The 114120-nt window shown below is 52.4% G+C and overlaps 6 protein-coding genes, 1 long non-coding RNA gene and 1 pseudogene across 24 annotated transcripts; 4 read left to right on the top strand and 4 right to left on the bottom strand.

Moving 5' to 3' along the window:
- Positions 1–7744: 7744 nt before the first annotated feature.
- NAIF1 (nuclear apoptosis inducing factor 1) lies at positions 7745–12696 on the bottom strand. Of its 2 annotated transcripts, XR_014247822.1 has the most exons (3): positions 11719–12696; positions 9542–10067; positions 7745–8322 (listed from the first exon to the last, which is right to left on the bottom strand). XR_014247822.1 is itself a non-coding variant. In XM_082403531.1 (2 exons), exons 1-2 carry the CDS (start codon positions 12227–12229, stop codon positions 9595–9597), a joined length of 984 nt encoding a protein of 327 aa, XP_082259657.1. In that variant the 5' UTR covers positions 12230–12696; the 3' UTR covers positions 7745–9594. The 2 variants fall into 2 exon arrangements, 1 of the variants encoding a protein (XP_082259657.1); XM_082403531.1 differs by having other exon boundaries at positions 7745–10067.
- A 618-nt stretch (positions 12697–13314) lies between these two features.
- SLC25A25 (solute carrier family 25 member 25) lies at positions 13315–48461 on the top strand. 10 transcript variants are annotated; one of them, XM_082403518.1, is made up of 12 exons: positions 13315–13679; positions 39251–39377; positions 39469–39556; positions 40241–40276; positions 40539–40650; positions 41865–42023; positions 43628–43780; positions 44121–44228; positions 44328–44495; positions 45066–45216; positions 45328–45437; positions 46455–47383. In XM_082403518.1, exons 1-12 carry the CDS (start codon positions 13425–13427, stop codon positions 46485–46487), a joined length of 1500 nt encoding a protein of 499 aa, XP_082259644.1. In that variant the 5' UTR covers positions 13315–13424; the 3' UTR covers positions 46488–47383. The 10 variants fall into 10 exon arrangements, with proteins under 10 accessions (XP_082259644.1, XP_082259639.1, XP_082259640.1 ...); XM_082403512.1 differs by lacking the exon at positions 46455–47383 and adding an exon at positions 48357–48461 and having other exon boundaries at positions 13393–13679; XM_082403520.1 differs by lacking the exons at positions 13315–13679; positions 46455–47383 and adding exons at positions 36400–36609; positions 48357–48461.
- A 4294-nt stretch (positions 48462–52755) lies between these two features.
- PTGES2 (prostaglandin E synthase 2) lies at positions 52756–61095 on the bottom strand. Of its 3 annotated transcripts, none has more exons than XM_082403524.1 (7): positions 60538–60982; positions 59157–59354; positions 58414–58472; positions 57893–58042; positions 57424–57624; positions 56986–57103; positions 52756–52972 (listed from the first exon to the last, which is right to left on the bottom strand). In XM_082403524.1, the coding sequence occupies exons 1-7, from the start codon at positions 60805–60807 to the stop codon at positions 52784–52786; spliced, it is 1185 nt and encodes a 394-aa protein (XP_082259650.1). In that variant the 5' UTR covers positions 60808–60982; the 3' UTR covers positions 52756–52783. The 3 variants fall into 3 exon arrangements, with proteins under 3 accessions (XP_082259650.1, XP_082259652.1, XP_082259651.1); XM_082403526.1 differs by lacking the exons at positions 52756–52972; positions 60538–60982 and adding exons at positions 55848–56516; positions 61010–61095; XM_082403525.1 differs by lacking the exon at positions 52756–52972 and adding an exon at positions 55848–56516 and having other exon boundaries at positions 60538–60972.
- A 125-nt stretch (positions 61096–61220) lies between these two features.
- On the top strand, positions 61221–65668 carry LOC309634032. Its single transcript, XR_014247823.1, has 2 exons — positions 61221–61993; positions 65163–65668. It is a non-coding gene; the product is annotated as an uncharacterized lncRNA (long non-coding RNA).
- Positions 65669–66765: 1097 nt separating this feature from the next.
- LOC309634029 (10 kDa heat shock protein, mitochondrial pseudogene) lies at positions 66766–68549 on the bottom strand (annotated as a pseudogene). Its single transcript has one exon. The product of its transcript is annotated as a 10 kDa heat shock protein, mitochondrial pseudogene (transcript).
- A 9506-nt stretch (positions 68550–78055) lies between these two features.
- On the top strand, positions 78056–81983 carry LCN2 (lipocalin 2). The gene is made up of 7 exons (XM_082403532.1): positions 78056–78260; positions 78800–78936; positions 80183–80262; positions 80459–80578; positions 80817–80918; positions 81666–81695; positions 81801–81983. The coding sequence occupies exons 1-6, from the start codon at positions 78123–78125 to the stop codon at positions 81686–81688; spliced, it is 600 nt and encodes a 199-aa protein (XP_082259658.1). The 5' UTR covers positions 78056–78122; the 3' UTR covers positions 81689–81695; positions 81801–81983.
- A 3468-nt stretch (positions 81984–85451) lies between these two features.
- Positions 85452–88965, top strand: BBLN (bublin coiled coil protein). The gene is made up of 2 exons (XM_082403534.1): positions 85452–85649; positions 88482–88965. Exons 1-2 carry the CDS (start codon positions 85571–85573, stop codon positions 88652–88654), a joined length of 252 nt encoding a protein of 83 aa, XP_082259660.1. The 5' UTR covers positions 85452–85570; the 3' UTR covers positions 88655–88965.
- A 1436-nt stretch (positions 88966–90401) lies between these two features.
- Positions 90402–106769, bottom strand: CIZ1 (CDKN1A interacting zinc finger protein 1). 5 transcript variants are annotated; one of them, XM_082403510.1, is made up of 18 exons: positions 106517–106769; positions 105834–105957; positions 105474–105589; positions 103884–103955; positions 101794–102020; positions 99301–99394; positions 99012–99120; positions 98190–98514; positions 97898–98105; positions 97516–97637; positions 96678–96875; positions 95792–95916; positions 93919–94006; positions 93356–93469; positions 93008–93157; positions 91458–91527; positions 91115–91236; positions 90402–90745 (listed from the first exon to the last, which is right to left on the bottom strand). In XM_082403510.1, the coding sequence occupies exons 2-18, from the start codon at positions 105950–105952 to the stop codon at positions 90530–90532; spliced, it is 2475 nt and encodes an 824-aa protein (XP_082259636.1). In that variant the 5' UTR covers positions 105953–105957; positions 106517–106769; the 3' UTR covers positions 90402–90529. The 5 variants fall into 5 exon arrangements, with proteins under 5 accessions (XP_082259636.1, XP_082259634.1, XP_082259635.1 ...); XM_082403508.1 differs by having other exon boundaries at positions 97898–98514; positions 99301–99379; XM_082403509.1 differs by having other exon boundaries at positions 97898–98514; positions 99012–99096.
- Positions 106770–114120: the final 7351 nt, after the last annotated feature.

Below are 114120 nucleotides of genomic sequence, written 5' to 3' on the forward strand. Positions count from 1 at the left end.
AAGGAGGGACAGAGGCCACCAGTGTTCTCCACCTTGAGGTTTAGTCAGAGTCAAGTGGGAGCTTGCTGAAAATCCACATGCCTACTCCCACTCCAACACCGCCAGTATCTGTTTCGGTTGGTCTGAGGTGGGGCTCAGAAATGTGCATTAACAGCCCAGATGATCCTAAAGGTAAATCTTCTCAGGTTATAGCATGAGAAACAACTAGTCTAGGCCAGTACTCTGAAGATACTTTGACCTGGAATCTGAATCATAGACCCTTAGGGTTGGCAAAAGCATTAGGACTCTTTCAGATGCTAATGACAAACACCTACTTAAAATGACTGGAGATTTGCAGGTGCTGTAGCTGGTACATCCAGGAGGGTAGATCTAGCTTCAGAAATTGCTGGATTATTGATACAACCACTATGGAAAACAGTATGGAAGTTCCTTAAAAACTAAAAATAGAACTACCATATGACCCAGCAATCCCACTACTGGGCATATACCCTGAGAAAACCACAATTCAAAAAGAGACATGTACCACAATGTTCATTGCAGCACTATTTACAATAGCCAGGACATGGAACCAACCTAAATATCCATCAACAGATGAATGTAAAGAAGATGTGACACATATATACAATGGAATATTGAAATCTTTCTTAGATTTCAGCTGCTTAGCCTTTCCTTGGTTGGCTTCATTATTAGGTGGGCTTAGGTTAGGTGACCTTCCCAGAGCCTCGGGTTTTCATCCCACCAGCTTGGAAACAGGAATGGAAAGAGCAAAAGTCCCAGGGCAGACTCCCATAGGTCCAATTGGGTCACATGCTCACCCTTAACCAATCACTGTGGACAGAAGAATGCTGTTCCTCTCATGGACCAGTCCTGCACCACATCCTTACCACTGCAGCCAGAATTGGGACCTCTCCCTCAAACTGAATGGACTGAGACTGGAGGAGGGATGGTTCCTCAAAGAAAAACCAGAGTGCCACAGCCAGGAGGAGCCCTGGGTGTTGAGCAGGCACTAAAAACAGCCATAGGAGATCATGGAGGCCTTTTGGCCCAAACTCGCACCTGGACAGGACCCTGTTGGAGGCCTGGCTGGAAACAGTGCTTCTGCCAGCCTCAGCCCTGGTGGGCGTTCCCTGCAGTGGCCAGTCCCCGTTTGTTCTTGGTTCCTGACAGGCAGGTGGCACGTGACTATCACTGCCACATGTGTCGTGACTGACTCAGCTTGGAGCCAAGTAAAGAGCCCAGGCCAGATCCTCCCACTGAGTCAGGCCCAGCCTGGGCAAAGGAGGGGTATCCAGGAGGGACCACCTTCCTAGGAACCATTCCAGCTAGGATGGCCCACACCCATCATATGGAAGGGGAGACTGAGGCGCAAGAGAAAGAGCGATCTGGTGCCCAGACCTCCTCCCTACCAACCTCTGCCTTCCTCTGGCTCCTCTTGAGGGGTACAGACCGGCCCCCAAAGGGTGACGTACAGCTTGCAACCTGACATCCATGGCTTGACTTTAGCCCACAGGTGTGTTTCATTTGCCTTGCACAGGGTTTACAAATATTTAGTAGTTGAAATATTTAAACTGGGAGATTTCTCATAAAAGCCCAGATTTCTGGCTGCTTTTGTAAAAAGGGACTACCTGGCAGGTCGGGCCCACATTCCTGCCTGTCAGGATTGCCTGAAGCCTAGAGTACAGCCTCTATCTAGCTAACCTCCTGCTGATGCAGGCAGGAACCTGTTGTCTGAGCCAAGCGATTCTTATCTGAGTGGCTGTAGGCTGTAGGCCTCAGGACCAGCAGAATCCTTGGAGAATGTGCTGTCAGGGGTCCTCAGGAAGGCCCCTTCCTGCCTCTTCCTCTCTTCACATCCATCACCTTTTACAGGCCAGGCCCTGTGTGGAGCTCCCGTGCACAGACAGCCCCTGCATCACTCACCTACTCCATTTATCTCATTTAATCCTCTCATCAGCTCCCAGCAGAAGGGGGCTGCACCGGAGGGGAAACCCCACAGCCCAGCGGGGAGGTGTGAGCTGCCCAAAGTCACAACACTCAGGTGAGGCAGGGCCACTCAGGGTGGGGTTCCTGACACATCTGTCACAGGTCCAGGGTCCAGGCCACAGCTCCAGAAGGCTGATTCATGCTCAGCCTCTCATGAGAGGCTGACTCATAAGGAGGAGGCTGCGTAGCCAGACACACCTGGGATAGACTCCCAGCTCTGCCTTTTACAAACGATGTGCCACCAGGTGAGTCCTGGCTTTAGTCTCTGCATCTATCAAGTGGGGAAATGCAAAACATCTTATGGGAATGCTGTTGACATTTAATTCAACCAACACCGCAATAAAAAGTGGATTAGGGACTTCCCTGGTGCCTCAGTAGTTAAGAATCTGCCTGCTAATGCAGGGGACGTGGGTTTGAGCCCTGGTCCAGGAAGATCCCTCTTGGTGAGGAGCAACTAAGCCCGTGTGCCACAACTACTGAGCCTGCGCTCTAGAGCCTGTGCTCCGCAACAGGTGAAGCCACCGCAGTGAGAAGCCCATGCATCGCAACGAAGAGTAGTCCCCGCTCTCCACAACTAGAGAGAAAGCCTGCACGCAGCAATGAAGACCCAACGCAGCCAAAACATAAATAGATAGATAGATAAATAAATAAATAAAATTACTTTAAGAAAATGTGGATTAAATAGATATCCAGGGACTGTGCCATGTACTTGACAAGAAACTATGAATAAGACAGATGTTATTGCCGTAGAACAGTTTTTCTTTTTTATTTTCATGTTTTGGTTGTTCCGGGCAGCTTGCAGGATCTTAGTTCCCCAACCAGGGATTGAACACAGGCCACGGCAGTGAAAGTGCCAAGTCCTAACCAATGGACTGCCGGGAAATTCCCAGGACAGCTGTTTTTAACTGGGGGTGATTTTGCTCTTCCCACCATGGGACACTTGGCAATGTCTGGATACATTTCTTGTTTTTTTTAATATTTTTCATTCCTTTTTTTTTTTTTTTAATTTTTATTTTTATTTATTTATTTATTTATGGCTGTGTTGGGTCTTAGTTTCTGTGCGAGGGCTTTCTCTAGTTGTAGCAAGTGGGGGCCACTCTTTATCGCGGTGCGCGGGCCTCTCACTATCGCGGCCTCTCTTGCTGCGGAGCACAGGCTCCAGATGCACAGGCTCAGTAACTGTGGCACACGGGCCTAGTCGCTCCGCGGCATGTGAGATCTTCCCGGAACAGGGCTCGAACCCGTGTCCCCTGCATTGGCAGGCAGATTCTCAACCACTGCGCCACCAGGGAAGCCCTGGATACATTTCTGATTGTCCTGACTGGAGGGGGGGACATGCTACTGGTATCCAGTGTACAGAGGTCAGGATGCCACTAAATACCTTACAGCACATAAGATAGCCTCCCACAACACGGAATGATCCAGCCCAACATGACAATTGTGTTGAGCTTGAGAAACCCTCCTATAGCAGGACCCAAACATTTAAAAGTGCGAAAAAATTAAAATTAAAATTTAAAAAGGAGGGAGGGATAAATTGGGAGATTGGGATTGACATATACACACTACTATACATAAAACAGGTAACTAATAAGAACCTACCGCACAGGGAACTCTACTCAATACTCTGTAATGACCTATATGGGAAAAGAATCTAAAAAAGAGTGGATATATGTATATGTATAACTGATTCACTTTGCTGTACAGCAGAAACTAACACAACATTGTGAATCAACTATATTCCAATAAAAATTAATTTAAAATAAAAACCATAGAATTAAATTAAAAAATAAAAGTGCGATTACAGCACAGTGTGACGGAGGAAACACGGGGTGTGACCGAATAATGCTCCCTGACGCCCAAAGCTGGATGTGAAGGATGAATAGGAATTAGGAAAGGGATGGGCAAGAAAGTTGTTCTGAGCAAGAGGAACAGCAAAGACAAAGGTTTGGAGGGTAGAAAGAGCCCAGCCTTTTTAAGGAAGTAAATTTTCTTTTGTCTCTGCCCCCGACCACACCCCCCCAGTTTTATTGAGATATAAATGACAAGGAAGTAAACTTTCAGTGTGGCTGGAAAGGAGTACAAGGTAGGAAGCAGCATCAGACCATGTCTGTAGGTTACGTTCAAGAGTTTATACTTCAATTCGAGAGTTAAGGAAAGTCATTGAAGGGATAGAACAGGGAGAAGCCTGGTTAGATTTGCTTCAAAAGACCATCCTCAGCAAGGCCTGGAGGCAGGGAGGCCAGTGAAGAGGCTGCTGTGGGTAACCCAGGTGAGAGAGAAGGCAGGGTTGGATTAGGGAAGAGAGAGACAGATTGGACAGATTGAAGGAATGTCCGGAGGACTCTTAACAGATAGTGGATGTGAGGGGTGAGGCAGTAGGAGGAGCCAAGGATGTCACCTGGGCTTCCTGCCCGGGCAACTAGGGGAAGGGCGGTGCCATTCGCAGAGCTGGGCTATAGCTGGTAACGAAGTGGACAAGGTCGCTGAAGCCAAGAGGCTCCCAGTGAGGGGTCAGTTGGAAAACAAGCAAGTTCACGTGGGATGAGAGTTAGGGAGCTGACGGCAGGGGCTATGGGAGTGCACAGCAGCGGGGAGCCTACCTGGGCTTGGGGTGGGGTGGGGAAGGGTCTCTTGAGCTAGTGACATCCAGGCTGAGCCCTGAGGGCTGCCCAGGATGAGGCGGGCAGAGAGGGTGACCGTCCTGAGTCAGCAGAGAACCAGTACATTCCAGCTCAGCCTCTAGGCCTCTGTCGCTGGACAGGCCATTCTGAGAACCATGTACCCCTTTGTAAATACCACACCAAGTTTAGCTCATCTTCTCTAACCAAGAGAGTGAGTTTGTCCCAGCCTGTTCCTCTCAACAGCCACCTTGCCACCCTCCAAGGCCCTAACCGATTGTCTAGAATTTCTCCCGGAGTCAGGAAGTCTTTTCAGTGAGATTTCCAAGTGGGTCTGCACAGATGGTCCCCACCTTGGCCCCGGACTCCTTTCTAACGTATAAAGATTTCCAGAGTAAAAAGAGTCAAAGTGACCCAGGTCTTGCCAACGTTGTTCTCCTTCTATTTTCTCCTTCTAATGTCTTGACTCAAAGCTACAGGAAATGGAATAACTTCAAGAGATTCCCTTGCAAAACTTGGGGAGCTCCCTTGCCTCCTGATTGGTGGACTGCAAGGAGTCCTCAACGAGGAGGAGAGGTTATCTTTCATGGGTCTGGAGTTCTGACACCAATTTATAATAAAAGCAGCATGTTAGCTTATTTCCAACGATGGCCACCATCAGGTCCTCCTCTCCCTGTATCAGTAGCCACACCTCCATCAAGAGGTAGAGTCTAGGTACTTCCCTGGTGGTCCAGTGGCTAAGACTCCATGCTCCCAATGCAGAGGGCCTGGGTTCGATCCCTGGTCAGGAAACTAGACCTTGCATGCTGCAACTAAAAAGATCCCGCATGCCGCAATGAAGATCCCACATGCCGCAACTAAGACCTGGCCCAGCCAAATAAATAATAAACAAATAAATAAATAAATATTTTTTTAAAAAAAGAGAGAGATGGAGTCTATTCTGGAGCCACCAGGGAAGCCCTCATCCCCATTTTAGAACTGAGAAAACCGAGGCCCAGAAAACTTCAGAGATGCAGTGAATAAGGGGTGGAGCTGATCTCGGGCCCAAACCTGCCTGATCACAGGGGCTCTCCACGCAGAAGCACTGCCTCTCCAGACCTGCTGTACAAACTCTATTGAATAAGCAACAGCTGGATAAAATACAGCTCACAAAGGGAATCTTTTTGAGAGACTTCCATCAAAAATGTAAAAAGTGGGCTTCCCTGGTGGCGCAGTGGTTGAGAATCTGCCTGCCAATGCAGGGGACACAGGTTTGAGCCCTGGTCTGGGAAGATCCCACATGCCGCGGAGCAACTAGGCCCGTGAGCCACAACTACTGAGCCTGTGCTCCGCAACAAGAGAGGCCGCGATAGTGAGAGGCCTGCACACCGCGATGAAGAGTGGCCCCCGCTTGCCACAACTAGCGAAAGCCCTCGCACAGAAACGAAGACCCAACACAGTCAAAAATAAATAATAAATAAATAATAAATAAATTTTTTAAAAAAATGTAAAAAGTTTTGGGACTTTCCTGGTGGTCCAATGGTTAAGACGCCGCGCTTCCACTGAATGGGGTGTGGGTTCATCCCTGGTTGGGGAACTAAGATTCCACATGTCACGCGGCGTGGGGAAAAAAAAAAAAGTAAAAGGTTTCAATACTTGAAGTAGCAAGCTTCAGTGGCTTGGAGGATTTCACTTACACAAAACTCCACACTTCAGGTAGGATTCCAAATAAATCAGCCCCGTATAAGTGACCATTCTCCACCAGCACCACTGAGGTGCAGTGGGTTTAATTCTGTTAAACCATGCTTTTCCCTATTATATGAATAAGTGCAAAGCCTACAAAAAGTAGAAGTCACTGTGTTCCCTTTCAAGTGCCAGGAAGAACAATAACACAAGCTGCCTCTTGGGCCTTCTCATCTGACCTAGAAACTCAAGATCAGGCTCAAATCATCTCTAAGTGATTTCACATCTCACCGGCAGCAGGGTCAGAGTAGTAAAAGTTAAGAACAGCGGTTAGGGGCTTCCCTGGTGGCATGGTGGTTAAGAATACGCCCGCCAATGCAGGCGACATGGGTTCGAGCCCTGGCCCAGAAAGATCCCACATGCTGTGGAGGAGCTAAGCCCGTGCGCCACAACTACTGAGCCCGCGTGCCACAGCTAGTGAAGCCCACGTGCCTAGAGCCTGTGCTCCGCAACAAGAGAAGCCACCGCAATGAGAAGCCCGCACACCGCAACAAAGAGTAGCCCCCGCTCGCCGCAACTAGAGAAACCCTGGGCACGGCAACAAAGACCCAACGCAGCCAAAAATAAAAATTAAAAAATAAATTAAAAAAAAAGAACAGTGGTTAAAGAGATGGGCCACCCCAGGGTATAAGATAGCTGTGCGACTTTAGGCAAATTGTTCAACCTCTCTGATCCTCAGTGGCCTTATCTGTCAACTGAGAACAGCATTAGTACCTAATTCATGGGGCAGTTGCAAGAAGTCAATAAGGTAATGCTTATAACGCCTGGGCTCGGTAACTGTCAGTTTTTATTATCACTAAATATTGGAGAGAGTGATAACTGTGTCCAGAAAGGCTGGGCTCCCTCCAGAATGAAGGCCAACCTCAAGTGAGAATCTCTGCTTAGCAGGACTGCTCAACTGTTGAACAGAAACTCCTGAGAACCAGCCCTCCCTGGGGCATTATCCTGATTCCAGCTGAGTTTGTCTTCCAGTCTCTGAGCCAAAGATCTTAACCTTCAGAAAATATCAGAATCACCCAGAGAACTTGTTTACCATGCATATTCTTAGAGCTCTCCCTCCAGGAGTCTCGTCTAGGTTTTAGATGAGGCCAGGGATTGGTTATATTAAAAACACCCCATGTAATTCTCATCCAGAGTTTGAGACACTGCCCTAAACCAGGGATAGGCAGCCTTTTCCGGAAAGGGCCAGAGAGTAAATACTTTTGGCTTGTGGGCCAGATGCTCTGTCACAACTACTTAACTCTGCTATTGTAGCAGAAAAACAGCCAGACATTAAGCAGAAGAAGGGGTATGGCTGTGTTCCAGTAAAACTTTATTTACAAAGACAGGTGAGGGGGCCGGATTTGACCTGTGAGCCTCTGCTCTCTGCCAGCCCCTATCTCTTCTATATATAACCAGTGAAGACACAGACATGTATATCAAAAAAAAGTGATATTTCTTTAATTTAAAATTATGATCTGGAAAGAACCAGTCAGTTGAAGCGATCCAAGCTTCCTCTTTATACCCAGTTGGAACAGACACAATACTGGCTCAGATTGCCAACCCCAGAGAAAAACCAAACCAAGCTGCAAACCCTCAGGAAGTCCCCGAAGCTACCCTGATGAGGCCATCAGGCTCCATGGAGGGAGGGCACCCGGGCTGCCAGGGGCTGCTGCTCTCCAGCCACACTGAGAAGACCTTTCCTTCTGCCACCCAACTCCCTCACCAGCCTGATTCCTCTCCACTGCTCTGTAGCTGGCACTGCACATGTCTGCCGCAGAGAGGATGGTGGTAAAGCAGTCACCTCCCAACCATCTTTGGGGGCATCTTCCCGTAATTGCAACAGTGGAGCCGAGCGATTCTTAACGTGCCCAGAAGGGCAGCACCTTTGTTGTTTAGCTGAGATCTGGAGCCTTGAGTTGTAACCATCGGTCACGTGCGGCCAAGGCCTCGGCAGCAAAATGGCAAACTTGGGACATGATCGGGAAAGATGCAAGGGTCTTGGTAATTGATGGCGATTCTGAAAATGAAACAGACAAATGCCATCTGGGTAAAGTCCTTACAAATGGGGAGGAAGCATCAAGACAGAACAGGGAACACCACCTCCTTCGGCACTCCGAGGTCGGTCTGCTCTTCCCCGAGCACAGAAGTCCAAGGTCCCACTTCTTAGGTCAGTTTCAACTCTCCCACTGCATACATTCAGGGCCAATCAGGCCTTCAGAGTCACCTAACCCGTCAGTGGGAGTCTCACAAGAACACAAGGCGCTGAATACTGTGAGAAGGGAGTCCAGGGTGTGACGCTGAGCAGGCTGTTTTCTGCCCTGAGTTTTGGAAATGCACAGTCAGTAGAGAGGAAAGGAGGCAGGGCGTGGCCAGAGCTGCCCTCGGAAGCCTTCCCAGAGGGGTTCATGGACAGAATAAATACAACTGGCTTGCAGCAAGCCTTCTGGAAGAAGCCAACAGGTCGCCTCAGACCCACTGCCGTGGGGCAGTAAGTAAAATTTACAGCACCCAAAGCCTGATGCTTGACCTGAGTCAAAAGCTGTTGGGACAAACCACCAAAGGGCTGCCCGGGGACGCAGTGGAAGACCAGATGGCGGCCAAGCTGTCCCCACCACACACAGAACTCCGGAGCCCGACGGGCTGCAGCCTGGGTGTCCTGCAGGGGCAGCCCAGGGCACTAACAGGGCCCCTGCTGTGCCCGGGTGCAGTGGGGTTGGGGGGACGGCACGGCACTAACTAGAGTCCCCTGAGAACTGAGGCACAGTGAGAAGGAGAAAAGGGTGGGGTTTCCTCCTCAGGCCCAGCTGTCACTCTGCCTCCCAAGGGGAGGAAGAAGATATTTTTGTGCTACTGCCAGCACCACTGATGTTATCTTACTCCAAAGGATGGCACCTGGGCGGGGGGCGGGTATTTCCGCACAGACCCCCAAGCTGTGAGATGGTCCCCAGTGAGGGCCGACAGATGTCCTAGTCCAAGTCTGGGTCATGTCACAAGCTCTGGCTCATGACAACATGGGTCCCATTACCAGCACCTGACCCCCACCTATCCAATCTTCAGGTTCTTAGCAGGACAGCTCAAGGGGTAGGGGGAAGAGAGTTTGGGTCCCAGGAACCCAACAAATTCTTCTTCCCAGTCTCCTTCATTTCTCAGAAACAGTGGACCCCTAAATGTCTATCCAACTGGGAGCCGTCCACATGGCCAGGCCTAGACTGAGGCCAACCACACAAGCCACTTACAAGACCACGTGGTGTCATCCATTCACAGCGGAAGGCTGGCTCGACCCCTGCCCTCACTGGATGATGCTGTCTGGCTGCCCATTCTGGGCCACCTGTCCCGGGTCGGAGGCAGTGGTGGGGTTGGGCATGTTGCTCTGCAGGTAGCGGCGGAAATCTTTGATCATGGGCCGGAGGACCTGGATGAGGACACTCAGGGCCGCCTGGGTGCCCTCCATGGCCTGAGCCTGGCGCTCTTGGGCACAGGCCTGCACCTCCTGGGAGCGGCGGATCATCTGTAGCAAGTCATTCTGCTGCTCCAGGTGCTGGGCAATCTCCTTCACGTGCAGGTTGGTGACCCGCTGCTCCTGGATCAGCTTGGCTGAGTTGAGGGCTATGCGGCTCTTGAGCGCCTGCGGCTTGACTGAGGGGTCGGCATGCTGGGCCATCATCTCCACGGGGGCCTCCGCGGGCAGGGGTGGGGGGGCCTCGGCCGTGCAGTACTCTACCACTCCCTCCTCCAGCGTGTGATAGGCAGTCTCTGCGGGGACTGTGGGGAAGAAAGAGCAAAGGCAGTGGCAGGTCACCTTCTAGCAAGAGTGAGGCTGGCCATGTGGGGTGGGGAGGAGGCCATTAAGCCCTCCCCTGGCTTTACAGCCTTTCATATATAAATCTAGAATCTAAGGGGTTTAGAATCTTAATTTACTTAATAACCAAAGGGCCAGCCCCAGATCTGGCAAAAGCAAAGATGCTAATAGTAAGACTAGCAAAAAATGTAGAGCACCTACTATGTGCTAACCCTTTGCACTCATTAGCTCCATGAATCCTCATAATGACACCAAGAGGTAGATACTGTCACATTCATTTTCAGAGAGAAGGAGGTAGACTCAGAAACATGGAATGACTTGCCTAAGGTCAGCTGATTCATCAGGTCCAGGAAGAAATGCAGGTCTCCCCCCAATACCAGAGTCCAATGTGTTCATAATCACCCCACTGAGCTGCTTCTGGCTAATAAAGGCAGGGCCACATGCTCCCCAAAGTGCCCCACTGGTCCAGCCTCCTTCAGTGCTTTCTTGACTTCCATGTCTTTTACGGCCAAGCAGAAAAGGAGGTGGGAGTGGGAAGGCAGTAGCCAAAGTGCCCAATAAATGCCTCCCTGTCTCCTTGACCACCTTGGTCAATGGAATACCTAAAGGTCCTTCCTCTTCCAGAATAGCAACTGATTTAGCCCAGTGTTTGATCCCCTTTCCCACCTCCATATCCTTGAGAAATATGACACTGTGGGGTTATGGCACTCACACTCACACACCCAATGCCCCCAAGCCCCACTGAGAATCACTGATCGAAACAGTTCCCAGCCCATCACAGAGAGCACTTAACAGTCATTGCTGCAAACCTTTATCCGAACTAAAAAGTCCAACCAACCAGTTTCGTTGTCATTCATAGCCGAGAACCTTTGAAGCCATTCTAGCTGGACTGTTTGGGCCTCCAAGCATGTGGAAAAGGTCAGTCTTCTCCACCCTTTAATGTCAACATCCACTGTGTGCCCCCAACCCCACCAGGAAGCCCCCTTTCTCTTCTGAGTCCTTAGGTTCTCCCAACTGACAGGGCAGTTATTCATATATTCGTCTTATCTGTCCTACTAGAATATAACCGGCCTATCTCTTAAACACCTTGGCAATCCCAGTGCCGAGCCCAGGGTTTGGCACAGAATTGCCCTAATGGTTGATGAGCGAACAGAAGGGTAGATTAACACCTGGAACCATGAGGTTCCTCAGCAGTGCCTGATGAATGTTCACCACACTGAAAACCAGAATGTCTTCGTCCAGAATCGATGTCCACCTACCTATTCATTCAACAAATATGTCCTGACTGCCTACTAGGTGCTAGGCCCTGTGTTAAGTCCTGTGGAGATATAAACATGGTCTCTGTCTTCAAGGACCACAAAGTTCAGTCATGGACATGAATGGTGGCAAAACAGTGGAGAGCAAGCCAGCCCGCCAGAAGTCCAGACTGCGTGCTGAGGAAGTCCCAGAGAGCACAGGATCACTTCTGTCTGGGGATCTCTTGGAAGGCCTCATGGTCTTCCAAGACTCCCATCTGACCTTTGACCCTTGGCAGCCAACCTTCCCTGGGCTGCCCCAGCTCTTGCTGGCCCTTCCCATTTAGGCACGCCAGACTGGGTGGGAGAGGTCACTCACTCTGTGTCAGGGTGACCGTGGCTGCGGCTGCAGTAGCCGTGGGTCCAAGGGCCACGGGGTGGATCTCTGTGGTACTGGGCAGGCTGATGATGGTGGCCTCACCCAGCAGGTTGCAGATGCGCTGTTGCATGGGGGTGAGCAGTACGGGGGCTACAGCTGGGCCACCAGCGCCACTGCCACCACCTGTCCCAGGCCCACCAGCTCCGTCTTCCTCAGTGGGCCCTGGGGCCTCGCCACCCTCCACAGCCGCCCGGACCTGGGCAACCTTGCGACGGACCTCGGTCTTGAGGTCAGACCACTTCTTCTTGACCTCAGGCAGCTCCCTGCGGCAGGTGGCCACGGCATTGACCCTTCTCAGGATGCCATGCCATGCCGCACTCTTGGCAGCCAGAGGGACCCCAGCGTTGAAGTGGTTCACCAGCAGGTGCTTCTTCAGTTCCAACTCCTCCACGATGATCTCCACCTCTCGCTCAGAAAAGTTCATCTTCCTTTTCTTGGCTGGGACGGCCATGGCCTCTCCCCACCTTGCTTTTTAAAGAAACTATAATTCCCTAACTGCCCCAATTCCCCTTCTCGCCTTCCTCAGCCTTGCTCCTCACCCACCCCCCCCCACAGGGGATAGGCCGGCCTTGTCCAAGGCCAAGTACCAGGCCTTTGGTAACCCCCCTTGCTACGCAAAGTGCGTAGGGCCCAGCCCCGACCGGCCCAGCTGCTGCCAGCCAGCTGCGTAATGGCTTCCTGAATCTGCCTCTTCCGCCGGGATGTGCGGAGATCCGCCCACTTCCCCTCTTCCCGCCTCCCAGCCCTTCTCCAGGGGGACCCGCCCTCCCAGTTGGTCGCGGCTCAGATATCACGTCGATCACTGGTTCTTTCGATCTGTCGCTCAGCTAAAGAGCATGCCTACTTACTGGAATTGGCCTGATCATTGGTCTAAAGGTGTGTCTGTCGCTACAGAGCGCTCCACCCAACCTAGCCTTTACTCACTTCCATTGGAAAGTCGTCCTGTCGTTCAATCATCAGTATTACGACTTTTACGCCGTTAAATTCAGCTATTTTATTGGTGGTTTTAGAGAGTTAGATTACCAAAACCCGGCTTCCTGAGGATTCCTAGTGCTTTCGGTCTTGAGCCGTTAGCCATTTAATTTTCAGTTCCACCCAATGGCGCAAACTCTGCCTTGCAACCGCAGCTCACAGTTGCTCCTCACGCAAATCCTACTTCCCACCGGAGATTGCGATCTCTCCTTACACGACGGCCCCTCCCATCCTTACGATTTCGCCGTCTAAACAGCGTTTCTCAATGGAAATAGGACGCGGGGCCTTCCGCCTGCCAATCACATGACTTCTGCCTATCGCACCGTAATTTCCTCTCTCCGGCCCGGCTCAGCCAATCCCCGCCTCCCTCAGTTTGAATGGCCGCAGGCTGAGCCGGGATCGCCCCGCCCTCTCCATTGATTCGGGTAGTTAAGGGCTGCGTGGGCAGTCCTCGGTGGAAGGTTCCGCCCCTCCGGGTGGCTCTCCGGGTCTGTGACTGGTCGGCGTCGTGCCTGGGGGCGCGGCCATCCAGGCGGCGCGCGGCGGGGCGGGGCTCCCGGAAGCTGACCGTCCCGCCAGCTTGCCGGCACCTCGGAGCCCGCGCTAGTGGACTGAGGACACCGGCGTGTCTTCCGTGCTCTCCCCGCCGGCCCGTCACCCCTGCCTCACGCCCGATGGTGAGCAGTGTGTTGTGCCGCTGCGTGGCTTCCCCGCCGCCGGACGCCGCCGCCACCGCCTCGTCGTCCGCCTCATCGCCGGCGTCCGTGGACCCTTGCGGCGGCGCCGTCTGCGGGGGCCCGGACCACCGGCTGCGCCTTTGGAGCCTTTTCCAGACTCTCGACGTCAACCGCGACGGCGGCCTGTGTGTCAACGACCTGGCCGTGGGACTTCGGCGCCTGGGACTGCACCGCACAGAGGGCGAGCTCCAGGTGGGCAACACGCACCGTCCGCATGGGCGGGGAGGGGACCCCTTCGCGCCCCCGCACCTCCGGGAGGTCCAGGTGACAGGCCTGGTCTGCACGACCGGCTTCTTTGGCAGTACCTTGGAGCTTGGCAGGCTTGGTGGACGGCCTCTCGGACTGGCTGGGACCTCCTGAGTGACAGACGGACACCCCATTTATGCCCTGTGGGGAGTAGAGCTCCTTCTTGGCCTCTGTGGGCGCTTGGGCCAGGGGGAAAGGCTCTCCCTGGGTACAGGTGGGCACCTTCTGGGCATTCTGATGATAGAAAAGCCCCTTTTTGCTGGGGCTTTCCCCAACGTAGAAGGCCAAGTCTCAAGAGTCCGGCTTCTGTCACCTTCTGACCTCAGGACTAAGCTTTGATGCTCCCCTCTACCCATCATTAATGGTTTCATCCATCCTCCTCCAGGAGCACCCCTCCCTCCCCTCTCGTTTCCATGCCAGTGGTGGGCCCTGATCTGGTTCCTCTCAGAAGCATGTGGGAGTTGGAAGAAATGGGAACTGAGGTTTCAGGCAGATCATGACATGTGGGTGGTGAGAACTGACAGTTCTCATGGGTTAGACTCATCCCCATTGACATGCCTATCCAGAAAATGGGATCGTGATCTCTTACAGGGTTGCAGATTAGAATGAAAGAATCTAGGGGAAAATTCTTCGTAAAAGTGAAAGTGTGGCCCACCTAGGAGGGGATTTTGTTCCCCTTGTCCTGGAGTGGGCACCTGGCCAAGGGAGAAGAGGGGACAGAGATGTGCTGTCCTTTGTGTATAAAAACCTCAAGCAGAGGCTGTTTCTTCCCTTTCTGTCTCTCATGGTATGTTTTCCTATCTGACTTTGTAGCTGTAGCTGACCTTTTCCAAGTATTTTATTTATTGTGGCTTAGCCTGATTTATAACCTGGAGGAAGACTACTGAGTATTTTAAGTAAATTGTTTCTCTTCTAAGTTAGTTCCTTTGGTCCGTTTGTACATACCACAATTACAGAATCTCATAGCTAAGTGTGAAAAAAATTTTTGGTAAAACGGCAGTGAGTTAAACCAATTAGTTTGTTGGGTAGGTGTACATAAAATTTTTAACTCATGTCCAGAATATCTTGGATCAACATCCAAGCTATTTAACCTACTTAGGATAAGCCTAGGAAGACCAAGGTTAACACTGGGCAAGGTAGAATCATTGGGTTAAGTCCAACAGGCTTAGAGACAAGTTTTTTTTTAAATCTTTTCAAGTGAGTTTTACACAAAATGGTGTTGTGAGCTGGATATTTTCCAATCCATAACTGATGAATAAGTCACTTGGAAAGATAGGATGGCTAAACTCAGAAGGTCTGTGTCTTATGGGCTTAGGGAGGTGTGGGCCTAGGAGAGCCTTTCTGCTTTTATGAACCTACCCACCTGGCATATGCCACCAGGCGCATCGAGGGCTCTTGGCTACGGGACTGTATTCAGTGTTTATACCATGCTTTGTGCCTCACCTGGAGTCACAGTGTTTTTTCAGTTCATGGCACATCTGATATTGATCCTAATCCATTTTTTTGGCAGTAAATTTCTAAGGGCAAATAAGGAGAAAGTGATCATTTTTCTTTCCAGTATTGAAAGGAAACCTTTTAGATTAACCAAAGGGAGCCTAGCCCGTCAGGGTCACATTAGCTCTAAAATCTTTAACTCTGTGACTAAGTTCTATCATCTGAAACAATTCTTTTTTATCCTTTCGGTGTATGGCTTTAGTATGGACTACTTCTACTTTCAGCTTATGAATGTGAAATTATACGGCTTTGAGAGATTGGGAATGATCCATTTTATTTGTTTATTACCTGTGGTGGAGCACAGGCTAGTCTGTGGCGAATGGTTTAAGTATTAGAGAGAGAACCGGCCTTTTTGTGAATAGCTGGGCAACAGGAAGACACCCTGCCTCACGAACCCCATACCACTTCCTGTTGCCATAGTATCAGTATTAGCTACATGCAGAAAAAGTAGTGCTGCAGTCTTGCAGAAGTAGCAAAGGCAAAAGAGAATTTGGGGGCCCTTCAGTTCAAAATGGGTTATCTGCCATGGGAATAGGCATTGAAAAACACAACATCAAGCTTCGGTAGCGGCTTCATGTAACCCACAGGACCAGTCTGAGGAGCTAGGGTTTGCACAGGAATCAGCTGTGAGGGCTTATCAGTGGGTGATGGGTGAACCAAGGCCTTGTGACTACACAAAGCCTCTCACCAGCTAACCACCACTGGGTCAAGTTTTCTTTAGAAAAGAACCAGCGATTTTTGGCATCTGCCTTTGTTTCAGAAGAAATTGGGACAGTCGAGAAAAATTTACTTAAAATGGCAGTGGGCAGAGAAACCAATGGCAGCCAGCCAGAGAAATTTTCTTTGTAAAGGGCATGTGAGCAAGAAGCCTGTCCTGGGACAAAAGAAGGGAAGAGTTTATTAAAGACAGAAAAAAGATGATGACAACAGTAGCAACTTTAGGAGATGAGACTTCAGCTAGAGCTAATTACAGCATTGCCTATTTAAGGCATTTTCATGTGACCAAACAAAATCTCTGTCTGAAAACAAATTTAAAACATAGGTTAGAACTCAGGCAGCCAATTAGGGAAAGAACACAAGCTGTGTTACATGTCAGCAGTTGTTCCTTCAGCTGAGGCTTGTGGGGCTCTCCTAAGGGGCTGGTGTTTGATGCAGGTGAGGATTCTAGAAGATGGAGGGGTTGAGGTTGCATATGCGCCATCTAGTTTGAGCCTCACAAACTGGGCTTTGGGGAGAACTTGAGGAGCAATCCTTTTAGAACCACATCAGTTATTCCCAAAATAGGTTTCAGGATTATCCAGAGATTATCCTGTCAAAAATGAGAATCTGCCCTGCCCTACTTCTCTCCTTGACCAGAGCAGTGTATAGGAGGCAGTCTCTGTTGACCTGAAATAATCGAATGGAAGGTCATTAATATCAAGTTGGTATTGCTTAATCAGAGAGTACTGTTGAACTCTATACCTTTTCAGTGTTTGGCCATTTGTGGGGCAGGTATTTGCATAAGTAGCTGGACTTAGGTAAGACAGTCTACAGAAAAAGAGCCTTTTCCGTAGAAAAGGGGCAGGCGTAATTTGGTATAATAGAATGACACATTAGAAAAAGAAAAATGCTCTTTGCAGACTGGATGGAGTTCACATATTAAACTGATTGTGTTGTATTGTAAAATTCCTGGCTTGGAGGAATTATCATCAAGTCAACTAGAGGATATTTTAAAAAAATTAGTTGATATCTGGACTTCCCTGGTGGTCCAGTGGGTAAGACTCCACACTCCCAATGCAGGGGGCCCGGGTTCGATCCCTGGTTAGGGAACTAGATCCTGCACGCATGCCGCAACTGAAAGATCCCGCATACTGCAACTAAGAAGTCTGCATGCCACAACTAAGAATCCCGCATGCCGCAACGAGGATCCCGCGTGCTGCAACTAAGACCCGGCACAACCAAAATAACTAATAAATAAATATTTTTTAAAAAATTAGTTGATATCTGGAAAGGTGGAGCCAAGTACCCTGATCCTAAGACTGAGTAATAAATAAGAATATACCAGAGTGGGCCTGGTCTGGACCTTCAGTGGATGAATTCCTTTGATGTTCAAAGAGCCATCAATTGTTGAAGCCGCACAAAAACCACGGGGGAATGAGAAGAACAGATATTTTGCTGGTATTCATTTCTAGTCCAGCTGAGTACACAGCCGCGGGATGAGTTCAGTGAACAAAACTGTACTCAGAGAGGACTAGTCTCATTAAACTAAATCTGAGCAGACTTTTCATTTGTTAACCATTTCTTCTACCAGTGTGAATTTGGCAGAACCGAAGAATTTAGTCTCGGACGGGTCACTGACCATCATAGGCCAGCCTCCCACCCAGTGTGGGAGGCATTCTTCCTGTGGCATCCTTCACAGAGGGTCGCCCAGCCCATTCCTTTGTGGACCTAGTCGGGGCCCTTGTGAGTTCTTTCTTAGATCAGACTGAAGTCCGTCTGCTTGCATCTGCTACCCATTTGCCCCAAGGGTACCTTCAGGAACAGCCCAGAAACGTGATCCAAGGGTCCTTGAGAACAGCTGTCTTATCTGAAAACAGCTATCCTCCTGTGATCTCTGCTGCTGCCAAAGCAGTAGATTTCACCATGCACTTCTTCCATGGTATGCTGTCCACACTCCATGGTCCCTTCCCTGAGGCAGTGTGCCCTGGAGATAAGACTACAGATTTTCCCTGGGAACATTACACGAAGTGAAGGAAGCCAGTCACAAAAGACCGTATATATTACATGATCCATTTTCTATGAAAGTTCAGAATAGGGAAAGCTGTAGAGACAGAAAGTAGATTAATGGTTGCCTTGGCCTGGGAGCAGAGAGGAACGGAGACCTAGGAAGGGGATAACTAATAATTGGTCTGAGGTTTCTTTTTTTGGGGGCGGGTTCTTTTTTTTTTTTTAATTTATTTATTTTATTTATTTATTTTCGGCCGTGTTGGGTCTTCGTTACTGCGTGCGGGCTTTCTCTAGTTGCGGCGAGCGGGGGCTGCCCTTCATTGCGGTGCGTGGGCTTCTCATCGTGGTGGCTTCTCTTGTTGCGGAGCACAGGCTCTAGGCACGCGGGCTTCAGTAGTTGTGGCGCACAGGCTTAGTTGCTCCGCGGCATGTGGGATCTTCCCAGACCAGGGCTCGAACCCGTGTCCCCTGCATTGGCAGGCGGATTCTTAACCACTGTGCCACCAGGGAAGCCCAAGGGTTCTTTCTGAGGTGATGAAAATGGTCTAAAATTGACCATGGTAGTGGTTGCACGTATCTATGAATATACTAAAAGCCATCAAATTGTACACTCAAATGGGTGATTTGTATGGTATGCAAGTTATATCTCAGTAAGACTTCTTTAAATAACCCAGTACAGGCTTTGTGGTATAAACCTGGGTTCAAGTATTGTCTGTGCTGCTTGCGAGCTGTGTGACCTTGAGCAAGTTACCCAACCTCTCCAAGTCTTATCAGCCTCCTTATCCTGGTGGTAGGAATACCTACTTCAGTGGGTTTTTGTGGGATTGAATTAGAAGAAGTACATAAAGAACCTGGGACACGGTTCAATACAAAGTGACTTTTTCCCCCATCGAGTCTGAAAATAAGATGCCCACAGTTGGTCATATCCTCTACATTTTTTTCTTAGGTTGCTAAGGTGAAAAGTGGACTAGAAAGAAGGAGAAGTTCTGGGGGATGTGGGTAATAAAGGGTGTGTCAGTAATAAACGGTGTGTAGCACCCAGGGAGAGCACAGTCTCCTGTCAGCTGACAGGGCTGCGGAAAGCCTGGGCCCTATAGCTTTTAGGAAGATTAAAACAGAAAAAAAGAAAAGAAAAGAAAAGGAAACCCCAGTGGCAGGAGATTTCTAAGAAGTGGTCATGTCACTCTACACCCAATGATGTCTTTGGCCCAAATGTTTCCCTGGATGGAAATGGGCCCCCTTGAGCACTGCTCTTGTCAGCCTGTTGCCCGTTTCATGAGCCATAGATGGTCTTTTCTCAAATATGGAGTTCACTTTGAGGTTGTGAAAATGGAAGCTTCAAGTAGAGCTTAATTAAAACCTTTGGAGATTATGTCACTCACCTCGTTAGTGTGTAGAAGTGGGCCTGAGGCTGGTTGAAAGCAAAGGCAGTGGCAGAACCCAGGATTTGGACTCTGCCCAATTTAGCTCAACGTACACTGCCTCCTTCCTTCCGTGGCTGGAGGTACTTAACTAATCCTTAAAAGTTTGAGGCCTGGGCTTCCCTGGTGGCGCAGTGGTTAAGAGTCCGCCTGCCAATGCAGGGGACACGGATTCGATCACTGGCCCGGGAAGATCCCGCATGCCGTGGAACAACTAAGCCCGTGCGCCACAACTACTGAGCCCGTGAGCCACAACTACTGAGCCTGCGTGCCTAGAGCCCGTGCTGCACAACAAGAGAAGCCACGACAATGAGAAGTCCGTGCACTTCAATGAAGAGTAGCCCCTGCTCACCGCAAAAAAAAGAAAAGGCCGCGCACAGCAACGAAGCCCCAACACAGCCAAAAAAAATAAAAAATAAAAGTAAATAATAATAATAATATAAAAACTTTGAGACCTTTATTTTCACAGTTTGTGACAAGGAAGTATCTGTGCCATGACACCAGCTGAGCGTTTTAAGACCCCCGATGGTGCTCAGGAAACAGGGCCTGAAATGATAGGTATGCTCTGGGCTATAAAAGACTCAACACAATACCTAAAAAAAGAATTTGTTGTCTTAAAGTGCGCCTTCCTTTAAAATAAATGAATAACAAAGGTAGGACAGAAGGAGCTTCTTATCTGCTTTAAACTCTTGGCCGGGAAGCTTGAAAAGGAGGTGAGTCATGGCTTATTTTCCCAGGGTCCAGGGGAAACTGGAGCCGGTGGCTGTCCCTGTTTCTGCTGCTGCTTTGTGAAGCTTTCCACATTCCATCTACCCCTGGCCTCGTGCCTCCTTTCCTCCAGCCCTCCCTCCTCCTGGGCTGGAGTCTGATGTGACTCTTCTTACCAAACACAGGGAAAACCACCTCCATTGTGTGAGAAAACTCGCAAAAAATAAAAAATAAAAAAAAATCTGAAATGCCAGTGATGGAAAAAAAGGGGGGAAAAAGGGCAGAGAATGGTTTAGATCACCCAGAATAAGCACAAAGTGTTGAATCCTTGTCTTTGGTATGACACAGTTGAAGAGTCCTGTTGGTTAAAACCAACCCGCTACTGTGCCCACCTTCACCATCCTGTTGGCCTTTCCCCACCGTTGCTTCTGGTTAAATGACTTGTCCAGGGTCTTACAGAAGCAGTACAGGGAGAGATTACATTCTTTTAAAAGCCTTTAGTGATGCATTTATGGACGTGGTTAACTTTTTTCCTTTTTTCCTTTATGTCTTGGATGTATTTTTTTTTGCTAGAGTCTCTTCTTTAACCTATATAAGCAGTAAAAATAGGATCTAGTAAATAGTTCTACAGCTAAAAAAATGCCTTTTCTGAATTGTTTCTAAGTGCTGACGATATAAACCAGTCATTCTTACACGGAATTCTCCCAGCTGCCCTTCACACCCTGAGCAGCTCTGATGTATATTTGCTGAAGGCAGCTGTCCATCCGGTGGGCTTCATGCCTGTGTCTGGGCTCTTCTCTCAGAGGTCCTCCCCCAGGACAGAGTAAGCAGCTGGTGACAGCTCCATTCTCACTCATTCAGATGATCTCAGTTTTAGAGTGCGATCCTGAAATCAGCTTTAAGAAACCACAAACATTTAGTGTTGCTTTAATAATAAATCTGCTAGTTTGCCTTTTCACGTGGAAGCAGAGAAAGAGCGAATAAGGAAAGCGTGGCTGCCACAAGTAGGCTGAACATGTACCAGTGGTTTGGCTCCCACTGGTCAATTTTGGGTTGGTTGGGAAATTCTGATCATTTAAGGTGATTGGGTGTTTACATGCCGGCCTCGATACCATATTCTCCCCCTGCCCCCCTTGGCATCTATCTAATCTGAAAGGAGAATCAGGCTCCTATAAGAGCAGAAAAAGAAGAGAAATTATGCTGTGTTTCTAGCGGTCTCTTGTTTCTACAGATCTTTAATTTACGTGCTACATCTCAAAATCCTATACTTAAAATCAGGTTAATTTTGTACACCCCTAACTTTCTTTTATTTTTTAAAAATTTATTTATTTAATTTATTTATTATTTTTGGCTGCCTTTGGTCTTCGTTGCTGCACGCGGGCTTTCTCTAGCTGTGGCGAGTGGGGGCTACTCTTCGTTGCGGTGCGTGGGCTTCTCATTGCAGTGGCTTCTCTTGTTGCAGAGCACGGGCTTTAGGCGCACGGACTTCAGTAGTTGTGGCACACAGGCTTCAGTAGTTGTGGCTCGTGGGCTCTAGAGCACAGGCTCAGTGGCTGTGGCGCACAGGCTTAGTTGCTCCGCGGCATGTGGGATCTTCCCAGGCCAGGGCTCGAACCTCTGTTCCCTGCATTGGCAGGCGGATTCTTAACCCCTGCGCCACCAGGGAAGCCCCTAACTTTCTTTTAGAGAAAAGAAAAAGACATCTTTGTTAGCGGGCATTGACCTTGAACTTGGGACCTCAATGGAGACTGGCTTTTCACCAGGAATAAATAAGCGTCCAAGAGACTGTTTTCTCTGTGGGGCACTTCTCTTTTCCACAGTCACAGGAGTCCCCTTCAGGGAGTTTTGGCCAAAGCTAGATTTTCTGGGTTTACTTCCTAAAATGGAAATAGATTAGGGGATTTCACCTTTTTCATTACTGCAGTTTTGTCGTCTTCAGTGCCAAATGAGGCTGGTGCCTGGCTCCTCTTCATTGTCTAATTGTGGGCTGAGTCGAGGGCACGAGGCTGTTTAATAGTCCTGCCTGACATCCTGAAACCCCTGCTGCCATGGGACGGCACAGGACAGCACCCAGGATCTAAGTGTTTAAATTCTCCAGTTGACTCATTTCAGAGAAGGATAGTCAGCTGCCACAGTGGTGCCTTTGAAATAACAAATCGTTACTACCAACGTATAAAGAGATCCTTCAAACTCTTTTGCTCCTGTACCATCCGAAAGGATTTTATTTTTTTCTTTCATTCTTTTTTTTTTCTTAAATATTTATTTATTTATTTATTTGGCTGCTTCGGGTGTTCATTGCGGCACACAGGATCTTTGTTGCGGCGTGTGGGCTTAGTTGCCCCACGGCATGTGGGATCTTAGTTCCCCGACCAGGGATCGGACACACGTCCCCTGCGTTGGAAGGCAGTTTCTCAACCACTGAACCATCAGGGAAGTCCCCGAAAAGGATTTTAAAAAACAGTGTACCCCGTTGCACGTTAAGTTGACATCTAAAAATTTTTGTCATAAGTTTAATAGCTTCAGAGGATATAATTTCTGGCATACTGTGTATCTGCCTTAAATGTTTTAGTTTGATGGTTTTGGTTTTGATCAAAACCTTAGAGTTTTGCAGATTTGACTCATGCAATTTATGGAAAATGCCTTCCATATAACCTATTGGCCAAGCCAGTCTTCATTTTCAAATCAAATCCATTTGGCTCTCTGTCAAATAAAATCTGACTTCATTTTTCAGTTAAAAAAGAAAGTCTTAGTGGTCTTCCCTTTGACAACATCTCTTCTGAATGCTAATTGTAATTCTAAGATAGATAGATGGGTAGTAGGTAGTGAAACTTGTAAACAACGGACATGGGGAGAGCTCTCTGCCCTGTTATAAGATGCCCTCGGGAATCTCCAGTTGTCCTTCTGTGTGATGTCCCAGGGGCTTTTATACCCTGGGCAATTCATCAGGATAATTTGGAATGGGTTCCCGCCGGGGGTTCATTCCATTAGAATTTGTTTTCTCTGAAAAGTACGGGAGATCCTGTGACACAGTTTTATCCCCAAGTCTCTATTTTCTAGATTCTTGGAAGAGTGGGTTGCTTCTGCAGGTGATTACCCTCAGCTTAACCAGGTTCTGTGGATGTTTATAAATCTACAGATACTGGAGGGTTATACTTGCCAGCCCTGTCTCTGGATATGGGTGGTCCCTCATACCCAAGAAAGTTAAGTGAGGTGGAGTTGTATTATAGTAATAGCAAAAGAAACTAATGATCTCTACCAGATATTGGTGGTTTAGGCAATGCTGTGGTGTAAGGAAAGAGATGTACTGCGTTAACCCACAAGGAAATCAAAGGTGCTTTAAAATAAAAATATTGGCAAAGTATGCAAATTGAACAGATTTTCATTGATCGCTGTCTTAAGTGCTGGTCAAGGGAGATTTTAGGATAAATAAGGCCTGGTCTCTTCCTCGTCTAGTTATTATTTCTTTTCTTCTGCTGAGTTTGGGTTTAATTTGTTCTTTTCTGGTTTCTTGTGGTGGAAACTGAGGTCATTGATTTGATACCTCTCTTTTCTGATGTAGGTATTCCCTTCTAAGTCCTGCTCTGGCTGCATCCCACAAGTTTTGCTGTGTTGTGGTTTCACACCATTCAAAATACTTTCTAATTTCTCTTTTGATTTCTTCTTTGACACATGGATGATTTAGAATTGTGTTATTTCGTCTCTAAATATTTAGGAATTTCCCAGATACCTTTCTGTCATTGATTTCTAGGTTAATTTCCACTGTGGTCAAAAAACATTTTTTGACAAATGTACAAGTTGAATCCTTTTAAATTTAATGAGGCTTGTTTTATGGGCCAGAACATGTTCTGTGTGTACTTGAAAAGAATGTGCTTTCTAGTCTTGTTCGGTGAGGTGTTTTATAAAGACCAGTTAGGTCAAGTTGGTAGATAGCTAGTGTCGTTCCAGTCTTCCATGTCCTCACTGATTTTCTGCCTACTTGTTCCACCATTTACTGAGATGAGGGTGTTAAGATCTGACTATAATTGTGGATTTGTCTCCTTTTCCTTGCAGTTCTGTTGGGTTTTGCTTCCAGTATTTTGAAGCTCTGTAATGTGGTCCCAAAACATTTAGGATTGTTATGTCCATTCTTTTACTTTTAACCTACTTGTATCTTTATATTTAAAGTGTGTTTCTCATAGACAACGTATAGCTAGATCTTGCTTTTCTTATCCAACCTGACAATCTCTACCTTTGACTTGAGATGTTTAAACCATTTACATCTGTTGTTATTGATTTGGTTGGGTGTAAATCTGCCTTCTCACTGTTTGTTTTCTATGTGCGCCATCTGTTCTGTGTTCCCTTTCTCTTTCTGCCTTCTTTTGGGTCACTTGAATATTATTTATCATTCCATTTTGTCTCTTTTGTTAGCTTACTAGCTATAACTCTCTCTCTCTTTAATGGTAGCTTTCGGAATTATAGTATACATCTTTAACCTATCACAGCCTACCTCAACTGATATTATACCACTTTATAAATAGTTTAAGAATCTTAAACAGTATGCTTTCATTTCTTTCCTCCCAGCCTTTGTGCAATGGTTCTCATACATTTTTACTTCTACGTATGTTATAAACCCACAATACATTGTTTTATTTTTGCTTTAAACTGTCACATCTCTTTTTAAAATTTATTTATTTATTTATTTATTTATTTTTGGCTGTGTTGGGTCTTCGTTGCTGCGCGCGGGCTTTCTCTAGTTGCGGCGAGTGGGGGCTACTCTTCATTGCGGTGCACGGGCTTCTCATTGCGGTAGCTTCTCTCGTTGCAGAGCACGGGCTCTAGGCATGCAGGCTTCAGTAGTTGTGGCACGTGGGCTCAGTAGTTGTGGTTTACAGGCTCTAGAGCGCAGGCTCAGTAGTTGTGGCTCACGGGCTTAGTTGCTCCGCAGCATGTGGGACCTTCCCAGACCAGGGATCAAACCCATGTCCCCTGCATTGGCAGGCGGATTCTTAACCACTGCACCACCCGGGAAGTCCCAACTGTCACTTATCTTTGAAGGAGATTTAAATAATAAGAAAAAAGTTCTTTCTATCTACCCACACAATTACCATTTCTAGTGCTCTTCATTCCTTTCATTCCATTCTTCATCTGGTTATCATTTTTCTTCTGTCTGAAGGACTCCTTTAACATTTCTTTTAATGCAGATCTGCCTGTGGTAAATTCTTTCAGCTTTTGTATGTCTGAAAAGTGTTTATTTTGCCTTCCTTTTGGAAGGTATTTTTCTAGGTATAGAATTCTGGATTAACAGTTTCTGATGGAAAGCCCCCTGTCATTCTTGTTTTTGTTCTTCTGTTAGTAATGGGTCTTTTTCTCAAGGTGTTTTTAAGATTTTCCTTTATATCACTGGTTTTCAGAAATTTAACTGTGATGTGCCTGAGTATAGTTTTTTGTTTTGTTTTGTTTTGTTTTGATGTTTTTTGTGCTTGGGGTTTGCTGAGCTTCTTGGATCTGTAGATTTTAATAAATTTGGAAAAAATCTGGCCATTATTTCTTTAAATATTTTTTCTGTCCCCACCTCCATGAACTTCAGTTGGGTGTATATTAGTCTATTAGTAGTTCTCCCACAGCTCACTAATGCATTTTTCATTTTTTTGTATTGTTTTATTTTTTCTGTCTGTGTTTCATTTTGGAAAGTTTCTATTGCTGTGTCTTCGAGTTCATTAATCTTTTCTTCTGCATTGTCTAACCTGCTATTAAAACCATCCAGTGTGTTTTTCGTCTCAGACATTGTAGTTTTCTTCTAGAGTATCTGCAATGTCTCTATTTAACGTTCTTGATCTTTCTTGAGCATGTAGGATACAGTTATGACTTGTAATATCCTTGTGTACTAATTCTATCATACATGTGATTTCTGGATCAGTTTCAATGGACTGATTTCTCTTCTCATCATGGGTCATGTTTTCCTGCTTCTTTGCATTAGGCTGTTAATTTTTTATGGGATTTTTATCTTGGATATCTTTGTATTCCTATAAATATTCTTGAGCTTTATTCTGGGATGCGGTTATTCGGAAACAGTTTGACCCTTTCCGAGCCTGCTTTTTAAAGCTTTGTTAGTCAGGCAAGAACAGCATTTAGTCTAGGGCCAGTTTTGCCCCACTACTGAGGCAAAACCCTCTGAGGAACCTTCCTATATTATGAGGTTTTCCACTCCAGCTGGTGGGAACAGGAACTATTCTTAGCCCTGTGATGCCTTTGGCTGGTTCCTTCCCCACCCACAGGCAGTTTTCCTCATACTCACTTGCTCTGATTTTTGGGGGCCCTCAGCAGAGCTCCAGAGCTTGCTCTCTGTGTAGCTCCATCTTCTCTGGTACTCTGTCCTGCAAACTCTAGCTGTCCTGGCCTCCCAGCTCCTTCTCTTCAACATAGGGAGACTACTGGGCTCTGCTGGGTACCCACTCTCTGCACCATAGCCTGGAAACTCCAGGTAGGAAGCTTGGGCAGTTGAGGGGCTCATATGTTTAGAAATCTCAGGAATCACTGCCCTTCGTTGCCTAATGTCCAGTGTCTTGAAAACCATTCTCATATATTTTGCCTTCCTTTTGGAAGGTATTTTTCTAAGTATAAAATTCTGGATTAACAGGTTCTGATAGAAAGCCCCCTGTCATTCTTGTTTTTGTTCTTCTGTAAGTAATGGGTCTTTTTCTTTTTTTTTTTTTTTTTTTTTTTTTTAATGGGTCTTTTTCTTAAGGTGCTTTTAAGATTTTCCTTTTTATCACTGGGTTTCAGAAATTTAATTTGTTTTTTCAGAAATTTAAGTTGTTACAGGCAGGAAGGTAAATTGGTTCCTGTTACTCCATCTTGGCTAGAACCCCCCCTGAGTTCATAACTCAGTTCCGTGGTACAGAGTAGTCCATTAAATGAAAAGCCAGTAACCTACTCAATAAGGGATTTATCTCACGTTTGTAGATGGGGGCCTAAAACATCACCATCTCCCCCAACTCACCAGATTTTCAGTGCCTAAAAAAAGATTAATTTTCACTAAAGGATTATTTATTTATATAGGGATTTTTGCTCTGGACTGGCTCTTCTTTAGTATTAAAACTATTTATTTCTATGAACTCACAATCATTTTCTATTTATTTATTTATTCATTCATTCATTCTTTCATGGCTGCATTGGGTCTTTGTTGCTGCACGTGGGCTTTCTCTAGTTGCTACAAGCAGGGGCTACTCTTTGTTGCAGTGTGCGGGCTTCTCATTGCATTGGCTTCTCTTGTTGTGGAGCACGGGCTTTAGGCGCCCAGGCTTCAGTAGTTGTGGCACACAGGCTCAGTAGTTGTGGCTCACGGGCTCTAGAGCGCAGGCTCAGTAGTTGTGGCACACTGGCTTAGTTGCTCCATGGCATGTGGGATCTTCCTGGACCAGGGCTTGAACCCATGTCCCCTACATTGACAGGTAGATTCTTAACCACCATGCCACCAGGGAAGACCCTGAACTCACAATCATTTTCTTTTCTTTTTCTTTCTTTTTTTTTTTTGCTGCACCGCACAGCATGGGGGATCTTGGTTTCCCCACCAGGCATCAAACCCATGCCTCTTGCAGTGGAAGCGTGGAGTTTTAACCACTGGATCACCGGGGAAGTCCCTCACAATCATTTTCTAGATAAAATAGCTAATATGTACTGTTCTAAGAGCTTTGTACATTATTTCATGTAGTCTTTAACCGACTCTGTGAAGTAATGATACGGTTCTGTTACTATCCCCATTTTGCACATGAGGCTATTAAAGCACAGAGAGGTAAAGTAACTTGACCAAGATCACACAGCCAGTAAGTGATGGCCAGGATTGAACCTGGGGTCTGGCTCCAAAGACTAGACACTTAATCAACACACGAAACTGCTTCCAGGTAAAGTTGTTCTGTATATCCAGTGAGAGGGCAACTGATGCAGGCTCCTCAGCTTTCAAACAAGCATGCTGTCTTGCTTTCCCTTGTCGTGTTTTCTTTTTAAATAACGGTTGTATGTATGCACACATGTGTGCCTGGTCATACATACTCATGATTTGGTTTCACCAGATATAAGAGGATATTCAATGAAAATAAACCTCCCATCTATCTTTCTTCCTTCAAACCCCCAAGTTCCCCACCCCCACCCCACCCCAAACCGTCTCTTCAATTTTAGTTTGTCTTTCCAGAGAGATTCTTCACGTACACAAGCTTAGAAATAGATGGCAGCAAACTATCCCCTTTCTTCTGCACCTTGCTCTTTTCATCTAACAAGATATTTTCAAGTCATTCCATAATAGTAGGTGTAGAGCTGCCTTACTCTTTTTGACAGCGGCCTAGGGCTCCATTGTGGTTGTGCATTAATTTACGACCTACTCCCCTTCTAAAGAACTTTACATTGTTTCCAAACCTGTGCTATTGTAAATCAGGCTGCAAAAAATATCCTTATATTTTATCACACGTATGTATCCCATATATATCACATATGTATATGTGATTTCCCACATGTGCAAATATATCTGCAGGATAAATCACTAAAAGCGGAATTGCTATGTCAGAGCGTTTGTGCTTTTGATATGTTGGTAGCTGTGACTAAATTGCTCTCCAGAGAGATTATACTGATTTACACTGTCATAGCAGCGTATGAGGGTATATGTTTGTCCATACCCTCCCCAACACAGTCTATTAAACTTTTTTCATGCTGTGTTTGTTTTTAAAATAATGGTTGTGAACACCATATCAAAGGGTTACCTTTGTGAGGGATGACCCGGCACTGCATTTGTCTTCCAGTAAGTTAAGAAACAAATGACCAGGGGGCTTCCCTGGTGGCGCAGTGGTTGAGAATCTGCCTGCCGATGCAGGGAACACGGGTTCGAGCCCTGGTCTGGGAAGATCCCACATGCCGCGGAGCAACTAGGCCCGTGAGTCACAACTACTGAGCCTGCGCGTCTGGAGCGTATGCTCCGCAACAAGAGAGGCCGCGATAGTGAGAGGCCCACGCACTGCGATGAAGAGTGGCCCCCGCTTGCCGCAACTAGAGAAAGCCCTTGCACAGAAACGAAGACCCAACACAGCCAAAAATAAATAAATAAATAAATAAATAAATAATAAAAATAAAGGAATTCCTTTAAAAAAAAAAAGGAAACAAATGACCAAAGATTAATTCCCTTTTATTCATGATCATTTACTCATTTCAGTCCACAGACTTCATCTGTGCCTGGTTCTGGGTACTAGGGGTAGAAGGATCTGTGACTTGGTCCCTGTCCTCAGGAAGTTCATCTTGTAGAGCGAGACACAGAGAAGTGGCTGTGATATGGTGTGCATTGTGTTACACACAGTTGCAGAGAATGGGATAATGGAACAAGGGAAAGTGTTGCTAGATGTCTTAGGAAGTGTTGCCAGGATCTCTTGATTGTGCTAAACTTGATGGGGAATGTCATCCCGGAAACAGCCAGGTGGAGAGAAGGAAGTTGGACTCTTGAGGACCAGCCAGCTCAAGGTGGATTCTGTGAGACTGGAAGCTCCTCTGGAGGTTACCGCGGGCACCTCCCTGCAGAACTGCCGGCTGCATGCAGGGAATCGGCCGGCTGTGATTGGAGGGATGTTGCTGGTGGGGATAATGAACTCGGTAGTGTCGGCAGAGGTGATTGGCCGCGCCCTGCTGCAGTGAGAATGCAGGCTGGATGCTCGGCTCCTCACTTGCGTGATGATCATTAGTTGAGCGAGGACAGCGGAATAATTGGGAGCTCGAAGTTGCTTCTGCCTCCGGGAGAGGTCTGTTGGGCTATCGCTTTTTCCTTTTTTCAGAAAGCCAAGCATTTGATCACCGTCCACCTGCAAAAGTGAGTTTTTATTGAAGAAGCTCCAGCTGCTCTCTCGTTGTCAGCAACCCGGCGGGGCTTTCAGAGTGAGCTGCTTCTCAGGCCAGGCACGACAGCAGTGCTAGCAAATTTGAGAAGGCAGGAAACAGCCACTGCATACAGAGCTGCCAGCCTTACAACTCCCCAGGCTAGTCTTCCAAGCAGCTGTGTAGCCAGAGACCCTTGGTATTGTGGTCACATCCCTCCTCAAAAGTGAACGGTCACCGTCGGCGACGTGGGGAGGAAGCCGTGATGTTGCAGATGCTGTGGCATTTTCTGTCTAGCTTCTTCCCCAGGGCCAGGTGCCAAGGCTCCAGAGAGGGGAGCGGGAATGAAGTCAGAGGCACCCCGGCTCCGGCGCGGGGAGCCCAGATGCCAAGCTTTTTGGGGAAACAGGACGGAAGGGCTGAGGCCACGGAAAAGAGACCCACCATCTTGCTGGTGGTCGGACCCGCAGAGCAGTTTCCAAAGGTAATGGCAACGTCGAGAGGACCTCCTAGGTTAGGGGCTAGCCTAGGATCATTTTCCTGGAAAAAGCTGGAGTGTGGGGGAGGAAGAGAGGACTTATGAATGAATCCGTTTGGTACCGGGGGCCTGGGGAGAAGTGTTAGACAATGAAGAAGCCCAACTCCAGTCCAGAATCTTTCTGTGGCCACTGCAAAAGCTTTATTACCCTATTGTGACCACTTCAGTGCGGCCATTTGAAGAAGGAAGGTTGAATGCAATGGAAGATTTACCTTAGGATTTGTCTCTTTGGCCCCAGAAAGCCATTTGAAAGGCAGGGACAAACAGTTACACCGTGTCTTAGGTCTTAGCCTGTTTAAACAGCACAGGGAGGACAGAGCTCAGCGGGCAACAGAGCAAACCTTCAAAGGTGAAGCCAGCTGCCGGGAGCTGGGGAGGACCAGCCTGCCCTGCATCCCAAAGGTCAGACCCTCTGCCTTGGTAGGCAGGGGACCCATCTTGCCTTTCTTTCTGGGAGAAAGGGAGCGATGAGGCAGAGTGGAGGCTGGAGTCTCAGTGCACGGAGGCCGGTGCTCCTCACGGGTCTGCGGGTCTGCTGAGCGCCGGGGCCTTCCGTCCATCTCGTGCCCTGAGCGTGGGTTATGTCATCTGAAGCTCACAAGAACCAGGGTAAGTGGTAGCACCCCCATTTCACAGATGAGGAAACTGAGGTGCAGAAAGGTTAAGTAATTTGCCAGGGATTAAACAGTTAAGAAGGGGTAGAGGTGAGATTTCATTTCAGTCTACCTGGAACTTTGCCATGTACTGCCCTCACCTTCCCTTAAGAAAGCCGTTTTTAATGGGACCAGTCGAGTTCTCAGGACTAGAACAGAAAGGCTATTTGGCTGTGATTTCTCCTGCCTGTGGTAGAAGAACCTTGTTCACCTCCTGAGGCTTGGTTATTTTGAATCTTTTCTCCTTTCTCAGGATAAAAATCAACTGGAAAAAGGAAGGAGATTGTGCCCTGTGTGTGGCACACTGTAGAGTCCACAAAAGGTTCTGCTGAATTGAACTACTGCATTTAAGAAATGGATGTTCATTTTTCCTTTGCTAAGTGGGAGGGACTTCTGATGCAACAACTTTTGCAGTGGTTTCAGGTTAAGCATTGAGGAGAATCCTTAGTCTGTGATGGGCTCATCCGGGGCGACAGGGGTCTCGGCATCTGTACTGTGCCTGAGATGTGACAGGTGTCGCTTTCTACCTTTTGATCATTTCACAGGAGCTCGGAAATGGCCGTGGCGTTATCTATTGTGAGGAACTTTTATCTCCAGACCTGCTTGCCTTATGGCCAAGGGCTTAAGGGGCTGGCTGGCTCCTTTTAAATTCACCCTCTTTTGACTTTAATAATTAACTGCTCCACTTCCCAGACTCACACCGACTGGCACCTCTTGCCAGCCCTCCCCCTGGGCTGGCCTGGCATCAGGACTGTTCTGAACGGCTTCTCTCCTGGCCTACAGAATCGGGAGCAAGGCAGGCTGAACCTGAGACCCACACCTCTCACTGACACTTCTCCCCAGAAGGGAGATGGATCAGCTGCCTGGGGGTGTGGGGAGCCCCAAGAGGGAGGTGCGTCAGCTGGTTTGGTTTGAAACAAGCAAGAAAGCACATCTGGGCGGTGTGGACCCTTTAAAGGCAGACAGACTAAGAACTGGAAGAGTGTTTCAGCAGCGTGCGTCCTTTTCCAGCGCAGCTGCTCTGGAAGGTAGGGGTTGGAGGTTGGGATCGCGGGCCGGTGGGACCTGGCTCGCCATTTCTCTCCGGCAGACGCTGCCACAACCTCATGGAAACCTCGTAGAGACATTCAATTTGGTTCTCAGCCTTCTCAGTTTCCCAGTGGCGCTACTTTGTTCGACTCTCACTTCTCTCTTAAATATGTCTGCTGGTGAGTCAGGTTCCGGCAAGCTTTTATTGTCGGAACTGTTCCAGTTTCCCCCTTTATCTTTGTCTTACAGTCGATCTGCAGTTGGAGAAGAAAGCCATTAGTCTGGAGTGGGAGGTGCCCTGAGCGGCATTCAAGCTTTCAAATCCTGAGGGGCCGTCTTCTCAGAAGCTCAGAGAATTTTGCTCATTGTGTGTCTAATTGACAAGTGCAGGCAGGTTTCATTGGAAACCGGCTCCACTGGGCTGTCATGGCAACCCGATCATCAAATGACACTACCGCTACAGCAGCAAATGAGGCTCGAGGGCCTTACGGGTGGGTGGGGCTAGAATAGCTTGGTTGCTGGCAATATATTAATATTTTTCGCTTGGTCTGAGTCATTGGCGGGGGGCGGGGGGGCGGTGGAAATACTGTATGAGCTAATGCCACACTCCCAGAGGTACTCTACCTGCCCTGTTCTTACTCATGGTATTCCGGCACTTATGGGAATCTTTGGCATGAAACAGTGGTAGAACAAGGAAAGCTGGTGGGGTGGGGGCATGTGCAGATCTGAGGGTGAGAAGATGCTTGTGAGAGGAACTGCTACTTAGCAGATTAAGGGAAATCGAATGCCACTGAATTCTAAGGCACCTGGAGTGGCTGCCATTGTTTCTGAGTACTAGTTGTTACAGGAATGGACATTGGAAGAAAGGAAACAAAAGTAGATCTGGGTCACAAAATTAGAACAGGTAAAGATAGCAGAGAAGACGTGTCGATGGCAGGAGGGGGAGAGAGCACTTTACTCGGGGATCCAAAAGCACCGGGAGCTGGTGTGAAACATCAGGAACGGAGCACAAGCCCTGCTTTATGAACTTTTTTTTTTTTTTTTTTGGCCACACCACGTGGCATGCGGGATCTCAGTTCCCCAGCCAGGGATAGAACCTGTGCCCCCTGCAGCGGAAGCGCGGAGTCCTATCCGCCGGACCGCCAGGGAAGTCCTGAGCCCTACCATATTCTTCTTCCTTATTTGTATTTCTCATGTATGTGTTCAGAGCTGTAACACATACAGTTTTTTGTGGTTTTTTTTAGCTAAGGCTAAAATTACTCCCCCGCAACTGCTGCCTTCCCATGTGAGGTACTGCTCACTGTAATTCTCAGGGTCAGGCTGACAAGTGTTCTTTGGAAGCTGAATTCTAAAATCTCTTTATGGCAGTGTCAGGCTTGGATGCTGTTTTAAGTGGCCATTGTAACAGGAGCCAGGCTCTGGGTGAGCCTCCGCCAGCTGGCTCTGGGGCCCGGGCAAACCAGGTGGCCTCTCCTGGTCTGTTTCTTCATCTCAGAGATTCAGAGATGACCCCAGGGCCCCTCTGGGGCCCAGTGTCTGTAATTCCAGGGAGAGAGCATTTGCCTTGGACACCAGGTGCCTGGAGATTGGCTTAACTGAGAAGTAAAGGTTTCTGTGTGACAACAGAGTTCTGCGTGACCTATGCAACTCAGGAAGATGGGTGGTTTAAATAAATAAGCAAACGCCAGTTTACGTTTGTCCAATGAAGACATTCTGTTGGACTCAAACACAGTTGCAAAATAGAAATACGTTGGAGCCCTTTTTTAAGATTAACATTGGAATAGAATTAATGTAAGCATTGTAAAATAACGTCTTGACAAGCATGTGCAGAACTCTTCCGAGAACATTTCCTGGCCCTGTGATACCATTGGTCTGTAGAGTAATGAGCTCTGTTATACTCAAGGACATTCCATTCTGTTTATTCTAGAAGATAGTTGCCCTTGTTTGATAATGCTTTAATAATTGTTCCTTATATATTGAGTGTTGATTTCACTTTCATTTGGTATTGTTTTCAGATCTCTTCTCAGATTTGTCTTGTAAATACATCATACAACTCAATGGTACCAAAAAAAACCCCTCAATGGTACAATTATGTTTACCAACATTATTTGAAAAACATAGTTTAGTAGGAAAGGAACATCTCCAATTGAACAACTTATTTATTCAGTCAAAATATTTGCCATTTTGTATTGGAAGGACTGCAGTTGTCATTGAAATGAGACACTTCAACAGATCTGTGTAATTTATATTCGTTTCAGAAGCAATCATGAATAATTTTAAAAAGGAAGATCAGCATTTAAAATTCAGCTCTTTTATTTATAAATGTGAACTTCCTTTAAAATAAAAATAATAATACAGTATCTTGTTGAGTTGAGGTGGACAAAATACCCTGAGGACTCTATTTGCTGGCACTTGGGAAACCAAACCTACGGTCTTCATAAAGAGTGGTCATATTTGTTTTTTGGGGTCTCAGAGGCCTGCCAAGCACGATTCATTCATTCATTCAGAAACTGCTTATGTCAAGCACCTCCGTGAGGTACAAAGGCCCTGCCTTCAGGACCCCAGCAGTAGAGATAAGATGTACGTAAAAATAGCCCTAAAGCAGGACATTCTGGATTGGGTAGCTTAAGAGACAGCTGAGAATCATGGATTTAGGTGGAGGCTGGGCAGGAATTTGCCTGAATAATCCTGAGCTGCCTCTGGATACCTCATCGGATCCTCCCTAGTGGATGGATGAAACAGCCCAAGACCTGTTTTTACAGACTCACCATCAGATCTCTTTTAGAAGGGCTGAAATATCATATAAGTTATTAAAATCTGTTTCATAATGATGTATATAAGCATCAGCATCTTATTTTCAGAACCTTTTTCAAGTTCTTAACCAAAAGCTTTTTAGTGAATTTAAGAAGTTCCTTTTACTTTGGTGGATCCCCAAATGATATCCATCTGTTTTTAATCCATCCTGGTCGTGAGGTTTCGTCTATATTAGGAAGTGGTGCACTGTAGATGGAACACGGCGAGACGGATTCCTTTATCATCTCTGTGACGTGGGCTCTTCCTCTGCAGCACGAATCTGACACCTTCCTTGGGAAGGAATGAGGTGGAGATGGCAGGATGGCCCTTAAATAAAGATCAGATCCTGACTCTCCAAGACCTGAAGTTTCCTCTCATCCTCACCTAAAAGGGACATTCTAGGGCAGTGTTGCTCAGTAGAACTTTCTGTGATGATGGAAATAACGTGTGGCCATGCGACCAAGGAAATGAATTTTTACTTTCATTGAATTTTAGTTTATTTAAAATTGAGGACTTCCCTGGCAGTCCAGTGGTTAAGACTCCACGCTTCCAGTGCAGGGGGCGCGGGTTCGATCCCTGGTCGGGGAACTAAGATCCCACATGCTGCGTGGCGTGGCAAAATAAAATAAAATAAGAGTAATGAGCAGCACAGTTGTAGGCCAGAAAGCTCCGATGCACTGAACTTTAGAGTGTCCTGAATGAATGTGGGCTCTGAAGACCACGTCCGTGGATCTTAAGTGAGGCCCAGGCTGACCCCAGATTGGTGCTGCTCCGGAGTGCCCCGGCACAATGACCTGTGGCCTAGAATGTCCTCTTCCTGCCCCCATCATTTCAGCCTCTCGGTGCTTGTGGGGTCCCCAGGCAAAGCCTACAGGGGAGGGGGTGCTCATGTGCAGGGTGGCCTGGGGAAGTTCACTAGAGCCAGCCAGAGCTGTGCCTGGAAGACCGTGTGGCCCAGGCAGCCGGCTGAGGGGCAGCTCCCCTGCAAGTGAAAGACCCCTCCCCACCCCCAAGGGGCTACTTCCAGGACTACTCCCCGCCCCCCGCCCACCACTGACTTCTACCCTCACAGCGAAACGGGGCCGTTTCAGGTGAGCATTGATTCATTCTCTACCTCCACTTATTTTTCTGCTGGGAATGATTTACCAAGGAGAGAAACCACTGTATTGTGTGACGCGTTTGGGGACCTTGTGGGAAAACAGGCCAAAGGCTATTTGTTTGGAGGGATTGGCAGCCAGAGGGTGAAGGTTTCTGGGGCAGATCCCAGGGCAGGGCAGAATGCTCTGCCCGTCTCCGAAGGGTTAACTGGGGAGCAGGTGACGTCAGTCCTGATCTTTATCCCTCTGCACTCGGGCAACGCACGCCTCCTTGCCAGGCTCTGTGCTCATTGGCTGTGGGCGGGAGGTACAGTGAGCAGACTTTTTTCAATTAAGTGAAAGGACAGGGCGGAGGCAGCCAATGACAGCTGCGTCCCAGCGTACCTTGTGCAAGTGTGCTGGGCCGGGCAGCATTCCCCGGGATCCACGCCGCCTGAAACAGCTCCCGCCAGCATGCTCTGCCTGTGCCTGTACGTGCCCCTCATCGGGGAGGCCCAGACCGAGTTCCAGTACTTCGAGTCCAAGGGGCTTCCCGCTGAGCTGAAGTCCATCTTCAAACTCAGTGTCTTTATCCCCTCCCAGGAGTTCTCCACCTACCGCCAGTGGAAGCAGGTCTGTACCGCGGAAGGCAGCGGGCGTTTCATCAGTGTTGGTTGAGTGAATGGATGAGCTGGTAGAGGGTCCACATACCTCAAAGGTCCCCCCCATTTCTAAGCGTGCCAGTTTTTTCCCCAGCTGTTGCATAACTATAGGCGGCTAAAGGGCTACGAACGTCACGGGAGTGACTGGCTCTCATGTGACTTCCAAGGAAGGCTGGAATTATAGGGAAGGCACTTGTGGGAGATGGAAAGGAATTTTCTTGCGGAGGGCGGGGTTCTAAGCAGTGCAGGGCCAGGAAGTGGGGGCACAGTCTAGCTGCTTTCTGTGAGCTGGGGGGCAGGAGGGGAGGGGAGAGGCCCCTCACTGGAGGCCCAGGAGTTGGAACCGTGGCTGCGGAGGCTGGAGGTGACAGGGCTGTGCCCTGGGTGAAACAAACCAACGGGCAGGGGTGAGGGGACCTTCCTAGGCATCTCTTTGGAGCAGGAGGCAGCAGAAATCATTACTGTTTTAAAGATTGATTGATTGATTGATTGATTGATTGATTGATTGCTATGTTGAGTCTTCGTTTCTGTGCTAGGGCTTTCTCCAGTTGCGGCAAGCGGGGGCCACTCTTCATCGCGGTGCGCGGGCCTCTCACTATCGTGGCCTCTCTTGTTGCGGAGCACAGGCTCCAGATGCGCAGGCTCAGTAGTTGTGGCTCACGGGCCCGGTTGCTCCACGGCATGTGGGATCTTCCCAGACCAGGGCTCGAACCCGTGTCCCCTGCATTAGCAGGCAGACTCTCAACCACTGCGCCACCAGGGAAGCCCCATTACTATTTTAAATATGGGGAAACAGCTACAGAGTCTGAGGGGGTCGCCTGCCTCCTAAAGGGACACCCCAACTTCTCCATTAATCAGATCCTGTGCTGTCCCCCAGTGCTCACGAGGGCAGTGAAGGTCAGATGGTGTGCAGGGCGTGGTGATTTGCATATCCTAGGAAGGAGACAGGACTGAGGTAGAAGCAACGACTTAGAATATTTTGAAATCAGCTGCATGAGCATGTCCTTGAGTTTTCTGTATCACGGGCACCCACCCCAACAAGGCACACGGATCGCGTTGGTGCCAGAGCAACCCAGATACCAATGAGCTTCGTGCCTAGTGTTCGCCTCCTCTCTAAATGACAGGCAGATTCTATTTCCGCTCCTCTCATAAATCTAGGGTGCTAACCTATATGTAATCTGTATTTTGGTGGAGAGCACAAATGTCTGCAGGAAGTTAACATAACTCCAGACAGCTGATAGAACACGTGCCAGCCTCTGTCTCACATTCCAGCCACACCCTCCCTGAGTTGTTCTTTGGATCATGTTAGGTGACACAGTATCTGGAGAGGACCAGCTAGCCAATGGTCCATCAATTTCCAAACCCACTGGCTCAGAAGACTTTGAAACCCACATTGGTTTGTGGATAGTGACGGTATTTCTTGCTGAGAGAATTGGGCAACACAGGGAGACTATAACCTTTTTCCTTAGGAGATTTTTGGTCCTGGTTTTGGGGTGTTGCTGGGTTGGAGTGACTCATGTATGTTCCCCACCTTCTTGAGATTAACCTTTAGAATGGCAGCAGACCCTATAGGGAGGTGGCTCTGGAGTCCAACAGGCCTGGCTTGAATCCTGCCCACCATTTCCCTAGCTGTGCGACCTTGGATAAATTACTAAACCTCCGTGAGCTTCTGTTTCCTTCTCTGGAAAATGGGGGAAATGATAGTACCCACCTCCTAGGGCTGTTTGCGAGGATTCAGCGGGTTACTAGAGATAAAGCATTTAGCAGGACCCCGGGCACAAACCAAGTGCTTGTGCTTTTGTGGAAAAGTTCCAGTTGCTGAGCATCCAAAACGGACTGCAGCTGCTGAACAGAGCTCATCTCTAAGGGCAGGCGCAGATTTTTGGAACCTCACTGCCAAGGAAAGGGTCTCTTAAAGCTTCCTTGGGTCACTGAACTATTCCTAAGTGGAGCTGCCCTGCTTTTCAGTGCCTGGTTAAGGCAGCTGAGGTTGGTTATAGCATCTGGCTCCCCTGAGATCAGAGACAGGCAGCGCCATCAAGCACAGGCCCAAGAGCAGTTCCCATTGCTCTTACCACTTCTCCATCCTCCAGAGTTCTCTCTGGCAGTATTTCTGCCAAGCAGGCATTGGCAGGGGCCAGCTCTGCCCTGTACCTTTACCCTGGTCACCCCCAATTGTTCTTGGGCCAGTGCCACTTTTAGGGATAAAAAGAGCAAGCTGCAGAGTTTCTGATGGAATCTGGAGCTCCAGGGCCACCCCACATTTGGGCAGAGAGCATGTGGTGCTGAGACCTGGCACCAGGGGCAGTACTGCAGGGGAACCGGGCAGCTGGCCTGGTGGAAATACCAAGCCCACCGCTGCCGGCCTCTGTCAAGGGCTCCTCTTGCGGGCTCTTTTTCCTCTTTGCTCATGAGGGAAACGCGGCAGGCTCTTGGCTGGATTCTGGCTGGCCCTAGGGGATCCAGGTGGTGGTGGCCCTGGGAGTGGAGGAGGGGAAGTGTCTCGGGTCATGGGGCCACCTCTGTTCACGGTTGAGCAGTTGTTTCCTGGGAACGGGACACCACGAGGGACCGGAAAAGCTGAAGGACAAAACCTCACTTTTGTTTTATAGAAAATTGTACAAGCTGGCGACAAAGACCTCGATGGGCAGCTAGACTTTGAAGAGTTTGTCCATTATCTCCAAGATCACGAGAAGAAACTGAGGCTGGTATTCAAGAGTTTGGACAAGAAGAATGATGGTGAGCGTTGCCCCCGGGGCCAGCGGTGGGCCCAGCGGTCCTGGGCCTCTCCGCAGGGCTGGCTCCCGGCTCACGGCCTTTTTTGTTCCAGGACGGATCGACGCGCAGGAGATCATGCAGTCCCTGCGGGACCTGGGAGTCAAGATATCTGAACAGCAGGCAGAAAAAATCCTCAAGAGGTGAGTGCGTAGCCAGCCCCTGCGTCTGGTTTAACAAAAGTGTGACGAAAGAAAGTTTCTTGGACTCACTCCCTCGTGCCGTTCACTGTATTGACCCTGTTTCCGCGAACTTTGGCTTCTGGTGGTTGGAAGGGATGAATAAGTAACCCCTCCCAGAGACCAGCCGCTCCCCGGGTTCCTGGTAAGCTCCTGGTGGTAGAATCACAGATCACCTGGCAGAGTACCTGAGCGCCAGCCACCCGCTAAGAGAGAAGACTAGTGGGGGATTTCAGTAGGTGAAAGGCCAGCAAGGAACACCCTTCTCTGCCCGGTCGTGCAGGGGCAGGGCTCACGTGGCCGCCCTCCACTGTGGGGAACTTCCTCTTAACACAACGCTCAGATGTGCTGCCCCGAAAGGCATCCCGCAGGCCAGGGGTGGTCCTGGGGACTGGCATCGTTGTTGTGCTGGGAACTCGCACAGAACAGCCCCAGAGCCACTTCCTGTCCTCCCGAGCCTCCCCAAGTCCCAGGGGCCCGAAGCCGGCTGGTCAGGGACGGCAGCCTCTGGCCCTCGCTCCCCTCCACGTGGAGGGTGCGTCCTCGTGCTGTGCCGTGGCATGTGCTTGCATCACTAACCTCCGCTCAGAGCACTTATTTGTGTTGTTTCTCCTCTCTCCTCTGCATCCTCCTTTGTCTGTCTGTCAGAATACGAACGGGCCACTTCTGGGGCCCTGTCACCTAGTAAGTATCCGTTGTCACTCTCGGGACCACCTCCCTCCTTGACCTCTGTGCCTGATCAGAACGGGGTTCTCGTGGGCCCTTAAATCCCGTTTTTGTGCCAGGTGGGATGTGGAGCCCCCTGGCCTTTTCTCCTCCAGGGCAGAGGCGCCTTCTTTGGTTTCCTGGTGGCCACGCGCCTGCCCTCGGCTCCCCTGGAGGTGGGAAGTGCTGCTGACAGATGGGGCCTGTTTACAGTTGGGTGACCCACGCATTTGTCTTGCAGCATGGACAAGAATGGCACGATGACCATCGACTGGAACGAGTGGCGAGACTATCACCTCCTGCATCCCGTGGAAAACATCCCTGAGATCATCCTGTACTGGAAGCATTCCACGGTGAGCCCCGTGCTCCCGGGGCCGGAAGGCGGTTTCTGCCTCGTCCGTTCATGGGGTCCCCTTCGCCCAGCATTAGCCCCCATCCTGGTGGGGGTTCCCAGCCCACCTCCCCTTCAATGGCAGGGCTGTCTACTTCTCTGCCAGCCCTCCACATGCTCCCTCCATCTCCCTCATGCCGGCCAACCTGAACGGCCCGCCCATGCCCCAAACACGGGGCTCCCTCTGCTAGAAACAATGCCCTCCTGTCCCCATGTGCTGCCTGTTCTTCAAGGTCCACTGTAAGCACCCTCTCCCCGAGCCTCCTTGTTCTCCCAAAGCCTCCCGAGGGCTGCTCTGTAGAGATCCAGTAGCAGAGCTCTTCAGTTTCTCCCCCCGGCCACCCCATTTTTTGTGTCATTTCTCTCTATGGCAAACGAATACCTCCCCACTGCTCTTTCACCCCCGGTCAGAAACACACAGAGCTCTGCACCCTCACCGGTAGTGGCCCCGTTGACCCCCTGCCCATGAGCCCCCTTCATGCAGAAGCATCCCTTTCTGCTGGTCCTTGCTGAGTATCCCCTGGTGGCAGTCTTATCCATCCTGGACCGTCGACTCCAGAAGAGGAGGCCACAGGTGCTCCTCCTCCTCTGTCTCCCGAGGTGCCCTCAGGGGACGCCTGGCATCTTCATTGGGTGAAATTAGGTGGACGCTCTGTGGGTAGGAGCCGCTGCCCCGTGGGTCTGGCCTGCAGCCCCAGGGTTGGAGCAGAACTGGCTCTGCCTGCCGAGCCAGGAGGCCACCTGGGAGAGAGGGCATTACACAGGCAGCACAACCCTCTCGTGTTTGCAGAAGCCTTGCATAATGTTCTGCCAACGTGATCTGGTTACACATCAGGTTTCAGAAGAATTTTTATCCCTGACTTGAACCTTCCAGTACAGCTAGCCTGGTGATCCTCAGCTGAAATGCCTTTGTAAGCTGTTCTTGCAGGAGCCCCTGGCAGTGCCCAAAAGGGCTGTCCGCGTGGTTTTCTACCTGCGTTCTTCCAGCTGTGCTCTCAGTTCTAACCTGGGCCTCTCCAAGGCCACAGACAGCTCAGAGCTTTGCTGCTTCCACATAGCGAAGGGGTAGGGGGTCCATTCTAGGCGGCAGAAGGCTGTGGACCTAGCTGTCTGCCGGCAGTTCTGCCACAAGCTTCGGGAGCCTGCTAGATTTATCGTTGTTGGTCTTCCTCACAGATCTTTGACGTCGGTGAGAATCTGACGGTCCCCGACGAGTTCACGGTGGAGGAGAGGCAGACGGGGATGTGGTGGAGACACCTGGTGGCTGGCGGTGGGGCGGGGGCCGTATCGAGAACCTGCACGGCCCCCCTGGACAGACTCAAGGTGCTCATGCAGGTACGCAGGAAAACAGGCCCCAAGCCACCTGGTTTCCACCTTGGGTTTCTTTGGTGGGTTGGTTTCCCCTCCCTTATCTGGGGCCCTGCTTTGGGCCCATACTTTTCTAACCCAGTAAATCAGATTGGAATTATTGCTCAGACAAGGGTGACATTAGATCTTGGCCTAGGTGGCCTTTTGCACATTAGATCCTGGCCTAGGTGGCCTGATCTAATTTTATCTGAGGCCCTTAAGCCAGGAGTCACATTACAGGGCCATACTGGGGGCAGATGACCCCAGTGAGAACTGGGGTGTGGCAGGAACCTGTTTCCTTAGGTGCACCTTACATAGGCCACCACGTGGGGGGCAGTGCAAGCGGATCCTCATCTGGCCTGGACACCATTCCCTTGGCTGGGCACCTGACTCCACGTCCACAGGGCAGGTTCAGCTTATGCTGAACCCAAGTCGGGAGCAAGGTTGTGAAATCGAGCTGCCTGAGGACACACCAGTGGACTCCAGTGTCTTTTGAACAGTGGCCAGTCACCCCCTTGTCCCCTGACTTGCGTTCTGGCACTTTTTGTGCCAGGAACCCTGCTCAGAAAAGGCGTCATCCTTTCCTTACCCCCTCAGCGCCCCCTGGGCCTGCCTCGGTTTGAGGCCTATGTATGGAAGAATGAGAACTCCCTTCTGGTGCTGAATCAGGGAGGCGAGTGTTTCGGGGAGAGGAGCTCTGGGCCTGGGACCCGACCCGGGGTCCCACCGTCCCAGCTGGGTGACCCAGACTTCACCCCCAGGACTTCTATTCCTCTGGAAACTAAGGGGTTTGAACAAATTGCCTCATCAGTTTGTTTTTCTTAACCGAATCCCCAGGAATGCTGTAGAGATTAAAAGCTGTCCTTGGGTGAAATGACAAAATGCCAGGGATGTGCTTTAAATTAATGGGGGGTGGGGCATCAGTTGGCTGGTTTGATGATGGTTGAAGCTCATTATGGGTTCATGGAAGCTCATTATGTAATCCTCTATACTTTTATATATGTTTGAAAATTTTCCATAATAAAAAGCTCAATTTTTTTTTTCTTTTTTTAATTTATCTTTTGGCTGCGTTGGGTCTTCGTTGCTGTGCATGGGCTTTCTCTAGTTGTGACGAGCGGGGACTACTCTTCGTTGCGGTGCGCGGGCTTCTCATTGCAGTGGCTTCTCTTGTTGCGGAGCCCGTGCTCTAGGCGCGCGGGCTTCAGTAGTTGTTGCACGCGGGCTCAGTAGTTGTGGCTCACGGGCTTAGTTGCTCCGCGGCATGTGGGATCTTCCCGGACCAGGGCTTGAACCCATGTCCCCTGCATTGGCAGGCAGATTCTTAACCACTGCGCCACCAAGGAAGTCCAAAAAGCTCAACTTTTTTTAAAGTAGTCCTTGTGGAGGTGTTTAGCATGGGGTTGGCACCAGCAGGTGCACAGCAGAATCTAGTGGGACCTAGAGCAGCCACGTTAGACTCTCAGGGTACCGAGCTGGCCTCAGAGTACCACGAGGGCGGAGCCTGCCTGCCAACCTCGATCTTGGCTCTTTGTCAGGCAACAGTGGCCCTGTGGCCGCTGAGCTCCTTCTGACCGCTTGTCCTTCCCCCCCAGGTGCACGCCTCCCGCAGCAACAACATGTGCATCGTGGGTGGCTTCACCCAGATGATTCGAGAAGGAGGGGCCAAATCACTCTGGCGCGGCAATGGCATCAACGTCCTCAAAATTGCCCCCGAGTCGGCCATCAAGTTCATGGCCTATGAACAGGTGAGGACCCAGCTCCCCAGGGAGAGTCGTCCATCAGCAGCTGCTTCCTGAGCTTCCCCTGGAATGAGGTCCCTGCCCTGTTGATTCCCTGGAACCTGGAACCAGTCCTTGTACCCGAGGGACAGCAGGGCCAGGCGGGGGGTGGGAAGGCCTGAGCCTGACCCCAGCTCTGCCACCAACCAGTTCCACTGGGGGCCAGTTCCTTCCATTTCTGGGCAGCATCAAAAGTGCCAGGGACACCAGGTCTCGGCTAAACCTGACAGGCTCCGGGAGGAAGGGCAGGGCAGGAGCAGGTGTGCTGGTCTCTGGGGGGTATCAGTCTGTTTGCTCCCTGTTCCAGATCAAGCGTCTCGTTGGGAGTGACCAAGAGACTCTGAGGATTCACGAGAGGCTTGTGGCAGGGTCCTTGGCAGGGGCCATTGCCCAGAGCAGCATCTACCCGATGGAGGTGAGGGCCACGTTGGTCCTGGGGCGGGCAGTGCGTGTGGAGGTGAGGGTGCGGAGTGGGCTGGGCTCACACTTCCGTCGCTTCCGTTGGGCTCTGCAGGTCCTGAAGACCCGGATGGCCCTGCGCAAAACAGGCCAGTACTCGGGCATGCTGGACTGCGCCAGGAAGATCCTGGCCAGAGAGGGCATGGCCGCCTTCTACAAAGGCTACGTTCCCAACATGCTGGGGATCATCCCCTACGCTGGGATAGACCTGGCCGTCTACGAGGTGAGGCCCTAGAGGACTCAGGCCCCTTGAGCAGCAGGAGAGATTCAGAAACCCCCTCCTGGCCATGTGTCACCCCTCCGTCCCCCTTTGTCTCCTTCCAGACTCATCTGTCCATTGCAGGGGTCTCCCATCACACTGCCTGCCCCTGGCAGCCCCCAGGTTCTGTACCCCCGGGGGCTTGGCAGGCAGATCTACAGAGCACGATGCCCTGGGGGCTCCCTGGGCCCCCAGCAGATTCTGGAGCACAGGAGTCCGGCTCTCGGGGGAGGGAAGGGAGGAGCTGCCCCTGCGTCATCCCTGCTCCCCATCCTATCCAGAAATCCCCAGTGACAGCAGAAACAAAGGGCAGGCAGGCCGGGAGCCCAGCCAGCCCCAGGCCAGCCCGGGCCGGCCCAGGCCAAGTGAATCAGGTTACAGTGGCCTCACGGATCCCATGTGATGGGGCAACGCCTCCTGTGTGGATCCGATAACTGTCCCCTCAGCCCCCCAGTCTCTCACTGCCGCACAAGCCCTCCCTTCCTGGGGCCTGCAGGCCCTTTGGCTCATCCCCGCCCCCCTCTGCCCTTTCAGACACTCAAGAATGCCTGGCTGCAGCGCTATGCAGTGAACAGCGCAGACCCCGGCGTGTTTGTGCTCCTGGCCTGTGGCACCATGTCCAGCACCTGTGGCCAGCTGGCCAGCTACCCACTGGCCCTGGTCAGGACCCGGATGCAGGCCCAAGGTAAGGCTGGTCTTAGGCCAGTCAGTCCCCAGGGGCCCATCTCCCCGGGCAGGTTGGGATGTAGGAAGGAGCCGGCGAAGGGCCCCTGACGGGCGACCTCTCTCCCTGCAGCCTCCATTGAGGGCGCTCCGGAGGTGACCATGAGCAGCCTCTTCAAACAGATCCTGCGGACCGAGGGGGCCTTCGGCCTGTACCGGGGGCTGGCCCCCAACTTCATGAAGGTGATTCCGGCCGTGAGCATCAGCTATGTGGTGTACGAGAACCTGAAGATCACCCTGGGCGTGCAGTCGCGGTGACGGGAGGGAGGCCAGCCTGCCCGCGGACTCGCTGATCCTGGGCCTGCAGCCCCGGGATGTGTAGCCATCTCATTCTGTGAATGTGCCAACACTAAGCTGACTTAAGCCAAGCTGTGAAAACCCTGGGATGCACCTGCAGGGGTGGGGGCAGAGCCGGCAGGCCCACTGGGTCTGTCCTGCTGGCCCTGGCTGACCCCCGTGCCCATTCCAGGGAAGACCTGTGGGTGTTCCTCAGGGTCCAGGGCTCAGCAGGACACAGGCTCGCGTGCGTGGGGACAGGACATTTTCTGTGCTGCCTGCCGAATAGCTGGGCTGGGAGGCTGGCTTAGTTCTTCCATCGCGTCCTCGCAGCCGGACCATTGGCGCGGGGCGCCTGCGGGCCTGCTGAGCGTCCTCCCCGGGCCCACCTTGCTTCTTTCCTTGCTGCTGTTTTAAACGGTAGGAGGAGGGCCCGCAACCCACTCCCCCCGCCACGCTGCTCCTCTCCGCCCAGTCCGTGGGGAAGGGTAGTTCTACCTGACCTCGGCCCGACTTCCCAGCCGGCAGCGCAGCCACTGGCAGGGAAGAGGGAGGAGTCTGGCTTCTGAGCTGCCCCGCAGACGGGCACCTGGACGCAAGGCTGCCTGGCGCCCTGGCGCATGGCTTCATGGGTCCTGGAACCCAGAGGGCCTCTGCTCCCTGCTGCTGGGGGGCTCATGGGGCTCTGAGCTGGCCCCGGCCTCTGTCAGGACTGGCACCAGCTCAGAACCAACTCCCTCTCCCTCCCTGCTGGCATGAGGGCAGTGGGCATTGTGTTGAAGCAGGAAGGGCAGTTTCTGCCCTGAGTCTGCACGCCCTGGTGAGAGGAGGAAAAGGTGTTCAAGGCCTTAATTATGTATTGTTGGAAAAAGGGTTTTGTTCAAAAAGACAAGCTGGACAAATGTACAAGTTCTGTTCTTCCAGGGGGAAGACAAAGAGAGCCAATGGCTTGGCTGACCGCGTTAAAGTCTGTTTCTGACGCCCCGGGGATTCGTGTCCAATCCCAACTGGGGCAAAGTGGGACCAGCCTCACATTCCACTGATGCAACGTATCACACTGCTTGGAGCCTATTTATTTTGTATTTATTTGAACAGAGTTATGTCCTAACTATTTTTATAGATTTGTTTAATTAATAGCCTGTCATTTTCAAGTTCATTTTTTATTCATATTTATGTTCCTGGTTGACCGCACCTTCCCAACACCTGTGAGGTGGGGCGGGAAGAGGAAGAAGGGGGCCGTGGGAGTGACCCTTCTCGCTGCTGCACCATGTCTGTCCAAAGAAATTCCTTTCGGAACTGGTGACAGAAGAAAGGCAAGAAGGCAGAAGGGCCCTGATCACGGAGAGACAGTCCTTTGGCAGGTCAGGGCGGGGCCAGCACCTAGGAATAGGAAGCCTTAGGATCTGAGGGTTTGATCAGGGGGCAGGAAGAGTGGGGGAAATCTCAACCCTGTTGAAGATGGAAATCCAAATCATTTCTTGGACTGGGAGGGATTTCTTTATTCACCCTTTTTGAAAGACAAGGCAGTGAGGTGCCTATCACTGTGAGTTTGGGGTGGGGGCCAGAGGAGAGGGCGGCCGGCTCCCCACCTGTACCCGTGAAGCGGGCTCCCTCTGTCCTGGGCCCCCCGCTACCCCTGCTCAGTAATGCTGGTCAGCGTGCAACTGCACAGCCACACTTCCATTCACCGGAACGGCCTGATGAGGACAATTTAAATAGGATGCAAAGATCAATGCAAGCTTTATTGTTATATATGAATAGAGTTATAACTGGAATTGGTGACAAAGCAAATTAAGAAAGAATTGGAAGTTGTCATTTAAAACAGCCTTCTAATAAAGTTGTTTCAGAGCTGATGACGGAGCCATGGTTTTCCTGACCTGGGCTTGGGTGGCATGGGGCTGTTTACATGTTAGACTACAAATCCCTTTTTCTCATGAGAGAACATGAGAAAGCTACCCCTCAGAGTAGCTACCCACTCTGGGCTTCTGGAGGCACCCCCTCTTTAGAATGGATGTTCATTGGATTTGGGGTGCTCTGACAGGTCTCCAGTGCCCCAGGAGATAGTGAGTCTGGTCCTTCCTCAGCCCTCCCCTGATTCAGCCCATGTCAAGCAGAGTTGATCCCTGTCTCCTGCTTGAAGCACCTCCAGACACCACTGTGCCTCTCTTCACTTCACTGGCTGCCCCTCCCCAGCCTCAGATTTGGCTCCTGCCCATCCTTCTGACTTAGAGATGCTGGAGGGCCCCCCTGGACATCCTTTATTCGCTTTCTGGGAACAGGGAATGTGTCTGCGGTTGTACCTCTAGCACCTAAGGCAGTGCCCAGTGCACAGAGTGCTCAGTGAAATGTTCATTAAATAACTCGACACCCCAGTCCCCATCCCCCCACTGACAGCCCTCGGTGCCACTGGCTGGTGGGGGACTGTATGGGGAACGTGCCAGGGGGCTCTGGCATTCAGAGGCTGTAGGGAGACACAGAAGTGTGCCCTTGCATGAAACGCGTATACCACTTGTGCTGGGTTGAACAGTGTCTCCCCAAAATTCTTGTTCACTGGGAAGCTCAGATGTTGCTTGATTTGGAAGTAGGGTTTTTGCAGATGTAATCAAGTCAAGATGGGGTCATCCTGGGTGAGGGTGGGCCCTAAGTCCAATGACTGGTGTCTTTATAAAAGAGGGAAATCTGGATAGGCAAGAGAGCACCACGCAGGGAGAAGGCCACATGAGGACAGAGGCAGAGGTTGGAGTGATGCATCGACATGTCAAAAAATGCCAAGGATTGGGACTTCCCTGGAGGTCCAGTGGTTAAGACTCCATGCTTCCACTGCAGGGGGCGCAGGTTCGAGCCCTGGTCGGGGAACTAAGATCCCGCAAGCCTCGGGTGCGGCCAAAAAGAAAAGGATTGCAGGCACCCACCTGAAGCGAGGGGAGAGGCAGGAACGATTTCTCCCTCAGACCCTCCAGAAGGAACCAACCCTGCTGGCACCTGGATTTCTGGCTTCTGGCCTCCTGAACTGTGAGAGAATTCATTTCTATTGTTTTTGGCCATCCAAGTTCATGGTGATTTGTTACAGCAGCCGTAGGAAACTAATATGCCACTTGCGTCAGCTTGTTACCAGGGTAACAGGCATAAACCATTTCCTAACCATTGGGTCTTGTCAAGTTGGTCGTGTCCCCCTCCCCCCCCCAACCCCATCCAGGCTTCTCCTTGGGACGGTGGCCAGGTCCCAGGTTCCCAGGTCCTCAGTTCCTTCCAGCTGGGAGTGGGGCTTCTCCAGCACAGAAGTTAATTTTGGGAGGTGCTCTGAGGTGGGTGACTCTTGATGTGTCACCAAGCCAACCTCCTTCCTTTGTTCCTTCATCCCTCCTTCCAGTCTTTAATCGAATGTCACTTTCTTACAGAGGCTGTCCCTGGCCACCCTACTTCCAATGGCAGTCCTGTTGCACCCCGCAGCCCAGCTCATTCCCACCCCGTTTGTTTTTCTCCCTTGCACTTCTCCCCGCTAACTAGAGGGTGTGGGTACTTGCTGGCTTTCTCACTGCTGTTCCCAGTAGGTGCCCGGCACCCACTACATGCTTAAAGAATAGTTACTAATCGGATAAAACCCATCCAAATATTCTATGGTGTGGGAAGCAGAATTATACCCCCTCCCAAAGACAGCCGCGTCCTAATCCCCACCACCTGTGAATTAGGTGGCATGGCAAAGGCTAATTAAGGTCACAGATGGAATTAAGGTTGCTAATCAGCTGACCTTAAAATAGGGAGAGTAGCCTGGAGCATCCAGGGGGACCCAATGTAGTCACAAGATCCTTCCACGTGGGAGACAGAGGCAGGGAGAGAGGCGAGGCGGGGAGACGGGCGAGGACTCAGCCCGAGGTCACTGGCTTTGAAGATGGAGGAAGGAGGCCTGAGTCAAGGAATGCTGCGGCCTCTAGAAACTGGAAAAGGCAAGGACCAAGTCCCGGAGAGCCTCTGGAAGGAACGCTCCCCTGCTGACAACCCTGATTTTAGCTCAGGGAGACGCATTTCAGACCTCCGTCCTACCTCCAGACGAGCCTGGGAGGGCTGCTGGAAAGTTGAAATGAGACAGGAAACGGAAAGGGCCGGTCCTTAATAAAGAGTTTTATCTCGCAGCTCCCCTGCCCCATCCCGGATTCCAAACTCACAGAGTGATTTCCCCTAAATGCTTTTCATTCCAGTCCCCCCTCCCTCCTTCCCCTGGTGAGGAGGCCTGGGATCTCTGGCATGGGATGGGGGTGGGGGCAGCTCCCACTGTGGGATCTGGCCCATCCTCTTCGTGCTTCCTTTCTGAAGTCAGACCTTCTCATCTCATCTCATCTCTTAAGTCATGGGAGCACCATCGCTGAGCGCCAGCTGGGGCTCTGCACACACAGGGCACAAGTACTGCTGCCACCATGTCCCCATTTTACAGAGGCAGAAACTAAGACTCCAGGAGGGGAAGGGACTTGCCCAGGGCCTCACCGTGAGCAGGTGACGCGGCCTCGAAGGCAGGTCAGAGGACCCCACTCGCGCTGCATGCTTGGGGGTGAAGATGCCGCGGGCTCTGCTGGGGCCGCTGCCCCCAGAGCATGCCCAGCAGCCTGGAACCACGCCACGACCCACCCGCAGGGACCCTCACTGAGGGGCAGGTGCTCCCTGCCTCACCTCAGGTGGGTGACACCTGGCGTCTGGCTGCTCTCCTGGCCAGGAGGCCACAGAGAACCGGGGAAAAGTGGGGCAGGCCTGTGCTTGAATCCTGGCACCTGGCGGCGTGATCTTGGGCAAATCTCATGCCTCTCTGAGCCTCAGTTTCCTCACGAGCAAGATGGGCACAATATTTGCCTTACAGCTCAGAGCTGGAAGGGACTCCTCTGGGTTCATACAAAGGGCAAATGTTGGGAATTCCCTGGCGGTCCAGTGGTTAGGACTTCCCACTCTCAATGCTGAGGGCCCGGGTTCGATCCCTGTTCAGGGAACTAAGATCCCACAAGCCACAGCGTTCCCCCAACCCCCCAAAAGAGGGCACATGTTGAGCCGGGATTCAAACCAGTTTTGCTGACTCTGAAGCCCTGTTCTCAACCTCAGCTCTGGCCAGGCTGCCCCCAGTCCCCATCTCGCTGGTCTGGGCGGGTTGGAATGTAGGGGAAGGGTGAGAAGAGGAACAGCCTGCCTGCCGGGCCCCTCTGCCCAGGCGTGGACCTTGGTCCCTGCCCTCCAGGGCCAAGAAGCAGAAGCAGACCAGCGAGTCCCAGCTATAGTGGCTGGAGAGGCTGGCCAGCGCTGGGTGGGAAGGCCAGCAGGAGGGGAGTGATGCAGGAGTGCAGGAAGGAAACAAGAAGGCCAGAGGCCCACCCCAGCCCCCAGGGGCCAGGCAAGCCTAGGCCTCTCCTGCTGTCAGCGTCCCATAACACAGAGGCTGGCGGGGGAGCGGCACAAAGGAACAGTCTTTTCGGGCCATTTGCTATCGCTGCTCAGCACGGTCCCTGTGGCCGAGGACCAAACATTATCTCCCCACGGCAGTTGTGAAAGCCCCATGAGCTAGCTCCACCCACGCCTGCCAGGGTGGGGGCCCCCTGCTACACCAAAGAGCCCAACCCCTGCCCCTCATTTTAGGGAGGAGGAAACTGACACAGGGCAAGGGACTTGTCCCGGGTCACCTGGCTCCCTGTAGCCGCTTCTCTTCCCTGACTACACTGGTCTGTACCATTTGTATTAGTGTCCTATGGCTGCTGCTACAAATCATCACAAACGTGGCATCTTAAAACAACACAAAAACAGGACTTCCCTGGTGGTCCAGTGGTTAAGACTCTGTGCTTCCATTGCAGGGGACACAGGTTCGATCCCTGGTCAGGGAACTAAGATCCCGCATGCTGCGTGGCACAGCCAAACACACACACACACACACACACACACACACACACACACACACACACACAAATTTATTCCCTTACAGTTCTAGAGGCCAGAAATCCAAAATCAATCTCAATGAGCCGAAATCAAGGTGTCCCACAGGGCTGGTTCCTTCCAGAAGCTCTCAAGGAGAATTCATTTCCTTGCCTCTTCTGGCTTCTGGAGGCCGGCTGCTTTCCTTGGCTTTCGACCTCTTCCTGGCATCATTCCAACCTCTCACTTCTGTTCTCACATCTCCTCTTCTTTAGTCAAACCTCCCTCAGCCTCCCTCTTATAAAGAGACTGTGATTACATTTAGGGCTCATCTGGATAATCCAGGAAAATCTCTCCATCTCAAAATCATTAATTTAATCACACCTACAGAGTGTCTTTACCACGTAAGGTAACATTCCCAGGTTCCAGGGATTAGGACCTGGATATATTTGGGGGCCATTATTCAGCCCACACCACACTGTCCCCCCACTACCAGCCCTGTGTCCCATTAGACACTTCTGCCCATCCACATCCTTCCCATTGGACTGGTTAAAAAAATTAGGGAAGAGTCATCCAGTGGAGCATGGCATACTGTGGAAGTCATTAGAAATGGTGAGGGATAACAGTTACTGATCTGCAATGTGACTGAGGAGCTACTGTGTGATCTGAATTTTTATTTTAAAAAATATGTATCTAGAGAGAGAGAAGTAATGTGACATTGTGATTAAGATCATCGACTCTGGAGCCAGGAGATCTCGATTCAAATCCTGCCTGTGCCATTTACTGTATGACACCAGGCAATTCACTTAACCTTTCCGATGCCTCAGCTTCCTCATCTGTAAAATGGGAAAATTTGTACTTACCTCATAGGGATGTTGACAGGATAAAATGAGGTAATATGTGTAAAGTGTTTAAAATGGTGCTTGCCACAAAATAGGCCCCATTTAACTGTTAGATATAAATATTGTACATAAAATATAAATTATATATATAAATATATTTTATGTGTGTGTGTATATATATATATATACACACACACACATACACACTATATGCAGACTACATAAAAAATAACTAGAAGGCTATTCTCCAAAAAAAAAATTTTTTTTTTTTGGCTGTGCCGCGCAGCTTGTGGGATCTTAGTTCCCTGACCAGGGATCGAACCTGTGCCCCCTGCATTGAGAGCGCGGAGTCTTAACCACTGGACTGCCAGGGAAGTCTCAAAACTTTTTAATTTTTTGATATTTAAATTTTTAAATCTCAGTGATGGGTCTGTGAATAATTGGTATCATCTTTTTGCTTATCCGCAAGCTCTATTTATGCCAATGAACAATTACTTGCATAATCAAAATGAAATTTTTAAATTTAATAATCTAACAAAAAAAGTAAACCAGAATCCTAATCCTTAAAGCCCCTGCTGTGGCTTGCTCTCCCCAGGGAGCCCTCCCTGACTCCCAGGGAGGAGGGATCTCGCCATTCTCACGACTCTCTTCCTTTCTTACTTCCTGGAGCACTTGGCCGTGAACTCCAGGAGCCCAGCAGGAAACAGCAGGGAGTGTGTTCTGAGAAGAGACAGCAGACCCCACCGGCTGCAGAAAAACACCCCTCACACATCAACAATGCACATCAACTTTGTGCAACCTTCCCATCCCTGATTTCAACAACCCCATGAAGGGTAACTGACCTCCGAGAGCTTGCCCATGGGTGGGCAAGGATGGGGTTTGCCCAAGGTCACAGCAAACAACTGCAGAGTTCCCAACTCAGGCCTTCTGCTGCTACCAATGCCCACAGGCACATGCCATGACCCGAGCATTACCAAGATGGGGCAAGGGTTCCTAGCTTGCGGCCTTTTCCCCTGAAAGGTGTGACTTTTCCTACCTACCCATCTTCAGCACTTTGCATGCTAAACCCATTTTACAGATGGGCAAATAGAGTCCCTGGAAAATGAAGATGGCCCAAAGATGCGATCCCAGAATTGGCCACAAGGTGGCAGCACCAGGTCTTGTTGCCGTCCCCTACAGGGCTTTTGCATCCTCTACCGCCCTCTGCTGGTTATGGGAAAAGGTAACTGAGGCAAGGTTGTCACCTCTGGGGGAAATACTCCGTGACAGAAGCAGGACTCAGTGCCCCGTGGTGGCCTTGCACTGACTGGCCATTCTCCAGCCCGTCACAGAGAATGGGTCTAGTTAGCACAGTCCTTTTCATCAAGGTGACTTTTCATCAAGGTGACCATTTAGTGGAGGTGAGGAGGGTGTGGGCAGGCTCCTCTCTGCCTGTCGCAGCCCCAGGGATAAAGCCCCAGTCAGGAGTCAGGCCCCTATCCCCAGCATGGCTCTGCCATCAACCATAGCCTCCTCTGAGAAATGTAAAGGCAGAAGAAAACATCTCTGTGAAAACAAGGAGAGGGGTGGTGATGAGTAGCTGGGGTCTGGCCTGCCCCTGGCGTCTCCTTAGCCAGACCAGGCCTCAAGAGGAAGCCGAGGCTGGGAGACAAGATCACTGGATTTAGCAGTAGGAGCAGAAAGGGCAGGGAGCACAGGGTGGGGCTGTGGGACGTGAGAGCCTCCCCGGGCCACGGTGCCATGGACTGAAGGTGGACGCCTTATCCCAAGCAGGTCACATCAAATGCTCCCTTTGGGGAATTTGGGATTGAGACAGAGAAAGGCGAGTCGGCCTCCTTGAGCAGCTGGAAAAGCACCAAGTAGCCCCGGGGGGTGACAAGGAAAAGGCCATCTGTGAAGAGCGGGGAAAGTGGGGAGGGGGGCAGGGATGCAGCCCCGTGGCGCTCCTGGCCTAGTTCCTGCCCTGCTGAGGGAGGCTCTGGGGTCCACAGGCCATCGCAGGTCCCTGGAGCAAAGGCGCCTTGGGACTTAAAGGCTGATCAGTGAAGGGGAACTGCATCCTGGATACAGCGGTGACTCGGGAGACCTCAACACCTGTTGGCCCCATGGAGGCAGCTTCCACGGCTCCTCATCCCACAGACTGGTGTGGCCTCAGGCCTCAGCTTCTCTCCTTCCTCCCAGAGGAAGGAGCACTCTGCAGCCATGAAGACCCAGCCAGTGTGACACAGTGACAAGGACAGATGCTCGCCATGGGAACAAAAACAAGCAGGTGGCAGACAGCCCTGCAGAAGCCGAGGCCACTGCTCCCAAAATGACACTGTCTGCCTCCAGAGTGTTCGTCACTTCTACCTTATGTGAATGTTTGCTAATACAAAGACCATGAATTTTTTTCTTTTTTTTGGCTGCACCGTGCAACTTGTGAGATCTTAGTTCCCCGACCAGGGATCGAACCCGTGCCCCCTGCATTAGGAGCACGGAGTCTTAACCACTGGACTGCCAGGGAAGTCCCCAAAGACCATGAATTGTTTTTATGTTTTAAAAAAATTAACAGGGCTTCCCTGGCGGCACAGTGGTTAAGAATCCGCCTGCCAATGCAGGGGACACGGGTCCATTGATTCCTGATCCGGGAAGATCCCACGTGCCGTGGAACAACTAAGCCCGTACGCCACAACTATTGATCCTGCGCTCTAGAGCCCGCGAGCCACAACTACTGAGCCCGCGTGCCACAACTACTGAACCCTGCGGGCCTAGAGCCCATGCTCCGCAACAAGAGAAGCCACCGCAATGAGAAGCCTGCACATCACAACGAAGAGTGGCCCCCGCTCGCCGCAACTAGAGAAAAGCCTGCGCGCAGCAACGAAGACCCAACGCAGCCAAAATAAATAGATAAAATAAATAATTTTTTTTAAAAAAAATGAACAAAGAAAAAATTTAAACTCTCCTGAGAGGCTCTGAGAGGGTTGCCCAGTCACTGCACAATAGGGAGGGCCCGGGAGGTAGAATTCAGCTCACTGGCTGCCTGCCCGGCCTCTGCAGGGCCACCTCGGCAGACCAGTGTGCCCCTCATCTGCTGAAACTAGGGGAACAGGGACCCCACAGCCCTGCCTCGTTCCCAGAGCCGCTTCTCTCTATAGACCCCTGTCCCAGCATCCCCCCCCTCCCACCATGAAGTGCCAGGCCTGGGATCTGAAGCCCTGGGTGGCTGTCTGCTGCCAGAGGGGCCCCCGGAAGGCACTGTGTCCTCTGGACCCTCGTCTCCTGGTCTCCAGAGCAGGACTGGAACAACCCCGGCCCCTGCTGAGCCAGGCACCCTTCTGCACACTTGACCTGTATCCTGTCATCAAGGCCTCACAACTTCCCCTTGAGGTGGGGACCATCATTGTGCCCATTTGACAGATGAGGAGACTCGGGCCGAGAGGGGTGCCCCTGCCCAGAGCCCCACGGTCAGTGGGGAGCAGAACTGCACCTGCACCCTGGGCCATCTCTGCACCTCCCTGCTGCACATCCCATGGCCGTGTCCCAGGGGTTATGGGACACAAAGCCCACTGAGCCTTTCACCCAGGCCTGACACCTAGTAAGCACAGGAAAAACGGTATTTACTGGCTGCGGACCTCCACTGTGGTGCCGCCACGCGGGGAGCAGCAAACCTTTTCTTTATTGTGAACATGACACGCAGTCCTGGGGACACCTGGGAAGAGCAGGAACCAGGGGGAGCCAGGGATGGGGCCTCTCCAAACCGGACGGTCCCCACTTCCCTTGCCCAGGGCAGGAGCCCAACCTGATTCCCACCCACGGGGCGCAGACAGGGCAGTCTTCAGAGCCCCAGAGAAGGCTAAAGAGCAGGGAAGCCCAGGAGGGGGTCCAGCTGGTGAGGGAGGTAGCTTTCCATGCCCCGGGGGGCGGGGGTACATTTGTGAATGGAAACTGAGCTTGGGCTTTGTCCCCCAGCGCCCCAGGGCTCCAGCAGACGTCCAGTGTTAGAAGCGAGGGGGCAGTTAGGGTGGGGTGGGCAAGAGGTCGAATGATCCTGTCCCCTGCGGCACTGTATCACAGCATCAGCAGGTGCTGGCCCAGCGGCCCTGGTCCCCCACAGCCGGTGTCTTCCACTGTTCCCTCCCTCCTCCCGGCAGGGGTGCTCAGTTCACTGGGGGGCCTCAGCGATGGCCTTCTCCACCCGCAGGTACCAGGGCTGGATGTGAGTGTGACGCATCAGGTCGTCGAAGGCCTCCAGACCCTCCATCACACGCAGCACACCGTACACTGCCTGGGGGAGGGGGGGGGCGGGTACAGAGGGGGTGTCCACACCTGCCCCGCCCTCTGCCAGGTGTGTGCCCTGGGCCCATCACCTCCCCTTTCTGGGAGCCCCGTGACCCACTAATGGGCCAATTTTGCACGCAGGGCTTTGAATGAAGTGTGTGGGTTGGCTGCAGGATTCGGGAAGAGGGGACCCCACCACTCGCTCCAAGACCAGAGCCTTGCAATCAATATATTCTACCCTGGCTGTAGGACTGCTTCAAGGATTGGCATTGAAGTCAGGCCAACAAGACACTGTCCCAGGAATTTTTCTGGGTAGAAGCCTGAAGCACTGGTTTTCCTTAAGCCCTTGACAACCGGTGGAGGCAGATGCCTCTGGGATGGCGGAGCTGTGAGACATAGGTGTTGCCTGCCTGGGCCTCCCCCACCCCAAGGACACACCCTCTGGTCTGTGCACCCTCTGACACCACCACACTCACCAGATCAGCCAGGTTCGGCTTCTGGCCCCCCATGAAGGGCCGGTCTTTGCCCACAGCTGCCACCCACTTGTTGGCAGCCTCGTAGAGATCCTCACGCACGTCGTCCTGGAGGTGGTGCCTGGGTAGGAATGGGGAAGTCCATCAGGGGAACTCCAAACCCTGGCACAGGTGGGGAGAGCGAGAAGGCCCGGGGGCCAAGGCTACTTCGGGGGGTGGAGCGGGACAAGAGACCCAACCATGGAGAGGGAAACAGAGGAAGGTACAAGGCAGGGACCCAGCTCTGGACTCCCAGGCCAGCCCTGCTTCCCCTGGGTTGGGGGAGGCAATCAGGGGTTCTGGGTTTGAGTCTCAGCTTGGCTAATGCTGGGGACTTGGGGATGGCAGGCCCCCAGGTGCACGCGCACATGCGCGCACACGCACACACGTGTGCACCATCACCTGCTCTTGAGCCGCTTGCTGATGAGGTACATGGCAGCTGCGCCCATGTACTTGGCCATGGCGCCCTCCACGGTCCCGAAATTGCCCTCCTTGACAATGTAGTCAAAGGAGGCCAAGGCTTCGGTCGGCGTGCGGTACACATTGGGGGAGATGAGGTGCACCAGCCAGTCGTCTGCCCACTGCCGCCACTTCATCTCCTCCCTGGGGGAAAGGGGGGACAGAAGGCAGCCCAGGTGGGCTTCCTGAGCCAGGGCCTGGGAGGCGGGGGAGCAGATGCACTATCTAGACAGCCCAGCGTACAGACGGGAGCAGGAGGTCCTCAAGGAGAGTCAGTCACGCCCGTGGCTCAGCCCCAGCCCTCGTGGTCTCCCATGCTGCTCCCCGCTCACAGCATCTCGCTCAGCCTGGTCCCCTCTGGGGAAGGCCAGCCCCTCCCCACATCCCCAGGGCCGGCCCCGGCCCCACTCACGTCCTGGCCTCCTTCCCACCATACATCCACTGGGCCTCCTTCTCATCCAGCATGAGCCAGTACTTGTTGCAGAATTCGGTCACCTCCTTGCCCTGGTCGTTCACAGCCTTCATGGGTGGATAGTAGGTGATGATGTCTTCGAGGGGCTGCCTTTGGGAGATATCCAGAGCCTCACCCTGACTCCCTCTTCCTCCAGGAGACTAAGCCCTCACCTCCTCAGGATGAATATCTACCCCAGCCTGATCCAGCCCCAGGACTGACCCACAAAAGCTTTCCCACCCTCTTGTGGGTGACACAGGAGGTCCTGCAGCAAGAGGGACTTGGGGCAGATACCAGAAGCACTTCCCCAACAGAGGGAGATGTGCGGAAGAAGGGAGAGTCTCAGAGTGATGCCCGTGGCCCATTCTGGAAATCTCAGCAGCAGCCCCACCCCACTCCCATGCAGGAACCTAGGGGAGGCCTCCCTGAGATAGGAGACGGGATGAGATGCAGTGCCAGCCTGGGCCTCAGGGGCTCCTTACCCCGACACCAGGTAGGTCTTGAGGGCACTGATGATGACAGAGGAGTCGTTCAGTTGTTGCTGGAGAAGAGGATGGTTTAGATCAAGATTGTGGGGGGCGGGGGGTACTGGCTGACTGGCCAGTGGCAGGATCACCAGGGGCTCTTAATCCTGACACCCAAGCACTCTGCAGAAACTGGTCGGGTGGAACCTGGGCATTGTTTGTCTGTCCCTGGAGGTTCACCCCTAAAATCGATGCCCACTGAGCTTTCCCTTCCCCCAGGACCCACTCCCCACCCTCAGGGAAGCCTGTCCTGAGTAAGGGAGACCCAAGTGTGGCTAATGGGGAGGAGAATGTGGGGAGGACCCAGGATCTGAGCCCTGCCCACTCACCCACTTGGCCTCCTGGGCACTGAGGAGCCGGGAAGACTCAGAAGCTACGTACTAGGAGCCAAGCCCTACACCCTGGAGAGTATGGTTCTCTGCTGATTAATGAAGCAAACCCAGAGGGGCTAAGTGACTGGCCCCAAGTCACACAGCCAGTGAGTGACAGAGCCCCACCGTGAACCCAGACCACCCTGACTTCAGAACCCATGCTGTTAAGCTCTGTGGTCCTCTGTCTCCCTTAGACTCACGGGTTCATAATCCTCAGCCGAGGCCCGGAGAGCCCAAGTTCCGTCCAGGGCTGCAGAGCAGGGCCCAACTCAGGGGTATTCCAGGACAAGCCTGGACAATGGGGCAGGGGGTGAGCTCCCCAAGGCTCACCAAGCTGTCTCCTTCCTGGGCCAACAGGATGGGCACCTTCCTGTAGGAGGAGAACTTGATCTCGGCCCTGCGCACAGGGTTCACCTCCACCACCTGGTAGGGCAGGGCGTGGAAGTCGAGAAAGGCGCGGACCTTGCTGCAGAAGGGACACGTTTTGTACTGGTACAGAGTCAGCTGCAGGCGGCTGGACAGGGAGAGCTGGATGAGGAGCAGAGGAGGGCGCTTCTGAGGCCTGGCGCCCAGGCCCCGCCCCCAGGTCCAGGCCCCACCCCCAAGCGAAAGTTTCCCAGGAGAGTTTTCTAGGATGACCTGAGAACTTCAGGAGGAATGGGGGGTGGGTGACAGGGAGAAAGGGAGGTGAAGGGAGGTGGGGAGCAGGCTCCTGCAGTGGACAGCCAAGCGCCCATCCAGTGGGCTCCCCAGGTAGAAAGTCTGTTCTGTGTAGGAGGAATCTTCTCATCTCTGTCCAACGCTAGACAGACATCTCTCCTCTCCTTCCTGTCCCAAGGGAACTTCAGACAGCGCCAGGTGTGCCCCCCCAGATGCAACTGTTTCAACTTGGGAGTGCCCACCCCGACCCCTTCAAGGGGTGTGGAGGCAGAGCCCAGCGTTTCCGAGCGGGGTCTACCTCAAATCTACAAGAGGGGAGCGTTATATCTGGGCCACTGGCCTGCATAGGGCAGGAGAGCCTCACGTGAGCTTGCAGCATATTCATGTTTGAAAGCCACAGCTGCACTACTGCTCCCCCATTGTTCAGAGATGAGAGACTGAGGCTGGGACATGGAGGTGGGCGGGCAAGGAGACACAGAATTCCACTCCCCATCTACCGTTCCTGTTCCCATAGGTTCAGGAAGGGGGCGCCTGTGGGTGTGTGTGTGGGGGCGTGCTGGTGCTGTGTACAAAGCATCGCAAGGGCAGCTGGGCCACCACCCGGCTTGGGGGACATACCCTTGTTCCTCCGTGTCTCAGGGCCTGGAGTCTAAGGGTCATCAGTTCCGTAAAAACACTAATAATAGCACTAATGAATACACAACCTCGGGATTTGGAGACAGTGGGAGGGACACGATAAAATGTTTGTAAAGCCATCCACTGTACAAGAGGTTTTCCCTTTTCAGTGATCTCCAAACCTTTCCATCAAAAAGTCTTAAAACACGTTAGGAAAACGACTTTGAAACAACGAGAATTCTAGTCAGCAGGCATCAGTAGCACCCCATTTCACAGATGAGGACGCTGAGGGCTCGGGGGCTTAAAACCAAGTCACTGGTCCAAGGTCAAGAGCGGACGGAGGAGGCGATTCCTGACACCGCCGGTTCCCAGAAGTCCCGAAGTTCGGCGCTGACCCGAGCGCCCCTACCCAAGGCTTGGTCCGACCCGGGCTTACCTGCGCGGCTGAGAGGTCGGCACGGAGGTTCTGGGCGCGCAGGTGCCACCGCGCAGTGTGGTACAGCCCCAGGGCTCCTCCCAGGGCCAGCGCCGCCGCCCCCAGGAGCCGTGGGCAACCCTTGCGGGTGGTGGCGGCGGGGCCCGGACCTCCCGCCGCCCCGGTTAAGCCGGCCCGGCTCTGCGCGGGGAGTCCCAGCGCGGGGCGACCGCCCAGCCTCCAGGTCAGAGCGCGCCCGCCGGGCCACAGCGCCCGCACAGCGTGGGCCATGTTTGCTCCGCCGGCGCAGCGGGAGGGCGCGAGAAACAAAGATGGCCCAGGCTCAGGCTCCTCTTAAAGGAGCAGGTCTCCGGCGCCCCGCAGGTTGCCAGGAGTGACAGTGATGCCGAGTGGGGAGGGCCAGCTCTCGTGGTACTGGGCGTGAGTCCTCGGAGCCCAGTTCCACACATCCGTCAGAGCCGAAGAAACACACCTGGGGACGTCTGCTAAATGCCCCGGCTTCTAAAGTGTGGATGTAACTGGTCTCGGTGGTGACCCGGAGACGAACGCAGGAACTCGGCCACGTAGCTCGCCATGTGGCCGTCAGCGTAATCCGTAATACGCACCCAATCGAAAGAGAGTGAACCCTTCAGACTATCAGGGAAAGCGTCACGGCATCGGGTCCATGAGAGGCGCAGAAACCGCCCAGCCCGACCCACAGTAGGTGGGTGTCCTCGAACCGGGCTTTTTCTGCCCTCCCGCACCGCTGCACCGTTTCTTCTGTGGCCCGAACCATAAAATTTTCCACACACACAGGGGGCCTTAGAAACCACGTGTCTCAGATTTATTTCGCCCACCCGAAGGCGCCGAGTCGCCGACCCGCAGGTCCCCAGCGGCAGGATGGGGCGGCGTGGGGATTCCAAGCTCTCCCGCCCCTCTGTCGGGCTCCTTTGCCCAAACTGAGGACCGAGGCTCAACTACCTAGGCTTCTCGGCGGGCAGCCCCGGGATGGCCCCTCCCGGCGGCCGGGAGAAGGGTGGAGCTCGAAGAGTGGGCGGGGATCTGAAGGCTGGACAGATTGTGGGCGGGGCGAGGCGGAGTCTGAAGGCCAGTGGGGCACAAAGCTCCGCTCCCGGGATGAGGCGCGAGACAGGGACCAGGCTCTGAGTGGGGCGGGTCGTGGGGCGGAGTCTGACAGCGGGTCGGGGCGGGGCCCGGGCGCGTTCAGTTGTGGCATTCAGCCCAGCTGGTCCCGAGTTCCATCCACAGCCTCCAACTTCCGCCCCGCGCCGGCTTTCTGTGCTACAATCGCTGTGTCCCATCTTCGCGCTGCCCTTGCGGCGCCCGAGCCCACAATGTCGGGCCCCAACGGGGACCTGGGCATGCCGGTGGAGGCGGGCACGGAAGGCGAGGACGAGGGCTTCGGGGAAGCACGTGACCCACGGGGGCTGCTGAGGCGACTTTTGCTTTCTCGGAGGTGACCTCCTGGGAAGGGGAATCGGGGCCGGGATAGGGACCGGGAAGGAACCGCAGAGCCCTCCCATTCCCCCGCCCCAGGGTGGTTCCGGAGCAGCAAGCGCCCTCCGGGGGTTTGGGATGAGCACCTGCGAGCGGGTCCCTGGAAACCGCAGCCTTCGAGAACTGTGGGCGACAGGCCCCGTTTTACAGATGGGGAAACTGAGGCCGCTTCAGGGTCACTCGCCCTTTGGGATTGGGATTTGCTCTAGACACTTCTTTCAGCCCCTGTGGAGATGGAGACTCCTAAGGGGCCGGGGCCGGGAGTGGACCGTCTTGGCTTGGCAGGAGGGGCTATCTGGGTGGGCGTGCCGCCCTGCTGAGTCAGCAACCCCAGGCACCTTTGCTGGTGTGGCCTGGAGCCCTGGCGAATGTGACTTGCTTACAAAGCAGCCTGTTGCCTACACAGCACTGCAGGGGGTGGGGGTAGGGCGGGAAGGAGAGAGAACCATCAGCTCCCTTCTCCCCTTCTGGAGCCTCAGTTTCCCCATCTGTAAAATAAGAATAATGGTTAGTGTCTCCTGCAATGAGATCTGTCAGGATTAAGTGGGAAAATGAATGGAGAGAGTCTGGAGGCTAGTGAGGCCATTGTTTTAGAGACCCCTATTTTTTGCCCACCTGGCAGCTTGCTCCATCTTTGCCAAATACAGGAAGGAAACCCAATAACCCAATCCTCCACCAAAATACTTGGCAAATTCTCACTTTGTCTTCCTGGCCAAGATTGGGCAGGCCGTAAGGGCAGGCCCACGTGTCTTGGTCTGCCAGCCAGTGCTCACTGCCCTGGGTCCCTATACGGCCTCTTCTTTAACTCATTCCAGCCAGCGACCTTCTGTCTGTGGCTGAGCTGGATGGATCCCTAGGCCCAAGTCTGAGCAAACCCTAGGGATAGCTGTGCTGTTCCCTGTTGCTGTGGGACATCTGGGGACAGGTGGCCAAGACCCAGGGTTCTCACACAGAAGAGAGGACAGAGACTCTGTCCAGGCGTAGCCCAGATCCTGCCAGCCCAGGAGCCCCATTCCAGGCTGTAGCTTCTGTGACCTCCCATTGGTATCTGACCCTACTGGCCAGTCTGCTGGACACATGTCCCTCTGTGAGTCCGTGACCCCACCCTCCTTGTTTTCCTTCACCCTCTCTTCTGCGGCCCTGCCTCTTTTTTTTTTTTTTAATAAATTTATTTATTTATTTATTTTTGCTGCACGTGGGCTTTCTCTAGTTGTGGCGAGCAGGGGCTACTCTTCCTTGTGGCGAGCAGGGGCTACTCTTCCTTGTGGTGTACAGCCTACTCATTGCAGTGGCTTCTCTTGTTGAGGAGCATGGGCTCTAGGTGCACAGGCTTCAGTAGTTGTGGCTCGTGGGCGTCAGTAGTTGTGGCTTGCGGGCTCTAGACCACAGGCTCAGCAGTGTGGCACACGGGCTTAGTTGCTCCATGGCATGTGGGATCTTCCTGGACCAGGGCTCGAACCCATGTCCCCTGCACTGGCAGGCAGATTCTTAACCACTGCGCTACCAGGGAAGCCCCAGCCCTGCCTCTTAAGAATTGGGTTCTTCAGGGTTCAATCTTGGACCCGCTAGGCCCCATACATGTGGCCTCGGCCACCTCTTCCCTCCCCTGGTTTCTGTTACCATCTGTGTTGTGAATGCCCAGCCTACGGTTTCAGGTCAGCCCTATCCTGGGTTTACAACTGCCTCTGGGTCAGCCGGGATGTCCCCCAGGCACCCCACCCTCATCCTGGCATAACCACCCAACTGGCTATCTTTCCCACCTAACCATTTTCTCCTTTTCTGCTCCTGCCTCCATCGTCAAGAGAGAACCCAAGAGTCCTGCCAACCTCTTCACCCTCCACGACTGCCCAGCCCCTGCTCTGCCACTCCTCCCGACCCCAGCACTCACCCCTCTCTAACACCGCAGTGGGTTCTACCCAAATGTCCCACTACCCCTTCATCTCACCCAAAATCTACTGAAGAGATGAATCTCAAAATAATTGTGCTGAATGAAAGAGGCCAGGCAATAAAGCATATGTACTATTTGGTTCCACTTATATACAACTAGAAAATGCAAACTAATTTATGATGAGAAAGCAGACTGGGAGTTGCCTGGGGGTGGGGTAGGGGGTGTGTGATGAAGAGGAGCAGGCGGGAAGGGGCATGAGGGATTTTTGGGGGGGTGATGAATATGTTCACTGTCTTGATTGTGGTGGTGGTTCCATGGGTATTTATATACGTCATAACAAATTGCTCGAAAACTACAATGAAAGCGATATGTCAAAAGGACTTCAGAGGGCTTCCCTAGTGGCATAGTGGTTAAGAATCCGCCTGCCGATGCACAGGTTCGAGCCCTGGTCCGGGAAGATCCCACATGCCACTGAGCGACTAAGCCCGTGCGCCACAACTACTGAGCCTGTGCTCTAGAGCCCGCGAGCCACAACTACTGAAGCCCGTGAGCCACAACTACTGAAGCCTGCGAGCCACAACTACTGAAGCCCATGCACCTAGAGCCCGTGCTCTGCAACAGGAGAAGCCACTGCGATGAGAAGCCCGTGCACTGCAAAGAAGAGTAGCCCCCCACTCACTGCAACTAGAGAAAGCCTGTGCACAGCAATGAAGACCCAATGTAGCCAAAAATAAAATAAAAGTAAATAAAAAATAAATAAATTTATATATATAAAACAAAGGACTTCGGAGCTCCAATGGCCAAAGTTGGAACAATTTGATCAACAAAATAAAGTAGTATTGGATTATAACCCAAAGTATACAATAAATATCCATGAGCCCATTCTGATATAAATAAATGATTGAATTAATAAGTAAAGGGGAGAGAAGATACAAATCTCTTGTAGAGAAGAATTCCAAATAATTTGTGTAGACACCCTGCCCTCAAGGAGGTGGAGCAAAATTCCCCCCCTCCTTAGGTGTGGGCTGTGCAGAGTGACTTTCTTCCCAAGAGGACAGTGTGGGAAGGGGGAAGAAGGGTAACTGCAATGGAGAAACCTGACAGTCACCCCCCAGCCAGGTGACCAAGGTCAACATCAACATTGATCGGTCATATTGATAGTATGTACCCTTGATAGGATGTGATGCAAAAATGGCACTTGACCTCTGCACTCTTTCTCCCCCAACACCCATAATCCCAGTCTAACCACGAGGAAAACACCCAACAAATCCCAAGAGGGACATTCTGCACAATACCCGAGCAGTGCTTCTCCAGACTGTCAAGGTCATCAAAACCAAGGAAAATCTGAGAAACTGTCAAAGCCGAAAGAAACCTAAAGAGACATGACAATGTATGTATATGCATAGCTGATTCACTTTGTTGTGAAGCAGAAACTAACACACCATTGTAAAGCAATTATACTCCAATAAAGATGTTAAAAAAAAAAAAAAGAGACATGACAACTAAATGTAATGTGGGATCTTGGAACAGGAAAAAGGGCATTATGTACAAACCAAGGAAGTCTGAATAAAGCATGGACTTTGGTTAATAAAGTATCATTGATGGTTTGTTAATTGTAACAAATGTATCAAACTAATATAAGATGTTAATAATACGGGAAACTGGGTACAGGGTATATGGGAACTCTTTTCACAATTTTTCTGTAACTCTAAAGCTATTTTAAAATTAAAAGTTTACTTTTAAAAACTTGTCAAATTGTGTACTTTGAACATGCTTAGTTTATATTGCTTGTATTTGTGGGAAGATTTGTTAATGATTGATTCGATTTCTGTGGTGGCTATAGGGCAGCTCAGATTGAATCCATTTGGGTAAATTACAATTTACTGGGAAATTTCCCATTTCATTACCGGTAACATTTACCTATTCTTTTAATGTCTATAGAATCTATAGTTATATCCTTCTTTTACTTCTGTTTATCTGTGCCTTATATCTTTCTGTTTTGAGAAATTTTTCTAAATTTCTATCTAAATTATAAGTGTTTTCCAAGAGTCAACTTTTGGCTTTGATATTCCTATTGTGTTTTTCTAATTTATTAATTTCTTCTCTTAACTTCATTTTCTCCTTCCTTCTGTTTTCTTTGAATTTATTCTGTGGTTTCTTTTATAAATTTTTATTTTGGACACCTTGCTCATGACTTTGCAGGTTTTCTAGTTATTCTAAAACACACCCTTAAAGCCATGCATGTCCCTTGTTTATTGTGAGCCCAGCAGGGCGTTAAGAGTCTATTTCACGCTAGATCTGGTTGTCTGGTGGAGGGAGGGCCCTTCAGAGTTTCTAGACTGCTGTTCACCAGGATTGCTTTTCACATGAGTCCTCCCCAAGGTGTACTCCCCAAGGTCCACTCAGGCCACAGGAAGACTGGGCACCCCTCCGTGCCTACCCTTCAGAGCAACAGCCCTATCTTCCCGATAGCCTCCCCTTCTCTCCTCGCCAGCAGGGGCCGATCCTGCCCATCCCTCGCCTTTTGACTTCTCTTGGCAGTAGTCTGACTCCCATCCACAAGCTCCAAGACCAGAAGTCAGCCCTCCACCTTCCCCAGCGATTCTCCAAAATAGCCTCACTGGGCAGGAGCTGGAGGAAGCAGCTCCCTGCTCCTAGTGGGGATAATTAGGAGGTAAAAAGGGGAGGGCTCTGATCACGGAAGGGAGGGACCCTGTGGCCCTGGAATACTGGCAAGGCCCTCTGGACGGGCCTCTCCCACCTAATACAGCACACACTCGGAGGAAACACTTGGTGTGAACTGGGAGCCTGGGAGAACCCTCAGCCATGCAGGAAGGGGAACATTGGAAGGCAGGATGAAGAGCAGACAGTGGGAGAAGGGCAAGGCTTCCACGCTCCAGCCACAGGACCATGGCACCTGCCGGGGCACCCAGGAACCCTGCCTGGACAGAGCTGAGCCCTGGTGCTCCTCAGCCGGGGAACCTAGGGCCTCTGAGCAGCCTGGCTGCAGCTGCCTACACAGACCAGCCTGCCGGGGCCTGGCGCCCCTCCTGAGATGAACCCAAGTCTCTTTGTGAGCAGGTCTGGGGTGTGGATGGCGCAGGACAGGTGGGGTCTGGGGTGTGGAGAAAAGAGGTCTATATGGGTCAAGGGGACTACGATAGGAGGGAAAATGCCCCCCCAAAGATATTCATGTCCAAATTCCTGGCATCTGCAAATGTAAATGTAACTGTATTTGGAAAAAAAAGTCTTTGCAGATATGATTCAGTTAAAGATTGTTTTCTTTATTAATACTTAAAAAAAATTTATATAGTAGTTAATGTCCTAATGCCTGACTTTTAAGGTGTATAAATTAAATGTGTTACTCTCTTCAAAAACAAACAAAACAAGCTATTCTTTCCTTGGTATGGCCCAGATTTTTTCCTTTCCTGAAGACTGACAATATCCTAATTCCTGATTCATAATACAGTAGAGTGCATTCTGTTTCCAAATTTCTAAAAGGATAAAATTATTTTTACAACTCACCGATATTTGAATAGTAGAAGACAGATGTTCTCAGCCTGATGATCAGCCTTTTCTTTCTTTCCATCTTTCCTTCCTTCTTTGCCTTTTAAATAAATTGGGATTTTTCCAGACCACCTCAATAAAGTGAATATCGCAATAAAAATTTTTTTAATCAAATAAATAAATTGGGATGTGACATGAGAGCACCTCAGATTATCCATGTGGGCCCTAAATATCATCATGAGTGTGCTCAGAAGATGAGGCAGAGGCATGAGAGCGTGTCGCATTCTAGCTAATTCCTCTTGGCAGTCTCCTCCTCCTCCTCCCCCTGTCTCCACTTCGAGGAGAATAATTATTTGTAGAAAGGCTGTGAGAAGCCACTTTATAATATTTTGGATAAGATGGTCACCAGAACAGTGTTGCCAGGTTTAGCAAATAAAAACACAGGACACCCAGTTAATAACTGCATGGGACATACTTATACTAAAAGATTATTCATTGTTTATCCAGAATCAAAGTTTAATTAAGCGTCCGGTGCAACTGGTATTTTATCTGGCAACCATATGAGCAGTCCCGTCTTCCACTCAACAGATACATTCTGATTTGATTCTTTCAGTGAATGAGAGTAGTGGGGTTTTGGTTTATTTTAATCATTAGTTTGGATATCATGACTTTATTATAAAAGAAACACGGAAATTATTTACATGATGAAAGATTTCAGAACTTCAGTGGCAGCTTCACGTGATGCCACTGGGGGAATGGGCAGCTTCACGTGATGCCATTTCAATAGTCACTTATTTTAGTCGATGTATTTTCCAAGAATGTCACCATCTCTAAATAGGAAATAATCCTTGTCATCTAGAACTAGTTTGGTGCCTCCATATTCTGGGAGAAGAACTTTATCTCCAACTTTCACACTAACTGGTTGAATCTCTCCACCCTTTCCTTTAGAGCCTGATCCAACAGCTACTACCGTTGCTTGCAATACTTTTCCTTGTGATTTTTCTGGAAGCATAACGCCTCCTTTGGTTACAGTTTCGGCTGCACTTCTTTCAACTAATACTCAGTCAAAGGGGGGAAGAAACTTTCTAAATGCCTGTCCTGCCATGACTCGGGTTGCCGCCCTTCGTACTCTGTTTTGGTTTCTAGACTGTTTTATTTATTGTTTTATTTATTTTATTTGTTTTGGCCGCGCCGCATGGCTTGCGGGATCTTAGTTCCCCGATCAGGAATCGAACCCGTGCCCCCTGCAGTGGAAGCTTGGAATCCTAAGCACTGGACCACCAGGGAATTCCCAAGAGTAGTGTTCTGATGGTCAGTGACCTGTGGTAAAGTTGAGGCTTATAGTTTATGTACTGCTAAGATTCTGTTGTCCTGGCAGGTGCAAATCCAAATAGATATGAATTCAAGTGTCGTGAGGCCCTTGTGTGGCTCAGCATGTCCTGGCAGAGTGACCTGAAGCCGAAATCCTCCTGGGAGGAGGGCGGGGCTGCAGGGAGCCTGTGGGAAGGGACAGTGGGGGGCAGCTGTGCAAACTAGAGGCACTAGCGTACTTTTAATAGTCCAGGAGGCCTAAAAGATCCTTTAGTAACTCTTTAGGAGAGAGAAATGATGGGAAATCTGTCAGTGTATGGTTTCACTCTGTGAAAGTGGACAGAATATTTGGGATGTTTTCTTAGCCCAGTCTTTCAGGAAGGCTCTGAACAAGTGAAATCAATTTTCTTTTCAGAAAACTAAACTTTAAAAAAAACTAAACGGGGCTTCCCTGGTGGCGCAGTGGTTGAGAATCTGCCTGCTAATGCAGGGGACACGGGTTCGAGCCCTGGTCTGGGAAGATCCCACATGCCGCGGAGCAACTGGGCCCGTGAGCCACAACTACTGAGCCTGCGCGTCTGGAGCCTGTGCTCCGCAACAAGAGAGGCCACGATAGTGAGAGGCCCGCGCACCGCGATGAAGAGTGGCCCCGCTTGCCGCAACTAGAGAAAGCCCTCGCACAGAAACGAAGACCCAACATAGCAATCAATCTATCAATCAATCAATCAATAAAATAAATCTTTAAAAAAAAAACAAAACAGAACTTCCATTAATTAAAAAAAAAAAAACACTAAACTTCTTTTTAAAGGTTGACCAGGAATGAAGATTATCTAGGAGATTTACAAACATGATACTTCTAAGAAGATGGGGGATTAGGAATGGATAGGAAATGTGGCAGTTTAGGGACAAAAAGAGCAAGCTTAGAAGTTTAGGATTTAGGAGTCAGGGCTTGCTCTTGGGCAAGGGGATTATATGTTACATTTAATAGCACCTGCAGACTTTAAAATAGTTAGGGGTTCTCAGTAACTAAGCAGAGTCCTACCGCTAAAAGTTATCTTTTCTCTAAAGATTTTCTAATGTTTAAAAAAAATATAGGGGGGTGGATTTCCCTGGTGGTCCAGTGGTTAAGATTCCACGCTTCCAATGCAGGGGGCGCGGGTTCCATCCCTGGTCGGGGAACTAAGATCCTACATGCCTAGTGGTGCAGCCAAAATTTGTTTTTAATTTTTTAAAATCATATTGGGAATCCAGCTGGGAGAGCGCCCTGTAGAGAAAGATCACTGGGTTAAGGGAGGTGTCAGAAGTGGGTTCAAACTCATGGGCTGAGGTTTATTGTGGTCAGTATAGCCTTTGGTCTACATTAGACTGGTGGAAAAGGAAAGAGTAGGTTTAGCATGTAACTGGTAGTGTAGAGTGTTGGGCCAGTTGAGGAGGCCCCTGTCCCTCCCGAGGGTGTCCCCACACTCCTGTGATCTCTGAGGCTGGGCTATGCCAATGAGCTACCTTTTGCCCTTCAGCTTCCTTTCACTGTACAGCCTAATGTATTTTGCTCCATGAGTGGACGCCCTAGGCTTGTCTCCCTGATCTTGATCCAGTGTCTCATCTTTGCGCCTCTCTCACAACTCCTATCAGACTTTGTTTCTAATGGAAGAGGTTCACATGATAAAGAAAAAACCAGGGAATTCCCTGGCGGTCCAGTGGTTAGGACTTGGCGCTTTCACTGCCGTGGGCCCAGGTTCAATCCCTGGTCAGGGAACTAAGAAACTGCAAGCTTCGAGGCTGGCCAAAAAAAAAAAAAAAAAAAGAGAAAGGAAGGAAAAAAGAAAAGAGGGAAGGAGGGAGGGAGGAAGCAAGGGAGGGAAGAAGGAAGGAAGGAAGGGAGGAAGGAAGGGAGGGAGGGAGGGAGGAAGGAGAGAGAGAGAGAGGGAGAGAGAAAGAAAGAAAGAAAGAAAGAAAGAAAGAAAGAAAGAAAGAAAGAAAGAAAGAAAGAAAGAGAAAGAAGAAAGAAGGAAGGAAAAAGGAAAGAAATAAAGAAAGAACAAATGAACCAGCCAGCCCCTCACATCATAATAGAGATGAAAAATGCCATCTTGGCCTGGGACTCCTCCCACTCCAGTATCCAGAGCTCACCCAAGTTGACCCCCAAAATGAAAAAAGACAAGAGGACTGCCAGGGGCAAGAAAGAGAAGGGGAGGCAGCTGCAGTGCCCTGAGCATCAGAGCAGAAGGGCCACCTCCTCCTGGATGGTGGCGAACATCCGGAGGAGGAAGAGGGCAAGCACATCCACCTGGGGGACCTCTGCTTGCAGAGGACGCTGTACAACATCAATTTAGAAATCGAAGGGGTAACTGTCTACCAGGTGTCTATTCTGGCGAGCGTAGGCAGCTGCCATTCCTTTTAGCAAAGGACTTTGTGGCTGGGAGTGACTTTGAACTAAAGAGCAAATCTGACCAGCTCCACCTCTAGAAGGGTGATTTAGGCGTTTAACAGTAGAAATGAATCACAACTGACCTCATGAGCTGCTCATTTTCCACGCAAGAAAATGAAGCATTCAAGTGGATCTTCCATGATTTTGCCCTGAATAGATTTGATTATTATAGTTGTATGTGAACTGTAATCATTATTTCTAGTTATAATTCTGTATGAGCTTCTTACTAGCACTGTGCTGTGTGTAACACAGAATCTGACGTATAATAGGCACTCAGGGATGCTACCATCGCCAATTCTTTTGTAACTGTTTTTTTTCTTTTCCTTTTTTTTTTTTGGCTGTGCTGCGTGGCCTGCAGGATCTTAGATCCCCAACTGGGGATCGAACCTGTGCCCCCTGCAGTGGAAGCGTGGTGTCTTAACCACTGGACCGCCAAGGAATTCCCATAACTGTTTATTTTTAATGTAAGTAAAGGATCATTATGTTATAGGATGTCATGGCCCAGGTAGCACAGGACTAGAGTCTCCCAGAAGTCCTCCTATAGAGAGTGGCTGCAACATCCATTGCAGGTTCAAGGCTTTTAAAATACAGAATATGACTGGGAGGCAGCACCATGTTGAGGGCTGCAGCATCCAGAGGGTCCCAGGTGTATATATCTCTACTCATTCAACAGCCATTTCTGAGTGCCAGCACTATGCCAGGCACTGTTACAGGGCTGTGGATAGAGCGGCTAAAAACCATATAGACAAAAATCCCCACCCTCTTGGAGTTTACCTTCTTCTGCGCAAAGACAGACGGTAAACAAGTAAAACGGCTGCGAAGAAAAGGGGATAGAGTGCTTGCTGTGTGGGGAGCAGGTGTGGCTGCAATTTAAATAGGCTGCAGGAGGGAAGGCCTCACTTAAAAAGTAATAACAGGCATAGTGCTTTTTTTTTTTTTTTTTACAAATTGAAGGCTTTTGGCAACTCTGCATCAAGCAAGTCTGCAGGCATTTTCCAATAGCATTTGCTTACTTCATGTCTCTGTCATGTTTTGGTAATTTTCAAAAATATTTCAAACCCTCCACCAGCAAAAAGTTTGTGACCTCCTGAAGAGTCAGATGATGGTTAGTATCTATCTATCTATCTATCTATATATGTATATATTTTAGCAATAAAGTGTTTTTTAAATTAAAAAAAAAAAACAAAGGACTACCCTGGCGGCGCAGTGGTTAAGAATCCGCCTGCCAGTGCAGGGGGACACAGGTTCGAGCCCTGGTCCGGGAAGATCCCACATGCCGAGGAGCACTAAGCCCATGCACCACAACTACTGAGCCTGCGTGCCACAACTACTGAAGCCCACGTGCCTAGAGTCCATGCTCCGCAACAAGAGAAGTCACTGCAACGAGAAGCCTGCACACCGCAGTGAAGAGTAGCCCCCGCTCACCACAACTAGAGAAAGCCTGGGCGCAGCAACCAAGACCCAACGCAGCCAAATAAGTAAATAAATAAAAAGATGAGGCAGAGGGAGATTATGCACAAAGGAGAAGGTGTTGTGAAGATAAGCAGAGACTGGAGTGGCAGGGCCACCAGAAGCTGGAAGAGGCAAGGAATGGTCCCTTGGAGGCTCCAGAGGGCATGCGGCCTGCCCACACCTTGATCTCGGCACAGTGAATTTCTGATTTTGGACTTCTGGCCTTTGGAATGTGTTATTTTAAGCCAACAAATGGTCGTTTGTTTGTTTGTTTGTTTTTTGGCTGTGCTGCGTGGCTTGTGGGATCTCAGTTCCCCGACCAGGGATTGAACCCAGGCTGCAGCAGTGAAAGCCCAGAATCCTAACCTCTAGGCCACCAGGGAACTCTCAATGGTCATTTGTTACAGAAATATGATGATTTGGGAAATTCTCAGCCTGTCTAGACTGAAGAAGATACTAAAACTATGAAATTCACTGTTAGGAAAGCATGCCCTGGAGAGAAGGCCCAGGGTGTGTCTAGGCAGGAGACCTCTGATGTGGGGAAGAGGTGGCCCACGGCTGGGAGACCCAGCAGTGTGGGCAGGTGGCTGAATCAGTCCCCTTGGGCTGTTGTAACAGAATACCATAAACTACATGGCTTATAAACAACAGAAAATTTTGTTTTGTTTTGTTTTTATTATTTATTTATTAACTTATTTATTTATTTATTTTTGGCCGTGTTGGGTCACGTTGCTGTGCGCGGGCTTTCTCTAGTTGCAGCGAGTGGGGGCTACTCTTCATTGTGTTGCGCAGGCTTCTCACTGTGGTGGCTTCTCTTGTTGTGGAGCATGGGCTCTAGGCACGTGTGCTGCAGCAGTTGTGACATGCGGGCTCAGCAGCTGTGGCGCAGGGGCTTAGTTGCTCCGTGGCACGTGGGATCTTCCCGGACCAGGGCTCGAACCCATGTCCCCTGCATTGGCAGGAGGATTCTTAACTACTGTGCCACCAGGGAAGTCCGCGGCTGCCTTTCTAAGCTTTGCCACAGGTAGGCTTTCTGGTAGGTGGAAAGGGCAGGAACCAGGAGATCCTCGAGTGACTCCTGGCTGACAGCTGAGCGATGGGGGTTGGAAAGCTGCTTCTGGAAACTTGAGACTCAAACCAAATCTCTGGAGGAGCAGGCACCTCACACTGAACAGTGCTTCCTTCTTCTGGGTGTTTGGACCCGCAGTGGCCAAGGAGGGCCTATCTGTGGACTCCAAGAGTTGCTGTCGCCGCAACTGGCCTCCTGGGGGCATCTTGCCTGTAGGCTGCTCCCAGGAGCCTAGTCGCCCCTGCCCCGGGGACCTCCTGCTCAGCCCTTCAAGCAGGGGAGAGAGGGGTGCTTTTGCCCCAAACATCCCGGGCTGGGCTGAACACTGCTCCCAAGCTTCCAGAAACAAGTCCAGGGGGTTAGAGTGGATTCCTGAGACGCAAGAACTGTCAGAGAGCATTTGACTGCCTTCCTGATTGGATTAGACCAGGAAAGAGGCGTGGGTCCTTCCATGGGAGGTCAGGCCATTGCAGTCCCTGGGGAGCTTCTCCTCTGGGGCCTGTGGAGGGGGAGAGCACCTGCCAGAACAGATTCAGAGCAGCCACAGTTCTCCTGGCTTCTTGCCACAGAGAGCCACGTGTGGATGGTTTTTAAGTTCCTGCCATTGCTGAAGAGACCCAGAGCAGGACTTGGAAGGTCCAGCCCTGGCTTCTCCGAAGAGGGGCCTGGCCCCAAGACTCCTGTGTGGCTTGTTGCAGCCTGTGGCTTGTTGTGGCCTCACTCAGGACATCTGCAGCTCCTAGAGAGACAGTGGGGAAAGCCGGCAGGGGTGGCCTGTAAGACCAGCCCAGAGGCCACAGTGGAAACAAAGAGAGGGGCCAAGGGGAGTCAAACAAGTACCTGGGATGCCCCACATGGTGCCACGAGTGCAGTGCCGAACTTTCTGAAGCCCTGGAGTCCAGGAACCGCTCCCAGCTCTGGGCAGTGTGAACCTGCGAGTGCCTTCCTTGGCCGGGGGCCCAGGCCCAGTGGGAGGGGGCTGGGCAAGGAACGAGGAGGCCTCCAGGGTCCTGTCCTTGGAGTCGGCCCAAGTCTAAACAGGAGGTCTACACCACGGTCCTCACCCAACCCTCCTAGTACCTAGTTCTGCAGCTTGCGCGAGGTGGGTGTGCGTGTTGAGCTGACCCTTCCCTGAAGCCCAGCTGGACTCTGAAGAGGGTGGGCAGAGCTTTTCACCTTTATCCCCAGCCCACCCTGCAGGACCCTTCCCTTCCTAAGGCAGACAGCAGCAAGCACCCTCGGCTGATCCCCTGCCGCCCAGCTCCACACAGCCCCAAACCCACCTCTTGTTGGCTGGGATTGGCCTGACCTCTGCTCCAGCCAAGGCCAGGACCATCCTTGGACCCCCACGAGGTATGGCGGGGACACGGCACACTGCTGAGACTCAAATCCCTGTACAGGCCTCATCCCTTTCACTTCTCTCTCGGCTCCTGGACCAGGCCAATCTCCAGGGCTGGGCCAGGAGAGAAGGCAGAAGGCAGCCAGGTGAGGAAGGGGTGATGAGATGGCTGTCACCAGGTGTGTCAGCTGAGGCCAAGACCACACGGAGATAAGGACAGAGAGATAGACAAGGCCGGTGGGTCTGAGACAGGCCTGGAGCCAGCACAGAGAGAATGGGCCCTGCGTGGGTGTGATCAGAAACTCAGAGGTGACTTCCTGTAGAGACCCCCCCCGTGTGTGCACCAGCTGCATGGCCTCGCAGGATCTGCCCGCAGCGCTCTTTACAGACGGGGAGACTGACGGAGTGTGTGTGTGGGGTGGACAGAGATTTGCAAGCACCCGGAGGCATCAGGGCTCCAACAGGGGCCCCTGAGCTGGGCATCTGGGCCGTCTCCCCTCCTGCACCTGGCCCTGGTTTTCACATGCTGCAGACCCGGCCCAAACGCCCCTCCCCAATTCATACCAGGGGAGCACTGGCCACCCTGACTTTATTTTATTTTATTTTTATTTTATCTTACTATTTAATTTATTTTATTTTATTTTTATTTTATTATTTTATTTTATTTTATATTATTTTTGGCCACACTGAGCGGCTTGCGGGATCTTACTTCCCGGACCAGGAATCGAACCTGGGCCCACAGCAGTGAAAGTGCCAAGTCTTAACCACTGGACCGCCAGGGAATTCCCTCACCCTGACTTTTTTTTTTTTTTGAGATCGCTCAATGTGAGCAAAAATGTGAACAGGTCTTCATATTTATTGCTCATCAACATCAATGGGAAATCTTAAAACACGGAAGAGAACAGGCCACTCCTCCTTCTATCTCATTCAGTTAGTGTTTTTCTTAGGACCCATTCCTTTTTGTTTTTCAGAGTAACTCTGACTTTTTTTTTTTCTTTTTTTGGCTGCATTGGGTCTTCATTGCTGTGCACAGGCTTTCTCTAGTTGCAGCAAGCAGGGGCTACTCTTTGTTGCCGTGCGCGGGTTTCTCATTGCGGTGGCTTCTCTTGTTGCGGAGCACGGGATCTAGACGCATCGGCTTCAGTAGTTGTGGTACGTGGGCTCAGCAGTTGTGGCTCGCGGGCTCTAGAGTGCAGGCTCAGTAGTTGTGGCGCACGGGCTTAGTTGCTCCGCGGCATGTGGGATCTTCCCGGACCAGGGCTCGAACCCGTGTCCCCTGCCTTGGTAGGCGGATTCTTAACCACTGTGCCACCAGGGAAGTCCCAACCCTGACTTTTAGAATCTAGAATATTCCCTGCAGTGGCTCCTTGGTGATCCAGGGTACTGTCCCTCTCTTACTTAAAATTCTTTGAGCCTCCATCCATGAGTTTCCCCGACGTCTAGGAGTCACCACAGACTCGAGGGTACCTTTTAAGATCAAAGAGAATAGCAGGGGTAGAGGCCCTGGGGCTGCGAGCAGGGATGAAAGGGGTGGGGTGGGGGTGGCCACGGGCGCCTGCAGAGGGCACAGCCTTCGGTGGCAACATCCCCGAAGAGGCTTTGCTCATCTCTACTTCCTGTGCTTTCATCACCCGGACAGGCCGGCAGGGCAGGGCCTGAGAGGGCAGAGGTCCTGTGGGGGCCTGCCTCTCTGCCTCAGTAAGATGTGTCCTACCCACCAGCTCAGGACCCCTCCAAAGCCCCTCCCCTCAGGGCTCGGCACCCCAGAGCCTAGGCTGGGGAAGCTGATTCCCAAGCAGCAGGCAGGCAGAGCCAGTGAGGTCCCTGTCAGTCTCATGCGAGGCCAGCGGATCCTCCGTTCAGCTGCAGATCAGGCATCCAGACAGCCTTGGCCCTCGTGGTAAGCTATCTGGGAGACACTGCCCAGGTCCTGGGACCCACCATTGCCTCCCAAGGACGGCCAGGCTCCCAGTGAGGAAACTGCATCCCTCCAAGTACAAAGCTGGGATCAGCCATGGCAGGGACACTTCTGGGGTCCCAGGCCCAGGGCACTGGGCTCCAAGGCTGTGGCCAGAGACAGCAGATGGCCTCAAGGACCTCTCAAAGACAAGGCCAAGTCCCTGCATTCCCTGTGCCCCGAAGCACTTGGTGTCCAGAGCAGCTGAGTGGATAGCCCACCTTCAGGCCCCAGCCCCCAGCGCCCCTCACCCAGCACAGATGCATGCCCCGCGCTGCCCCCCACCAGCATGGCGCTGGGACCGCAACACCTGCTCTCTGCTTTGCCAAGTGTCCACGCGTGGGGCTCTAGTGCCCAGCTTGGGGTCTCATCCCCTGGGCCCACAGCAGGGACCAAGTCCTTTAGGGGTTGGCTAAGGTCCGAGGCATGGAACAGGGGAGGGGCCGGCTCAAGGAAGTTGCTCTTCCTTCAGCCTCTGGCCTGGTGTGCGGCCCCTGGGAGGGCCAGGATCTGGGCTCCGAGAGCTCAGGGCACACACCACACTCCGTTCTTCCTGGTCAGAAATGTTCACTCTCAGCTGCCCCACCCTTCCCTGTCCCTTCTGAGAACCAGGCCACAGCACATAGGCTGCCGGGGTGAGCAATTGTCTGTGTTCCTCGGATGTGGGAAGGGGGTCTCACCACACATACCCACCCTGGGCTGGGGCTGAGCAGGGGCTCCTGAAAGTCAGAGATGACAGCTTGTCCTGATCGGGGACCACCGACCATATACAGAGCCAACCAGAATGAAGGGAAGGGGCACAGAGAGAGTGGAGGGAGCCCTTGTGCCTGCCAGACGTGCAGAGCTCTGGGCAATGTCCCCTCCCCACCTTCTGCCCCTGGTCTTCTGCCAGGGGCATTCTGCCCCAGTCTTGCACAATCCTGACCAGCGGGGAAAGGAGCAGAAACCTTGCCAGGTGTTTCAGCAGGAGTGCTGGCAATTGCCTCACCCTTCCTGGATTTGGCAAAATATGAATCACTCCGCCCCGGGATGGACCATGAGTCAGGTGGACCATAAATAGGGTTGCCTAGGCGGCCTCCGCACTCACCTCCTCCTTCAGCTGCTGTAGGGAGCACCAGCCTCCTCAGCCCTGAAACCATGCCCCTAGGTCTCCTGTGGCTGGGCCTCAGCCTGCTGGGGGCCTTGCACACCCAAGCCCAGGATTCCACCCCCAACCTGATCCCGGCCCCACCTCTGTTCAGGGTCCCGCTGCAGCCCAACTTCCAGGCTGACCAGGTAAGGGCCCTGGAGGGAGAGCTGCAGGGGGTGCCCAGGGAAGAGTGCGAGCAGAGGGGAAGAGAGGTGAAGGGTCCTAGCAAACACGTAAAGGCAGGACGCCCAGGCTTCAGCTTAGCCTGCCCTGGGTCCCCCGATGGAAGCCACGCTCCATTGTCCCACACCGACCCCGACCTTGCTGGCAAGAGGATCACCTGGGCAGACCTTCCCAGGTCCAGTCTCTCTCCCATGATTGCTGTAGTCCATGCGTGGTGGGAACATCTTCAGTCCCTCTGCATGAGGAGGAAACTGAGGCACAGGGAGGCCAGCTGGCCACCCTGCCCAGGGTCACCCCCTCCCTGCCATCCTCAGGGCTCCCTCCTGGCCTGGCTGCCTCCAGCTCCCACTGGCTTCATCAGTGCAGGAACTGAATGCCCAGTCCCAGGCTCTGCTGCTTAGTTACAGGGGCTCCTGGTTCAGGGCCTGCAGGGACAGAGCAGTGGGGGCGGGGGGGGGCCCTAGGGTCGTTTGTGGGCTCTGCCTATTACAGCCCCCTGTAGTTCCAGGGGAAGTGGTACATCATAGGCTTGGCAGGGAATGCACTTAAGAAGGAAGAACAAGGCCAGTTTAAGATGTACGCCACCACCTACGAGCTGAAAGAAGATCGCAGCTACAATGTCACCTCCACCCTGCTCAGGTGAGAGCTGCCACCTCCTTGGGGAAAGTGGGGGGGACCTGAGGGGCTGCTTGAGGGTCTAGCAGCAGACTGATGTCACAGTCAAGGGCTGACCGAAGGTGACAGACAGCCACTATCCCTCTGCTCAGCACTGGATTCAGATACTTGTTCATTTCTTCCTTCATTACATCAGCATTTACTGGTCACTTCAGAGCAGACACACAGAGAGTGCTGGGGATGGACACAGTCATCAGAAAACAAGACAGAGAGAGCAGGGGTGTCCTGGATGGGGAGGAGGGTCCCTGAATCCAGCCTGGAACCCCCCCCCCACCCAGGGTTTCATCAAGGGCTTACAGGGAGGTAGCCTCTGGAACTGGGCCTTGAACGAGCCACCCTGCCTCAGAAGGAGTCATGAGGCGTCCACGGCAGGGGCTGGTGACTCTTGAGTCAGAGAGAAACACTCCTTCAGGAAGCAGCCATCGTACAGCTGCCCTGAGCAGCAGCTGATGAGTGGCTTGGCAGGGGGGCAGCCCTCACACTGCCAGGGGCCTCAGGCACCAGCACAGAAGCGATCTGGTGAGGAGTGGGTCTGAACAGGGTCCCTCTGGGGGTGGTGGAGAGAGAAATGGTAGAGTGCCAAGGATCGCCCAGCCCCTGTGAGTTTCTGGCTCTGGCACCCAGGGGGATTGAGGCTGGAGCATCTGTGGAGCAAGAAGCAGAAGAAGGATGGGTTTGGGGAGATCAGCTCTGGAATACCAGGAGACAGGGTGGGACTCAGGTCAGGGTTGGCCCAGGAGCTAGAGGAGTCCTTGGCAGGGAGCAGACTGGAAGCTTGGAGGGTGAATCCCCCAGGAGAGGCTACAGACAGGGAAGCAGCAGAGGGTAGATAGGAGCAGGGGCTAAATGCCTGGGGTTGGGGTTGGGGGTAGGGGGACAGTGTGTAGGGAAGGCCACCGAGGGGAGACAGCCCTGAAGAGGAAAGGACAGTGGGTGCTGGAGGGAGGGTCTGAGCAGGGTCAGATGTCCCAGGGCAGACCAGGCAGGGACAGACAGGGGTAGGCTCAGAGGGGAAGACCCAGGCCCATCTCAGCTGGGTGGGGTAGGGACCGCCTGCTGTGGTGGGGTTGGACTGTCTTGGGCTGGGCCAGGCCAGGGGCATCAGAATCCCACCCCCTCCAGCTACAGCCCTGGGCCCCACCTCATCCAGCCCAAGGAGTCCAAGCCTGTGTCCCCTCCGGTCTCACTCACCCATCTCTCCCTCCCACAGGGATGAGCGCTGTGACCACTGGATCAGAACTTTTGTCCCAAGTTCCCGGCCCGGCCAGTTCACCCTGGGCAATATTAAGGGTGAGTCCTGAATGAGGTGGGCCCTGGGGTTGGGCTTCTGGGGGGGGCAGGGTCCTCCAGGAAGGGCTGCAGACCTCCCTGCCCCTCCACACAGATGCTGTTCTGTGGGAGAAGCCCCTGCAGATGGGCCAGGGAGAAAGGAACGGCTCCCTCCTCCCAGCCTGGGCAGGCTGACCCCTCGCCGTCCTCCCCACAGGCTTCCCCGGGGTGCAGAGCTATACCGTGCGAGTGGCGACTACCGACTACAACCAGTTTGCCATAGTGTACTTCAAGAAGGTTTACAAGAACCAGGAGTACTTCAAGACCACCCTTTACGGTGGGTCTTCCCCACCACCTCGGGGACCCGGCGCCTGGTCACACTGTCGGGGGAGACGGGAGAGGCCCCCCCCAGCCCCCCCAGATCCTCTCCAGTGTCAGTTCCCAGTCCCTGTGGGCGGCCAGGGAGGGAGGTCCTTCTGCAGACCCTCCATGAGGAAGGGATCAGAGGCCTTGTTCACGCATTCAACGATATTTATGGAGTACTTGCCGGCCACTCACTGGCCATCTGGCCACAGGGAGGACCAAGGAGCTGACCCCTCAACTAAAGGAGAACTTCATCCACTTCGCCAAATCCCTGGGCCTCACCGATGAGTACATCCTCTTCCCTGTCCCAATCGGTAATGGCCAGCTGGGGAGAGGAAAGGGGGATGTGGGGACTATCCAGGCCTGATGCTGCCCCCCCAGGGAAAGGGGGGGAGGAGGGGCTCGGTCCTCTACTCCAGTCACTGGAGCCCCTGGGAACCACTTTGGGTTCAGGAAGACCCTGCCCCACCCAAGGGTCCGTGGGGCACCCAGGGATCTGGGCCCCAAGTGTTCCTCCCTGACAGATGAGAATTTCAGGCCCGGGTCCAAATTTCCCCAGTTTCCCTGCCCCAGGCCACTTCCCCTACACCCCAGGCCCTACCATCCTAGACCACTTCCTCCTCATACCCCTTGTCCGGGGCCACTTTCCCCCTCGCCTTGAGGCCTGCTCACCACTGACTTGAAAAGTGCCCTTGTCTTCAGGTGGCCTGGACTGGGCAGGGGGCTCCAGCTAGGCCACTCAGGGAGCCACTGGCTCCCCAAAGCTGAAGGGCTGCCAGGGTCAGCAGGTAAACAGGCAGGAGGCCTGGGTGCCCGAGCAGATGTGTGGCTGGGCCTCACCTGCCTCCTCTGGAGAATGGGAGTCCCCCAGGTCTACTCGTCCTCAGGCCCTTCTCCCAAGCCCCTGCCCCAGCCCCCCAGTCCTGAAGGAAACCCCAAGATATGCCTTTGCTGGGCCAGGCTGGGGCCTGGGGTGCCCAGGGGCAGTGCAGGGGTCCCAGTGGGCAGGGGTCATACACACACACACACCTGCCCATTCTGACAGACTCTCTCCCCCACAGACCAGTGCATCGATGACCAGTGAGGGTGCAGTGAGTATGGCTGGGGAGGGGGCTGATGGGAGTCAGGGTGCAGGCCTGCCTTTGTCCCCCCCGCCCAGGACTGCTGTTGTCTCTACTTCCCCGTCTCCCTCTCAGGTGCCTCCTGTCTCTCTGCTCCCATCGCCCTCCTGTCAGCCTTTGCCCGGCTTGGTGCCCAGCTGTCCCCACCAGCCCAGACACCAGTGACAGGAGAGAGTCCAGAGACCCTTCTCATGGCACTGCCCACCAGCTGCTCTCCGGAGCCCCACCTTGCCTGCTAAATAAACACATGCCCCGGTCCCCAATCTGTGCTCCTTGACCCCTGGGCCGCCTGGGAGGAGGACAGACAAAGGGTGGGCTCACATTAGCATCACTCCTGGACCCCGCTGTGGTCCTCAGCAAGTGATGGCGGCCACAGAACCCATGGCCAGCTTTGGCTGGACACTTCCTAGCTCTCCACCCACCCCCACCCCACCCCCGGCCTGTCCCTGCCTTCGAGGGATGCCTGGTCCAACAGGAACACTGATGGGGCCACACCTCATTCCCACACTCCATCACCTGCAGTAGGCGCCACAGCAGAGGCCCAGCCAGGGCCGGGGAGCTGGACGGGGGCTGCGAGGGCTGAGGTGCTGTCACCCCCAACTCACCAGGACTCCTGTGGATGCTGGAAGACAGCAGCCAGGGCAGGAGGGGTGCACAGTGGGTGGGGCAGAGGCATGCCCAGCTTGAGGGTCGCCAGGGGTGGTCCCCTGCCCCTATGTCAACCGCCCCGCCCAGCCCCCTGTCAGCCCAGGGCTCACTCTCTTGCTCCCACTGGTGGGTGGCAGCGTCCACGCTGACCCCATTCAGCATCTCGTCCTCACCCACGCCTCGCCTCTACGATGACCTCCAGACCACCAGGGCCAGAGCCGGGGGTGGCAGGGAGGGGAATACGCTACCAGGAGTTCAGATTCCAGGAGACTCGAGGGCTCCAGACCTGTACCCACCGCTTGGCTGGGCCCAACAAGCCCTTGTTCACCCACAGGCCGCAGCTGGAGCCCCTCCCTGTCTGCACCACACACAGGAACCCCCTCCCTGGCCTCTTCTTCCATTGCAAGGTCAGAGGTCAGAGAGGGTGGGGTTCTGAAGAAACCCAGGCTTCTCCACCCACAAACTTGCACACCTACCCGTTCACCCTTGGCTGGGGGAAGGGGAGATACTGGAGCTGTGATAATCCTGGATAATCTCTCTATCTCAAAGTCTCAACGTAATCATGTCTGCAAAGGCCCCTATCCCAAATAAGGTACCATTCACTGGTTCCAAGGACTAGGACCCAGATCTCTTTGGGGACTGTTATTCAGCCTTCCACACTGGGCTTGCAGAGGGAGTGATGGCAGGGCTCGTGAGATGAGGAGTGAGAGGTGAACAGGGACGCCAGAGGCAGGGTAGCACCAAAGCACACCCCCTCCCCCCATCAGGGCTGGCTGGGGTAGTGGCTGTTTTGTCCGGTGGGCTGCTATGTGGACCTTGACCACAGGAGTGGGGTGGGCAGAGTCCAGGTTCGCTTTGGCTCCTGGGAGTAGAGAAGGGGCCAGGCAGGCAGGGGCCTCACCACCTGTGCCACCCAGCTCTCCATCCTCCCACCCTCACTCAGCCACTTGGGGGATGAGGCTTTGGCCGGGCTCTCCTCTCCTCTCCTCCCACCTGCCTCCCTCTGCCCACACCACTAGCCCCAGGCCCCGGGCACACGCTCAGGCCCAGGAGAAAGGCCACTCCTTGAATGCTATGGTGGGGTCCTGCTGGGGGCTGTGCAGCGTCCTGCAGACCCTGCCCAGTTCTCCGTGGAGTCTGGCTTTCAACAGGACAAGCTACGTGACTCCCCTGCCTGGTCCCCACAATGGGACGGGCACCGCGGGGTCGGGGAGGGGGTACTCTCTGAGGCTGCATTGTCTCCTTGGGAAAGAGAGGAGCTGAGCGGGGTCAACACTTGGCAGAGGTGTGAGCAGGGCTGAGAAAGAAGGAGGGCTGGGCACCCGCCTTTGGCTGATCAGTGAGAGGCCCTCCCTGAGACCCTGGCATTTCACTAACTAAGTCAGAAGAGCCCTGTGTCCTCTGATGGAAGCAGAAACACCTGTGTCTGTGTAGCACACAAGTGCGCAGAGACATGGCAGAAACACAGGTCACATATGTGGACATGCTGACACAATCCAAACACGTTTATCCCTACAAGCATAGGACACCCAAAGAAAAGCACAGGCACATGTTTTCTCCCAGTTATGAAATCACACCTGAGATCACAGGACCCCACAGACAAGGGGAGAAACACAAAGACTCCCAGGCACACAGGGACGGGCAACAGACCCTCAGAGAGACATACAGGCTCTCAGAAACATGCCGAGGCACGTACAGATACACACCACACAGACATAGCAGTTGGATGCGAGTGCTCATGCGTGCAACCTGCATGGGGATGCCTGATGCACGTGTCCACCCATCAGAGCACCCGGCTACCCCCAGGCGCACTCCCATCATCCTCCCGAAGCCAAAGACTCATCCCTCTCCAGGAATGGCCCAGGTGCTGTCTGCCACTTGTTCCATCCATGGGCCTAGTACCTTTTTTTTTTTTTTTGGCAGAAAATTTCAACTTTATTTGGCCAATGTGTCCAGTTCCAGGTAGTGGGAAGAAATAATAGAAATATTGTGGTAGCCCCAGGTGGTGGGAAGTAAGTGGATGCCTGGCTGGAGGAGGGCAGCTGGGGGGATGGGAGGAAGGGTACCCACCCATTATAGTCAAGGAGGGTCAGCTGACCTGGGTGAGGGGTTTTCACTGCAATTCTTCCTGCACTGGTTCAGCGTGGGCCTCGCCTCCACTCAACCTGCTTCAAGGAGAAGGCGGGGCTGCCGTTATCCAGATGTCAGTGGTGGCTCACGTTCCTCAGTGAAACGGTAAGGCAGCTCCTGGGACAGAGAGGATCCCTTCCCATTGTCATCATCGGGGAACATAGCTCCGTCTGACCGCCACCCAGGGATGGCCTGCTCTCAGGAACTACCAGTGTGAGACCAGCACCAGGCTGCAGCAGCCATGTGGCCTCCTAGCAGCTAGAGCTACAGGAGTCCCAGTAAGTGAGCCCCTCTCCCGTGGATATGGGCCTCACTCAGCTGTATCCCTGGCCAAGATCACACCTCTGGTTCCAGCTCAGGAGCGACACTTTCCGGCTAGGTAACTTTGGGCAGGGCCCCCTTTCCCAGCTGGTAAAAAGGGTGGGGTATGATGGCAGCTGGGCCGACTATCCCGAAGCCTTCCTTGACTGACAGCCACAAGCTGCACTCTGCTGACGGTGACTCTCAAGTAGGCTGTGAACGGATATCTTCCCTACACATTGGGGGGCTTAGAAACAACTCGTCTCAGATTTCGCCCATGCAGAGGCGCCGGCTAGCTTACCCGCAGGTCCCCAGCAGCAGGATGGGGCAGAGTGGGGGGGTCCCAGGCTGCCCTGCCCTTGTGCCGGGTTGCTCGACCTGAGGGCCGAGCCCCCGCCGCCTAAGATTCTCATGGGGTATCCCTTGGTGGTCCAACCCGGCCGCCGGGAGAGGGGCGGGCCCGGGGACCGGCGGAAGTGGGCGGAGCTCGACTGTGAGGCAGAGTGTGGGCGGGGCTCGAGTGTGGGGGCGGAGTCTTGCGGAGGGGGCGGGGGCGGGGTTCTGGCGGCGGGGCAGGGCGGAGCTCTGGCCGCCGGGCTCCGCCTTGGGGGCGGGGTCCCAGCCTACGGGGCGCGTTCCGCCGCGGGGTTCCGCCCTTCCGGCCCCGAGTTCCATCCACCGCCTCCCCCTTCCGCCCCGTGCCGGTTGTCGGCGCGACCGTCGCCGCGTTCCGTCGTCGCTCTGCCCTTGCGGCGCCCGAGCCCGCAATGTCGGGCCCCAACGGGGACCTGGGCATGCCGGTGGAGGCGGGCGCGGAAGGCGAGGACGACGGCTTCGGGGAAGCAGGTGACCCAGGAGGGCTGCTGAAACGACTTTGCTTTCTCCGGGGTGCCCTCCTGGGAAGGGGAGTCGGGGCCGGGATAGGGACCGGGAAGGAACCGCAGAGCCCTCCCATTCCCCCGCCCCAGGGTGGTTCCGGAGCAGCAAGCGCCCTCCGGGGGTTTGGGACGAGCACCTGCGAGCGGGTCCCTGGAAACCGCAGCCTTCGAGAACTGTGGGCGACAGGCCCCGTTTTACAGATGGGGAAACTGAGGCCGCTTCAGGTCACTCGCCCTTTGGGATTGGGATTTGCTCTAGACACTTCTTTCAGCCCCTGTGGAGATGGAGACTCCTAAGGGGCCGGGGCCGGGAGTGGACCGTCTTGGCTTGGCAGGAGGGGCTATCTGGGTGGGCGTGCCGCCCTGCTGAGTCAGCAACCCCAGGCACCTTTGCTGGTGTGGCCTGGAGCCCTGGCGAATGTGACTTGCTTACAAAGCAGCCTGTTGCCTACACAGCACTGCAGGGGGTGGGGGTAGGGGGGAAAGGAGAGAGAACCATCAGCTCCCTTCTCCCCTTCTGGAGCCTCAGTTTCCCCATCTGTAAAATAAGAATAATGGTTAGTGTCTCCCGCATTGAGATGTATCAGGATTAAATGAGAAAGTGAATGGAAAATAGTAGGCTCCAAGCATGCAAGTGTTCTGTAAGTGGTTATTATTCCCTTTAGTGTAATAAAGATTAGTTTATTAACTTAGAGGGCAGGACTTAGTAAATGTGGGGTAAGTATGGAGTCTGATTTTGGTTTTGTTTTGGGTAACAGCTTTATTGAGCTATAATTCACACACTGTACAATTTACCCATTTAAACTGTACGATTCAGTGGGTTTTAGGATATTCACAGAGTTGTGCAACCATCACTACAATAGTTTTACAACACTTCATCACTCAAGGTCTGCATTTAATAAAGAGGTAGAGTAAGTGGGGTAAGTGGTGGGCTGCCCGGTTTGCCTGGGGCACTGCTGGTGAACAGCGGCCAGGTGTGGTAATCACGCTGGCAGCTGTGCTGGGGGCATCTGGAAGGGCCTCCCAAGAGTCACACTGAGTGGAAGTTGGCAGATTCACAGGACTTAGGGCATTGGGGAGGAGGGTGTCCCCGATGGAAGGCAAAGACTTGGAACCGGGAGGTACCCGTGACACTTGACGCAGACAAAGCCTAGCCCCAGTAGCAGAGAGAGCCGCCTCCCCCATCCTTCTCCCCACTTGTGTCTCTTGACCGGAATGTGAAATGTTGATAATCGCGACCATCTACTAAGTGCTTGCTGTGGCCAGACCCTGAGTTCTTCATATATGTATTTGAATCTTCACAATAACCCAGTTCTTGTTCCCTTTTTCCAGAAAGGCATAGTAACTTGCTGGGATGGGGCAGAGCTGGGACTGAAACCCAAGTGCCCCTGCTCCCCAAGTCTGAATCTTGGCTCTGCCACCAACCAGCTGGAGGACCCTAGGCAGGTCTCTTCCTTCTTGGGCCTCGGTTTCCCCATTTGTACCACAAGGGAGTTGGACTCCAGGATCCAGCAGAGGCTTTCCAGGACTCTGTCCTCTGTGAGTTAGGACAACTCTGGGCAATGGGTACCCTTCCCCCAGAATGCAGACACATTTGCACCCTTATCCCAGACACTCTCCTCTAGCCCTGGTCGTTTCCATACACCGCCAGCCGCTTCCCCTTTGTCCCAAGCTGACAGCTGAGTGTATCTGAGTCATGGGCTGGCTCAGAACTGGGTCCCGCAGTGGGCACAGGCCCAGACCTTGGGTCCTAGGGGACATTGTGTGGCTGAGAGAGGCAGGTCAGGAGTGTCTGTGGAGGAGGGAGTGATGGTTTCTGGTGGAGACCAGGGAAGGATTCTTGGAAGAGGAGGCATTTGGAGCTGGTCCTTGAGCGGCTGAGGCATTCTGGGTGGCAGGGACAGTTGAGGAAAGGCAGAAAGGCTGGAAAGTCAGGCTTCATTCATTCATCCATTCATTCATTCAACAGATGCTTACTGTGTGACACTGAGGGCACTGGGGAAACAGCAGTGAACACAAGACCATTCCACCTCTCACACAGCGCTCACTATAGTCTGGTGGGGGAGACAGACTAGCACACAGTCACAGCAGCCGAGCCGGAGGTGGGGGCCGTGGAGGTGTGAGAGGGCAAGGGGATCACGAATAGAGGCCCGATCAGGCTGGGGCATGGAATGGCTCCCTGTGGCAACATCCACGCTCGCACTTGAAGGATGAGTGGGGCTCATCCAGGAGGAGAGGAGGGAAGGAAGACAGAAGGAGGACACAGCACGTTCCAGGCAGAGGCCACAGCATGTTCAAGGGGCCTGAGGTGGGCAAAGGCAGGTGTGAGAGAGGAAAGGAAAAGGCAGGGGAGGTGGGGCTAGAGAAGGGAGCAGGGCCTTGGAGTCTGCTAGGAGCTAGGGCAGGGGGAGCCAGAAAGGGCTGGAGAGTAGGGCCTGCCTGGGGACAGAGGCCTTGATTGCCTGGCTCAGGAGCATGGGCTCTGGCCTCTAGGCAGCTGATGCAGGAAGTAGAGAGGAGACCTGGCACCTGGCAGGAATTCCCAGGCAGGACACTGTCTGGCTAACCTCCCTGTGACCAACCTAACCCTAGAAAAAGCTGGTACACTAAGGTATTTCTCCAAAGCCTTTCCTCTTTTGATATCCACCCATTTTCCAGTTGGTGACAGTGAGGCTCAGGAAGGAGTAGGGACTTGCCCGAAGCTCTTTAGAGGCAGGCTGGGGGACAGTGGCGGGGGCGGGGTGTGCCTGTGATCCCTGAGGAGATATGGGACCTTGACTCTCTTTCCCCTTCCTCCCAGAATATGCTGCCATCAACTCCATGTTGGACCAGATCAACTCCTGTCTGGACCACCTGGAGGAGAAGAATGACCACCTCCACGCCCGCCTCCAGGAGCTGCTTGAATCCAACCGGCAGACGCGCCTTGAGTTCCAGCAGCAGCTCGGGGAGGCCCCCAGCGATGCCAGCCCCTAGGCTCTGGGAGCCCCCAGCCAGGCTCTGGCCTGAGCACTCACCACCTGGCTTAGATACCTTCTCAAGGGCTGGCCTACAGATCTTCCGGTGGGGGTAGGGTGGTGTCTGCTGGCCTAGGCCACTCTTCTGGTACTTCCCTTGGCGTACCTAGGCCCGCCCCACCTCCCGGCATCCCCTCCTCAGGGCTTCCTCCCCACTGCTGGCCAGGTGTGGGCCAGCGACCTACCCACCTTGCCTGCCTGCCCAACTCCTGGACGCTCCCCACGCTGCCCAGGCCTTGAGCGTCCACATTAAACTGGTCTCCAACACCACTGCGCCTCCTCTCTCCTCTGTATCCCGGGATGAGGACCCCAGTGGCCACCAGAGGTAAACAGGGCAGTGGAGGCGTCCCAGGCATAGATCACACACCGGCTCATAGGCCTGGTGGTGGGGCTGGGCTTCTTGGCCTTCTTGTATTTCTGGACACAGAGGTGCAGGTGAGGTCAGGGCTTCCTCCCCACCGGGTGTGCTCCTGGCCAGCGGCTGCTTCCCCAGCACAGCTGAGACAGCATCAGCCATGCTGTGTGACCCTGTATGATGTGCTCAGCTTCTCTGGGTTCTAGGGCCTTTCACTAAGACAACCAACACCAAGACATGCTGTGCAATATGTACAAAATAGATAACTAATAAGAACCTGCTGTATAAAAAAAATAAAATGCAAAAAAAAAAAGACATGCTTTGCAACCTTGGGTTTCACCCTCTTTCTCTTGGCCTCAGTCTCTCCAGCTGGCCAATAATAGGGCTGGTCTGGTTATCTTGTCTCTAAGGGTCTTTCCAAATGGGGAAGTGGAACTAAAGAGCCAGCTCAGCCTGGGCCCCATTCACTAATGATTTATCATAAGGTCTCCTGACAAGAAGGGTGGGGTCCCCGCTAATAAACATGAACTTGGAACCAGAGGGCCTGAGCAGCGAGGGCCCCCGCTCCTGCACTTCAACTTCCGTAGGGTCCAGCTGGGAGAGGCCAGGACAGGGGTCCAGAGTTCAGGCTCGGGGTCAAATCCTGGCCACTCACCAGATATATGACCTTCAGCAGGCACTTGACCTTGCTAGGCCTCAGTTTCTTCATCTGGGATAATGTGGGGATATTTTGGGGATAACAAGAAGACCTACCTCCTAGGGACATTGTGAAGATTAAATGAGATCTTACTTGAAGGTAGTACTTTCCTAGCCTGGGTACATTATTAAGAGAGAAACGGACTTCCCTGGTGGCACAGTGGTTAAGAATCTGCCTGCCAAGGCAGGGGACAGGGGTTCAAGCCCTGGTCCGGGAAGATCCCACATGCTGCAAAGCAACGAAGCCCACGAGCCACAACTACTGAGCCTGCATGCCACAACTACTGAGCCCGCATGCCACAACTACTGAAGCCCGCGTGCCCAGAGCCCCTGCTCCACAAGAGAAGCCACCACGATGAGAAGCCCGCGCACTGCAACGAAGAGTAGCCCCTGCTCACCGCAACTAGAGAAAGCCTGCGCACAGCAACGAAGACCCAACACAGCCAAAAATAAATAAAAATAAATAAATAAATAAAAAGAGGGAAACTGAGGCTCAGGAGGTGAAACACCTCATAATCCCAGAGTCCCTGGTTAGGGAGCCTGTCTTCAGCTTTCCAGTTCTGCCACCACACTACCCGCAGGGGCTGGGCGCTGACAGAGCTAGCTGGGGGCCCCCTTTCCCTGTCCACCCAGACGGAAGTGCTGGTGGGGACTGTACAGCCAAACTACCTTCTTTTATTGGATTTTGAGTAAAAACACCACCATGTCACAGTCTCCACACAGACTCCTAAAAAGCGTAGCAGATCTGGACCCAGACGGGGCAGCTGTGGGCCGCTCCCTCCATCAGGTTTTGAGGCGGCTTGAGCGCCGGGGTAGTGGGTGCTGAGCGGGTTGGGCTGTCACCTTGCTGGGGGTTTTGGCTGTGTCCTGGGTGCTGGGCTGCGTGGGTGTGCGGCCGCCGGAGGTGAACAGAGCAGTCAGGGCGTTCCGGGCGTTGATTGCACACCGGCGGCTCACGGGCCTGGTGGCGGGGCTGGGGTTCTTGGCCTTCTTATATTTCTGGATACAGAGAGTGCAGGTGAGGCCAGGCTTCCTCCCCACCTGGTGTGCTCCTGGCCAGAGGCTGTTTCCCCAGCCCAGTTGAGACAGCGTCAGACATGCTGTGTGACCCTGTGTGATGTCCTCAGCCTCTCTGGGCCAGAGCTCTAGAGCTAACAGCCCAGCCCTCAGCACCCACCAGAACAACTGCAGAAAGACATTGGCCCCAACATGGCTCTGATTCCCTTTGTGGGTAGAGCCTCTCACTGGGAGCTGTACCCAGGGGCTGAGGCCAAGCACAGGAGGGAGGTGGCCACTGGCTGTCCCCGTCAGCTAGGACACAGTCTGACTCCCTGGGCAGGGCAGAGCCGGGCAGGGGGCCTGACTCACCTGCAGGTTCTCAAAGTGGGCCAAGGACTTGCAGTGGGAGAGCTGCGCCCCTGAGTTGCTGTGGTAGAATTTGTGGCAGATGCGGCAGATGTAGCCCATCACGGGCACCAGGAAGTCCACACCTGTGGGACAGCAGGGTCTGTGCACTCACATGCCTCACCAGCCAGGTGTCCCCCCTTCTCTAGGGGCCCATTTGCCCCCCACCACCCTCCAGGTGGGAAAAGAAAAGAGGACGAGGGGACAGGCTGCCTGGCCAGGATGCTGTGGCTGGGGTCTGGGGGGTCGCCTGGAGGCAACCTGAGGGCCGCAGCTCCTGCAGGTGGGGTCAGGGCTGGGGTCTTACCGTATGCCGTGTTGGGGCTGTAGGTCTCCGAGCCTTTCCACTCCTCTATGGATATATCTCTGGTTCTCACCTGGAAACACACAGGTGTGAGCCTCCATTGGTTCTGGCTTCCCCTAGCCTCCTCCCAAACGCAGGCGGGGACTGGAACCCCCCCTTGATTTCCAGGAGGTTGTGGGTGGCATGCTCTGAGCCTTTGCACATGCTGATCCTGCCCCCCGAGTGCCTTTCCCAATCTATACTTTCCAGGTTCAGCTCAATCAGTCCCCTCCTCCAGGAAGCCCTCCTGCTCCCACACTGGCCATAATCCATGCCAGGTATGCCCAACACATCACACGTGTCATTTCGCTGAATCCTCATAACAACTTTCTATGGTTTGCCCATTTTACATAAGAGGAAACTGAGGCCCAGGCACATTAACTCACTTGCCCAGGGTCATACAGCAGGTTTATGGAGGTGCAGGGTAGTGAGCCCTGGTGAGCCCCCAGCCCTGGCTACACTCTGCCATGAGCCCCCCACCAGCTCCCTAATGCTGCAGCAACCACAGTCTTAGGGGGTAGGTTTCAAGTGATCAAGGATCCCTTGTCTCACTGGCTGGACATGAGCCCCTTCCAGACAAGGCCATGCCTAGCAGTGCCTTGCAAACAAATCTGGCTTTTAAGAATAACGACCACCCCCTGGGCTGTGACCCTTCCTTACAGTCTGAGTTGGGACTATTCTAAGCAGAGGAACAGGCTTATAGAGGCCAAGGGGCTTGCCCAGGGTCATGCCACTGCTGACCGCTGAGTAGCAAAGCTGGCATCTCCCCCAACCTGCTGAGGGCTGGAGGCCACCCACGCAACCCTCCATCCACAGCCCCGCTGTGCACCACCCCCTTTGGCTGCCCCCTCACCACCCCGGGCTGTAACAGACAAGCTCTGTGAGGACAGGGGCCAGGACTTCATCCCCAAGTACTGTTGGATCCAGCACCAGGGCCTGGCCCAGAATAGATGCTCTGGAAACACTTGTTAAACTGAAAAGCTCCTCCAGCTCCTCGCTCATGGGAAGCAGCAGAGCTGGGGTATTTTGAGCACGGGCTCTGCAGTCTCACCTCCTGGCATGCAAGTGGGTGAGATTCTGCCAGGAAAGTCCTTGGTACACGCGTGGCATATAGTAAGTGCTCAAAAAATGTTGACTGCTCTCGCCATCATCCTCATCCTCATCCTCATCCTCATCTTTCACTGACTTTTCCTGTATGCACCACATAGCTCCCCTCTCCATGCCTTTATGATGCTGTTCTCTTACCCTAGGATGCCCTTTCTCTTCCACAAGTAAAAATTTCAGCCAGGCTTTGAAGACCTTGCATATTTCACCTGCCACCCTATAGGCGTCATGATGTGTATTTACATATCGTCATATTGAATAGAGTTCCTATTGATACTAAATTGTGGCAGGCCTTAGTGCCCAAAGATGCCAGCACAGTGCCTCCTGGCCCCTGGGAGGTGGGGTGAGGTCTCTCCTGGGCTGGGAGTCCAGCCTCCAGACTCCGTTCCACACCACCTCCCCCCAAGCACCTGCTTGCAGAATTCCTCCTCAACCTCGATCTCTTCTTCATCATCATCGTCCTCCTCCTCTTCTTCATCACCCTCAAAGCAGCCCACGGCGTCCACCGTGATGAAGTGGTCCTCATCTTGGCTGGCAATCTCCTTCTCGAGCATCTTCAGCTTCCCAGGGAGTGGGTGAAGGCTCAAGTCAGCTCTGGGCAGCCAGGGTGCGACACCCCATCCACCCCACACCCCAGGGAACTCCAGTCCCTCCGGACCTGCTATGAATTTGGACTGGAATACACCTCAACTTGCTGTGTGGCCTTGGCCAAGACTCTACTTCTCCGGGCCCATGTCCTCTGAGGGAGCTGGGGTTACCTCCTTGGCTTTGTCCTTATGCCCCTGGGATTTCACATGTTCCACAAACTTGCGGGGGGTCTTGAAGTAGCGGTTGCAAACAGTGCAGAAAGGCCGCAGGGATTGTTTGGCGATCTGGGGACAGGAAGGCAGGCCAAGTGGGCAGCGGGCAGCGTCCCCAGGTGCAGCCAGGCAGGGCCCAGCGAGACCTCGCCTCCCACTTGCAGGCCCACCACTTCTGTAATCAGCTGGCTGTGCTTCACAGAACACAGGCAAACACATCCCGTCCCTGTGCTATAAGGTAGGATGACAGATGGTAACAGAGATGGGACCGTCGGAAGACAGGGAGAGAGGGCAGGTGCCTGAGGACCCCACGAGCCCCGAGGCTGAATGCAGGGTGAGATGGTGCCTTGCCCACATTGGACAGATGGGGAAACTGAAACCCAAAGAGGAAACATGACTGACTCGTCATGAGTTACGGCCACGCAGTGACAAAGACTGACGTTTACTTTCTGCTCCCAACCTGGGCTCCCTCCTCCCCAGCCCTGGGCTTGGGCGCCTTCGCAGCAGGTGGGCCCTCGTACCTTGTGGTCCTGCGTCCTCCGGTGCTGGATCAGGTCCCCCATGTAGTAGAGCTGGCAGGTGTTGCACCAGCGCCTGGGTGGAGGCTCTCTGAACGATGACAATCAAAACAAGTACAGTGTGACACCGCATTCTTGTTGGAAAGACAGCAGCTCTTCCAGACGCTCCATAAACGGCGTGCAATTCCAACAGAATCGTTTTTTTGGAAACTTAACAAAATGGTCCTGAGGCTCATCTGGAAGAATACTTAAATAGGAATAAGAGAGAAAACTTGGGGGGAAATGAGATTTAGAAGCATCTGGGATACCAAGAGGGCACCAGGACGGTGACAGAACTGAGGATATCTGGCCTTGAGAACTCCTCTTATCCTTCAGTTTAGATGCCCTCACTTTCCCAGAGCTGTTCTTGCCCCTCCCCCTATTTCTGGACCTGTCCCAATCCCAGTTAGCCAGGCCCCCCTCTGGGACCCCAAAGTGCCACTGCTACAGCATTTTCCACGGCATGTGGGATCCTCCCAGACCAGGGCTCAAACCCGTGTTCCTTGCATTGGCAGGCAGATTCTTAACCACTGCACTACCAGGGAAGCCCAAGATCTATTTTTATATTGAATATAATCAAACTCATTCTGCAAACACTATTTTGGATCCTGTTCTAACTTGACATTGCATCACACATATGTTTCCACATTATCAGAAATTCCCTAGAATTAGTTCTACCACGAAGTGGATAAGACTTAAACTGATCTGACTAATCCCCTAGTTTTGGATAGATCATTCCCAACTAAATTTTTTCACCATTGCATTAACTCTGCAAGGAACAACTCTGTAAGTCACCTTTCTCCTGTCTTTATGATGATTTGGCCTAAGTATAACTCCTAGGTCAGCAAGCAAAGGGAGCCTTAAGGCTGGAGAACATCCTACAATGCCACAGGGAAGCTCTTCTCTTAGTGAGAACTGGCTAACAGAGACACAGAAGCCTTTGGAGAGAGCGCTCCCCGTCACTCAGGAGATGCACGCTGAGGCTACCCGAGGGCCCTTCCTGTCCCCTCACCCCATGCAGGGAGTTTCAAGCTGTGACCCTCTATAAATGCTCATGGCACAGTCCCTGACCATGGACCCAAGGCCTATCCAGCCTCTGAAAGGGTCTGATTTGGCCTCCACAGGACTTGTTTCATCTTGTTTTAATTCTGAACTAGCTGTTAACATTTTGAAATTGGGAGATTCACATACAAATCTAGGTTTCTAGATGCCTCTGAAAAACCAGGAGGTCTGGAGCTGAGTGGCAGCTGTCCTGTGAGACACAGCCCATATCCCCCAGGGTGTCCTGAGCCAGCACCATCCTGTTTCTTTCACTGATGATGCCGCCCAGCCCCTGCAGGCCTCAGTGATTGCCCACAGAGCACCCCAAGAGCCAGTCCCAGACTCTGGGAGGGCTGACATTTCTGATGGACCAAGCCCCCACGACAAAGAAAGGGGGTGACCCAGGGAAGCTCTAACCTCAAGCCACAAGATGAGCAGATCCTGACCTTCAGGCCCCTGTGGTTGGGGTCAGCACATATGCCAGGGGAGCAGGGGTCTGTGCCACAACCCACTTCCCTCCCACATAGATGGTCACACTGTTCCTGCCTAGATGTAACCTTAAGAGACTGTCTAGCTCATGAGTTCCTGCATTACACCCTTCGTGAGGCCATTTTACAGATAAGGAAAACTGAGGTCCAAGGCCACACAGTTAGTGGTGTGACGAGGTGTCTCGGGGAGGGCAATGCTTAACCCAAAGGCAGACCCTGTGGATGGTAGATTCCGGGCCCCTCTCTGCTGGGGCTGGCTTGCGAGACCGCCTACCCCCCCTACAGCAGCTCTGAGATCCCCCACTCACTCGTCCTCTCGCTCCAGGACGTCCCGGGGCACAGGCAGCAGGGACAAGAGGCAGGCTTGGCTCATGTGCTGGATCTCTCCGAGCCGCTGCTGGTGTTGGGCCCCCGACATGTGGTCCTGGAACTCCTGCAGCAGGCGGGAGGGAGGAAGGGGCGTGAGGAGTGAGCCCCAGAATGGTGGGCAAGAGTGGGGCCCGGGGAAGAGGCCTCCAACCTTAGCTTCATGGTCACCCCACCTCCGCTGGGAGGCCGTTTCTCTTACAACGCTGTGTGGGCCAGGGAAGGATGGTGAACGGAGGCACGGAGTGAGTACACGCCAGCCAGAGCCTCTGCTCCCCCTGGAGACCGTGAGCGACCCCAAGGCGAGGAGCAGTCTGATCAAATTCCAGGTCCCCATGACTGTGCTCAGGGGAGGCACAGGGGGATGAAGGTAACAATAGCGATAGTAATAATCATACCAGTATGATGCTGTAATTAATGCTGCACTCGCTCTGGGCCGGGCCTGGGGCTTATGACTTCAATGTCAAGTCGCTGAATCCCCAGAACCTCCCAGTGAGGTGGGTTCTATTTTTTTTTTCTAGAGGTGGGTTCTAAATGTTTCCTCCTCTGACACATGCGGAAACCGAGGCACAAAGGGTGGAATTCACCTTCCGAAACCCACACGGCCAGTCAGGGCTGATTTGAACCAGGTCCACCCAACTCTAAAATCCTGCCCCCTTGGCTGGTCAGGAAATGTTTTGTGAGCAAATGTACAGCTGCTGGGGGTGGGGCTTGAGGGCCATGTGGCCACAGAGGCAGCTGTGGGAAGGGCAGGCTAGGCATCACACACAGACCCCAAACCCTCCGCTCACCCACGTGACCTCCCCACCCACCCGCTGGGGGTGGTACCTGCTGGCTGCTGCAGCCGGCCTTGCAGATGTAGCAGAAGAACTGAAGGGCCTGCTTAGAGGGCGTGCTGGCCGCCGCAGGGGTGGCAGAGGTAGAGTCGCCGGACCAGGGCCCAGGTGTGAGGGGTACGGTGCTAAAGGCCCGGCTGTCACTGCTCTGCAGGATGGTGACCTTCAGGGAGCCCCCGGCACCCCACACCTACACCGGGAGCAGGAGCAGAGCTACCACCAGCTGGGCGCTTACAGTGGGCCAGCCCCATGCTAAACATCTAGGAGCCCTCCTGACAGCCCACTTTACAGGTGGGGAAACTGAGGCTCTGAGCTGTTAGGTGATTGCCCAAGCTCGCTCAGCCAGGAAGCACCACAGTCAGGATTCAAACCCAGGTCCGCCTCACTCTAAAGTCTACCCATCCCACCCCTCACGTGACAGATGGAGATGCATGAAGAAGGGAGGGGGTTTGGCCATAAGGCAGGGCTGGGCCCCCGAGCCCCAGGCACAGGCTTCCACGCTGCGCTCTCTCCGCTGGAGCGACGTTACCTGTGGGGGGCTCTAGGGGCTCTAGTTTCGGGGTGAGGCGGCTGGAAGGGACCCTTATCACTAAAAGTACCTCCAGATCATCAGAGCAAAGGCATGTGAAGGCACCACATGAGAGTTTGCTGAACCACTGTCACTGAACCACTGTCAAACCCAGTCTGGTGTGCCCACGTACCCAGGTGGAGGGCTGCTGCCACATTTCACAGTAGGGGAAACCCGAGGGGGCGCTGAGGGGGTCCGAGGCAGAAGGAGGCCCTCCCACCACTGGGTGCACCATGTGGTCCTCATCAGCATCTCTACCCACCCCCAGCATCTCTCTTGCTCTTTTTTCACATTCTCCCACATCCAGGCCACTGGTCAACTCTTCCTGGCTCTCCTCCAGGCCAACCTGGGCGCCCACTGGCTCCGGCGAGGCCTCCTCCAGGCCTGAAATGACAGATGTGCTCTGCTTCCCCAGGGTCCATCTCCCACCTGGGCCCTGAGGGACCCAGGCCCAAGAGCCGCCTTCTCTGCCCACATCCAGGACCGTGAAGCCTCCAGCACAGACGGCCCCGAACCCTAGATCCAGGCCCAACCCTCAGTCCCAGGCAGCACCCAGTCAGGGTTGGACAGCGCCAGGGTAGGACTGAAGGGTTCAGGCAGAGCTGTCCCATCACCAGGCCGGCTGGGAGCCACTGCTCACTTACCTGCTCCAGCTTCCACCGTATCGGGCGGCGTCTCCAGCACTGCAGAGTGAACCGGAACTGGGGCTTTCTCCAGTGCCGGCACCGACACCTGTGGCTGAGTCTGAGGCTGTCTCTGGTTTGGCTCCAGTGGCTGCACTGGCAACTGCACTGGAGGTTGCTCCAGTGGCAGCGCCAGCGGCTGGACCCTCGGCTGTGCTTCTGTCTGGACCTGTGGATACGTCTGCGTCTGTGCCTGCTTCTGCAGCGGTGGCTGCACCTGCCTTGGGGACTGTGAATGTGCCTGTGGCTGCACCTGTTTCTGTGGCTCTGCCTCCTTCTGCAGCTGCAGCTGCTCCTGTTGCGGTACTAAGTGCTCTGGAGAGGTCTGTGTCTGTGCCTGCTTCTGCAGCTTTGGCTGCACCTGGGCCTTCAATGGTAGCGTCTGTGGCTGAGTCTGTGGCTGCACCTGGGCTTGGATCTGCAGAACTCGTGGCTGAAATCGTGGCAGCACTCGAGCTTCCAGTGGCTCAGGCAGCAGCTCGGTTGTCTGTGTCTGCTTTGGTGCCATCAACCGGGCCTGTGGCTGGACCTTTGCCTGCAGCTGCCCTGGGGTCCCCTTCTCTGTGGGCTCCTCTGAGCTAGGAAGGATCAAAAGATCAAATTCAATTGGCCCCAGGGGCTCCCAAGAAAGGCCATGACCTAGGCTCCAGTCCTAGCTATGCCACGTACAGAGCTAGGGATTTGGACAAGCCCCCTCGGCTCTCTGGGTCCCAGTTTCACCTAAATAAATTGGATCACTTGCTCCCACCTCCCACAACTTGCTAATATGTATCCAAGGTCCTGTAAGCCTGCCTACCCTCTGCCCACTCTCTGAGGTTCCAGATTCACATCTTCACCCCCCCAAGCTGGCCACCTCACCTGCCTCCAGGTGGTTCAGTCACAGTGAAGATGCCAGAGTCCGTCTGGCTGAGGGCCTTCCCAGGTAAGGTGAAGAATTAGGTTTAACATTCCTTCAAGCCAGAAACCAAGGCCCTTTCCTTGGAGGATCTCACCCCACCTACCCCCTACCCTCTGCCTTTGCAGGAATCAGGGTACAGGGTACCTGGGCCCCGGGCAGGTTTTCAGCGTCAGTTACCTCTTTGACCTTTTAGCTGGTGGCTCAGATGCCGCACAAGACTCAGGCTCAGGTGCTGCAGTGCGTTTCTCCTTAGTGATGCCATCTGGGCAGTGGGGAGATTCTTGGTCTGGCATGGAGGGCAGGTGAATGACTGCCGTGCCAGATATAGCACGTACGAGCTCCAGGAGATGGGGCCTGGGCTCACCCCCCCACCCACCCTGCAAGATCCCTGCCTCCATGACCACCCCTGCACCCCACTGCCCTAACCCGCGTCCCCTCTGAAGGGCCAGCAACCTCCCTCCCTCACCTTCAGGTGTGTCTGTTCGGGGCTCTACGGCTTCCTCAGACCCCTCTGGGGGGTCCGACTTGTCCTCCACAGGCATCGTCTGAGAAGAAGAATCCTGCTTCCTTTCAGAAACCATTTATGATACGTGCCACCCACCCCAGTAAATACTCCCTTGCCCAAGAGCAGCTGCAACACGTCCCTCAGGGGATGACGGGGCCTGGCCCCAGAAAAGATCCTAAACACCCCAGGAATTCTGTCCAGGGGGTTCCATCTAGCTGCCTGCCGGTTAAGGAAATGCAGGTTTGGGGGATGCAATGCCTTCACGTGGTCCACGGTGCTGCCTCTTGATTCCCCACCCCGTTCTCCACAAAGCAGCCAGAAGGATCCTTCTCTCTCTCTTTTTTTTTTTGTTGGTCATGCCGCTTGGCTTGCGGGATCTTAGCTCCCAGACCAGGGATCGAACCTAGGCCAAGGCAGTGAAAGCGCAGAGTCCTAATCACTGGACCACCAGGGAATTCCTGAGGGACCCTTCTCAAACCTGATCATGTCTCTCATCTCTGTCAGGCTGCAACCGTCCCGTGATTTCCCGTAGCCCTGGATGACTCCTTCCTTACCCCAAGCCTGAAACTACCCACCCTCCCCACCCCCCTGCACAATCTGGCCCCTACCCCATGCCCACCCCTCCAGCCTCAGCTCTCCCCACGCTCCCCCTCCCCCTCTCTATGTCCACACTGGCCTTCTCTCTGTTTCCCCAAAGCCCCAGGCCTTCTCCCAGAGCCTCAAAGGCACTTCTCGCAGGAAGCCTTCCTAACCCATAGTACAGGCCCCCAGGGGCCCCAGGCTTCCTTCCTGTGGCACTTTTCATAGTCATAATTCATTGGCTGGAGCATTATTTGCATGAAGGTCTCACCACTACCACCACCCCCTCCCCAGCCCAAGATCTCCAGGAGAGCATCTCCAGATGCCTTCTCTGCACCAGTGAGTCCTCCGCAGGACTTGACAGACATTTGTGAAATGAACACACAGCTCCACATGGTTCCAGGGCACCCCAGGAAGCCTCAGGAATCCACATGCAGCTTCCCTCCCTCCTACTAAGCCCGAGGAACCAGGGCTGAGTGGAAACATGCACCACATCAGGACTCCACACCCTTCAGAAACTACCCAGCTCTCACCCTGCACGACATGGGCACTGGCCTGCGAGTCCAGGAGGGCTGGACTCTGGGTCTGTCGTGACAGCTGTGCAGTCCAGGGCAACCTCCACCCCACTGCCTCGGTTTTCCCATATGTAAAATGGGGGCAAGGAGGTAAACACTAGGCCAGACTGTGTTAGGACAAGCCCGACCGTAAAGTCAGAGGCCGCCTGGACCTCTCTCTGGAGGGAAATGCCTCACCACCAGATGTGGGCTGGCGCCAGAGCAGCCAGAAAAGGAGGGTGTTCCACCCCTCCAGCGCCGGATGCTCTCAGGAGTGTGGTGTGTGTGAGGAGCTGCCAGGGCGTTCAGGGACAGGACAGACTCAGGGAGGATATTATTCCCTTTGAAAATCTCTCTGAGTCTTCCTGCTTTTGTCAGCGAAAGGCCTGTAGAGGCTCAGAACCTTCAGCTGGCAACAGTGTAGAGTTTAGGATTTTATACCATTGTTTTACCCCCAATCATTTTTCTTTTACTTCTATGTATGGCAGTTAATTTAGCCTTTTTTTTTTTTTTTTTAATTTCAGACAGTGATATAATGTTTCCTTTTTAACTAAATGTAACAGAGAAGCAGCTACTTCATTTAAAGCTGTGCTATCCCAGACAGTAGCTACTAGCCACATGTGCCTGGCTTTTGAGCCCTGGAAATGTTGGAAGCCGAATTGAGACGTAAGCATAAAATATACACCAGATTTTAAAGACTTAGTACAAAAAAAAAAAAAAAAAAAGAGAAGGAATGTAAAATGCTTTGTTCATTTTTTATATTGATTACAGGTTGAAATGATAATTTTTTAAATATATTAAGTTAAATAAAATATGCGAGTAAAATTAATTTCACCTGTTTCTTTTTACTTTGTTACTGTGATTACTAGAAAATTTTAAATTACATGTATGGCTCACATTTTATTTCCACTGGGCAGTGCTGATTTAAAGAAAATTGGTAGAATACACCTAAAATGAATATAATATTATATGTCAGTTACATCTCAGTTTTTTCAAAAAGAGAGAAATATTAGTAAATAATATTAGTAATATTAGTAAATAATATAAATAGTAATTTAAAAGGGAATAAATAATAGTACTGGTGGTGTCTGGATATAGCAAAAATCACATTGGGGTTCAGGAATATTTAAAGTTTGGGAAACACTAAGCAAGTCTAACTCCTGCCCCCTTCCCCATTTTACAGATGAGGAAACTGACGTACAAAGAGGGGTATGACCTGCCCAAAGGCCAATGTGAGCCAGAGAGGGCAGAGCTGGGCTGATCCCCAGATACACCCTCTCCCATTCCCATCCTCGCCTGCTCCAGTCCAGATACCACTCACCTTGCGATTGGAGGTTGTAGAGGAGGTCCGGGTCTGTTTCTGGGCATTCCGCCCTGAAAGGTTGAGCTGGGAGGGGTTTATGGGGACCCCAACAGGAGGAGGGCCCAGCAGGGACTGCCGAGTGGCCTGGGGAAAGAACTGCTGTAGATTTGGGGTGGCCAGCTGCGGGGGTGTGAGGCTGGGAGCTGTCAGGTTTGGGGTTGCCAGGTTGTAGCCACGGAGGTTACCTGTGTGTGAAAAAAGGGGAGAAGAGGGATTACAACTGTGGTTGGGTGGTAGAGGCTAGGGTCAGGGGTCAGTCCCCCAAAGCATCATCACAGTTAACTTCCAAGGGGACCCTCCCCACCCAAGGGCAGCCAGAGGGGAGAGATGAGAGCCAAAGACGCAGTCCCACCTGGAGCACTGGTGGAGAGGGGGCTTTAGGGCTAGCGTTTTCTGCTCCAGCTGGGGAGGGAAGGGGGCCTTTTCCCACCCCAAATGCCTCCCTGGTCAGTGGCTTAAGCACCCCCAGCAACTCCGCTCACCCTCAGGCATGCTTTAGTGTACACCTTAAGGTATGTGAAAGAGTCAGCACAGGACCCAAAGGGAGAACCAGCAAGATGACTGGTCCCTGGAATAATAAGACACTCTCCTACCAATAGCAGCTACCCTTCATCAAAAGTTTCCTGGGAAGCAGGCGCTTGCTAAGCACTTTCTATGCATGGCCTCAGTCACCCTGCCCAGCCACCATCAGAGTAAGTATTATCCTCTCTACTGATGACAAAATAGAGACACAAAGCGAAGGAGTGGCTTGTCCAGGGTCTCTGGGAGCGGCACTGCTGTCCACAGCTGGCTACCGGAGAGGATTCTGGGGGTCTTCCTGACTCCTCCCTCTCTTTACCCTCCCCCATCCAAGCCAACACCAAATTCTATTAACACTGACTCCTACTCCTCTTCTCAGTCTAGCCTGACCCCCCTTCAAATCCCCACTCCTACCACCCCCCTTCCTCCAAAGCCACTTCATCCCCTGTGTGAACTTTAGCCACAGTTTTTGCACTGGATAGCAGCAAACAGTGATCTTTCTAAAACCACATTCTGACTTCGCCCCTCCCCTTGCCTAAACCCCTCCATAGCTCCCTGATACTCAGGAACGAAGCCCATTCCTCACCGTGTGAGGTCCAGTCCTGTGCTCCTCCCCGACCTCCTTTCTCGCAATTCTCCCCACACGTGTGCCCACTTTATTCCAGCTACGTGCTCCCATGCATCCCTCAAACAAGCCTGGTCTCTGCCTGCCTCTGGGCCTTTGCACATGCTGTTTCTTCTGTCTGGACTGTTCTACATCCCAATCATCCTTCATTCCTCCCTTTAGGTGACTCTCCTTTGGGAGGCCTTCCCAGACCCTCTCTGTATCCCCAGAGGCCCCAGCTTCCCTGTTCTAGGACCACCTGCACAATTTCCTTGTCTGCTTCCCATTGCCCACCACCTAACCACCCTGGGAACTCCTTAAGGGCAGGTACCTCATCTGACTCAGAGGTCCAGCACTGGGAAGTGTGTGACCCAATAAAGGACAGTTTAAATCCCTGACCCAGTGCTGGGATGGGAGGCACAGGGGTCAAGGGCATGCATGGGTCGGATGTGCTGGGAGAACTGGTTCAAATGCAGACTCCACAGTACAAGATCTGTGACCTTGAGCAAATCAGTTTCCCCTTCTTAGCCTCAGTTCCCTCATCTGTAAAATGGGGATAGTAATAGTGCTTGACTCACAATGTTTTATGAGGATTCAATGAGATATACAAGTGTGCCTGGTATTTACTAAGGGTTTAATTAACATTAACTTAAAACAAACACATATACACATATGTGCAGAGAGAACGCTAACCAGCTCTTAAAAACAGTAAGATAAAAGGTGGCACACTCTAAAAGAAAAATAGACAAAGCACATGGACAAGTCACAAAAAGAATTACAAATGTTTAACAGACAAATATAAAATATTCAACTGCACTAGCACTCCAAGAAATATAAACTAAAACATTAATGATATAGCTTTTGCCAAGCAAATTAGTAGATTAGATGTATACATACATATATATATATATAAAGAGTATAATACCCAATGTTGCCGTGGACATGGTGAGACCGGCACTGTCATACGTGGCTGGTGGCATTGCAAACTGGTCCAGTCCTTTGGGAAAGCAATTTGGCAATACTTATCAAGAGCCATAATATATCCATCCCCTCTGACCCAGTCATTCTACTTTTGGGAATCCATTCTAAGAAAATATTCTCAAACATGATATTCATTCCATTATTTAAAGCAAAACAAAAGAAAAAAAGAAAAGAAAAGAAGTAGAAGAAAACAGCTGAGAAAGTTTAGGGACACAAGGGCACACACCTCCAGTAGAATATTAAACAGCTGTTCAAAAACAATCTTTACAGAGACTTTCAAATCATTTGGTAAATGATCATGCCACTATATTCAGTGAAAAAGAAACAAGATACAGCCTTTCACTTATATCAATAACCACAATCATATACAAGTCCCTAAGTCTGTGCCTAGAAAAAAAGGGGAGGAAATACACCAACACTTCAAAGGGTGGTTTTTTCTTTAGGAGTGAATCTGCATATGACAATTTGGGTTTTCTTATACTCTTTTTAAAATATTTCTTTCACTCTTCTTTGAAGAGTATGACTTTTAAAATGAGTAAGAAAAAGTAAATATATATATATATACATTGTGGGTCCCTGTGTGTGGTTTTATCTCTCTACCCATCCATCTATCATTTATAAGCCAGCTCTCAGGACCAGCCACACCCATGTGGCCCCAGGAGGGCTGAAGAGTGATGACCATCACATCTTCTGACCTGACTGCATACCCTGCTGGGAGGCAGGATAGCCTGGTGTCTCAGAACACAGCTCTGTAGTAAGACCACTAATCAACACCTGGGCCTCAGTTTCTTCATCTGTAAAATGGGATCATGAGTGTATCTCCCCTTAGGGTTGTCAGCAGAGTCAAGGAATTGGGTTTGTCAGGGCCTCAGCACAGTGCCCAGCCCTGAGGAACCAGCCAGCAAGCCACAGCTACCGTGCGGGAGAGGCTGGGTCTGAAGATGAGCTGGCCCCACGTCTCTGGACCCCTGGATTACTCCTGCAGGGGCTAAGGTATCGGGAGCAGCTTCTTGTAAGGAAGAGATGAAAGACTACTCTCCACATGGGGAAACTCAGGTAAGGACACAGGCTTAATGCAGAGAGCTAGAGACACCCACTCAGAGACCCAGGGGGTCAGGAGGCCCAGGCCTCTGTCTAGCTCAGCCACTGCTGATGCTGTGTGAGCCAGGGCAAATGACTTCCCTTCTCTGGACCTCGGCATCCTCAACTGTCAAACAGGATGCAAAGGAGGGTGGTCAAAATAGATCTTGTCATCCATCATATCATCTAATCTGAATGTCAGCAAACTGCGCCAAGTAGCACCCACAGAGCTAACACCATGGCCAAGGGTGCACCTCTGTGATCAGACAGACCTGCATTCAGCTGAGCAACTTAGGGACTTCCACCTCCTGGAGCCTCAGTGTCCTCATCTGTAAACCAGGACGCTGACACAGCTCCCTCTCAGGGTTACTGTGTGGATTTGATGAGATTCAGTGCCGTGGGGCTGCTGGGGAGCTCCCGCTAAGATGGAGCGAGACAGGGCCCGCAGTCATACCTTGCAACTGCTGCAGAAGCAAAGCTCTCTGCAGCACAGAGCCGTTGAGGAGGGAGGCTGAGTTGGTGCCCTGGAGATTCAGGAGCTGCTGCTGTGGCTGCTGCTGGGGGAGCCCCCTGTGTGTTGAGAGCGGTGTCAGAGGGCTCTGGGGAGAGTCAAACCCTCCATCTTCCCTGAGACCCCTCACCTCCATTCTCTGCCCCCCTCTACTGCAGACAGAGCATCCCCTTAGGGTGGGAACTGATGACCTCCAGGACTCAGACAGGGATGCCCCTGAGAGAAAGGGCTGGGAGGAGGTCTCCAAGGCATGGGTCAGAGGCGCAGGTCTAGAGCCGCCCACCCCTCCAGTGGGGAGCTTACCTGCTGACGGCCATGGGCAGTGGGGCCTGCGGTGGGGACTGCTGGAGCAGCTGCTGGAGCTGCAGCAACTGCTGCTGCTGGAGCTGCTGGAGCTGCTGCTGCTGCTGCTGGTTGAACATGGCGGCTGGGGGAAGGGAGGGAGTCAGGCCGGATCCCCGTCGCCCACCCCCAGCCGCGGCCCTCACACGCTGCCGACCGAGCTTCACAGCTGCCCTCCCGGTCCTGCCCAGAGCGTGCCACGCGTGCGCCCCATCCCTTCCATACACCTCCAATTCCACCAGCAGCAGAGTTCAACCACCCTCCCGCCAATTTCCCCCAAATCTGCCCAATAGTCCCTCCTCCAAATGCCCAACCCCGCCCTCCATCCCTCCGACTCCCTCCGCTCCGCAGCTCCAGGACGAGCGTCCGACACAAATACACCTCCCACCCCACCCTTCAGCCTTTCTCTGCGCCAATCACGTAGCGAAGCCAGCCCCTGTCCACTCACACCCCTCTGATACTCCCACCCTGTCCCTTGTGCACATGTTCTGTCAATAACATCAGCGCCGCCCCACCCCCACCTTTCCCTTTCTTCCACGAACAAAGTAGGAGGAAGGCTTCCCTCCACTTTAATTCCCCCCATTCCGCTGACGCCTTCCTCTACAGACAGAGCCAGCATTACACGTCAAAGCCGCTGTCCCCACCTGCCCACGAAGCCCTCGGCCTCCATTCAAGTGGCCCCTAAGGCTTCCGCCGTCCCCCCAGCCGCGCTCGGCCCGCGCACTTCGCCTCCCAGCGCGGCTTTGGCCGCGGGAACCACACAGCCTCCTCCCCGCACCCCCTCCGCAGTCGCGTAGCCCCCACCGGGGGGGGGGGCGGGCCGCGCGCTCCGGATCACGGCTCCCGGGGTCCCCGCAGCTCCCGGGGTCCCCACGACTCCGCCACGGCCTGTCCGCTCCGAAGGCCAGTCTGCGGGCCGCGGCAGGGCAGCGCCCTCTGGAGGACAGGAGGTCCGGGTGCCCACGGCCGCGCCGCGAGATCCCGCCCCGCGCACCCTTCGCGCTGCAGGGGCGGCATCTGCTCACCCAGCTGCTGGGCGGCGGTGGGAGTGGTTCCGAGCTGCTAGGGGACCCTGGGCAGCGCAGACCCTCTGCCCCGCGTCCTCCGCATCGGGAAGGGGCGGCTCCGAGCCCCAGGTCCGTCTGTCGCCCAGAGGGGTCTCTCGTCTGGCAGGGACATCGCGGGCGACTTTGAGGAGGACCATCCCCAGCAGACCTTGCCGCGGCCGCCACTGTCCTGCGATCCGGAGACCCCGCGCGGGGCTGGGGTGGGAGGGGGCGTGCAGCCGCCTGCTGTACATTCGCGGACCGAGACCCAGCGAGAGGACGACCGGCACAACGGGGCAGAAGAATTAGCCCTGGAAGGCGTGGGGAGATCGGTTTGAAAGTGTTTTTTTGTCTGTTTGTTTCTCCGGTTTGGCTGGGGAGCGGGTAAGGAGGGCAGAGTTTAATGGTAAAAAACGGCGCTCATCCTGCCCCTGAACGGTCCTGCCCGCAAGGACCCTTTAATTTCGACTCTGTCCCGCGTCCCGGTGCACCTCTCCTCGGTCCCCACACAAGCACTGAGCCAAACAATCCGCAGTTACTAAGAGCAATCCCCTTTGCTTTTCCTGTTGCTCAGAGCCGACCACAGCTGTAACAGCCCTAGGCAATGCGCTCACTTTTCATTAGGCGCCGACTGTGTGCCATACGGCGCACGGTGGCGCTAGGGACGCGCAGACCTAAGGTCTGCCCAGCGGAGACCCTAGTGCCAACCAATCACTGAAGTCATGTGACCGCAGTCATGTGACTTTAGCGCTGCCCTAAAGCTAGGGACCGGCTCTACTACAGCCCCGGGCAGCAGCACAGGTGCCTAACTCTGCCTGGACTTAGAGGCGCGCACGCGGCTAGGCATGGCGGGAGGGCGGGGCGGGGTCGGGCTCAGGGGACTTTGCGCCTTCGGGTGGAAGGGAAGCCCGGAAGATGCGGGCTTTGAAGGCGGGCCTGAAGAGCTGGGCTTTACCCCTGAGGGGCAGGGAGTGCTAGGGAAGAGTGTGACAGCATCATATCCGCCCAGATTAGATCACTCGGCTCTGGTGAGAACCAAGACAGAGACAATGGGGAAGGAGGGGTGGGTTGAGTCAAGATCGCCTAGGCTTCCAACCAATAGATCTGGGTGCTGGCCTTGGAGAGGTCCGGTGTTGAATTGGGGCTCCACTGCCTTCTGGCTAGGCGACCCTGGCTGATGCAGGAGTCCTCTCTGAGCCTGTTTCTTCGTCTGTAAAATGAGTACCCCCTCCCGGGGTTTGTGTGTGTGTGTGTGTCTGTGTGTGTCTGTGTCTGTGTGTCTGTGTCTGTGTCTGTGTATGATATTACATAATGTTTAGCACTGGCACCTGGCACAGTGGAGCTTAGCAAATTGCCAAAGTAAAGAAAAAAAAAACTAAAAATAATGCTCATGCTGGTGAAGGTAGGGAAGGCAGCGGTGGCTTCCTGTGTTAATTTATCTTTCTGGAAAGCAATCTGAAAATTCTCTATCAAGACTCTTGAACATGTTCTGCCCCTTGACCTGGTCCCCACTTGTAGGAATCTAGCCCAAGAAAATAATCAGAAACAAACCTTTTAAAAGACAGCAGGTTTCGGGGGCTTCCCTGGTGGCGCAGTGGTTGAGAATCTGCCTGCCAGTGCAGGGGACACGGGTTCGAGCCCTGGTCTGGGAAGATCCCACATGCCGTGGAGCAACTGGGCCCGTGAGCCACAACTACTGAGCCTGCGCGTCTGGAGCCTGTGCTCCGCAACAAGAGAGGCCGGGATAGTGAGAAGCCTGCGCACCGCGATGAAGAGCGGCCCCCACTTGCCACAACTAGAGAAAGCCCTCGCACAGGAACGAAGACCCAACACAGTCATAAAAATAAATTAAATAAATAAATAAATTTTTTAAAAAAAGACAGCAGGTTTTGGGCTTCCCTGGTGGCGCAGTGGTTAAGAATCCACCTGCCAATGCAGGGGACACAGGGTCGAGCCCTGGTCCGGGAAGATACCACATGCCACGAAGCAACTAAGCCCATGTGCCACAACTACTGAGCCTGTGCTCTAGAGCCCGTGAGCCACAACTACTGAGCCCACGTGCCACAACTACTGAGGCTGCGCACCTAGAGCCCATGCTCCACGACAAGAGAAGCCACCGCAATGAGAAGCCTGCGCACCGCAACAAAGAGTAGCCCCTGCTTGCCGCAAGTAGAGAAAGCCCGCGCGCAGCAACAAAGACCCAACGCAGCCAAAAATAAATAAATTAAATACATTTATTTTTTTAAAAGACAGCAGGTTTCTGTGATAACCTATATGAGAAAAGCATCTAGAAAAGAATGAATATATATATATGTATAACTGAATCACTTTGCTGTATACCTGAAACTAACACAACATTATAAATCAACTATACTCCAATAAAATTAAAGTATACTTTTTTTAAAAAGCCAGCAGGTCGCTCACAGAAACATTATTTATAATAGCTATCTGGAAAATAATCAACTTGGAGAACAGCTAAATAAATCATGGTGTCTGCCTCTCAAGGAATAACACACAGCCTTCAGAAAGTATGTCTTCAAAGGATAAACACTCATGATATGATATGAATTGAACTCAGTAGGTTACAAAAGTGCATACACATTATTACCCCAGTTTTGGAAAGAATAAATGTGTGTAGTGGGCTCATGGGTGGGGGGCTGGGGGATTCACTTTCTCTCCTTTTTTACTAATTTGCTGTGACCAGTTGGATGACTTTATCATGGGGAGGGAGTGGAAATTTTTTTTTTGAATGTATATGACCTTGTGCTGCCTCCTTGAAGACCAGACTAGATTGTGGATGGAAACTCTCTGGGGACACTGTTTGGGGCTAGACTCGTGTTAATTGCTTTTAATCAGTCCCTTACAGGCAAAGCCCCCCAGTGAAGTATGTTCAGAGGGAGAAGAGAGGCCCCATCTCTCTGCATCCCAAATGAAGTCTGACGATGTAGCATCACCTGGAGGCCTCATTCCTGCCTCTACTTTGAGATGCACCTTTATCATGAAATAGACTCATACTCATGTGGCTCTATGTCCAGACCTATTTGCTCCAGGAATCTACTTGTTTCTTCCCGTGATGATATCACATAGTGTGATTGTTATAGTTTTGGAATATATTTTAATGCCTAACAACACAAGCCCCTGATACTGTTATGTTTTTTTTTAATTTCTTGCCAATTCCCAATCATGTAAATTTTGGGGGGTAAGTTATAGAATGATTTTTGTCAAACCTCCTCCCTCCCCCACCCATGCCAAAATCCCATCAGAATTTCGACTGGTGTTGCATGAAATGTGTTTAAGTTGGAGAAACACAGCCAACTTCATCCCAAGTTTTTCAGTTTAAGAATGAGGTAAACATCTCCATCTAGTCAAGCACTGCGTTATGTTATGGTTTTGCAGGCTTCTTGATCTAGCATCTGCGCAGTTTCTATAGTGGCTATTGTCGCTATTTTCCCAGTACACTTTCTAACCAGCTATTGATTATGGTGTCTTTATCCTGTAATCTGCTACGTCCTCCTCTTATTTCTGCCCTCAGTAATGTCATGTGCCCTTTGACAGTAGAAAGCAGCTGCAGAGTTGTCCCCATGTCCTTGGGACACCAGCTCAGAGCCCTGTACATCATGGTTGCTTGGGGAAGGTTGATTAATGAGCAAACGAATGAACGAATGACTCCAGGATGCAGTTTCCTCCTTCCATCCTCAGGTTGGTGTTCATCGCAGCAGCTCTTCCCTTCTTGACATCTATGTCCATCACCGCACAGCAGCAAGTCCCATCAAGGCACCCAGCACAGCACACCAACGCAGGCTCACAGAGTATGCCCACAACCAGACGCCCACCTCAGAAACCCCAGGAATAGTCCGTGCTTAGCGACAGCTCCCGGTCATACTAGAGCAGAGAAAAATATAAGGCCATATGGTTATCATGTTGCCTCCCCAGTATCTGTCATCCACCTGTGCCTTTACCTATTATTAAGCAGGGTGAGGGGAACAGAGAACAGAGGTGGGAGTGGCACGGTGGGCACAGCCTTGTTGCTGCCCCTACCTTCCAGAGTGACCTGGGGCAGGACCCCTCCCGACTTAGGATCTGAGTTTGGCCATCTCTGCTGCACAGGACTGGCTTGTGTGTAATACGGTCTCCCCACCGCTTACCAGGTTCAGCCACAGTGGCTGCCTTCTGTCCCCAAAGTAACTAAATTTCCCTTACAATGCTCCCCCCTCCTCTCACTCGTCACCAGGCCGATTCCTGTCCAGTCTTCCCAGCTCAATTCAAACATCACCTCTTCAGGAGGCCTTTTCTGATTGCCAGATATACCTTCAAAGCCCTCTGTCCACAGGGGGAATAATTGGGTAATCTGGGGCCCCCTGGGGCCTGGGATTTCCAGAAGCTGAGCCATCCAGGGATAGAGCTGACCCCCAATCCACACCTCCAGACCTAGCTCTGTCTCTCCTGGCTCGTTTATGATCCCTTATCCTTCCCACCAAGAGGCGACATGCTTTGCTACCTTCATGAGGCTGAAGTTTCTTCAGACAGTACAACGGTAATAATGATTATAATTATACTAATCATAGCTCTAATGATTCACTGTTTCAGGCACTGTTTTCATGTTTTACCTGAATTATTACATCACTGAATCCTCCTCACACAACCCTATGAGTTAGGTAATAGTCTTATCCCCTTTTTACAGATGCAGAAACTAAGGGCCAGGGAGGTGAACTGACTTGCCCAAGGTCATTGGGTTAGACAGTGGTAGGGGTGGGATTTGAACACCAGGCAATCTAGCTTTGGAGCTGCGCCCTTGATCCTCAGCATACAAGGGATCTAGGCTTATGTTGTTCTTCCAGGCTTATGGGGAGCCCCTCATTGTAAGATGGGGCAGTGCAAGCACAGATGCCTGGACCATCGGTGCCCCAAAGCCCCTGGGAAATCTTGGTGCCCATCCCCCAGCCACACAGAGGAGGGCACTATGTGTGCCCCAGACTGGCCCAGATGCTTCTTCAGCAGTGACCTTGCCCCAGACATGGCCAGGTGTCTTGGCTTCATGCATCTGGTCTGCTTAGTTTGTCTTCTTCTCCCAGTGGATCCGCATTCTAGCAGGATAAGTCCTGCATCTTATTAACCTCTTCATCCCCCTATGTCTTGCTTGAGGTCGGGCATGAAGTAGCCACTGATTAATACCTGCTGAAGAATAAATGAATGAATGAATCCAAAGGGCCAGACCCTGAGCAGACTTAGTGACTAAATATAATGGCTTGACCCAGGAGCTATAGGGTCAAGGCTGCACAATAAGGCCATTGCACAATTCAATACAATCAGCATTTATTGAGCACCTGCTGTATGCCCAACAAAAACCCCATCAGAAGGGACTAGTGTTTTATTTCATGTGCATTAAAAGTGTATAGGTTTCAAGAGCTGGTGCAGTATAGGATATAAACATAGAAGCCCTGGGTCTCACCTACCTCCATTCACATCTTCACTCCATCACTTTCTGGCTTTGTGACCTCAGCCACATTCCTCTTTGTGCCTCAGTTGCCTCATCTGTCAAGGGGAACTAATAAGAACTTCTCCCTCCCGAGGGTGGAATCTCTCAGCACAACTGGCCCAGGGGGAAATGCCCAGTGAGTGTTCCTGCTACTGATCTGCAAGCATAGGTGGTGGTTACAGCTTCAGGGGCTCCAGAGAGAATTCTCCCTCGTTAGTGCTCAAAGTGGAGGGTCAAAGCCATTTCTAAGACTCTCATTTAACTCATTGGCCTTCTGGACCCCCAACTTCTCAGCACCGGGGAGAACCATCTGCAGTATCCCTCCTTCGGTCCTCACCAAGCCCTGTGGGAACAAAGACAGCGTAGACTTCAGGTTCGTTTCCTTCCTGATTCCATACCTTTGCTTATGCTGATTCCTCTGCCCAGAACATCAGCACTTCTCTATTCACACTCCCCCCAAGTGGCATTTTATCCATCCATTCTTCAAGCCCAGCACAGTCATTTTTAGCAGACCAGGGGACAAAACCAGAGCACTGCCATACAGTGGGAAATTATGCAGCCGTGAACAAGGAATGTGACCAAACTGTTCTTACGCTGAAAGACGTCAAAGACATACTGTTGCTAAAAAAGCAAGTTGCATATAATATGTATTAGAGCTCCAACTTTGATGTGCACCGGAATCTCCAAGGGCCCTTGGTTCTTGTTAAATGCAGGTTGTGATCCCACAGGTCATGAGTGAAGCCTGAGAGTCTGCATTTCTGACAAACTCGGGTTGATGCCCAGGCTGCTGGTCTGGCATGGGTGATACAGCAGTACAGGATTTATAGTATGATCCTATTTCTATAAAAACAAAATGAAACAAAATGAATATATATGGGATAAGCCAGAGAATAAACTCTAAGCTATAAGTAGTGGTTATTTCTGGGTGGGAGAATGACCAGAAGCTTTCAAACACTGTGTAAAGTCTGATTTTTACAATAAGTTTCCCTATTGTAATTAGGAAAAACAACCCAGCCATGATGGTGCTCTTCTAGGCAGACATCTGTAACCTGCACCCTCTTTCCAAATTAATGGCTCCAATTCAGGCTTCATCTCTGCCCTCTCTGGCTCTCAGAGCATAATAATGGGCTGGCTCGGAGCAGCTGCACAGGATGTACGTTGTGTGTGACTGATGCTCCAGCTATCTGGAAGGCTGTGATCAGCAGCAGCAGTTTAATAAGGGTCTCCTAAGTGCCAGGCCAGGGCCATGCCCTTCGCAGGCATTCCCACATTGGATAACTGAGGCTCAAAGATGTGGAGGGACCTGGATCACACAGCTCGTCTGAGACCCAGGCCTGGCTCCTGGGATGGGATCCGCTTATTCCCCTCTGCCTGCCTGGAAAATTCCTCCCCTAGATGTCCACATGAGTTGCTCCCTCACTTCCTTCAGGTCTCTGCTCAAATTTTTACCTTACCAGAGTCCTCCTCTGACCACTCTATACAAAATAGCAACACTACCCCCTCCTCCAACTTCCCCAGCTTTCTTGCTTTCCAAAGCACTCATCACCATCTGACAGTCATATTTATTGGCTTATTTGTGCTTTGTTCTTCTTTTTCCACTAGACTCTAAGCCACATGTGGGTAAGGGCTTTATCCATTTTGCTCATTGCTTTATCTCTGGGGTCTAGCATAGTTCCTGGCTTAATAAATATGCATTAAATGGGTGAATGCACAACAGTCTCCAATT

Source organism: Balaenoptera borealis (genome assembly GCF_965194805.1).
Source record: "Balaenoptera borealis genome assembly, chromosome: 8".
Lineage (NCBI taxonomy): Eukaryota > Metazoa > Chordata > Mammalia > Artiodactyla > Balaenopteridae > Balaenoptera > Balaenoptera borealis.

Bases quoted from the DNA above. Each gene is read 5' to 3' on its own strand.
- NAIF1 (XM_082403531.1), bottom strand. From the start codon at position 12,229: ATGGCCGTCCCAGCCAAGAAAAGGAAGATGAACTTTTCTGAGCGAGAG. The intron at 10,068-11,718 runs GTGAGTGACCTC...TCTTCCCCACAG, and splicing joins CACGGTCACCCTGACACAGA to TCCCCGCAGAGACTGCCTAT.
- SLC25A25 (XM_082403513.1), top strand. From the start codon at position 13,425: ATGGTGAGCAGTGTGTTGTGCCGCTGCGTGGCTTCCCCGCCGCCGGAC. The intron at 36,610-39,250 runs GTCTGTACCGCG...TTTGTTTTATAG, and splicing joins CCTACCGCCAGTGGAAGCAG to AAAATTGTACAAGCTGGCGA. The intron at 39,557-40,538 runs GTGAGTGCGTAG...TTTGTCTTGCAG, and splicing joins GCAGAAAAAATCCTCAAGAG to CATGGACAAGAATGGCACGA.
- PTGES2 (XM_082403524.1), bottom strand. From the start codon at position 60,807: ATGGCCCACGCTGTGCGGGCGCTGTGGCCCGGCGGGCGCGCTCTGACC. The intron at 58,473-59,156 runs GTGAGCCTTGGG...CCTCTTCTCCAG, and splicing joins CCCAGGAAGGAGACAGCTTG to CAACAACTGAACGACTCCTC. The intron at 58,043-58,413 runs GTAAGGAGCCCC...TATCTCCCAAAG, and splicing joins AAGACCTACCTGGTGTCGGG to GCAGCCCCTCGAAGACATCA.
- LCN2 (XM_082403532.1), top strand. From the start codon at position 78,123: ATGCCCCTAGGTCTCCTGTGGCTGGGCCTCAGCCTGCTGGGGGCCTTG. The intron at 80,579-80,816 runs GTGGGTCTTCCC...ATCTGGCCACAG, and splicing joins CTTCAAGACCACCCTTTACG to GGAGGACCAAGGAGCTGACC. The intron at 80,919-81,665 runs GTAATGGCCAGC...TCTCCCCCACAG, and splicing joins CCTCTTCCCTGTCCCAATCG to ACCAGTGCATCGATGACCAG.
- BBLN (XM_082403534.1), top strand. From the start codon at position 85,571: ATGTCGGGCCCCAACGGGGACCTGGGCATGCCGGTGGAGGCGGGCGCG. The intron at 85,650-88,481 runs GTGACCCAGGAG...CCTTCCTCCCAG, and splicing joins CGACGGCTTCGGGGAAGCAG to AATATGCTGCCATCAACTCC.
- CIZ1 (XM_082403507.1), bottom strand. From the start codon at position 105,952: ATGTTCAACCAGCAGCAGCAGCAGCAGCTCCAGCAGCTCCAGCAGCAG. The intron at 99,121-99,300 runs GTGAGGGAGGGA...CCTCCATGCCAG, and splicing joins CCGAACAGACACACCTGAAG to ACCAAGAATCTCCCCACTGC. The intron at 91,237-91,457 runs GTAAGACCCCAG...GCTGTCCCACAG, and splicing joins CAGCCCCAACACGGCATACG to GTGTGGACTTCCTGGTGCCC.